Genomic DNA, 144,179 nt, shown 5'->3' with positions numbered 1-144,179 from the left:
TCCTCCGCAAAAAAACCTACCCTCTCCGTTATGTCATAAAAATATAAAATATTTTCTCAAATATGTAATTATGTATTTATTTTATTCTAATAATCTTAGTAGGTACATATTAAAATTAAATCAAAAGAAATGTGAAATATTATATCTATGAATACAATTTCATTAATTGAGTTAGCATTTACTTGGTAGAATTCCATTTTACAAGAAATGAAAATATAATTAATATTAAATTCTACAGGTTTTTAAAAAAGGTTTGTCGATAGGTATTTCGGTTGTAACACCATTATCAAGACCATTCAGATAGGCCGCTTGCCCTTACAGGCTGCCAGAATATTTCCGTAAAGATACAGGGCTCGAAATGGACCGGAGCGCACCGGAGCGCCGTTCTTGTTCATGAAATCGGTAAAAGTATCGCTCCTTCTCGTGGAAAAAATAATTTGACCGAAAAAGGAACCGATAAGGCCATATAATAGAGAATCTAATACACATATTTTTTTATAAAAAACACATACAATTTGATAACTATGTGAATGTCTTCAGAAAACTGTAAACCGCTCCAGTTCGTAAATTTTTCCATTTCGAGCGCTGTAAAGATATTAGGGAAACAGCTTCTAATGAAGTAGGAAAAAAATGGGTTTTTGACAGTTTGAGGCTATGAGATTATTATTTCAAGTGGGTTTCAGTAGCGCCATGTGCGAAGCATCAGTCACTGGCCAGTTTATGAGTTCCATCACCAACCAGTTCGTCAGATTTTAGTTTCTGCGTGAGCGGATGGCCGTAGTATTCCAAATTCCATAATTTTACTTTCAATAAAATAAGTATACTTACATATTAGTAGGTATAAAAACACAAATATTGTTGGCAATTTCACTTTTGGACAAGTTGTAATTCACACAGTAATAATAAAACCCCAAATGGACAATGCTGCTTCCTTTATTTATTGTATAAATAAAAAAAAAATAAAAAAACAGGATTCAGGCATGCACGATCTCACGAACCCAAATCCTCCAGAAGGCTGCTCGGAAAGAAAGGAAGAAAAAAATACAATGTCCATTATTGTAATGCTCTCAAATATTTGTATTTTTCTTTGGAATTGGGCCATTTTATTTGGCTTTATTGTGAGCCCGTTTGCGGTGTAATTTGCCGCTCTGGGTAAACGTCACGATTTTTATTATCCGCCGGTTGTCGATCGCTGATCAATACGCGTGAATTTATGAAGATCGGGGATACAATAATGATAATAAGTGCATTCTTGGACGTATTTATTTTTCATTGACGGGCTTTCTACAGAGATTTAGTTCAACCAAGGAATATCGTGATTACTCCGTGCGAAATTGTTTATTATACAATATTAAAATTAAAAAAAAAAAAAATTTAAAATCTAGGGCCCATATGCATATAGTGTCAAACAGTGGGGAGGGCATGGCCCCCACACCCTGAAGCAGGCCCCTTGGATCTTTGGCGGGCCCCCTATATATCGCTAAGCTTAGGCATAAAGCCCACCAAAACGGCGCTCGGTGCGCTCTCTATGAAGTAGGCCCCCTCCCACCCGCGCATTACCCTTCACTTATGTAATAAGGGTCTCAAGAAGCACAAAATAATTATTATTATCAGCGTCTCTCATAACAAAGCAATAAAAATATTATTAAATTTCTCGGGGCTTGTAATTAATATTCACGATGACATCATTGTACCAGCGAAATATCGGATACGCAATAACTAAACAATGACTTCACTGTTATTAAATAATGCCTTCTCGCCCGTCTATCGACGACGCTTCCAGAAGCGTGATTTTGCTTGCCGTGTTCAATGAATGGACTACGTTGTATTTTCGTTAATTTGTATCGCTGAGAAGCCAAAAAACGATGAATCATGGGGCAGGCGGGCACAATGCGTCGTCAAATCCAGTGTGCGCTGGCGTATTTGATTACGTTGTATTTTCGATGATTTACGTGCCACTTGTGAAATTTTGCGCGAGAGCCCCACTCGCTGCGTTAAGTGGGTTTTACGCCTTAGGCGGTGTGATGCTCTAGAGTAGGATTTGGTGATTGAGGTAAAATTAAGGGTATTCAGTGTATTTTTAGCGGTTTTGCGTGTTTTTAATAATACACTTGAATTATGGCGATATCATCGACACACAATAATCAAAAATTTCATCGTACAATCACATATTTTAAAATGTTTCACTCAAATACCCATTAAAAGAAGTTTGTGATAAATGTGTTTATCTTACTTATCTGTTCGACTCTGGCTCTGACTATGGCTCTGGCCCCCCTTGACCCCGGGCCCAGGCTAGAGCCTTGTCGGTAGAGGCGAGGGGTAGAGGTAGCTGGTAGACTGTTAAGATTCGACATAAATAGTGAAGACTAAACTTTGCCAGTCATACTTATTTGTTTTCATTGAACTAAGAATGAATTTGGGGATGTTGCTGGCATTGATATACTACTAGATGAGGAGTTCCCATACAAGTGTCATTTTAAAAATGTACCACAAAAGAAGATATTACGAATATCGTCTTATAATATTTCCTTGTAGGTATAATGCGTTAAGACCGTTAACATGGATTCCCGAATTTCACCCGTATTGCCCTGGCTGTAAAACAAAATTTGCGTTCTTGGAATAGTGACCCTAAGGGTGTCTGCAACCCAAAGCTTGCAAGTAACCAAAAATTCATGTCTGAGCGGACAGAGCAAGTCGTCATGCGCTGACTATTACTTAGAGTAATATGCAAGCTAGATCGGGCTTACTCATAATTATTGCCAGGTCGTTTTCGAGACAAATATTAAGTGAGCTTATATCGAGGTACGTCCGCTGATATTAAAACAGTAAGTTTTATCACTGGCCGAGTCGCTGAAAATCGGGCGTCATTTTAAGACGCATATGATTCATCCAGTAGTAGGTATATCAATGGTGGCTGGTTAGTCTTTTTTTTTTTTTTCACTTTTTGACACTTTTTCAGTCATAGTTACTGATTTGTTTTCGAGAGGGCGTGGGTGAGCTTTTTTTTTTAATTTACTAAGCCCTGCCAATCCTAGCCATCAACGATAACAACTATTCTTCTATCTTTATAATACATATCTAAAATTATGTATGGTTTAATAATGGCATAATTTTAGATATTTTATAGACAAACAAATATTTTTTGACTATTATCTACTATGACTTAGATGAGGCAGGATTTAATTGAATTTAAAAAAAACAAGCAATCAAGGCCTGAACAAAAACGATGCATGAGTGCGAGTGAGAAAGTATTCGGCACCCTTACAATCTCTGCGACACGCGCTAGAGTAAGATAAAAGGTCTACATACGTGTGAGCTAGTTTCCAAAAGTATCGCTGGCAAATCGTGGCGAAACGCTTCACATAGCGTCGACAACCTGCGAGCTCGTGTTGCTAAAATTGCTATTTTTTGTGTTAAAAATAAAGTCAGTGGTAAATATTTTTAGTTAATTAAGTAGAAAAGATGGTTCTGTGTGTTGTCTTAAAATGTGGTAGCCTTACTGATAAGCAAGAAGATGGTATTACGTTTCATATGTAAGTTGATACATGTTCGTGATAATTTATTTGTATATTATTATATATTTTAATATCAGTGACCTAGTGTTTCTTTAAAATAACTTAAATTATGGATATCTTTATCTAATGGTTGCATTTTGACCGCCTAAAAATACTATATAACGTAAAAAAAAATAGAAAATAATATTTTAATTCTGAGCGTCTAGTGCGAGCACTTTGGGCGAGCACTAGCGAAATGGTCTATGGTCTCGAACATTTGTAGACGAATGCGTTCGCTCGCCCACAAACCAAACGCAAGGCACGCGGCTTCATTTAGCAATGCAATGGGTGGCGTCTAGATGTATCTATAGTCTATGCAAGCAATACTATTTACATATTGTTATCTAAGTTCAATGAAAACAAAAACATTTGACTGACCACAATTCACTGGGAATGTCCGAGAATGTGCTCCGAGAGGGGAGAGTTATTCGAGTCGGTCCAACCAGCTGTTGGGCCCATCGGGCCATCCGACCTGGTCGCCACAAAGCCCAGTTATCTTGCATTTTAAAAAAAAAGCTGTCCGTATGATTAGCTGTGTTTTTTTATTATATTTTTTAAATTTCTTTCTTTTTTGTTAATTTCATTGTGCCTTTTCTCTCTCCGGCACTTTGCATTGGAGTAAAATCAGTAAACTCGGTCAAAGCTCACTTGAGAGCGTGGCGACCTCAGTCTTGGGTAACCGATCCTGGGAAATCACCAGACGTAAACAACTGTACCACCCCCGCCTGTGTAAAGTTAAGTTGAAAGCAAGGAGATCGTCGCAGGATTAATAGAAAGAGATTGTTGGAAATGCCTATAAATAAAAACATAAGTATTGTCATTAATGAGGCATAATATATGACTTGAAATGATGGGAACTGAAATCAAAAAGCAGACAACCGATCTCGAGTAAGGAAGAATACTGGATAAATTTAAACACGTCATGTCAAGAATACCGCATACGTCGAATACTGACAACTAATTTCGATTTATGCATATGAGTTCCCTGATTGACGCTCATTTAATATTGGTGCATTACACACACACTATTGCACGTCTATAATGCGTGCTTCATTTTCGTAGGACACTCACACATTCAGAACCATGCATCAAAATTTACTGTACTTACTGGTATAATCATTATAGCCTGTGGGAATTCTATTAATTATCTGTTCTGTGGAGATGTACTTGGGGCTTAGGTCTTAGGTATCATCATCAGCCGGGGTCAATCCACTGCTGGATGAAGGCCTCCCCAAGCTTTCTCCAACTCTCTCGGTCCTGTGTCGTTCGCTGCCACCTATTTCCGCCGAACTTTACCAGTTCGTCAATCCAGCGGCTTTTAGGGCGACCCTGTGGCCGTTTCGTACCCCTTGGGTACCATTGGATGACGGCATTTGTCCAGCGGCCGTCCTTTCGGCGAGCAATGTGCCCCGCCCATCTCCATTTCAGCTGTTTGGCAACGTCTATTACATCGCGTACTCTTGTCTGCTTCCTAACCCATTCGTTTCTCTTACGGTCCTTTCGCGTGGTGCCCAACATGCACCTCTCCATGCCTCGCTGTGTGACTCTTAGCTTTTGGACATCTCTCGTGTTGAGGGTCCACGTCTCGCAGTCATACGTGAGCACGGGTAGCACACATTGGTTGAACACCCTACGCTTAAGACATAATGGTAGGTCACTCTTGAAGATTTAGGTATAGTCTTAGGAAGTCTTAGGTATAGTCCAATTAATTATTCAACTCAATGTATTTAATTTGATTAACAAGCACGTTACTTAGGTGCCTACAATAATACTGTGCAGACATCATTGTTGTGAATTGATATTATATTGGCGCCAAAAAATCTCAGTTTTTTTTTCGACTCCCAGCTGGTTTCTGTGGAATGTCTACCGTTAAACTTTTCAGTTCACCTTTATGGGAATTAGGTTTTTGGGATTATTTTTTATTTTACCGCCCACCGTACAGTTCGCTACGTGAATTTATCGTTTGCGAATACTAAGAACAAAATAATTAACAGGAGTATTACAAAGTGGCGAAGGGTGGACGTAGGCTGTTAAGATCTGATATAAATAGTGCACATTAAACTTTGTTAGTCATACGTATTTGTTTTCATTGAAATAAGACTACAATTTACGGATGGTGCTGGTTCTTCTTATTGTGCCATCGCCTAGCGGAGGTCGACCACCATCAAGGCGATCTTAGATTCGTCGTCTCCTACCCGGAACTGTTCAGTGGAGCTGCACTCGTACTAATCACGGAGGTTCTTAAGCCACGAAATGTGGCGTCGTCCTCTGCTACGCTTACCATTAATCTTTCCTTGAATGACAAGTTGGGGAATGCTGTACTTTTGTCCTCTCATAATGTGGCCGAGGTAAATAGTGCACATTAAACTTAGTTAGTCATACGTATTTGTTTTCATTGAAATAAGACTACAATTTGCAGATGGTGCTGGTTTGTTTTTAAAAATCAATTAATATAAAGCCTGCATATGCCTACCCAAAACATAATAGTTTTGGTATACTTTTGGCGATCCGATAATTGGATTGAGAATAATAGATGGTTCATTTTTTTAAATTCATTATGCTCTGTCTAAACCAAACTATTGTTACATTCCCAAATGGTCCCCCATTTGGGGATGTCTCTGTGAATCTGGAGAGGCCCAAATCGATATCAAAACAACAAATAGTGAGTGGGTTGATTACGAAAATAAATATGAATAAACCGGCAACGTTGTGTATGGTTGCCGGCGAAATTTCATATTGGGGAACTCCGCATTGTGTTGATTCGCAAACGGCCGTTTTGTTTTGTTTGGGCGCGGCAGAATGTGGTCGGCGACCAGACAGAAAACACTGTTCACTCGCGCTACGCACATTTCGCCATCTGCAAAATAAATTACTTACTTATATAAAATGTAGTAATCTAGTATATCGACTGTGTTTAGGAAAAAGGGCGTAACCCTCAATTTTTCGAAAAGTGCTTTTATTAGATATTAACAATGTATACAACTAAATACACGTTCTGTAAAAAGGAGGTAAGCCGCAAATGCCGATTTATTATCTAAATTCAGGTTTTAATTGAGCTTTAATTAAGTTTTAATTTAAGGAAAAAAGCATTTACCCTCAATTTTAATGACTTTTCTGTAATAACTTTTTTTATTATTATTAGATCGAAAAGATATTACACCAAATCATCAATAATCATGCACCGAATGTCTGTGGCTATTTTTTTATTAATGTTGAACCAAAATCATTCATAAAACGTTTTTTGGCTCTCCTGTAAAATTTGTTCTGTGTGGGTTACGCCCTTTTTCCTAAACACGGTCGATATATTAACATCAAATAAACTCGTCATTTTCATTATAATTCCGGCGTGTTAATTGTCCACCTTCAAGTCCTAAAATCCAGACGAAAAACCATACTAAAAATAAAAGTGACAGCTTGCTATTCACTTTCGAAAATGGAGGGAAGTGATACTATGATAGATAAAAAATATTATTCTATCAATAAAATATTCAATGTTATGTATGATTTTATTGCATAATTTTAGACATTTTATAATATATAGACGAGTATTTTTTGACTATTAATTATCTACTATGGCTTGGTTTCCCAGGGTTTAATTGAATTTTTAAAACTAACCAACACTATCTGCAAAATCTATCAAAACCAAGTAAGAGGTGATTTATGTGTATTTAGATTTTTGTAGAATCAGAATGCTTCTTTTCTTTATTGCATTATTATTATTTAATAATTACATTACAGTTGAATATTTTATAACTTGAATATTTGTATATTTGTATATTTATAATATTATTAATATTAGTATTAATAATATTTGTATACTTATGTGTACTATTAAAAACAAAGCAAAGTTTTGTTTTATTTCTTATGACGGTGTTTACTATGACTACCTAATGCTTCAAATACACTCTATGACGATCGGTCAGATATATGTCGAAAAACCCGTTTCTTATGTTGGCTTCCTGTGTCACAGGGTGTCACAGAGTGTAAATTATACGATGTCATAGCTCTCATACAATATGTATGTATAATATGTCGGAATGGCATAGATTTGATCATAGACACTAAAACGCTCTTAGCATATATGTGCCCGATCGTCATACCTATAGTATATTTGAACCCTAATTAACTACATTTGTAGTACCTACAAGTAAAATTGACCAAGTGACTTATTTATTTCTTTCCCATAAAGTACCTAAATAAATTTCTTAAGTTCTGAAAATGAAAATTCAACTGTCTTAATCATAATATGTATCTACTTGATATAAAAAAAACTCTCACGATGGCCGCGCGGATTAAGCGTCGGCCTAGAGCGTCGTGGGTACCAGGTTCGAATCCTGGGTCTGGCAAGTACACATACTGTTTTTCAATTTGTGTATGAGTCAGAGTATGGACCTAATAGGTTGAGCAAGTGGCTGACACCCATTTCTCGTAAAAACAAAAATCTGTTAATACAAACCTCCACTCCGTGGAGGCCCATATGATCTTATTAGGATCGGACATGGTCGAAAGAAGATATAAAAAAATGAAATTATATCAATTTGGAAAATTTTACATAATGGACCTATTTATTCTATCTTGCTAAACACAAAAATGCCTCTATTGTAAAATGTTGTTTTATTTTAGCTGTATGACAACGGTACATTTAATAATTAATGGATAAGCCCCACCGCCTAAAAAGTCGCAGAGCTGCCACTGACTATCTATTTCTTTGTTTTTTTTTATACTGTTTTGATATTATTTTTTTGTTTTTAAATGTCATGTTATGAACGTAGAGTTCACTATAGGTATATATAAAATAATTACAATATAAAAAGAACTTTTTTATATATCTACCATGTTTTTAAATTTTCTGTTGAGTTGAATTATATAAACTTGACAATTCTATGTATTAAATCAACAAATATTTTTTTTTGCTATTTTGCAACAAACAAACAAATATAGAATACTGAAATGTCATTTTGATTTCCATAGTAACGCACGTATATATTAATAATTTAGTTGCAAGGACCACCCCCTTAGCAACCAATAATAGTAGATTGGATTACGGACTTCTTCCGAAATAACTTTTAATACGAAACAGAATTAACTGAAAATGAATTCAATTCTACTTAAAGATGGCTAAAAGTATTAGTAAAGAATGCATTGGCATCGTGTTCTGATATATTCTAAAAGTTTCAAATGTCTAGCTAGTCGGGAAGTTAGTTAAAAATCGATTGCAAGATTTGTACCGGACAAACAACCACCGGACAAATAAGAATACGACCTAAGAAAAACGTGGTAATGAATAAGTTTGAAAATTATATAATTTAGAAAAACACCATCTGAGTTGTAACCAATAGAAAAAATCTTTTTTGAAAAAAAGTAAGCCACCCGGCCGGGAATCGAACCCAGCATCTCCATGGGTAAACGCCCCAATCGGCGCATTTTATCCATTATGCTACGGTATGACATACTAATAGCGACAAATTTAAACTATTGGTCACTGTAATACCTACTCATTAGCGTTCTTCGAAATCAAGCTACTTTGGCAATCGGTTTTTGTTTATTAAATCAAAGTAGGTAACTATTTTACTATTACTTAGATTACTAACCGACGTTGTTCAATAATCAGAATGATATATTCTTAAATCTTGTGAATTATTCGTTTGAATAAAAAAAATAGTTAATTATGAATAAGTTTGATTTGAAACCCGTTCGCCTATCTTACCGAACTGGGTAACAGAGAATGCAATAAATAGGTCTTCATGTGACAGATCAATAAAATTATTTATAGCAAACGATAAAAACATGACTTCTGAGTTTATGTCTCTGGGTGTACGATTATGAAGGAAGGTTACACTTGTAAATTGTTTACAGAATCTTCACCGCCAAAAAGACCCTAAATCTAATTGTAAACATAGCTAGACACATTAGCAGACGTTATATGGAAGTACGACTGACGGGAATTCATTATAACAAGTAAGCTTTGAAGATTTATCGCTTCTAATTATTTATTACAGAGCGACTTTTATATCAAGTCATCTACGTTAGAGCTCCGCAACCGGTGTGCCGCGAGACGATGCTAGGTGTGCCGCGGCGCATTGTGACAAAAAATGCAAATTATTTTGTATATTATACAATACTTACTTAATAGCCAAATTTGCGTGCATGGCTGGTAATATATTTGAGCACCTGAATGAAATTAATAAAAAAAATGCAAGGTCAGAATGAAAATATATTGATATGCTTCACTACCATAGAGATATTAAATAAATTCACTACCATTGAAAACAAGCAATGAATTTTGGGTCCGGCCAGAAAACTTATAACTTTGCTGCAAAAGAAATTTCATCATTACTTTCATACAATCAATACGACTGGATTCGAAACCCTTTTGCAGCCAATGCTGGAAATTCTATAAAAGCACTATAATTATATTTGTGAGAAATTTTGTTGAATTGAGGAAAGACGTGACGCTAGAAATGATTTCGCCGATGTTCCATTGGGTATTTTCTGGATTTCGATTAATAAAGAATATCCTCGGATTTCCGACAAGGCTATCGCATTTCAGCTCCCATTTTATACGACATATACCTATGTGAGCAACGTTTTTCAACTCAAGCTATAATTAAAAATGATAAGCAGTCATACTTGAAGGGTGATAAGAACTTCGGGTTTCTCTTTCGTAAGGGCTCTAATCTGAGAAGCCAGGCTCAGGGGGGGGGGCGTAGCAGATCAACCAGATAAGTGAGATAAACACAAATTACAAATTTTCTCTAATGGTCAAAAAAAAGTCGCCTGCGGCGCTATATTACTACGCTACTGCTAATATTTTTAAATATGCGATTGGGGAGTGTTTGTATTAATAAATACAAAAAATAGCAAAACATACAATGAAAACCATTAATTTTACCTCGAACACACTTTTGACACTACCTACTTTAGAGTATCACACTGTCTTTAACTTAAGCGATAGGTAGGAGGCCCGCTTCAGCATGTGGGGTCCATGTTTTGATGTATAAATTGTTTTACATGTGGTGTGCCTCGGAATTCCGGGAATCCCTTTGGTGTGCCATGGGTGAGAAAAGGTTGCGGAGCACTGATCTACGTCACCACGGCCGTCTCTGGAACTAAAACTCTCTCCCCGGATTTACTTTCACCGCCAGTGACGTTCCTAGGCAAAATGCCGCCCTTAAACACACTTAGAATACCGTCGCCTTATATTTTTAGTTTCAAATTGTCTTGCATAACTATTACGTACTCACTTAGCTATATTATTATTTATTTTTGAATATTTTAAAGATATACACTACAAATCATGGAATTGACATACATACTATACACTGAGATTTAAAGTATTTCCACAAAACCAACTCTCAAACAGTGGTGGTTTTAAGTATGTGGAGGTCTGTGACGCTAACAGGTTTGAAGGCACCCCTGTGAAATTTTTGCAATACACTGCCATTACAATACTGTGTATTACAATGGGTGTTAGACTATAACAATATTGATTAAGGTTTGTGAGCCGTTGGATCCCTTGTGCTCAAGTTACATTGGCAGATTGCGTCTGGCCCGATCGTCTCAGCCACGATCGTGAGTAAAATCGAACCAATCCTATTTCCGTCTGCCATGATTCACGAATATGCAAGCGAAGATTGCCGAGAACTTACGAAAATATCCTAAGTTACCAAGGTTAGGTTTGATAGCTGAGGTTTGACATAAAATTGCGGAGGAAACTGTTCAGTGTAGCCACCAATCTAACGAAGAAATAGTTTTCGGTCTACCTATATTTTTAATAATAGCAACACTATGTTTATTTTAAACCAATCAAAAGCAAGGACCAACGCGATCGAATCGTTGCGTGTAATTGCTTATAGTGTAAAGACGTTAGTCACGACGGTCGGCGTAGATCTTTGGATCTACGCGTCTGACAATGTAATTAAGCCTTTAGATCGGGCCTGTTTAATCCAGGCGTCCTGTTACAATATGTAAATTTTACCTATTACATTTTACTGTGAGTAGGCTTATAGGAAAAAGATAGCCGTATAGCATTGAAATCCAAAAAATCTAACGCGTTGTTCTTGGAATATTGCAGACACCAATATAATAATAATAATAAAATAAAAAGCCTTTTTATTTCTTACAAACAAAAGTAAATGACAGTTAAATGACTATATCTAATGAGTATATATATAACCTATGAATATATTTATTATGTACATATATCTATCTATGGTTGTATTATCTACTTATTTTCTAGTTTATATAATACTAATTATTATTATATTTTTTATATATTTTTAATATATATTAAGATTTTTTTATTTTTGTATACCTACTTATAATATTATTAGATAATGTAAATGTAATGATAATATGAAATGAACAATGGTATGTAACTAGTTTGTTTGGTTGATAAGAACCCCTCTTCGGGTGAAGGCAGACACCAATATTCCAATTTTATTAGATTCAATAAAAACATAAATTTGATAGGTACGACTTGAAACTTACGAGCACCTATCAGAATTTTGTATAAAAATATAAGATATGATTGTAATTATAATTTACTTACTACCTATTTTCTTCTGTTTATCTCTTCCATTCACTTTTAAGTGTTTCATTTAGATAAATGATCTCAAGGCTATACGGTCATCAGTTTCCGGTACAACAGCTAAGGGCGAATTGTAATACGGACAACTGCATACCTACATATAATATTTTACTGACACGGCAGTCGACGATTAGAAGTTCGATCTCGACTAGAGCAATTTAGAGCGTGTCCGAACTTGTACGTATGCAGTTCGCCGTATCACACTTCACCGTGAAATGTTGTATCGTAAAAATATGGCCGTATATTAAAGACCGTCCAACCTCTTTGGGTCGTATAGTATCTACTGACATAAAATTCATGTCTAAATTTAACACGGTTTTTGTCGATTTACATTTTACTTACAGGAAGCCAGCAAAGTTTTCACATTTTTACTCTTTCCGATAAAAAAGCTCACGGTGAACTGTGCCACGGAGAAATGCTTTACGTACAATTTACATGAAACCAATTTAGAGACAAGAGCTTGGATTTATTGCAAATCCTTACACATTTATAGCTCAATAATATAACACCCCCATGAGAGGGCCCAGTACACACTTATTCGATTTTTTTCAACCATATAATATTTTTTTTGCTCAGCATTCATTGTCTATTGTAGTGTTTTTTTGTCCTACCTGTCCGGCTAGAGATATTCCCAGAAGTAGACAAAATCTGGACACCTGATACGAGGTCGGTTCATAGACAGTACACTCTACATGTCTGCCATCTACCTGTTGGCCATACTTTGCCAGGGTTGCAAAATACATTTAAAAAACAAAAAGAAAACTTGTGATAAACTCTTAGACTATAGATACATCGATAAACTAGATTCTTTGACTAGCTCTTAATTATCTTGTTAAATTAAACACTCAAGAAAAAGGACCGCTTATTGGAACGCCGTTGATTTAATTCTACACACTTTAACTTACTTATATTACTAAATTATATAATTATTTATCGTTGTTTTCATTTTTAAAGTACCTACTGTCACTCTGACGTTTAATTGTTTGTTTGTGTAAGGAATTGCAAATGACCGACAATAATAAATTCGCTGCCTGGGCAACGGAACAATTCTAAACTATAATATTATACTTTATAACCGTTACGATTGCATTATCATATTGTGGCGTAAAGGCGGATAACAGGACAATCGTGGTTCGAATCCAATCGAGTGCGTTTATTTTTGTGTGAAAAAATAAAGTATGTGTTAAATGTCACACGCCAAAAATACACTCTGATCTGATTTTCCAAACGCGCCTAAAGAAGTGTAACTTCAAAAATGGTTACTTAACTATTTTTGGAAACATTTAAGTAAATTGTACGTACCATTATTGCCGTAAACATTTATTCAAATAACAAATGGCAGAATTGCACTTCGATCGGATGACATGTTCTTGCGAGAGCATTTTACCGATCGGTAATTTGTATGCATTTTAAAAAACTTCTGTGTATAATATGTGAATTGAAGGGGTTATCGCAAGACAATCTGAGATGTTTTCAAATTATGTATGTTCAATATGTGGAATGTCACATTCTCAAAATCTTGTGAATTATTCGTTGAATATAAGGAATAGTTTATTAAATATGTAAATGTGTTAGTGAGAGCGAGACACGCAGAAGACAAATTTTAATTTAAAAAATCGAAAAAATTGTTTATTTTAATCAAGTCGTGAATGAAAACAAATAATACTCTCATAATAGTTTGACAGACGCCTACAGTACGGTAATAGCATAGTGATTAGAGTATAATCAGAGCATAGGTCGATTAAAAACTAGGTATCTTTTAGTATGACATTTGCACTATCTGGCAGAATCGTCGGACGAATTAACTATCCGTTACTTTGTAGTTTGTATTTCTGTATAGAAACACTCCGCAAGCATAATATTATGTATATTGGTTTGGATTAGGATGCATATTTATAATATTATAGTCCGTGCATGGACTTACTGCTGGCAGTACGTATAATCGCGACCATGACAATAAAATTGTGTAAACACGTATTATCGTGCAAGTTGAAAGACTGCATGCATGGATCAAATAAGTTCATCGGCTCCTGAATTTTTACGCGACAGTTGCAATTTGCGCGATGTTGTGCATTCGCGGTAGAGTGATAGTGGTGAGCATTCCGGAAAAATTGCGAACTATATCGCGCAGCACAGAAAACCTTCACGCAACAACAACCAACGCGTTTCGTTTACACCTGATAAATGAGATTGGAGCAACAATTAGCACTTTTATTGCGGTTGTTTAATTTACACGATTAGTTTTCTTCAGGGCATGCTCCTCGCCCTTCATTCTCTTGAAGCTCGTAGGTCACTTCTGATATTAAAACATTTTTCCCTGCTCTCATGTGGCGCACCCAGGGGGGGGGGGGCAAGGGGCCATGGCACCCCCCAAAATTATCAGAATGATTTTAAACATTGAAATTGAAAGCTGACAAAAAAATGATTTGTAATTCTCCAGCACCCATTTAAGAAAAATTTCTTAGATTTTAATTTCTAACACAAAAATTTCGAAACACTAATGTCAGGTTTTTTTAGAAACCCAATCACTAATGGAACTCTCAAAAAATTCTCGGTGTCCACCCGAATTCCGGAGTGGTGTAGGTAATGGCTGGGGAGGGCTGACAGGGCTCTAGCCTGGGAGCCCGGCATGTCGGGTTGAACAGATAAGTGAGAAAAACACACATCATACATTAGCTTTAATAGTAAAAAAAGTCGCCTGCGGAGCTATTATACTTCATGGCCATAAACATTGTCAATTATAAAATTGTGCAATATATTTTTGGATTATTATGTGTCGATACTCGACAGCTCTATTATTGAAGTAGATGTATTAAAAATCGCCAATAATTCACTGTATGAGTACCCTTAATTTGAACTAAAACACAATTTGAAAAACGTTAATGTAGTGTTTCACACTGCCTTTAATCTTATCGGTAGGTAGGGGGCCCGCCAAATATCCTAGCCTGAGGGCCCGTTTCAGGATGTAGGGACCATGGTGTAGGTATACCGAGTGCAATAGACAAAAGGCCGATAAACGAGAAATTAGGCTGTGAAGAAGAAAAAGATCCTATGGGACTAATTTACATTATCCTCTTTGCCCCCCCCCAAGATTAAATCTTGGGTGCGCCACTGCACGTAGTATACTTTCCAATTATGATTTCTGGAAACTTTTATATTATATGCACCTGACAATTAAGCGCGAACCAAATTGAGGTGCATGACGCCTACTATCACGTGAAAAAAGTGTGTAATATCGCTTTTCTTTTCTTGTGCTTAAAATCTTATCAGACTGATGCTCCCTCCTGTAGCACATTTTGAACCTTTAAATTAAACGAACATTGACAGTTCGCAAAATCTGCCGAAATCACCAAAACAACAATGAGGTCACCTCACATTGAACCGCACTGCATCGACACCTGCATGACATTTTGAAAGTTTTTTATCATTTTTACATGCCTACTCATTTCCGACATACTTTCGTCAAAATCGCGTGTTTTTTGTTTTTTTGCGGTTGGCACTATGTATATTCTATAAGAATGTTGTCTATTATCTATGGTCTGCAGGTTGGGTTCTGTTCAAAATATTATCTTCTTTCGACCATGTCCGATCCTAATAGGATCACATGGGCCTCCAGAAAGTAGAGGTTTGTATTGACAGAATTTGTTTTTTTACGAGAAATGGATGTCAGCCACTTGCTCAATCTATTAGATCCATACCCTGACACACACAAATTGAAAAACAATAGATATATTGTGTACTTGCCAGACCCAGGATTCGAACCTGGGACCCACGGCATTGTAGTCCAACGCTTAAGCCGCGCGGCCACATTGGGTGTTATCTAATAATAATATTATATATGAATATAATATCGCAACACGCAAGTAATTTTAACGTAGGCACACGTAGAAACTGTTAAAATTAATTAAAATCTGCGTGAATAATGAATAATAATTCAAAATACTAATACATTAGACTTGGCACTGTCCATCATTGAATTTACAGAGGTGGTGTTCGTTCAAAATATTCTGCAAAATGACGAAACCATAGACTAAATTTGTCGCCGTGACGGCGTGATAGTCCGCGACATGCACCATAATGTATTTCGCGCTTGACATGCGTTGTGGCAGACATGATCTCTTTTGGATGAAAACTGTTTCCTCGTGTCAGGCTTATCAGGCACCATTAACAAGGACATGCCAATATTCACTTCCTAAAGACGTAGATATTTTTAGTGGTAGCTATGTATTTTGGTTTTTTAACTTCCACTTTATTGTTGAATTTGTGTTTTTAAAGAATTATTATTCTTTAGAAAATTGTCGTTCATGTTGTATATTATGTATAAGATTATTTTTTGACTTGTCTTACTAACTTGACTTAGCTGTTGTCTTCCTGAGTCTAAAGCATCAATTACATTGAGCTTCTTTACGAGCTGTTTATTGGCGAATTTAAAACCGGGCGATTCAGCTACTGCGATTTGATGATTACACACAAAACTTTCCATTCGCTGAGAAGCCACAAACCAGTGACTATTTTGACAGAACGTAGTTCGTTTTTTTACCGGGAGGTTGGTACTGCGCTCTACTGCGGAGACGCAGTAGGCTCACACGCCGGCGTGTAGCGTGTAAAGTTGACCGGCTTTCAACTTTTCTCGGTAGAGTGTTTACAACCTGCTTATTAGCTTATTCGATGATTACACTGGGCGACTTTACAGGCAGATTGTTAATTCGCCAATAAACAGCTCGTAAAGAAGCTCAATGTAATTGAGGCTTAAGGTGTTAAATTAATAATTTGTGATGTAGGTAGGTACTCAATATGTTTATTTTTATTAAATAAATATTACTTAAGTTTATTGAGACAGCCCTGCGCACAGGTAAACAAAATCAAAGACAGGAATAGGTTAAAAAAAATTGGCGCGAAACCCGATTTTTCTGAAGGAATGCGGCATCACTGAAACAGCTGATTGAACAAGATGGTACGTACTTATCAGCTGTTTTTTGGCGGGAAAGGCCTCTAATCATTGGAGTTATGCATTTATAGGTTATGCTTTCGTAACAATTAGCCTCAACCTTTGACCCTGCTGATATGTGTATGGTGATTAACCGACTTCCAGGACGGTGGAGAGCAGTGGCGAAGGGTGGAGGTAGGCTGTTAAGATCTGACACAAATAGTGCGCATTCAACTTTGTTACGGTTCAAATAGACTATATGATGATCGGGCACATATATGCTAAGAGTGTTTTAGTGTCTATGATCAAATCTATGCCATTCCGACATTTATACATACATAATGTATGACAGCTATGACTTTGTATTTACACTCTGTGACACCCTGTGACACAGGACGCCAACATAAGAAACGGGTTTTTCGACATATATGTGACCGATCATCATAGAGTGTATTTGAAGCATTAGTCATACGTATTATTCAACTAAGACTCCAATTTATAGATGGTGATGGTTAATTTTTAAAAATCAATTAAAGCCTGCCTTACCAAACCGTAACAGTTTTCTTACATTTTGGCCGATCCAGAAAAATTGTGCACACTTTTTCATTCATACTTATTTGTTTTCGTTGAATTAGAAATACATATTACACATGTTTTTTTAAATTCATTATGCCCTGCCTTAACCAAACTATAAGTAATATATAAAAAAAATATTATTCTATCCATAAAATATCCAAAATTATGTTTGATTTAATCGCATAATTTTAGATATTTTATAGATAGACGAGTATTTCTTGATTAGTATAAGTACTTATATTATAATGGTTTGGTTAGGTAGGGTTTAATTGAATTTTCGAAACTAACCAACACCATCTGTAAATTATGGTCTTAGTTCAATGAAAACAAATACGTATGACTGATAAAGTTTAGTGTGCACTATTTATGGATGATCTTAACCATGGCCCCCACATCCTGAAGCGGGCCCCCAGGCTAGGATCTTTGGCGGGCCCCCTTATCTATCGCTAAGGATAAAGGCGGTGTGACGCTCTACGGTAGCGTTTTCCAAATAGTGTATGTGGTAAAATTAATGTGTAGGTACCTACCTATGTTTTAATACTTCCATTTAAATTATGGAGTTGTTGAGTATTGATACGCTATTAAAAGTTGTATCGTACAACCACATAATTTAAAATAATAATATTATTGAATGAAAATACCGGCGCAGGCGATTTTTTTTTTTTACTAATGAAGCAAATTTGTGATCTGTGTTTATCTTATTTATCTGGTCGTCTCGCCTCGCCAGGCCCTTCCTGAGCCCAGCCCCCAGGCTAGGGCCCTGTCAGCCCCCCCCCTTGTGGGGGCCATGATCTTAACTGCCTACCTCCACCCTTCGCCACTGGTGGAGAGCCAAAAGACTGTGTGACTAGTTGTTTTTTTTTGTTTTGACTTGACAATATTATTATGATTGAGTCAAGCCCTCCGCATGAGCCGATTTTAGTGAGTAATGTTTTACCAAGTGTATAGCCAACACACCAGTGTTGCCATAATATAATTTATAAAAACATCGCTTGTAATTGATATTGGAATAAATATTCGATATCTGGCAACACTACGACACGCACACTGTCACACATATTTTCGAATAACCCAGGAAAGGGTCGCGGAGGAAGCGTGAAGGGGGCGAGGCAAGTGCGTGAAAAAGTTCGTCATGTTTTGAAGGACAAACACATGCAATAGCTCTATCTATATTTTTCTATAATCTAAGGCATAAAGCCCACCAAAAAAGCGCTCGACGCGCTCACTACTGAGTAGGCCCCCTCCCACCCGCGCATTACCCTTCACCTATGTAATAAGGGGCTCAAGCAGCACAAAATAATTATTATTATCAGCGTCTCTCATAACAGTCATAACAAAGCAATAAAAATATTATTAAATTTCTCGGGGCTTGTAATTAAAATCGGACACGCAATAAAATTAAACAATGAGTTCTCTGTTATTAAATAATGGCTTCTCGCCCGTCGATCGACGACGCTTCCAGAGCGTGATTTTGCTCGCCGCGTTCAATGAATGGACTGCATTGTATTTTCGTTCATACGTATCGCCGAGAAGCCAAAAAACGATGACTCATGGGGCGGGCGCGCATAATGCGTCGTCAAATCCAGTGGGCGCTGGCGTATTTGATTACGTTGTATTTTCGTTGATTTACGCGCCACTTGTGAAATTTTGCGCGAGAGCCACACTTGCTGCGTTAAGTGGGTTTTACGCCTAAGGGTTGAGTACTTATTTAAGCTTAATCTATGGTTTGAGATTAAACGTCTATGGAGTAAACTAATGTTTAGTTACCATAATATAAATATCATTCGTAATCATTGACGTGTCGGTTTACAAGTCCGTCAAGGTACGCACAGATGGGGTGGTTTTAGAGTCCAGACACCCCTCCCCCAGAAATCAATAAAAAATTAATTATTTAGGTGAACAGAGTATTACTTTTTCGTCTTTTTCGTCACGGCCTTATGACTGAGGATTGTCACCTGGATGATTTGGCTGTCTATTTCCTTCTCAACAGAATATCCGGGATATGGGGTAAAATCAATCGACCCGCTCTGAAGCATTGCCGCGCAAGGCATTGATGATTTCTCGTCCGGGGGCTCCGGATTCGTCCCGGTGAGGTCACAATACATTAAAATTTATGTGATTTTTTCAAAGCTGTTTATGTGATTGTTTACTATCATACTGTTTGACTACTGTCCTTGGGCAGCGGTGAAGGGTGGGGGTAAGCAGGCTGTCTAGCAGTGGCGAAGACTCCATACTAGGCGATTATTTGAAGCCTACCTTCTTAAGAAAAATATTTTTTAATTGCATATTGACTTATTTATATAATCACTTGATTATAAATAAAAAAAAAAATTTGCGTTTTATTAAATAAAAACAACAATATAAATATTCTATAAAATATTTTATTTTGCCAGCGAGAGATGCCGTATGTGTAGGAATGTATTGTACAGATAATTACAAAACAATCTGCAAAGGTTTTAAAAAATATACAACAGCGCGCCATCTGCCTTGACGTAAATAAAGGTTAGATTATGTTTCAAATCATTCTCAATTTTTTTCATATGGACTTTACGTCACGTAGCCCCGCCCAGTCTATTGAATTGTATGAACTAAGGTAAGCTCCGATCGTAGAGCCTAAAACTGAAAAAAAATTCTATGGTGTTTAATCGAATATTAATAAATATAAACTGTTTTTTAAATAAAAAGATCTTTTATCTAATGATTTTTGATGTGTGCCTATAAATGTTTTGAAAAAATATGTAATTTAGACTGATTAATTTTATGTCGTCAGTGAGTTTTTGAAGTTTCAATAAATTAGTGTGTCGTTGTCATTAGTGTGTACTTATTCATTAATAGTAATATCGTATTTTCTTCTTATTTCTCGTAAGTATGCCTGACAAATGTGTTCTTTTTATCAGATCTCCACAGCCTACCTCTTTTCAAAAGTGACCCTTCGCCACTGCTGTCTAGATCCGACATAAATACGAGTAGTTCACACTAAACTTTGTCAGTCATACGAATATGTTTTCATTCAACTAAGACTACAAATTGAAGCGTTAGTTTTTATTATTCAATTAAACCCTGTGTAACTAAGCCATGCCATCTCTAAAAGACAAGTCTACGCGGACTACACAACCGGACACAAACAGTCATAATAATTTTATTATAACAGTTAGGCCACGCGCATGGAAGCGACAGGAATAAGTCGTAGGTGACGCCTAGTTATTGCTGCAGGTGTTCTAAGCTAGACTCAAAACGAGGAGTGTCTGGGTATGGTATATGTACCCCGAAACGTGCGGTAGTCCGCGGGGTAAATGTGAAAGTCAGTGACACTTTTTTGACAGATTTTGTTAACTCCTCCCCCTACCGCCGCCTTAATAAATTATTATGATTAGTTTTTCGAAATGGACCCCCCCACCATATAATTTTTCTGTGTGCACGCCTGATATCCTGATGACAATTTTCTTTTTGTTTTACCTCTTTCTCCGTGGGTCTCTCTCCCATGGATTACAATCAAAGTAAATCAGTCACCTGGCTCAGCCACATGCTGCGGACGCCTGAAGAGAACTTTTACCTTGCTTGCCTATTCTTCAATTCCGACATCCTATATGGCCGCTAAATACTATCTACAGAGTATATACGGGGGAGGTACGAGATGCTGGCATAACCTGGAATGACGCAAGAAGACTGGTGGCGCATGTGGTGTCCATATGCTCGTGGACATGGCCGAAGAAGATGATACAGACGTAAATGTTCATGTGTATCTAGTATGTGCTATATGCCTGACAGCGGCGACTTTTTGAATTACACACAAGCGACATTCATGCTGTGTACCTACTTCAAAATATATTGCATGCGACAACAGGCGTGTTTTACAACAAAACATGTTTCAATCACGCGGTGTGTGGCGGTACATTTAGATACATATTGTGTTTTGACAATGCCAAAAAAAATCCATCGACAAATTCAACATGCGACTCGACTTGGGACGTTGAAAACGTTGCTTGGTGAGCTTAGTCTATATAATATAGATATACCAATATGGCAATCATGGCCCCCAAAAGGAGGGCTAACAAGGCTTTAGCCTGGGGGCCCAGGCTCAGGGGTGCCCGGCGTGGCTGCTCAACCAGATAAGTGAGATAATCACACATTACAAATTTTCTGAAAAGGTAAAAAAATCACCTGCGGGCTATTTTACTTCGAGAGTATTGAGATTTTAAAATGTATTGTGTTTGTGGGATGCAATTTTTGATTATTATGTGTCAATAATACTCGACACCCACGGTGGCCGCGCGGCTTAAGCGTTGGACTATCACGCCGTGGGTCTCAGGTTCGAATCCTGGGTCTGGCAAGTACACATATTGTTTTACAATTTGTTTGTGAGTCAGGGTATGGACCTAATAGGTTGAGCGAGTAGCTGACATCCATTTCTCGTAAAAAACAAAAAATCTGTTGATACAAACCTCTACTCTGTGGAGGCCCATATGATCCTATTAGGATCGGACATGGTCGAAACAAATAACAAATAAATCCACTTGAATTGTCGGCACTCTGCATAATATTATGAAGCGCTGATCGCAACCCCTTTTGTCATAGCCAAATACCATGCAACCCTTGCAAAAAAAAATTCTCGACATCTAATTATTCCTAAACCGATAACTTACCATAATTCAAGTGGAGTATCACACTGTCTTTAACCTTAGCGATATGTAAGGGGCCCGCCAAAGATCCTGGCCTGGGGGCCCGCTTCAGGATTTGGGGGCATGATGGCAATAGCTCTTCAATTGATTGTCCATGCATAAAATGCATATAAGTACACGTAGGTATCAGACATAATTGTATAATACATCAGACGTATCAATTTATAATTAATAAATCATTAACTTTGGTATATTTCCTAAGACAGATAATCCTGGAATCTGGGATAGAATAACTGACAGATTCCTGGGAAAAGGGTCCGTCACGACTATAATATGGTGGGACGACCAGCCAAGCCATTATGGAAGAGGCAGTAAGATTATACCATACCTGGTGTTCCAGAAACTAATTTTCTGATAATATTAAACAAACATTATGTTCTGGTGCCAATATGGAACGAAAACATCTCAAACACATTTCCACATAATTTCCGGCGTATACCGCCGCGTTGTGAACAAGAAAAGCCATTAGAAGTGATAGCGCCTGTACACGTGCATTGATTTACTGGCACTAATATTGTGTTAATTAAACTATCGCGATACAACTGTTTACGTCTCACCAATCTCATTCTTGATGCGTAAGCGAGACGCGTCGTTGTCTTTGCATGGTGCTATTTGACTGGTTGTGAAAATTGGTGAACGTCAAAATGTTCTGCCCGGTGCAATGACATTAATACGGACGAATCATCTGGAATAGAAAATGACACTCACTTTATTGTCGGGTCTGCCGAATGGCATAATCTGTTCTAACGCCATTACAATAAAGGTGATATTGCTATAAATTCCTGATGCTTTTTGTTGGGTCTGCCGAATGTTTCGGTTCGAACGGGTTCGCTCAAATGAACATTGACATTAGTAACACTGCTCTAACGATATTACAATAAAGGTCATATTGCTTTAAATTCCCGATGCGTGATATCGCATAATGGAAATTTCGTGACGTCTACCGATACATGCGAATGCGCGAATTTACTTGCTAGCTACTGTATTGAGTGCGTCGTCCATTAATAATGTCATTGGCCCGGTGTCGTTCGTTTTTTCCCTGACAGATTCTACTGCGAATGCGCATACGTCATTCAAGTTCCAACTATCGCATGAAAATTCAGAAGCTTCTGCATGCGATCTTGCAACTTGTACGATAATACGTGTTTACACGTGCATTTTATTAAGTATTATGGTCGCGATAATACGTAATATCAGTACTAAATCCATGCACGTGTCAACGGGGTATAATGCTGATAGCCACAGGAAAACAGTAGTTGTTAATGGCGTCATTTGAACAGTTTCACCACCAGTGTACTACGAGCAATTAGAAAGTGTACGCCTTGGCCCTAGAGATGAAATATGAAACCAATAAAGACCCAAGAAACACATAAAATATAATGGGAGTGTGTTACCTTCTGGGCGTGTAAGTAACAATGTTTAATTGTCGAGTGTGGAGTACGTCACGTAGTCGAAACGCACATCAATATTGGAAAATATTTCTGGACGCTTTGTAATTCAAGTATGCTTAAAATCTTGGTCTATATGGCAAATGGCTTCGTATTTTTATCTTATTAATCTGTTTGGTCAGTGGTCGGCAAACTCATTAGTCAATAGAGCCAAATATCAACAGCACAACGATTGAGATTTATTTTGAGAGCCAAATTTCTGAAATAATACATCTCCAAAGTTTGGGTAAGTCAGGTTTGTATGTTGTTTTTAATTTTAGGCACGATTCCAGGTTTTCATCAATAATATGACTTCTCAATTTACTCTTGAAAAGTTCATGCTTGAAAAAGATTGTTCGCATTCACAATTTTATCGAGTGGAATATGATGTTTTCCATGCACTTAATTACAGCATTTGCAATATCATCTCCTCGTGTTTGACCACAGAACAGATAATAAATAGAATACCGATAGGCAATATTCAATACGCCGCATGGTGAAGCAGGCTTTTGAATGTGCGAGTGTCCTACGAAAATGAAGCACGCATTATGCACGTACAATAGTGTGTGTAATACACCAACATTAAATGAGCGTAAATGCATAAACCGAGAGCAGTTTTTAGTATTCGACGTAAAACGTATTCTTAACACGTGTGTAAGTTTAACCCGGATTCTTCCTTACTCGAGTCGGTTACCTGCTATCGCCTTACCCGTTGTGTATTTCAGTTCCCATTATTTCTGAGTTCCCTGTGTTTGACCTTTCAGTGGCAATAATCCTAAAAGTTCTTCTTTAGAACCTGTAGATGAAATAAATCGTACAAAAAATTAAACTTGTGCTGTATCATTTATGTCACAAGACTCGTCAACTGCTATTGATAAAGCTGAAATTAATTTAAGATTTTTGACTTGCTGGCTGGTTATATTCGAAGACATTCTGTCGTTCACTGTTTTAAAACGTACATGGTCATTTGTGGCAGAGCCGCGGTTTGCCGACCACTGTGTTAGGTGATAGTGTACACTCTATAGTCAATAAATTTAAATAAATGCAAGCAAATCATGTTTATAATTTATACAATAATAAATTGTTTGAATGCATGGATGTAGGTATTTGGAAACTTAAAATTTGATACTTAGGTGGTTATTCTTTTATTGTAGGGGGCCTCAAAATCAGTTAATGTGTCGGGAATTTGCCTCTGCAGTCTATGTATAACCTTTAATGTTAGTGTTAATATCTAGGGGCGGCAGGTTATATGAAAGTATGGTGAAGCAGGCAAGTATGGTGAAAAAGTATGGCGATGCACGCTGGCAATCAATTTGTGGCGAAATTTCCTCATTAACATTATATTATATGGGTACATTTTAATGACCAAAGTAAATCCTCCGTGATGCCCTGATTTTTTTTTATCGCGTCGCTATTTCTCGTAAGTGGTCGGCTATTGTTGGCCTGCTTCATTCAGTTGTATGAGAAAGCCGATTACTTGCCCCTTTTTAAAATTTATACCTCTATGGTTAATATATTATATGAAATGGTGCATCCTGTACCTACATGAATGCTTGCTCCAGGCATTTTTTAATTTTGAGAAAAAGGCCAATAGCTATTTTCCACGTGTTAAAAATGTGAACTAACAATCCCCTCCAGTGCAGCTAATCGCACTTCCGTTTTCAAATGAGTAACGCCCTCAAATTAGTCATTTCATGTTACTCTCCCGTGGTGTACGGATCTATCAATTTACGTAATTTGAAGCATTTTATAATAAAAATATGCCTAAAACGATCAGGAGTGATGTTGGAATTATTATTAGTACACTTTTAGTTTAACGCATTATCTAAATCTAAAAGGAGAACCGATACATTACTTAAAGAGGCATGGCGTGCGCGCGTTGCCGTTATCGAGAACTATGTATACAGCGACTTCCTGTTTTTTTTATTTCTTGTTGTCGGACTAAAGCTTATAATTACTCTTGCTTTCTGTCATATTTTTATCAGTAATAGTTGAAAATACTGTAAAAAAACCTTCTAGTTCCTTCGAATGGTGATGTCATGTTAATATTTGAAGCGATCTGTCAATAAATGTATTGATTTAGACACCACCATATAACAAACAAAATTTCAGCATTTTGTAATAATAATTAACAATGAGAAACTTTACTTACACGGTTAAATACTTAAATATGTATTTGCTTATCGATTCCAGGACTTTCCTCCGAGCCACTCTGTTGAGGTTTCTTTAAGCATCGTGCGGCTTTCATTTACGAATTCCAACGGACAAGTTGTGCCTTCTCTCTTTCACGCTGAGGTCTGGATTACATGCGGGAGAGCGAGGCGGGCGATTGAAGGTGTGGTCAAAGGTTCTGGTGAAGCTACCAAAGATTGTCAAACCTTTTTTGACATTGGATCCTTGAATTACTGCCTAATTGTTCTACCAAAATATGTTCAACGTTCGGGTGTTGATATATTCCACTTGCGTGAGGGTGAGTTTAGGTGGATGCTATTTTATAAATTCTTAAAATATGGTCTCCGTAGCAAATTCGGTGCACTTCTTTGAACTTCTATAGATTTTCACTTCTAATACTTCATACTTACTAATGGATTTTCACTGCTTTTGTATGTTTATATTAATGTTCTCTCGTTTTTTAATTACCTATTAACGTATTTGTACTCTACAAAAATAATATAATTTTTCAACGACATCCATTGACATACCATGGAACAGACAGGCCGTTCGTTGCTTAGGGGCGGCAAATTAAGAAATTAATACTGTCAATACATCATTTGAAAACAGTGTCTGTTTTTCATTAAGCGGACGATGCGATCTTTTTTTTTAGAAAGTACATTAGTTTAAAGAAATCACAAGGGGTCCTCCAAACTTGTCAGTGCCTAAGAACTCCGCATACCTAAAACATGAGTATGTTTTGCTAATCCCCGGTAGATGATAATTACGTAGCCTTGTCATTTTTAAAACGATTTTTGTTGCACTTGTCTGTTTTAGATAGCCAACAATAAATGATAGCAAAATACCTAATGAATCTGTGTACAATTTGACAAAAAAAATTAGAGGGGCCACATTCTAAGTAGCTTTTTGTCTAGGGACGTTTTTGAATGGCCAAAGACATAGCTTTTAATCAATATCTCAGAATTATCTTCAAATGTGTTAATCGTGCCCATTTTTTGAATAATAAAATGCTTAATTCTTGTCAAATTTGGGATTAGACTCTAATCATTAGAGAGATTTTAATATATTTTTTTATCGTGAATATTTCACTATATAATGTTAACATTAATTGTACTAATGGTTTTATAAATGCGTTTAAAAATTAATAAATCTAAAAAATCTTAACACCACTGCACATGGATGTACTGAAATATGACTATATTCTAAAACATTAGATCGAGAGGTTTAAAATAATACTATTTTATGTAATAAAAATACTTTATGCAGTCATCAAATTAATGTTTAAAATAAATATAAAGGATAATAAGGCTTCAAAATTATCTAAATAGATTATCTACAACGTTTAAGGAATGTCCAGGCTTATGCTCTGAAAATACGAAAAATCTCCATTTTGACCTACGTGGCGCACGTGGGCCGTTAAGCCCTGCCTAAACCAAACAATAATAGATAAAAAATATTATTCTATCTATAAAAAAGTCGTGTTATGATTTAATTGCATAATTTTAGATATTTTATAGATAGACGAGTATTTTTTGATTATTATCTATTGTGGGTTGGTTTTCGCAGGGTTTAATTTAATTTTAAAAACTAACAAACAGCATATCTAAAATGTAGTCTTATTTCAACGAAAACCCATACGTATGACTGACAAAGTTTAGTGTGCACTATTTATGGCGGATGTTAACAGCCTACCTCCACCCTTCGCCACTGGTACTTCGACTTGATGTCACTACTATTTATACGGACATATATTTCCGATACAATAGTTCATGGTGAACTGTGATACGGCCAACTAGATACGTACGAATTTCCGGACACGATTATAATACTGGTGGTTAAATTGTAAAACCATTTGAGAGGCTTATGCCGTATCCGTCTTTCAGAGCGCGCTCCTGAGACCGGTTTCTGTGAGAAAATCAGCCGATTGTTACCAGCCTTTTTTCTGGGTTCACTTCTCGGAAGATCACCTATACTTATAACATCAATAACATAATACCTATTCAAGCAGTGTTATTTGTTTACATTTTCAGGTTCTGCCGTAGAAATCAGCTGGGAATATCGTCGGAGTCAGCTGAAATAGGTAGGCACCTACTTCAGGTGCGTTCCCGCTAAACAGGTTCCAGACATAGGTGCCTTATTTTGTGCGCATGCGCGAAATCAAATCAGTCTACATCAGTGGCGAAGGGTGGAGGTAGGCTGTTAAGATCCGCCATAGATAGTGCGAACTTTGTCAGTCATTCGTATTTGTTTTCGTTGAACTAATACTACACTTATTTACAGATGGTGTTGGTTAGTTTTTAAATTTCAATTAACAAACCCTGCGAAAATCAAGCCATAGTAGATCATCATCATCATCAGCCGGGGTCAATCCACTGCTGGATGAAGGCCTCCCCAAGCTTTCTCCAACTCTCTCGGTCCTGTGTCGTTCGCTGCCACGTATTTCCGCCAAACTTTACCAGTTCGTCAATCCAGCGGCTTTTAGGGCGACCCTGTGGCCATTTCGTACCCCTTGGGTACCACTGGATGACGGCATTTGTCCAGCGGCCGTCCTTTCGGCGAGCAATGTGCCCCGCCCATCTCCATTTCAGCTGTTTGGCAACGTCTATTACATCGCGTACTCTTGTCTGCTTCCTAACCCATTCGTTCCTCTTACGGTCCTTTCGCGTGATGCTCAACATGCACCTCTCCATGCCTCGCTGTGTGACTCTTAGCCTTTGGATATCTCTCGTGTTGAGGGTTCACGTCTCGCAGCCATACGTGAGCACGGGTAGCACACATTGGTTGAATACCCTACGCTAATTTTTCGGACCCTGCGATTATCTGTATTTCTGGCACCCAACTCGAGCAAGTCAGCAGCTACGTCTATCTCGGACAGCAGGTGTCCATAGACGGAAGCATGCACGATGAAATTGCTCGAAGAACAAAGCTGGGATGGAGTGCTTTTGGACGTCTGAATATTATTTTCAAGAGTGACCTACCATTATGTCCATAGTAGATAATAGTCAAAAAATACACGTCTATCTATAAAATAACTAAAATTATGCCTTACAATCATATATAATTTTGGATATTTTAAGGATAGAATAATAGGCAGGGGTTAATGAATTTAAACAGATTAACCAACAACATAATATTATGTAATATGTATTCCTAACTCCAACTCAGTGAACATAAATTATGGTTTGGTTTAGGCAGCAATTAAGTAATTGATTTTGAAATCTTACCAACACCATCTGTAAATAATTGTAATATTGGTTCAATGAAAATAAATACGTAAGTATGACTAACAAAATGTAATGCACTATTTATGTCAGATTATGACAGCCTACCTCCACATTTCGCCACTGGTTTACATAATATACTAAAAAAATACTTCTTCTTTGTCGTATTCGTCACTGTTGAGAATCGTGACTTCAGTATTCAATCCAAAGCACCCCTGTGGAAGGAATTATATTATATTTAAATATATTCTTCTGGCATTGCGGCCTCGACTAAATCACTTTGGAACGGTGTAAGTGTCATTTGAAAGTAACGAAACCAACACCTAAATGAGTCCGTCGCCGTAGCCGGTCCTCCCTCACCCTGCAGCGTTGCTACAGCGATCTACACGCTGAAAGTCTTGCATGGATCAAGGAAAATGTCGCTAATTTCTGTGTGCCTTCAATCCCAATGCTGGGGCGCAACGGAGTTAGAGAATCCAATCCCGGGATCCCGGACAAATTTCGATAGCTATGAATCTCGGAATTAAATAACAATGTTTACTGCCATTCACAATCGTAACAACATCAGAAAAATAATAAATCCGTTTATCTAGTTAGACGCCACTGACGTGCATGCACGCGCTTGTTTCTACGCCGCATTTAATGACATTTTTGACCGATATTATGAATGCTATTTGTACATATAAAAATTTTATATTAACTAGGTATCGAAAAAAATGCTAATCCCTGGATCGTAAAATGTTAATCCCGAAATCCCAGGATCAATGGGTGAAGTAGTAGTACCTACTTACTAAATATGGATACATATTTTAGATTCTTTATTATTGAAAAAAAACACAATGTTGAAAAATCTCAGAAATACACATTAAAATGGTTACACGTAAATTGTACGTAAAACATTTCACCGTGGCACAGTTCGCCGTGAGCTTTATATCGGAAAGAGATGACCGTAGGTATACTATCTTAGATTTTAGAAAAATTATACTATATATTATGGTCTCCAATTTTATTAGATTCAATATGAACATTAATTCAATTTTCATAGCTGAATTTAGCAAAATTCATAAATTCAAGAATGAAAACCTAACCTAACCTAAGAAATAACTCAGTATATCGACTATTTTCAAAATTTGTTTGCTGCTGGCTTCATGTGAAGTGTAAACCGACAAGAACCGTGTTTTATTTAGACATTAATTTTATGTCAGTACTATATGACCCAAAGAGGACGATCATTTTCCTATACAACATTTCACGGTGAAGTATGATACGGCGAATTGCATACGTACCTACAAGTTTCCGGACACGCATTAAAACACTGTCCGGTGGGTTCGCTGGCAAGCTCTTTGAGCTTGGACTTGTAAGCCGTCCGATATGTCCATGTGGAGGGGAAATACAGGATGCCAACCACATCCTCTGGGAATGTCTGAGTATGTGCTCCGAACGGGAGGAGATGCTCAGGTCGGTCCAACCAGCTGTTGGGCCCATCGGGCCGTCCGACTTGGTTGCTACTAAGGCCAATTATCTTGCATTTAAAAAATTTGCGGCGTCTTACTGCGGGCGTGAAGAGCTTCACATAATCTTAGCTGTCCGTATGATTAGCTTCGTTTTCTTTGTTATATATACCTTAAATTCATTTTCTTTTACGTAATTTCCATGTGCTTTTCTCTCCCTGGCACCTTGCATTAGACTCATTAGAGTAAATTTTTTAAACTCAGTCAGAGTTCACTTTGAGCGTAGCAACCTCAAGGGCATTCCCAGGCAAAATTGAAATATAATCGTCACATTGCCACTGTACGGTCCCGTAATACGCGCTCGATTAAGACCGAGTGTGGTTCGGGGCGGTTTTGGTTTGGAGGGATTGACTTCAATGTTCGGGTCCTGGGCGATCTAATAATCTAGAATCAATAGCTTAGAGGCGATTACTCTCAATTGTAAACTTTATTTTAGAATATTTTCTAATATGTGTGTTTCTGAGCTTTTCAAAGTAATTGTGTTTTTTCATATTATAATAAGGTAGATGTATTATAAATTATAATGTAAGTAAATGTACGATTGTCAATCTGTAGTTTACATGCAGTCCTCGACGCAATACAATGAAACACTTACACCGACACCAGACAAAGGGAAATCACCTGAACTAAAAAGTACTTAGGAAATATTTTTCAGAACAGTTATTCCAGTAAGCAGAAGTGCATACCTTGTTTTGAACAGAGTTTCCTTTCAGTAAACGGCCTGCGAGACAAATTCATTCATCACTTTTAACATCCTACTCTAATAATAAAAATATTGTAAGTAATACAATTTATTTTATTTTACCTTCAATGCGCTTTTTAAATGCATTGTTAAAGTTTATTTTAGTGTGCATGTCTCAGGGATCTTTCTATTGTGCGGCGGCACACTAGGTTGGCGCCAGAATTTGGTTTCGCGCCAAAATTTAACTCAGTTATGGTTGATTATGGAATTATAATATTATAATATCGTGTCTATCTGTATAATATGTATATAATTATTCCCATTGTGTGTTAAGCGTGAAGTGCTCAATCAAAGTGTGCCAGTGGCGAAGGATGGAGGTAGGCTGTTAAGATTCCGACATAAATAGTGCACACTAAACTTTGTCAATCATACGTATTTGTTTTAATTGAACTAATGCTACAAATTTTAGATACTGTAAGTTAGTTTTAAAAATTCAATTAAGCCATGCTATAATAATAATAGGTAGGTAGTTAAACAGGGCACTTTTTTTCAGCATATTCATTTGTTTTTGAACTAACAATACAATTATTTGGTACTGTTCGGTTATACGCAATGACATTAATATGGACGAATCATCTGGAAAAAAAAATGACACTCACTTTATTGTCGGGTCTGCCGAATGGCATAATCTGTTCTAACGCCATTACAATAAAGGTGATATTGCTATAAATTGCTGATGCTTTTTGTTGGGTCTGCCGAATGGTTCGGTTCGAACGGGTTCGCTCAAATGAACATTAACATTAGAAACAATAGAAACACTACAATAAAGGTCATATTGCTATAAAGTCATATTGCCATAATGGAAATTGCGTGACGTCTAGCTATACATGCGAATGCGCGAATTTACTTGCTAGCTACTGTATTGAGTGCGTCGTCCATTAATAATGTCATTGGTTATAGGGAATACAGCGGAAAACACAATTTGAAAATAGCCGATATACTGGATTATTTGTTAGTTTGGGTTAGTTTAGGTTAGGTTATGTTAGGTTTGGTTAGGTTAACCTAACAAATAATCCAGTTTATCGGCTATTTTCAAAATGTGTTTCCCGCTGTATTCCGTGTAACCGAACAGTACCAAATAATTGTATTGTTAGTTCAAAAACAAATGAATATGCTGAAAAAAAGTGCACTATTTTTGTCAGATCGCCCATAACATGCCAAAACTATTATGGTTTGGTGTAGGCAGGGTTTAATTGAATTATAAAAACTACCAAACAACCTGCAATTTGTATTCTTAGTTCAATGAAAACAAAAAAATAAGGATGACTGACAAAGTGTAGTGTGAACTATTTATGTCGACTCTATATAGCCTACCTCCACTCTTTGTCAATGCATTCATGTAAATGTCCAAAATAATGTGTACTTTTTTCGTTCCTGGTGAGGGTCAAGACCCGAAACTACCCCCTCCTACATGCCGCGTCAGACAAGTAAACACTGGATGCCTCTGATGATTGTACCAATTCACAAGTTACGGGGGTCCAATGACAGCGTATTAAATGATATTCTCATGACTGAAGTCCTGACGAAACAAAGAAGAACAATTAGTATTTTTTGATTCATGTCAATAGTTCGTATATTTTTCGCTCCTTGGGGGGCGGTCCGGACCCGAAACACTCCCCTCGTATGCGCGCCTTAATTATCATCTAAAATTCTGTCAGAGGTGTCGTGTCAATCAGTTCAACTCAGGCTTTTAGCCGTCTCTCACATCGAAACTCGCCTCATCTACTGCATAGCCATATATATTAAACCTTCTAAGAACGTCGCTCCGATGTTGCACGTGAAGACCGTGCACATCTATCTACCTAGCGACAGTCACACGTAACCTCTCATATAAGTATAGATATTTGGATACAGCGACCCGGTATAGGAATCACCAATTCGTAGATGTGTGTATGCGTTCTGGTGCCTTCCACTCGCAGCCTGAAAAGCATGCGATTTGTTGATAACAGCACTAGATGATTTTTTCAAACAAAAAAGTCGCATTCGGCCAATCTGCGGAGCTCCATTTGGAAACGTGTGTTTTGTGAATAACGATGGCGTCACATCGACGTATTCGACACGTTGCAGACGGACGAGTTTTGATATGCGAGCCGGTATACAGTCAGTATCCACTGCACGCTTCCGTACGCCATCAGTGCATAGTAATATGACAGTTTTACAAGATTTATGTCATCATAATAATAGTATTGTGTTTTGAAAATACACCATAAATAATATTATTATTACATAACGACCATGGGAATTTTAGTTATATACAATAAACTATATTATTGGACCTTTACAACATCTTTCTCAAAAATATCAAATAAAATAATATAACTGTTTCAAAAAGGTGGCCAAGGCAGGGTAAGTAATTGTTTGGAGTAATAAAACACTTTGATACATTTAGGTAAGTATGTTCAAGAATCAAGAGGATGGACTCAAACCCATGGCGAGGACTTGCGGCCGTAACTTGAATCGTTATTCCGTAGATTCCCGTGGATGGAAACTATAAACATAAACCATAGATTAAAAAGGTCTCAGATGTCAGTGGCGGCTCGAATTAAACGCATAATATTACGAACACAGAAAAGATTAATAAGATAAAAATGCGAAAGCCAGTCGCCATAGATAAAGATTTTGAAACAGTTTTTTAGGCAATAAAAAGCAAGAAATACGCCCAGTGAATTATTTTCTGTATTGAATGCGCGTTTCGTTTACGCGACAAACTTTAATATTATGATACAGACAATGAGAGAATGAACATACAGATACGGACGTACGGATTCTTTCATACAAAAATAATGCACACTTTTTCAGTGATGCTTATTTGTTTTTGTTGAATTAAGTATACATGGTACCTACAAGTCGGTTTACTTACAGGAAGCCAGGCGGGAAAATTCATAAATTCAAGAATGAAAAACCTATTATGTTACCTTACCGTTATGTTACCTATTATGTTACCTTACCGTTACCCTTACTTTTGTATGACCATAGCATACCTAAACTATTATGGTTTGATTTAGGTTGGTTTTAATTGATTTTTAAAAACTAACCTGCACCATTTGCAATTTGTATTCTTAGTTCAATAAAAACAAATACGTATGACTGACAAAGTTTAGTGTGCACTATTTATGTCGGATCTTAACAGCACACCTGTACTCTTCGCCACTAGATTGCTTACTTATTACCTTTACATCAGGTTCAAAAAATTGATTAGTTTAGGATTGATCGATACATTTGGAAGCGAGTGTTATAATTTACTCAATTAGACATTGTTAGATATGGCTGTCAGTTTGAGACGCCCTTGTCCAAATTTATATGCCAGGAAGAGACGCGAAGAAGGAGGAATTATTTGTAACAAGTTGTTCCAGCGAGCGCGTCGCTCAGACCTTACAATTTATTATTTTTATTTCGTTTTTTTACATTTATTTTTTATTTTTATACGTTTTCTTTACTACCTGACCACCTACAAACCAGATTTAACCGTCAACTAACACACTATGTAACACCACCGGGGAATACGTGAACATAAATTGGTTATGATGATCTTGGATTAAGCCGTCACTCTCACCAGAGAAACCGAAGACCATGATGAGTGGAGAGACTCATTGACACTGAAACATTTATTGCATTCCAAAATACTTCCAAGATACTTGAAATGCATAATATGCATATTATGTACCACAGAACAGATTCTTCTTCCGACCATGTCCGATCCTAACAAAATCATTTGGGCCTCCTCAGAGTGAAGGTTTGTTTTAACGAGAAATGGATGTCAGCCACTTGCTCAACCTATTAGGTCCATATTCTGACTCATACACAAATTGAAAAACAATATGTGTACTTGCCAGACCCAGAGTTCAAACCTGAGACCCACGACGCTCTAGGCCGACGCTTAAACCGATTAATCATTAATAAATAGAATAATAAATATAATTCAGATAGGCTTTACCCCAATACACAACATTTTGAAACAGGGTTTTGAAAGTGTGAGCGTCCTACGAAAATGAACCACACATTATAGAGGTGCAAAAGTTTGTGTTGCAACCTTCAAATACACCAATATTGAATGAGCGTCAGTGCATACACCGGAACGAAGGGAAAGCTTAGAATGACGTATTCGTGACACGTGCTTAAGTGTATCCCATATTATTCCACACTCGAGATCAGTTGCCTGTTACTCCACACCCATTAGGTATTTCAGTTCCCATTAATTCTGTGTTCCCTGATCTGTACAAAACGGATACACGTACAGTTCACCATATCACAATTATTCACCATGCTTTCTCAAGTTAGAATCGGTTAGATATAAATTGTATGTACTACATTTCGTCGTATCACAGTTCACCATGAGCTCTCTCACCGGAAATAAGTGACTGTAAATCATTGAGATAGAAAAGACGCATTATTCACGGAGCATTGCAGACATTAATATTCATTCCATACATTCATATACATTCAATAGAAACAAAGATATGATTATATTTCTAATTAACTTACCTACCTATTTTCTTCTGCCTTTCCCTTGTATTCCGGTGGTTTTATTGCTTTTTTAAGTGATTTATTCTGACATGAATTTGATTTCGATGCTACAGAGCTATCTATTTCCGATACACCAGCTCACGGTGGTCTCTGATCGGTGTCAACCATAGACTATAGATACATATAGACGCCACCCGTTGCATTGCTAAATGAAGCTACGTGCCGTGCGTTTGGTTTGTGGGCGAGTGAACGCATTCGCCTATAAATGTTCGAGACCATAGACCATTTCGCTAGTGCTCGCCCAAAGTGCTCGCACTAGACGCTCAGAATTAAAATATAATTTTCTGTTTTTTTACGTTATATAGTATTTTTAAGCGGTCAAAATGCAACCAATTAGGTAAATATATCCATAATTTAAGTTATTTTAAAGAAACACTAGGTCACTGATATTAAAATAAATAATAATATACAAATAAATTGTCACGAACATGTATCAACTTACCTATGAAACGTAATACCATCTTCTTGTTTATCAGTACGGCTACCATATTTTAATACAACATGCAGAACCACCTTTCCTACTTAATTAACTAAAAATATTTACCACTGACTTTATGTTTAACACAAAAAATAGCAAATTTAGCAACACGAACAACAAGCTACGTGAAGCGATTCAGCAATATTTGCCGGCGATATTTTTGGAAACCAACTTAAAAATATGTATACCTTTTATCTTACTCTAGCGCGTGTCGCAGAGATTATAAGGGTGCCGAATACTTTCTCACTCGCACTCATGCATCGTTTTTGTTCAGGCCTTGATAGTGTCAACTGTATACGTACAAATTTCCGGACCCGAATATTCAATCTTCACAAAAATCCGTCGTGCAACGTGTTAGCATTCATCTCAAAGCATCCAAACCAATATGGTGTCTATGCATACATTAAATTGCGCCGTCTTTCCTCTGTTTTCACGCAGGTAAGAGAAATGATGTTTTGGATTTTTTTCGAAATCATTATTGGTCAGTCGGTAGATTCTTGATCTATAGCAGCGCTTCTCAAACTGTTGCGACGTCATCCGCAGTCAATCTTCGGCAATCTGACCCGCTGTAGGTATTGGGAGTGGCCCCAAATGTCGGTTGAAAGGGATTAGCTTCTCAAGTCAGTTTTCAGGTCGGCCATTACGACTTGGTATCTACGAGGGAAAACTTCTCAGTTTTTAAAAAGGCCCGAACGTCTGCCACGATTGCCATAATCTATTATCTATGGTTTTCCGGCATCGTGAACGATCGTGAGCAAATTGGAACCAATCCTATTTCCGCCTGCCACGATTCACGAAGATTCATGTGAAGATTGCCGAGAACGTACGAAAATATCTGAAGCTATCGCCTGCTTGCGAAGTTAGGTTTGACAGCTGAGTTTTCAGGTAAAATTGCGAGGGAAACTGTTCAGTGTAGCCTCTAATTTTAACGAAGAAATAGTTTTCGGTCAACATATATTTTTAATAATAGCAACACTATGTTTATTTTAAACCAATCAAAAGCAAGGACCAACGCGATCGAATCGTTGCGTGTAATAGTGGAAAGGCGTTGGTCACGATGGTCGGCGTGGATCGTTGGATCTGGGCGTCTGCCAATGTAATTAAGCCTTAAATACATTATATCAAAGTAGGAGTCATGCACACTAATGCACGCCAACCATGGTCTTGGAAAATTGCTCCTGCGTTTACTGAGGTGCTTCAAATTCCGCCAATAGGAAGGTAACGTAATCAATTAAGCTAAAATGAATTAGGTACCAGCTAAGGACCAAGACATACGGCAACGCAGACGGCGCTGTATCAATGCAGGTCGTACTTGATTCCAAATAAATCCGATTGGAATCATGTAAGACCATTCCAATTGGATGTATTGATTCCAAGAAAAAACATTTGGAATCAAGTAAAATCTGCGTTGTGGTGTACCTTGGCCCTTAACTGTAACCGACGTCCGGCGCTAGCTGCATTTAATATCAATTACATTAATTGATTACAAGCAGTGACGTCCCGTGGGGGTAGGCAGATTGAGCGTCGCTTGGGGGCGGCAGTTACTTGAAGGGCGGCAAACCGAGGAAAATCGTTTGGTATATATAGAAATAACTACCTAAACTGAGTACTTAATAATGAAAATATCGTTATATGTCGCACATATAAACTCGTCTCGACTGCAACACACTGTTATTGTCTTGTCATTATGGTCATCGTACTGCCGCACATAACGTCAGTGGAACATTTTTGGTAGAAGTAATTCACGTATGTCGCAGGTATATTAGCAAAATGTCGAATCGGCGCATGTGCAGAAGCTGCTTTACCATTAGATTCGCTTATCCGCGTGACCTAACTGTTCGGCATAGCGGAAGAGAGTTGCAACATTTCGACCAACTTTGATTTATGACCATAGTAAAAGATCTATTTTTTTTTTTAATTATCGTTTTATTTGAGTTGAGATCATCAATATCACAATTAATAACAATTCCAAAGTTTGAGAGCCACTCTTCCGCTGTCAAGATAGCAACCATAGCACTTGTATACGGTTCTGGGAAGCCCTTTGAATGAGAAGGTCCTGGGCTTGAATGCCACTCGCATTATTAGTCGGGTTTGTATTATATCATTATGGAAGGGTCCACATTAACATACTTACCTACATGCGGGCGTCAAATGTTTAAATAATTTTAAATATGTCCGGAAGATCACGTTTTTACAATTTATAATCATCATTATGTTGGGTCCTGGCCTCATCCGTCCACACTCTTCAACTATCCTTACACAATCAAATAGAACCAGCCATCCAATTATTCACCTATTATATTTAAGACTGAGAACACCGAGTGTCTTTGACACTCTGCACTTTGTCTAGCAATAAAAACTTGGCCTAAAACTAATTCAGGGTAGGTATAACCATAGATTTAATATAACAGTAAGTAGGTATAAATTACGATACTTTGCGAGCTGTCGCAGCCATAAGTGGTTATCGAAAGCGTGTGACTTAACGGTCATAATTATTAGGATAGTCAGTGTTTGTTTGTATTGTCATATTATCATAAGAAGACATGCCGCATCGGATTGTTAAAGCATTCATCAGTGGAAGAAGTCCTAGTGGAGTGTCCGGAAACGTGTACATACATTATGCAATTGGCTGTATAGTCATCATCATCCGGAGTCAATCTACGCTGGATGAAAGCCTCCCTGAGCTCAATCCACTCTTCTCGGTCCCTAGTTCTTTGCCGCCATGTACATCCACCGAGCTTTATGGCATAAAGCCCACCAACTCGGTGCGCTCACTACTGAGTAGGTCCACTCCCACCCGCGCATTACCCTTCACCAATGTAATAAGGGGCTCAAGGAGCACAAAATAATTATTATTATCAGCGTCTCTCATAACAAAGCAATAAAAATATTATTAAATTTCTCGGGGCTTGTAATTAATATCGGACACGCAATAACTAAACAAAGAGTTCACTGTTCTTAAATAATGGCTTCTCGCCCGTCTATCGACGACGCTTCGAGGAGCGTGATTTTGCTTGCCGTGTTCAATGAATGGACTACGTTGTATTTTCGGTAATTCGTATCGCTGAGAAGCCAAAAACGGTGACTCATGGGGCAGGCGGGCATAATGCGTCGTCAAATCCAGTGTTTGCTGGCGTATTTGATTACGTTGTATTTTCGATGATTCACATAGAAAATGCGCGAGCGCCCCGTAAGCCTGCTTTAGTGGACTTTATGCCTATGAGTTCGTCTATCCAGCGGGCTTTGGGCATCGTCGTGAGCGTTTAGTGCGCTTTGGGTACCACTATATGACGGCATTTCTCCAGAGGCTCTCCACCAGTGACGTCCCTAGACAAAATGCCGCCACATTTTTTTTTATACTTACAGTAATTTTTATCATCCTTTCATGACTCCAATATCTAAGAAATGTGTTGTATGGATACATTACTAACAAGATATACCACCAAATCTAATTTAAATGCCACATCTGCTTCAATAGACAATATTGCGAGTCTAAGATTTCAGATAGGTACACTTAAAAATACGCCTGACAAATTCCAAAATTCGCAAGTAACTAGCAAACATATTATTTGGATAAATTTTAAAGTATGTAAGTACCTATGCAATTCAAATATTATCTGCAAATCTGCACGTGGCATGTTGCTGTTTACCCTGGACGTGACGTCCAAGGGTAACGGAAGTAAACAAGACGTCGCGAACCCGACAAAAAAATAAAGTCCCGTTAAAAAATTTAGTTTTTTTAATAGTAGGTAATGAATACATTTTGTTTCCAACCAGTGAGCTGAATTTTTGAATGTAAATATATTTCCGTTATTACTACGTTTAGGTAGCTATATCTATATATAAATAATGATTCTCCTCGATTTGCCGCCCTTCGGGTAACTGCCGCTCCCAAACGACGCTCAATCTGCCTACCCCCACGGGACATCACTGCTCTCCACTAACCGAGCGACATGTCCAGCACAATGCCATTTAATCTACATTACGAGTATTACGACCTCTATCGCGTCGCGTAATCTTGTTTGCTTCCTTATCCATTATTTTATTTTGTGATATTTACGCATTACGCACTATGACCTATCTATATGCACCTTACGATGCCATGTTGCGATACACGTAATTTTAGGATTTCCCTTACATTTAGAGTCCATGTTTTTTTTTTTTTTTTTTTGTTGTGATTTTACCGAGGCTTTGACTGCGACTCGCTGTCATATCGCCTCTTCTCTTCTAGAAGGGGATCCTTCGATCAGGTCCTCACTCCTATTCTGTTAAATGGCTTTATAGTTATTTTGTCTAGCTCTTCCGTCTTTCTTTCTTTCTTCTTTAGACGCCAGTGTTTTATGCACCAGAATCGCTCTCCTCCGTATCCATCCCTTCTGTATTTTCGATACATCGTGTAATCATTGAATTTCAGATAGTCTAATTCAGACCTCAGCCAAGTCTCTGAGATTAATGCTATTGAAATTTTTTGTCTTATTAAGTAGAGTTCTATATCATCCTTTTTTTGCTTCATACTTCTGGCATTCCATTGTAAAATCCTAATTTGTTTTTTATTATCCATTTTGATCCAGAACCTCCCCTAGAATTTCCTTTAAGTGTCCTTCTTTGAATTGTTCACTGCCAGTCCACTGCTTTAATTATTAGTTGTTTAATGATCTGCTGCCAGTCTCCCCCTTTCAGCAAGACTTTCATAATTTCTCCCATCGCGTTAATCTTCCCCTTTGAATTTTTTTTATTTTTTGTAGGCTTTACGCTACTACCTGTAGATATTATTGTTGAGCCTGAAGCTTCTACCACCGCTTCTTCTTTCTTTTTGTTTTCCTTAGTTTTTTGAATTGTTTCGCTTTCATCTCTTCCTACGATTTTTTTTTGTTTTAATATGTCAGCATAGCTATTATTTAACATATTTTTTTTTGCTTCCTTGAAAGGTATGTTCATTTTTTTCATTGCTTCTTTGCAATTCTTTTCCTCTTGCCACTTTGGGCATTTTTGGCTGTTTGCCGCGTGGTTACCTTTGCAATTGATGCACGTAATTTCCTCATTTTTTTCGCAGGTTTTGTGGTTTTCACCACACTTAGGGCACGTTTCTACTGTACGTCCGCAATTGTTCGCGATATGCCCATATCGCCAGCATTTGTAGCATTGCATAACCCTGAATACATACGGTTCTACAGCAAAAGAGACTCCATATATGTAAATTGTTCTCGGCAATATTTTCTCCCCAAATTTAATACTGACTGACGAGGTCTTTGTCAGCTCTCCTGTATCACCTTTTCTTGTCAACCTCTTAAGGTTGATTACTTTTGCATCACTTTTGATTTCCATTTGCAGTTCTTGGAGGTCCATATCAATATCGACTTTTCTTATTACTCCATAAGAGCAGGAGTCATTCTCTTTGGTCACAAAACCGAGATCTTTGAGTTCTCCAGCTTGTTTCACTTTATCTGCTTCTTTTTCGTCTTCTACTTGGATGTACGTCTTTAAATTTTTATTGTAAATTTTCTGTACTTTTACTCCTGCCTTATGCAGCATCTGCGCTATTTTCAATTTTAATGGAATTTTACTTCCCGTCGCTATCATGACGATGTTTTGGTTTCCCTTTGGAGTGACCCCAGAGTCTCTTCTGGGTTTTTTTCCAGAGGTCACCGTCTGCCATTCTTCTTCTTTTTCTCCAACCACTTCCTCTTCATCATCGTTTCTTTTCTTCTTCGTTTTTTTGGTTTCATTCACTTCCATCGTGGTGTTTTCCATTTTATTGCTTTTGCCGTTCACGCGGTCTTGGAATTCGCGCAACAGTGTGAACAAAAAACAGTGTGGACAACCCCTCGCTTCACAGCGTTTGACGCACTCCCCACACAAAGTGCACTATCCGTGCAACAATAAATATTTTTCACTTTTTCTCAAGCACTGGCACTGATTGTCAAAATCACATGGGACCACACATGTTGAGTTTATTGTCAAATTCATTTACAAACAATATTATTTTTGTTGTATCCCGTATTTATAACCGTTCGCGAGTAACCAGGCGAATAGCGTCCCGAATACGCAAGCGAAGTTGTACAACCTCACTCCACCGCTGTTGGCTTCCGACTGTAGAGTCCATGTTAAAGACCTACAAACTTATTTGAAGAATAGATGGGGGAGCCACAGTCGAAAACTACCCAATCAAGACTCGCAACTGGACAGAATCTGACATTCGAATGACGTCCATATGATAGTCCGTAGTTCCATCTTGACCGGTCTTTAAATAAGTTTGTAGGACTGAAGACATGCATACATGAGCTGTGGTAGCATACATCAGTGGCGAGGGGTGGAGGTAGGTTGTTAGATTCGACATAAATAATGCACACTAAACTTTGTCAGTCATACTTATTTGTTTTCGTTGAATTAAGAATACATTAAAGATGGTGTTGGTAAGTTTTTAAAATTCATTAAGGGGGGACATGCTCGGCGTAGGTCAAAATTGAGTTTTTATTGTATTTTCAAACCATGATCCTGGACACTCCTTAAACGTTGTAGATAATCTATTTATATAATTTTGAAGCCTTATTATCCCTTATATTTATTTTAAACATTTGATGACTGCATATAGAATTTATGTTACATAAAATAGTATTTTTTTAAACCTCTCGCTCTAATGTTTTAGAATATAGTCATATTTCGGTACATAACTGTGCAGTGGTGTTAAGATTTTTTACATTTATTAAATTTTAAACGCATTTATAAAACCATTAGTATAATTTATGACGAGATAATTTTTGTAAAATATTCACGATAAAAAAATATATTGATAATCTCTGTGATCCCAAATTTGACAAGAATTAGGCATTTTATTATTCAAAAATCGGCAAAATTAACACATTTGAAGATAATTCTAAAGATACTCATTATAAGCTATGTCTTTGACCATTGTTAATGATGTATTACTTAGATATTGAAGTCATAAAGGATAATAAAAATACTGTATAATGGGTTACAATTTTGACGCTGCCTAGGGGCGGCATTCTGTCTAGGGACGTCACTGGCACTATTTATGTCGGATCTTTACAGCTTACCTCCACCCATCGGATGATAGTTTCACCAATTTTATTTATGAGTGGCACGGGTCTTCCAGTGGCCACAGGTCTTGTGTGTTATAGAATGCCGTAAGGAGTGGGGCCAAACTGTTCATAGGCTATTAGACAGTCAAATCATCCAGGTCACGATCTTCAGTCATGAAGTCCTGGCGAAGTAATCTTCCATCTAAATAATTTGTATTGGGTCCGGACCCGAAAACCTCCCCCTTGTGTGAACCGGTCAGTCCAAAGAATTTTGAGGATGCGTCTATACAGCCACATCTCGAAAGCTTCAACTCTCCGTGACATCTCTTGGTTTATCGTCCATAGTTCCTTCCATACAATAGAATAAATTGGGGAATAGCCTATCGAAATTATATTTATTAATCTGTTCTGTGGTTTTACTTTTAGGCTGTTTCTTCAACATACATAATTTTGAAAAACACTTTCTGAGAGAATATATCGTCACTGTTCTGGCAGAAGACACTAATTTGAAAAAATCACATATTGAGTTAGTTATACCAAAATGTTCCTTATTTCAAACTTTACCGTCTGGAAACCTTTTTAATAAATAAATAGTCTTATTTTAAAGTCATCCTTTTTACAATTACTTATTAAACTTTACTTATTTACTTATTAGACTATTTCAAACATTTTAACAACTTCAAAGTCAAATTACTCAAAACTAGTATTCTCCAGTTAGTGTGTTCTGCCAGAACAGAGACGTTATTAGGTGTAACCAATAGAAAAAATCTTTTGAAAAAAAATAAGCCACCCCGGCCGGGAATCGAACCCTGCATCTCCCGGGTTTTACGCCCCGTCCGTCGCATTTACCAATATGCTACGCAGTGACATAATAATTGCGACAAATTTTAACTATTGGCCTTTTAAATTATGAATTTGATCCGATTATGTATTATGTTATGTATGTTCAATAATCAGAATGGTACATTCTTAAATCTTGTGAATTATTCGTTGAATAAAAAAAAGTTAATTACAAATTATTAGCAAGTTAAAGTAAGTTACATCATAAAAAATATTGGAGAAATCCACGACGTCGGTTAGTAATAATTGAAGTAATAGGTATCTACTTTGATTAATAAAAACAAAAACCGATTGCCAAAGTAGCTTGATTTCGAAGAACGCTGATGAGTGGGTATTTAAACGGCCAACAGTTAAAATTAGTCGCAATTAGTATGTCACTGCGTAGCATATTGGTAAATGCGACGGACGTGGCGTAAACCCGGAAGAACCAGGGTTCGATTCCCGGCCGGGGTGGCTTACTTTTTTCAAAAAAGATTTTTTGTATTGGTTATAATATTATATTCTCTCAGAAAGTGTTTTTCAAAATTATGTATGTTCAATAATCAGAATGGTACATTCTTAAATCTTGTAAATTATTCGTTGAATAAAAGAAATAGTTAATTACATGTTTTATTCTTATGAGATAAATATTTCTCTAGAATTTAATAAATCAATCTTGAATTCTCGACTAGAAAATCGAGAAATGACAAGCTCTAGGTTCATATACCTACATCTAATATTTAATTAGTAATCCTTCTAGATTTTATTAGACTTGTCACTGTTTTAATCATTGTGTTATAAAGCAATGATCTGATATCTCTGACTGGTTTTTTTTATTATAATATTATACAGCTATTTTTTTTTTTGGTTAGGAACAAACGGTTAGGAAGTATGAAAAAAATATTTATGAAAATATCCGGAGAAAAACTTGTATAAAAATTGAATAAAATTAACTTTATTTATAAATTCGCACGGCGAATTATAAATTCTTTAAGAGTATTTACAAAAAAAATATAATCATACGTCAAATTATGTTAAATGAGCGATGAATCAACTCTGTACGAAATGTGAAATATTTATTATATTATTATACTCGTGATCGGGTATGCTGAACTTCTTAGTCAACAAAAATACCAACATAATAACAAACAACCAAGTCCACAAAGATAAGAATACATAGAAACCAACCCACCCCTTCCACGAAGATCTCGTACATGAACATTATAACAAGACACAAAAACCATCTTCCAATACGGCTGGTCACCGAGGAAGATCACTACCATAATCCTCCAAATAAAAATACAACCACTCTAACAAACCTTGCATCTATCCCACCAACCAAGCTATATATAACAAAAGTGAAACGCTACAGAGGAAGACCCAGGGCTCGAAATGGAACGGAACGCACCGGAGCGCCGTTCCGGCTCGTGAAATTTCTAAAATTATCGCTCCGTCTCGTGGAAAAAATATGTTGACCATCTGAGCTAGATATGCCATAGAATAGAAAATCTGACACACTAATTTTTATAAAATACACATACGATTTGATGACTATGTAAATATCTTCAGAAAATTTGTCGAGCGCTCCGGTTCGTAAACTTTTCCATTTCGAGCGCTGGGAAGACCCCATGCGAGATGACAAGACGACATCACAAAAACAGCGGGCCCAATTTGGCTACAAATAGCCAAAGACAGAGTGCAGTGGAATTTCTTTCTTTGGAGGAGGCCTTCACCCGAAGAGGGGTTCTTACAAACCAAACAAACTAATATCTTAGCATTACAAATATTATTTAAGTTACAAATACAAAAATATATACTAATATAAACGTTACATAGCAATGTTTAATATATAAACATTGTTTATTAGTATTATATACAAAATAAAAATCTTAATATATGGCAGTTAGTAATATATGTATTATCCAAAAATATAAAAATAATAATAATTAATATTATATAAACTAGGTAATAAGTAGATAATACAATCATTGATAGATATATATATATATATATATACATAATATATATAATCATAGGTTTTAATTATATACATTAGATATGGTCAATTCACTGTCATTTACTTTTTTTAGTTTGTAAGAAATAAAAAGGCTTTTTTATTTATTTATTTTTACTGGTGATCAACACTTTCTATTATATTGTGTGCGGATCATCTGAGACTTATCTGAGCTGTCTGTGTATATATAAATGAACTCGTCCAATTATTATGTCACGAATGAAAGTAATACCAAACAAGAAAGTAAATTCAAAATTAGACAATATTCTTACCCGATTTTTGGCGATTTATCCCAATCACAAACTTTTAGACGATTTGTGCAAACCATAAATCTGGTAATTTCATACTACTTTCTACAACATTTGTGTGTGCGGTGGTTCGAAAAATTTGTGCGCACAACTTTGAAAAGAGGTAGGCTGTGGAGATCAGAGAAAAAGGGCACACTTGTCAGGTATACTTACAGGACATAAGAAGATAATACGATATTAATATACTACAATGATAACGACAAACTAAATCAATGAGATTTTAATATCTCACTGACGATATAAAATTGAGCGATGAGTTTAAAAATTATGTAGGTATTTTTCTAAATATTTATACACATCATTAGATAAAATTAATTTTTCTTTTAAGAATATTTATTTATAATGTGATCGAATGCCATAGAAATGATCTAATTATTTTGAACAAAGCTGCAGTTATAGATAATAATACTATGCGCAAAGCTTAAGGCTCAGCCATCGGAGCCTACCGTATTACACAAATTGCGATCAGTGGCGCACCCAGGATTTAATATGGGAGGGGGGGGGCACGGAGGAGAATGTCAATTAGTCCCATAGGATCTTTTTCTTCTTCACAGCCTAATTTCTCGTTTATCGGTCTTTTGTCTATTGCACTCGGTGTACCTACACCATGGTCCCCACATCCTGAAACGGGCCCTCAGGCTACGATATTTGGCGGGCCCCCTACCTACCGCTAAGATTAAAGGCAGTGTGAGACACCACATTAAAGTTCTTCAAATTGTGTTTCAGTTCAAATTAAGGGTACTTATACAGTGAATTTTGGAGATTTTTTATACATCTACTTTAATAATGGAGTTGTTGAAGTATCGACACATAATAATCAAAAAATATATTGCACAATTATATAAGTAATTGAAAATGTTCATGGCCATGAAGTAGAATAGCGCCGCAGGCGACTTTTTTTACTATTAAAGCTAATTTATGATGTGTGTTTATCTCACTTATCTGGTCAACCCGACACGCCGGGCCCCCCACAGCCCGGGCCCCCAGGCTAGAGCTCTGTCAGCCCTCCCCAGCCATGACCTACACCACTCCGGAATTCGGGTGGACACCGAGAATTTTTTGACAGTTCCATTAAAAAAAACTGACATTAGTGTTTCGAAATTTTTGTGTTTGAAATTAAAATATAAGAAATTTTTCTAAAAAGGGTGCTGGAGAATTATTACAAATCATTTTTTTGCCATGGCTTTATTTGTCTAAGCCCAAAGGTATAGTTTATTGGCTTTCAATTTCAATATTTAAAATCATTCTGATAATTTTCATTTTTGGGGGGTGTCAGGGCCCTTTGCCCTAGTAAATTAATTATTAATAATAATTGCCTAGTATGGAGTCTTGGCCACTGGTAAATATAGTGTGGTCAGAATAATTTTTATGTTGACGAAATTGTATAATATTGTCTAGTTTTTAAGTAAATCAATCACACTTCCTGACGCAGATTACAAATTCATCATTATGTAATGAAGAGTTCTTACGGCAGAGTTGGCGAACCTTTTTATGTAGGCGTGCTAAAATTTCCCAAATATTATTTTTCGACTGTCTGACGTGCCGAGCAGTTTTTCATGAAGAAAAAAATACTTCGTTTCTAAGAATTTTATTAAAAAACTGATGATATTCTAGATATCACTCACACATATAGCTTTAGCACTTTTTTCAATTACACCATTACATTTCAGTCCACCAATTTTGAAACTTTCTGCCAGAATTAGTACTACAAGCTCCACCAAGTTTTTTTTCTTATTTGGTACATACATTTTTGTGGGTATTTGCGCACAAATTCACACAAGAATCAGATAAGGTATTTCCTCGCTACAGTGGTCTCAAAAATTGTAAATCAATCAAAATTAGAGGTCCGCGGCGCGGTTTCTCCCGCCACCTGATGAGGTTAGTGCGATAATATTATATGTGACGCATAAAACCTAAGGACCAACCTATGCAATTATATGTAGTCAAACTCGGTTATTACGATCTCGGACGTAGCCTGATCTCGGATGCAATGAGGAAACATTCGTTGACATTTGGTTTATGATTATCTCCATACATTTATTCACTGTTATAACGAGCAACTTATCGGATATACTGAACTAAAATACCGTGTCGATCGTTTAAAAACATTTCGACCCTAAGCAATAAAATCCGATCGGACAGGATGCCGCTAGGGACGGATTACGTTTATGACACCAGTTAAGTGTCTAATTGTTGTTTTCGTCGACAATAATGAAAAAATATCCACGCACATGTTTGGAAAATCCAAGGTTTGTGAAGTCCGTAGGTACCTACCAGCGTTCATTACAATAAACAACTTATTTTGTAATTTATGAAGGCCATGCATTGTTTCGGGGATTTTTAGGATGGTTTTCAGATTTTTTATTTTCGACTTTTTTGTTATGTAACGCTATAACGAGCAAATTCATTCTGTCCCATCTTCCTCATAATAACCAAGTTCGACTGTACTTACCTAAGTACATTAAGGGCGGACGTGCTCAGCGTGGGTCAAAATGGAGCTTTTTTCTATTTTCAAAGCATGATCCTGGACATACCTTAAACGTTGTAGATAATCTATTTGTATAATTTTGAAGCCTTATTACCCTTTATATTTATTTTAAACATTTGATGACGGCATAAAGTATTTTTATTACATAAAATAGTATTCTTTTAAACCTCTCGCTCTAATGTTTTAGAATATAGTCATATTTCAGTACATAAATGTGCAGTGGTGTTAGGATTTTTTTACATTTATTAATTTTCAAAGGAATTTATAAAACAATTAGTATAATTTATGACGAGATAATTTTAGTAAAATATTTACGATAAAAAATTATATTGATAATCTCTGTGATCCCAAATTTGACAAGAATTAGGCATTTTATGATTCAGAAAATGGGCAAGATTAACACATTTGAAGATAATTCTAAAGATACTCATTATAAGCTATGTCTTTGACCATTTAAGTGTTATAAACATCCTACGAATAATGATTGCTTTATAATAATTATTGACCTAAGAATAAGGTAGTGGTTTTTTGAAATACGCCATTTCTTTTGGCATTCCCCAGTGGTTAAGCTAAAACATACGGCCGAAGCCATAAATTGACAAACTATAAAACATTCGCGTGCCGTGCAAAATCATCTCGCGTGCCATAGGCTCGCAACTACTGCCTAGGACCTAGCAAGAACATAGTCTCGCGAACGTTACGCGGTCCCAGGTTGCATCGGGGGGACCCAAAATTAGAAAAAAATAGCTAGGGGGAACTCCCCATTGTAACAATTAAATAGGAAAGTGAGTATAATGGGATGGAATCGGTCGATGAACCTAGAACTCGGCGACCTTTGATACTGAGTCTGAAGTATTCGCGCGAAAATTATACTATGGTACATAATATATAGTAAAATGGAAGCAAACTTTAAAAGTGGTCACAGCAATGAATCCCATCCAAGGATGTACGGAAAATATCTAAATTCTTATTAAAGGAACATCGGTACCTAATCCCAGTGTCCTTAAAGCTGTACGTATGAAATTTTCTGTATCAGAGTTTGCCGTGAACTGTTGTATTAGAGATATTATATGACTGTATATGATTGAGATCAAATTCATGACTAAATACGCCATGGATTCCTGGTTTGACTCTCGGTTCTGTTAACTTCACATTAGCTCAATGTGGCATGGGAAGGGATAAGAAGCAGAGAAGAAAACGCGATGTGACAAAGGTCACTTGCCAATGGGACAATGGCTAGACAAGACGTGTTATTATACAGTGGTACCAAAGTGGCAGTAAAAAAGATGGACGAACTCAAAGGCTTTCCGCTCACGAGAATACTCAAAAAAGAGACTAACTAAAATTTAAGCCAGTATCTAGATAATGACAGATTTCAATGGCGGCTCGCTCACGGCAATACTGGAATCTGGAACGTTAGCTAATAAACTGAAGAGACGCGACATGCTAGTCTCCCAGTCTCTCATCTTTCCAGTCCCCAATAAAACAGTGGTGCCAATATCAGTAGATTCGATGAAAAATCATATTTTCTTACCAAAATTGGTAGCACTGAACTGAATTGAACAAGCAATAACAAGTCAAGGCGTCAAAAGTTAAAGATGGGCGAACCGATTTTCCATTAAAAATTTGTGGCAGAAGTTGAAGTTGAAGAAATATTCCTGCTTGTACTTATAATAAAATTACAGGCTGCCAAAATATTCCCGTAAAGGTATTACGGAAAATTCTTGGAATGAAGTAGGAAAGACATTGGGTTTTTGACAGTTTGAGGTTATGCGATTGTTATTTCAAGTGGGTTTCAGTAGCGCCGTGTGCGAAGCATCAGTCATTGGCCAGCTTATGAGTTCCATCAGCAACCAGCCGGATTTTAGTTTAAGCCATAAAGGTGGATGACGACGAAGAACTAACGACCAAGTAGAGTGAAAGGAGGCCTTCATCCGGCAGTGGATCGACCCCAGCTGATTTCCCATTCAAAGTGATACGGCCAACTGCATACATACAAATTTTTGGACAGGGTTAGAAGTAAACTGTTTGTTATGACATGTTTTGAAATCAGATGACCCATCGTGGGTAATGGGTATACTATATTAGATACCTACTATTTTATTGTACATAAATATTTCTTATCTGGAGTAAAAAATAAATGGGTTTGTACATAGTTAAGATTTATTATGGCTCCCTTTTACCCTCGATTCTTTATAGTGTGTGAAACATCTCAAAATTTAATCTACAATTAAATTTAATTGTCGACATAATAAAATTATATATAATTCAATTAGGTATGTACTTACCTACGGAGAAAAACTTGAAGTTTTCCAAATGCGGGTGTAACTAGATTTGGGAATTTCCCGAGAAAATCTCAATCTCGAGATTCGGGATTTCCCTAAATGAGGAAATTTTGAATTCTCGAGATTCGGGATTTTCAGAAAAGAATTCTCGAGAATTCATCGGGAAATTTAAAAAAAAACTTGTAAAAATCTTAATTTTTTTTTTATTTACTCATGTAAGAAGACAAACAACGTAGAAGTAGGAAAACAAAAATAATTTAAAACGTTACGTATTAAAATAGAATTTCAAAAAACACAGACTGTCAATCGCTGCGTCTGACAATCGCGTACGCTTTTGAGACACAAAATTCCCTGATGTTGCAAAAATTGCGCTCATTTTGATTCGACGTTGGCTTAATTGTGTTAAATGCCCCGATCAGTCCTTGAATTTTGTGTTTTCTGTCCACTTTTTTCACATAGAAAATCGTTTTTTCAATTAATATTTGATAATAAAGAAATTCCGAATCCCGAGAAAAGATTCTCGAGATCCGGGATTTCCCGAAATGTTACAAATTTCCATTCTCGAGATTCGGGATGGAAAATCCCGAAAATTTCTCGAGAATTCCCGTCGGGAAATTCCCGAAACCCAACTCAAGGTACACCTACCTACCACTGGCGAAAGGTGGAGGAAGGCTGTTAAAATCCGCCATAAATATTGCACACTAAACTTTGTTAGTCACACGTATTTGTTTTCATTGAACCAACAATACAATATGCGGATAGTGTTGGTTAGTTATAAAAAAATAATTATACCAAGCCATAATTGATAATAGTAAAAAAATAGCTGTCTATCTATAAATTATGCCATTAAATCATACATAGTTTTATATTATTTTATAGATAGGAGATGGATGAATTAAAAAAACTAATGAACACCATCTGTACTAATATTATGTACCTATTCTTAATTCAACAAAAACAGATAAATATGGCTGAAAAGGTATGCATTATTTTAGTCGGGTCGCCCATAGTACCTATACCTAAACATTATGGTTTGGTTTAGGCAGGCTTTAATTGATTTTTAAAAACTAACCAATACAAATTTTAGTCTCATGCATGAAAACAAATACATATGACTGACAAAGTTTAGTGTGCACTATGTGTGTCGGATGTTAACAGCCTACCTCCACCCTTCACCACTGGTACTTACAGTCCAAGGCCGACTATATTCAGGCTATGATATTGAATTACGAATTACGATGGTAGTGCTTGTAAGATAGGCGCGCACACAAGGAACGAATTTTTTTGTCCGGACCGCTCCCCAGTAAAGAAAAAAAACACTAATTACTCGAATTTACAAGAATGCAATATTACTTCTTCTTCTTCAGGACCTCATGAGTGAGGATCGTGACACGGATAATTTGGTTGCCGTCTATACGAAGATCTATTGCACTCATGAATTGGTGCAGGCGAGCACACACGGGGAGGGCTTCGTATCCGGACCGCATCCCCAGAAACGGAAAATATAGGTAAAAATAGAATATTACTTCTTCTTCTTCTTCGTGATCCAGATGATTTGATTGTCAAACGGTTGGCTCCACTCCTCTCATTCTCGTGGTGCATTGCGTAAGGCGCTGGCGTTTAATCTGGGAGCTCCGGGTTCGACCCAATGAGGACATAATATATTTATGTGATTTTCTCAAAGCCTGAGTGTTTGTGATTGCTTCACGTCTATTAATAAATACACTATTTTGCACACGCAAGGCCTGTGGTCACTTGAAGATTCTTGGCACTCAAAAATTGGTGCAACTGCCTGGGCCATCCAGTGTGTTTGAATAAGGATTGAGCGATCAGCTATCTACCAATCCTTGTAAACAATGAATATTCTAAAATACTTACCCGTATCATAATATAATAATATTATATGCACAATATTTTCTTATCGAAACCGTTATTAGCAGTTTAAAACCTATAACACGACTTATTATTTCTGACAGATGTTCAGCCGTTAGTCGAGTGGCAGAGGTATTCCCCGTTCAAAGTTAACAAACTCAAGGTGTTGGGTTCGATGCCTTCTTCCCTAGCAATCTTCTACGTCAACTAAGGAAAGAAAGAGGTCTGTATTTTTTTCTTCGCGATTACAGAACTAGGGGAGAAATTGTTTGTTACACTATTTATTACGCGGTAGGGTAGTGGTTGAACGCAACGGTTCTCATGCGAAATGTTAATTTTAATTGTTTTTATTAATAAATAGGTACTTAATTATTTTCATACTTACATATATTTTTTATTGCTTTCTAGTCTCGGACCATTGGGTTAGGCACATCATTTTAACATACATCATTTGAAAACATCTCATGCATATACAATCTACACACGAGAAAAAATCATTTTGTAGGAAAAAATATGACACCCGAGGGGATTTCTACAAAATATTTTTTCTAGTGTGTACTTATATACATGAAATGTTTTCAAATTATGTATGTTCAATATGAGGCGTCTAATTCCAAAAAGCGATAAGTCCACATTTGGTCAAAATCGAGAAAAAATACGCACGTATTCTTTGTATAATTTTATACAATATGTATTGATCTATAAATTCCAAAACGCGACATAACCCTACGAAAAAAAAATATTTTAAGTCTCGATTTATTACAAAAAGCGCCAAGTCCGTGTTTCATATTATTTAAAGCTTGGTTGATTTCGCGCGTGTTTAAGTCAACCAATAAGGGAACGTTCAATATTGAAAAGGGCGTCTCCCATGCTGTAGCATCTGGTAAACTCATGACAGTGCCATGGAAATATGTGCCTTATGCGGAATAAATTAAAAAGTGAGCTACAAATAGCGCTACGTCAAATTTTATTTTGCCTATATTTATTACATTTAAGAGTTTATCGGCTGAAACAAATTGCCATTTGGTTCTAATTCCGACATAGAATACAACGGAAAAAATAATCTCACGTTAAAACAAATAATTGAAGCTTGAAACATAAAAACGTTGTTTCTCGAAAATATTGAATTGTGGACTTGTCGCTTCTTGTAATTAGACGCCTCATAATATATAGAATGTTACTCAGTCGCACATTGAAAATCGTCTCGACTGGGATAATAGTCATAAATCAAAATTGAGCTCAACATGCAACTTTCTTATGTGAGTAAGAGGACTGTGACGTCACACGGCAAGACAAAATTAATGACGAAGTGCGACATTTCTGGATTACATCTGCGCTGCATGTCGGGTGACAATAGTTGCATGTGACTCCACTGTTTTTTTTTCAAACTAAAATGTTGCAATCATGGGGTATGCGGCGGTAGAGTTGTTTCTGTGTGTTTTGTGAATGCCAACATAATCACATCGACATACTCGACGTGTAGCAGTCGAGACGAGTTTAGATGTGAGAGCCGGCTTACATTCTCAAATGTTGTGTCTTATTCGTCAAATAAAAGAAACGAACAACGCAACGCACAGGACCGAGAGAAATGGAATCAGCTTGGGGAGGCCTTGATTCAGCAGTGGATAGATTCAGGCTGACGATGATGGTGATGATACAATTCTGAAGTATCAAGTCGTAATGTTGATTATTGTAATACAAATTATTGAGTTTAATAAAAATGGAATATTACTGTATGCAAAGCTTGCGTTATTATGATGATATAACAGCTTACGGCAGACTGTGATACGGCCAACTGCATACGTACAAATTTGCGAACACGTTAATTTTTATAAGTATGTATATTTAAATTGTTCTTTTTATCTAAATGTCATATTGTATTGACTATTTTCATGAATTGAGTCGATCAATAATAAAATGAACAACGTGTAATGCAGAACTGCTTTCCTCACAGTTGAAGAACCGTTTATAACAATCAAAAACGTTTAGAAACACTGACTACGAAGATTTCGAAATCTCTGTCTGGCTAAAGATGTGAACAATGCAATCAAAATTTGACTCAGACTAACACAAACAAAACTCAATAAAGTATATAGGTATTTATATGGTAAAATATAATACTTCAATAAATAATTTCACTTTTTTTCTTTCGTCTTCTTCCGAATCTCCCTCCTATTATTATTACTATTATATTGTGTTTATCCATTCTTCTCGGCTCTCGCAAATATTCGCGGATGCATCATTGTATGGATTAAGATTTTCGGTCTTTCACATCCGAATTTTAACACATTGGGGACGCTTTCGTAGGACAATATTTTTAGCAATTTCCCCTTTTTATAATTATTAATCATCCCCTCAAGAAAATCACATTCGGAAATCTATAAAAAACTTAAAGATGCAAGACCTGAACAAAAACGATGCATGAGTGCGAGTGGGAAAGTATTCGGCACCCTTATAATCTCTGCGACACGCGCTAGAGTAAGATAAAAGGTCTACATATGTTTGAGTTAGTTTCCAAAAGTATCGCCGACAAATCGTGGTGAATCGTTTCACGTAGCGTCGTAGCTCGTGTTGCTAAATTGCTATTTTTTGTGTTAAACACAAAGTCGGGTGTAAATATTTTTAGTTAATTAAGTAGGCAAGATGGTTCTGTGTGTTGTATTAAAATATGGTAGCCGTACTGATAAGCAAGAATATGGTATTACGTTTTATAGGTAAGTTGATACATGTTCGTGATAATTTATTTGTATATTATAATATATTTTAATATCAGTGACCTAGTGTTTCTTTAAAATAACTTAAATTATGGATATCTTTACCTAATGGTTGCATTTTGACTGCTTACAAATACTATATAACGTAAAAAAAATAGAAAATTATATTTTAATTCTGAGTGTCTAGTGCGAGCACTTTGGGCGAGCACTACCGAAATGGTCTATGGTCTCAAACATTTGTAGACGAATGCGTTCGCTCGCCCACAAACCAAACGCATGGCACGCAGCTTCATTTAGCAATGCAACGGATGGCGTCTAGATGTATCTATAGTCTATGTAAAGATGCGTATTGCAGTAAAATGAAGAAAGGGTCCAAATGATCACTAAAAGAATTGTAGTCAAATACATAATTGGCACGAATGTTATGTGCTTATAAGATACTTATCACATAACAGATTAATAATTAATATAATTCAGAGAGGCTATACCTACTCATTGAATTCAGAAAAAGTGGGAACTGAATTACCTAACGGGTGTGGAGTAACAGGCAACCGATCTCGAGTGTAGAAGAATATGGAATAAACTTAAACACGTGTCAAGAAAACACCATTCTAAGGTTGTCCTTTCTCTCTGATAACTGCTTTCGGTTTATGCACTGACGCTCATTGAATATCGGTGCATTTGAAGGTTGCAACAGACACTATTGCACGTCTATAATGTGTGTTTCACTTTCATAGGACACTCACACATTCAAAACCCTGTGTCAAAATATATAATTCTATTTATTTATCTGTTCTGTAGCCATACTTATGTTTTCGTTGGATGAAGAATACACAATATTACACATATTATTGGTTCATTTTTTTTAAATTCATTGAGCCCTGCCTAATCCAAACTATAATAAATAAAAATATATTATATCTATAAAATATCTAAAGTTATGTATGGTTTAATTGCATAATTTTAGATATTTTATAGATAGACGAACAATTTTGCCTATTATAGTCTATAATGGCTTGGTTTAAGGTTCAAATAGACTATATGACGATCGGGCACATATATGCTAAGAGCGTTTTAGTGTCTATGATCAAATCTATGTCATTCCGACATTTATACATATATATTGTATGACAGCTATGACATCGTATTTACACTCTGTGACACCCTGTGACACAGGACGCCAACATAAGAAACGGGTTTTTCGACATATATATGACCGATCGTCATAGAGTGTATTTGAAGCATAACATAGGGTTTAATTGAATTTTAATAATGAATTTAATAATGAAAATTGTAGGCTTAGTTCAATGATAACAAAGTTTAGTGTGCACTATTTATGTCGGATATTAACAGCCTACCTCCACCCTTCGTCACTGGTACCTACCGAATCTATAATAATAATTAATTATTATATATAACTTCCCTAATAAAGTCCGAAATGTGTTAAAACTGCAAGCATGTAGAAAAAATAGGGGGAATACCCCCTTGTATATAATTTTTTTCAGTTGTAGTAAATTCAGTAAAACCTTCCCCACTGCAAAACGTCATGAATAACACAGCATAACGGTATTCGTCGATACCTACTCCACTGCATTTTCGTAGACAGGAGTTCCCTGCAGTGACGTGCACGTTAATATTAAATTAGAGGGGAGAAAATGGACTGCTGAACGATGTCAATATTTCATGGCCCCCGCATCCTAAAGCGGGCCCCCAGGTTAGGATGTTTGGCGGCCCCCCTTCATATCGCTAAGGATAAAGGCAGTGTTAAAAAAGTGAAAAATTAATGTATATATTAAGTGTTTTTTTGTAAACGTACCTATATACATCCATTTGAATAATTATACAGTTGTCGAGTATTAATATACAATCAAAAATTGTATCGTACAACCAAATAATTTAAAATAATAATAATATCGGAAGAAAAATAGCGCTTTTTAAAAAATAGATTTGTTTTTTTAAAGCAAATTTGTAATGTGTGTTTATCAGCTCACTTATCTGGTCTATTCGCCACGCCTGACCCCTCCTGAGCCCGCCCCCCTAGGCTAGAACCCTGTTAGCCCACCCCCCTTGTGGGAGCCATGTAATATTTGAGGAGTTTACTATCATAATCATGTGTCATACGTTTGCTAAATTGATTAAAATGTCATTTGTTTGTCAGATTGTTTTTAGTATAAATTCTTTGGTATAAACAATCTGTATTTTACCATATTTTTATTAGCTCGTATTCTTGTTTGTCCGGTACAGATTTTTTCTTGTGTGTTCAGTATAAATTTTTTCTTGTTTGTCCAAGATTTTTAACTAACTTCCCGACTTGATAGACATTTGAAACTTTTAGAATATATCAGAACACGACGAAAATGCATTTTTTTATACTTTTGGCCATCTTTAAGCAGAATTGAATTCATTTTCAGTTAATTCTGTTTTGTATGTTACGGAAAAAATCGTTAAAAGTAATATTTACTACTCACTATCATTGGTTGCTAAGGGGTTCCTAGCAACCAAATTATTAATATATACGTGCGTTACTATGGAAATCAATATGAATTAATGTCAAAATAACATTTCAGTATTCTATATTAATTTAGTAAGTATTTCTATCAAGTACAAAAAAAGTATTAATTAATACATAGAATTGTCAAGTTTATATGATTCAACAGAAAATTTAAAAACGTGGTAAGTATATAAAAAGTTATCTTTATCTTGTAATTATTAATAATTTATTTTGTCAAAATATGTATCCCCTCGCAATAGCTGTTCCTGCGCACGCCCTTCGACAAACGTCACACAATGAACAATATAATGAGATATGTAAGTTCGGAGGGCACGCTTTCTTGAAAGGTGTTGCCAATAACAAATATCTCAGGCAGATGTCTTGGAATCTCACTTTCCGGAACGATAGGGGCAGGAATTATTGAAGTTATCACTAATTTGGTGTGCTATTATCAACAGCTGGCTGTTTTCAACTGGGATTTCAACCCGCGCATCTTGAGTAATCGTTAGTTAGTTACTATGAAGCAAGCACGTCCAACTTCAAGTAGGCTATGATCTACCAGTAGCGAAGGTTGGAGGTAGGCTGTTAAGATCCGCCATAAATAGTGCACAATAAGCTTTGTTAGACATAGGTACGTATTTGTTTTTATTGAACTAAGACTATAATTATTTACCGTGTCCGAAAACTTGTACGTATGCAGTTCGCCATATCACACTTTACCGTAAAAATAAATGTTTTATCGGAAATATATGGCCATATATTAAAGACCGTCGAACCTCTTTGGGTCGTATAGTACTAACATAAAATTCATGTTTAAATAAAACACGGTTCTTGTCGGTATACACTTTACAGAAAGCCAACAGCAAACATGTTTTGAAAATAGCCGAATTGATTTGTTAAGTTAGGTTAGGTTAGGTTTTCATTCTTGAATTCATGAATTTTTTCAAAATTGTAAATGAAAATTGAATTAATGTTCATATTGAATCTAATAAAATTGTAGACCGTATAGTAAACGGTCATCTATTTCCAATAAGAAAGCTCACGGCAAACTGTGCCACGGTGATGTGTTTTACGTACAACTTACATATGGTGTTGGTTTGTTCTTAAAATCAATTAAACCATGCCTAAATCAAACCATAATAGTTTAGGTATACTAATTGGTATATGTACGATACGACAAAATTGTAAGAGCGTAGGTACTTCAGTGAAACGGCAAATAATTTTCAACAGTAGGCGCGACGAAATTTCTTACTAGTCGCCAATCGGAGACCGATAGTCGAGGTGTCTGCACGTCGATTTGTTTTGTCATGGCGTCGGATGAAAATATTCTTAAATCGTGTAAAGACGACTAAAAACTTTACGTAGGTATGTACTTAAAAAAGAAAACATAACAATGAATATACTATTATTATTAGTAATATAACAATAAACATAACATTAAATGCACAATCCGCGCATCGCCTAGCCACGATCTTTTTAGACAATGCCTCAACTGAAGTATAGCCTTAATACTTATCTGTTTTAGTTGGATTAAGAATACAGAATATTAGCTACACATATTGTCGGTTCATTTTCATTATTCAAGTAAGACTACAATTATTATTTGCAGATGGTGTTGGTTAGTTTTTAAAAATCAATTGAACTCTGCCTAAACAAAACCATAATAGTTTTGGTACTTATATTTTTGGCGATACGACAAAACTGTGCTCAGTTTTTCATTCATACTTATTTGTTTTCGTTGGATTAAGAATACATATTACACATATTGTTGGTTATTTTTTTAATTCATTAAGCCCTGCCTAAATCAAACTATAGTAGATAAACAATATTATTCTATCTATAAAATATCCAATGTTATGTGTGATTTAATTGTATAATTTTAGATATTTTGTAGATAGACGATGATTATTGTTTATTATGACTTGGTTTTCGCAAGGTTTAATGGTTTTTTAATTTAATGGTATCTGTAAATTGTAGTCTTATTTCAATGAAAACAAATACGTATGATTAACAAAGTTTAGTGTGCATTATCACTGCAGTGCTCGAAATGGAACGGAACGCACCGGAGCGCCGTTCCGACTCGTGACATTTGTAAAATTATCGCTCCGTCTCGTGGAAAAAATATGTTGTCCGTCTGAGCTAGATAGGCCATAGAATAGAAAATCTGACACACTTATCTTTATAAAATACACATACGATTTGATTACTATGTAAATATCTTCAGAAAATTTGTCGAGCGCTCCGGTTCGTAAACTTTTCCATTTCGAGTGACGTCCCGTGGGGGTAGGCAGATTGAGCGTCGCTTGGGGGCGGCAGTTACTCAAAGGGCGGCAAATCTAGGAGAATCATTTGGTATATATGTTACGCCGAATGTGCGAAATTGAATATTACATGAAATGGGCAAAATTTTGGCTAATTCATGTAATAGTCAAGCCCGTTTCCTTATTCATGAATTAAGTAAATTATCTGCCGAGTATGTGAATTCGCCAGAGTATGGAATTCTTAAACTGTCAACATGACAGTAGAAAAAGTAAATTTAATACGGATGGTTTTATTAGTTATAATTGGACATAATATAATATTATTATTAGTAGGTTAGGTTGGGTTAGGTTAGATTAGGTTAGGTTAGGTTAGGTTTTGTAATTCTGAATTCAACTAAATGTCCATTTTGAGGTTAGCAAGTATCAACAAACTATCACAATCATACAATCGACCATTGCACGATTGATACCCAAGCACGAATCAAATCGCGAAAATACCTTTTAATAAAATTCTTCCGTTATCATATTATAGTTCTAGATTTTTTTTGCGCATAGTAAATGGATATGAACGTCATTGTAGCTATGGATTGATATATTTTTATATTAATTATAATCAACGACATTTGACACATTTGGTTAGTTTGATTAGTTGCAAAAAATACCACAGGAGCGCGACCATCTATTTTGACCATAGATAATAAACGTAAATTTTGACCAATGCATGAGCATTTGACACATTTAGTTTAGTTGCAAAAAACACCACCGTAGCGCTACTATCTAATTTGTCCAATGCATGAACTAGGCAGAAAAATTACTGCCGAACTCAAGCACTCGGCAGATATTTTGTCTCATACATGAATAAGGCAACGGGCTTGCATTTTTCATGATTTAGGCAAAATTTTGCCCATTTCATGTAATTGTCAATTTCGCACATTCGGCGTAACATATATAGATAATAGCTAAGTACCTAAACTTAATTACAAAAATATCTTTCCATTAAAAAATCAGCTCACTGGTTGGACACAAAATGTATTAATTAACATTAAAAGGTTTAACAGGACTGTAATTATTTTATCGAATTAGCGATGTCTAGTTTACTTCTGTTGCCTTTCAAAGTGCTTGGTGACCATAAACGAGAAGTACAGATTTTCGAATAACTATTGCAGTCTGACTTATTAACCAGTGCGCACGGAAATTGCGTTGGCCGTCGAAACTAAGGACGCACCCTCTTCTTACAAAGTATCCCATCTACCGCTCCTGGTCCTCGTATTAGGGTCGTATGCACGAGCTTCCCAAAAACCTTATAGGCTATATACTGCACGTTTGTATGCATGAGTACAAACGTAATTAGCTGTTAAGTGACGTCACGAATGTGACATCTCATTTGTCATGGTGTTCGTATTATGGCAATCTTATAAAATTTCATTCCTCGATAAATAATTAAAAAATTTGAAATTGTAAATGTGTCTGAAAGTGTGCGAACGGTACCATATAAATTTAATAATTATAAATGAATAATTATTATGAACTTTTAATAATTTATCAGTTATTTTATAACATTTATTTTATAATTCTACTGTACGAAAGGATACAGTATTACCAGTAAACATTTCCATATGGCAATACATACAGCTTTGCCGGTAAAGCTTGACGTGAAAGTGACAGATTGAAGCAGCCATTTTGAATTTCGCGTGACGTCAGATTGCTTACGTCACAAACAGTGTTATACGTTATATGATGGAACATCGGTTTAATAGCTTATAAAGAATTGGGGAATCTCATACATACGGCCCTTAGCCTGTATAGAAGGTTGCGCCGTCATTATATCGATTATAGATGTAATAATGCCTAAACCTCTGCGGTCTCAGACTAAAAATATCATCACAAACGTTGCCAAGTTTCATGAAGAAGAAAAGTGACACGGATCGCCGTTAATTCCTCAAGACAGAGTAAATTAATGTATCGCAAAAATGCATGTAAGAAGCCACTATATTTCCAACGTCAAAAAATCCCCACTTTCGGGAGAAATTTAACTTTGTATGTTTTAGTGGTACCTATATATCGCACCCCCAGTAAAATACTGTAGTAAGTCAAAAATTGGCATTTTGCAGGAGAGCCATTTGAAGTTTCAAATATTCTTTGTAAATACAGGAAAAGTCTGAATGTAAAAATTATTACTCATTTTTATGGAAAAACATGATCTATTTTCAACTGTATTCATCATTTTTCTCTAAAACATATACAAACGGAGATATTTGAATATTTCTGAGTTACGACTGTATTTTATTAGGATATTTGACAATTTCATGGTAAAATTTGAATCAACTCAATACTTTCTATGTAAATTTCCCTACCATCACTCTAATAATTTCAACTAATTTGTTGGGCACTTTAAAGGAAGGTTTTCAAAATATTAAGTTATGGTACAAACTTTAAAGATTTATTGAAAAAAAAAGAAAAATACAATTATTAGTTCAAAACAACAAAAAAATACTTAATTATTTAATTTAATGAGAAAATAAAATTTTTACATACGATTTTTAATTTTTAAACATCACTTGGAAGAGAAGCAAAAAAATCATAATAAAATTCACGATGTTTAGCGGTGCAGAGGAAAGCAAATCCTTCTTTTTAATTGTCGTTATTTTTGGCCACTCTTGATATGCTTTGGATATATTGAGACCATCCATTGGTAACGGTTTACCTATTTGCTGTTGTCGAACATTCAATTTCCTACATTCTTCATGATAACTGGTTTTAAAAAAAATAATGTATGGATAGTCTCTGTCTACTTTTATAACTTTAATCTTCTGCCACAAAACTTTTTCTCCATTTTCATCCGTGTTGTAATTTTTACCGATTTCATCTGCTAGTTTTTTCATGTTGAGAAAATTATTTGTCGTCATGGGTTTAACTATGTATTGTTGTCCTGTTTTCTTACTTGTTTGTACAATGGTAATCATTTGGCTGGGCACAAATATTGGTCCACTTTTTAGAACCCTAGTCTTCTGCTGCTCAATTATAGAATGGACGATATCGCCTTCATTTTGTTTATGCCCGGTGACCAAAAACTTATGAGAGTCGTTGTATTTTTTTGTGGATTCCCGGTGGCATATAAATACATTGCAGCAATGTATTTATTTTTATTCTGCCCGGCACAATTGTCACTGTAAAAAATAAAATGCTCATTGTGGTGATATTTTTCACATGCATTGTAATCGAGTACACAGCTACCAATTTTATTGGATCCTCATGCAGCTTGACTCTCGTCCCACATGTATCAGTTTGCAATATTTTCAGTGATATTATAGACTGTTTGATTGTACATTGCCAAACTTTCGTTTATAATAGAAAGTTGACACATTTCCGCAAGGAAGCGGTAAAACAGCCTGCAAATCATATACAGCTACATTAATGACGCTATTTTGGCCATTAGTTCGGGACTCTGCTACGTCTTTGATCTTTTCATCCCTTCCCTCTTTTTTCCAGGTTGATGTGTCTCATATTTTTCTTGAAGTTGTTTTTTTTCATCTGGTGGTGAATAATTATTGTATAGGTCGCATTCAACGCACAAATCTTTTTTTAGGCTTAAAGAAGCCAATATTAAATTCGTCATTAAATATAGATGCGTATAATAGTGTTCTTTTCCAAATGGCATATTGCTGTCAGCTTGTTGTTTTTTATATAACCGATACATTTCAGCAATTGTTAATTTACCATCTAAATACAATTTAGACGTCTGTGCACGCAAATAATGTTACTCGATCACTGGGAAAGACTTAATGTGAGCTCTTATATCATTTTTTTAATCATCACCAATTTTTTTGTGATTTTTGTGATCTCTTTGTTCTGGAATTGGCGTTCCGGAAAGAAGATCTCTTATTTTCCATGCAGTGGAGCAGTACCTTTCACTCACCCCAAATGTGTTGATAAAGTATTTTTTGCATACTTCTTGTATTTTACTTCCATTTAATTGTTGATAACAAAAATTGTTGCCTATGCTGCTTCCAGTTTTTTTGTTTGAATACTTTGGAACAATAATATCCTTGCAATTAGTGAGAAAATTACGTTGTATCTCAAGATTTTCCTGTAATAACAGAGTTACAACAGTATTTTTTTGAAAAATATTGTTTTAGTTTTTTAGAAAGCTTCTTGTAAAATACTGTCGTAACTTAGTTACAACACTATTTTATTATCTATTTAACAGTTTTCGGAAAGTAATGTACTGTATTAAGTGCTTTCTCTCCGACACTATTTGAGTTTGAGATACGATAGTATTTTATTAAAATCGCAAAAAAAAATACGAATCCAACCACATCCATAACTCGAAAACGCCCATTTCAGACTTACGACAGTATTTTACTGGGGGTGCGATATATTTTGTTGGTAATTCTTTGATATTGGAGTCATGAAAGGATGATAAAAAAAACTGTATAAAAATGGGGCGGCATTTTGGTACTGCCTAGGGGCGGCATTTTGTCTAGGGGCGTCACTGTGCATTATTTATGGCGGATCTTAACAGCCACTTCCACCTTTCACCACTGATTGATAGTGATTTAAGTACTTATCTTGGGTGTCCAAAACTGCAGAGAAAGGAGGTTTTGGGTAGACCTCTGTGGAGGTACATGCTACACTATGTCAAGATCCACTGAGGATGGCTGCAGCAGAAAGACAAAGACGATGTATGTACTCAGGCCAAGGGAGATAGTTACCGTTTCGTTTATACGCAGCAAATAGGTAAATAAACGGAAAACGGATATGACACTCCGTTGAAATCTGTCAACCATAAAGTCTTGTATAGGGCGACTGCTTTAGCTAGTGAGTTGTAAATTAATTGGCGGAGGGGGTATGTAATATTAATTTTAATAAAAAAAGTTTTTTTTATATAAACCACTGATAAACTAATTATAATATTGTTATTAAAGCTACCAAAATAAACTAATTAAGCTCAGTCAGAGCTCACTTTAAGCTTAGCGACCTAAGTCTTGGGCATCTTCTCCCAGTCCAATTGTTTCAGATGCTTCACATCACCAATTGTAAGGTCCCGCGATACGCTCGATTAAGACCGAGTGTGGTGCGGGGCGGATTTCGGTGGAGGGCGCTTAACTTCAATGTCGATAAAACTACATACAGGCGTGTACACAGGGTGGAGGGGAGTATTTCGGGTCCGTAAAACCTAACCTAACCTAATCTAACAAATAATCCAGTCAAAGGGTTATTTTCAAAATTTGTTTGCCGCTGGCTTCCTGTAAACCGACAAGAACCGTGTTTTATTTAGACATGGATTTTGTGTCAGTACCTACTATATAACCCAAACAGGTTGGAAGGTCTTTCATATACTACCATATATTTTCGATCAACATTTCACGATGAAGTGGTACCTATACGGCGAAATGCATACGTAAAAAATTCCGGACACGGTTTTTGTATATACTTAACTGAAACATTTCACATTAAAATAAAAATGATTATTGCTTTGACAAAAATAATTCAATAATAATAAATGTCATTAATCCAACACACAATTCATTATAGTTTAACTGCAGTTTAGGGATAACTTTCTTGTAAATGAATAATTTCATCTACCTAGTACCATCTATTTATCCCCCCTTTCTTGTTAAGTACCTACCTACATTATATTATTTAAAAAATGCACAACGCATCATGTTATAAGTAAGCCTAACGTTTAAAAACGTCTCTCTGCAACCGGTATAATGTTAAGATCACTTGACCGTGTCTTGGAGCAGTGGCGTGCATAACCGCTAATACTCCAATTAGGGAACACAGAATTAATCTAACTAACCATCGAAGCATCCGCATCGTCTGCGTCATGTAAACCTCCACTGCACTCAAAATTTGTAAAATTCTCATTAGTTCCTTCACTTTCCGCCGTTTGTGCCGCCACTAAGCAACGCGTGACCTGCCTACCTATACGGGTCGTCAAATCCTCAAATATTGGAACAATTACGACATGCTAATCACTAAACTACATGTGCGTCCTCTGCAAACTGTTTTTTTTTCCCTACTATACATCGGTATCAGGGAACACAGAATTAATCTAACTAACCTAAGGGCTTGCGCAGACAGAGCGCGGTCAGGCGGTCTGCGTTCCGCGTTCGGAGTTCGGCGTTCTTTGTACTGTATGGACTTCATACTGTATGGGTACACAGACGGCGGTCAGACCGCGCCGGTCAATTGGAACGCTAGAGTTCTAGAGTTCTATGCCCGGAATTACAAAGAACGCCGTACCTCCCGTCCAGTCCCGTCATAGGAATTTGAGCAGTCACACAACATAGAGCGAAACCACACGGGGGAGTGAGTACGCAACAGCGGTGCTTTCTCACTTCCACTCGCAGTCGGAATATAGCGGTCTCGCATTATGCAGCGCCTGTGTCAGTACAACGTTTGTAAACAAATGGAACGCTTATTGTTGACCGCCACCTGTCTGCTGTCCCTGAACGTTAGCGGTCAACGGTCGGTTGAACGCAGAACTCCGACCGCTCTCTGTCTGCGCAAGCCCTAACGGGTGTGAAGTAACAGGCAACCGATCTCGAGTGTGGAAGAATATGGGATAAACTTAAACACGTGTCGATAAAACATTTGTCCTGACAATTATTGCTCTCGGTTTATGCACTGACGCTCATTCAATATTGGTGTATGTGCACGTCCATAATGTGTATTCATTTTCGTAAGACACTCGTATTCAAAACACTGCTTCAAAATTTAGTGTATTGGGGTATATATAGCCTATCTGAATTCCATTCATTAATCTGTTCTGTAACTCCAACCATATTAAGGTTTATATATTTTTTATTATTATTTTTTTTATTGGAATCTCGATTCAAAAATACAAAAGCCATTTTATAAAACGCTTCTAGATGTAAATACTACTGAGTACCTAATATTTGTTTCTAAACCGACCCGCCCCGCACTACACTCGGTCTTAATCAAGCGTATCACGAGGCCCTTCGTTTGGTTGTGAAGCATCGGCAGTTGTTTATGCCTGGAAATGTCTTAGGAGCAGTACTCAAGCGTGCTCTGACTGAATTTACTGAGAGCTAATTTAACAAAAAACGCCCATGGGGAGAGAGGAGCACGGACGGTTGCTATATATTGTCGACTGCACTATTTTGCATCGCTTTATCTCGCTCAGAGCCCCTCCGACCATGTCTTGTTTCATGCCAAAACTATCAAACCTAACGGCATTGTGGATTGTGGTATATAATTTAATGATCATAATACAGGACCATATAATAACTAATTAAAAGATAAAAAGAACTTTTTATATACAACGTTTTTAAATTTTCTGTTGAATCATATAAAATTGACTTGACTAGCTTAAACTATCAAACAATTTTTTACTTGATAGAAATAATACTGAAATGTCATTTTGACATTCATATTGATTTCCATAGTAACGCACGTATATATTAATAATATAGTTGCTAGGACCCCAGACCCCTAGCAACCAATAATAGTGGATTGGATTACGGATTTCTTCCGAAATAACTTTTCATACAAAACAGAATTAACTGAAAATGAATTCAATTCTACTTAAAGATGGATAAAAGTATTTAAAATATGCATTGGCATCGTGTTCTGATATATTCTAAGAGTTTCAAATGTCTAGCTAGTCGGATAGTTAGTTAAAAATCGATTACAAGATTTGTACCGGATAAACAACCACCGGACAAATAAGAACACGATCTAATAAAAAACGTTGTAAAATACACAACCCGCCACTGCGTAAACTTTCGCGATCTTTTCCGCACAAAAGAATTAATTTCAATTATCATTGAAAGTATGGCATGTGCCCGTTGCAATGCTTTTCTTCGATATTATGTACAAAAATGCACCGTATGATTAGCATAAACATCTGAATTCGTACCTGTGTTCGTTCTCCCAACGGGTTGATTTAAATAACGAGTTATTTAAAATGATGCAAAATTTCTACACCATACAGTTGTGAATTATTATTGTTACAAGTGAGCTGAATTTCGCCCATGGACACCATCTTCGTAGGGTCGTCATCATGGCCCCCACAAGGGGGGGGGCTGACATGACTCTAACCTGGGGGCCCGGGCATAGAGGGGGGCCGGTGTGGCAGAATGACTAGTTATGTAAGACAGTGGCGAAGGGTGGAGGTAGGCTGTTAAGATCCGCCATAAATATTACACACTTAACTTTGTCAGTCATACATACTTGTTTTCATTGAAATAAGACTACATTTTACAGATGGTGTTGGTTAGTTTTTAAAATTCAATTAAACCCTGTGAAAACCAAGCCATAATAGATAATAATCAAAAAATACTCGTATATCTATAAAATATCTAAAATTATGCAATTAAATCATACATAAATTTGGATATTTTATAGATAGAATAATAATTTTTATCTAATATAGTTTGGTTTAGGCATGGCTTGATGAATTAAAAAAATGAACCAACAATATGTGTCATACGTATTCTTAATCTAACGAAAACAAATAAGTAAGAATGAAAAAATGTGCACAATTTTGTCATATCTCCTAAAATATACCAATACTATTATGGTTTGGTTGAGACAGGGTTTAATTGATTTTTAAAATCCAACCAATACCATCTGTAAATTGTAGTCTTATTTCAATAAAAACATATACATTTGACTGAAAAAGGTTAATGTGCACTATTTATGGCAGATCTTAACAGCCTACCTCCACCCTCCGCCACTGATGTAAGATAGACACATCAGAAATTTTCTCTGTTAGTAAAAAAAGTCGCCTGCGCGCTATTTTACTTGAAGATGTTAACATTTGCATACATGTGGCTATGTGATGCAATTCGATGTGATATCATTGATTGACATATTAATTAAATGATATTCCACATGTAGAAGTTTATTTTAATTATTTTTAGTGTGTTTCCTTAAAAGGCTATTTATCAAATATATTGAGGGGCTCATGTTACCTGACTACCACAATATCGTCGGTGTTTTGTAAAAAGGGCGAATCAACCATTTTGGCGAAATCGAGATTTTAATGAAAATACAATATGTACCCCACTAGCTTTGTTGTGTAAAAACGGCGAATTTTTATCTCCACAGGAAATTACTTAAAAACGATAATCGACTAAAATTAAATTAATTAAAATTACGAAATAAAAAGCAAATGTGACATATTAGGCCTTTTAAAATATTATATAATAATACCTATTATAATGACAGTATTCTTTCTAAGCTTTATTATAACCTTGTTAGATATTTATAATCATCTACAGGTAAAAAACAAATAAATGTCAAAAGCTAAAAACCCTCCTGTAAAGTAACATTTTCTTTAATTCGTCCTTTTTACAAAACACCGACGATATAATGGTCGCGATGCATCATAATTGAATGCCGAGTGCGCCGACAACTCAATAATTAATTGAATTGGGTTTATTTATGAAAGTACGAAAAATCGCTAAAAATACACTGAACGACCTTCATTTTACCCGTGGGAACCCTGGGGTTCTATTAAGGATACCATTTAGGGAACACTAAATTCTAGGTAGAGCTTCACACTGCCCTTATCCTAAACGATAGGTATGGGGGCCCGCTTTAGGATGTGGGGGGCATGGTCGTCATATCCGGCAAGGCGGAGGGAGGGGGTTGAGGGTATTTTAATGCATAATGTTGAACAAAAATATTTCCAATAAACCATTTCTTTTATTCAACGAATAATTCACAAGATTTTGAGAATGTAACATCCATATAGGTATTGAACATATACATAACATGAACACCTCAGATATATGCCTACTAGAAAACAAATCATATTTGAAAAAAAAATACGATGCTCGACGGGTTTTGAACCCGTATAACCATTGGTGTCGCGCCAACTGTGCATTAACCAATTATGCTACGAGCCTCCTGTCTAATTACGACAATGCATAAGATGTTATACTAGGTAATAATAATAGGTATATATATAATGTTTCATTCTGGAAATATTGTGTGTTCATTCGTTGAATAAAAAAAATAGTTTATTCAAACCATAATAGTTTTGGTATGTTATGTGCAATCCGACAGAAATACATTACCAACCTGAGACTATAGATACATCTAGACGCCACCCATTGTATTGCTAAATGAAGCTGCGTGCCGTGCGTTTGGTTTGTGGGCGAGCGAACGCATTCGTACACAAATGTTTGAGACCATTGCTCGCCCAAAGTGCTCACACTAGACCAGCGATACTCAACCTGCGGCCCGCGGTCCACATGCGGCCCATTAAGGTTTTATGTGCGGCCCAAAACACATTTATTATCAGGAATTTCGTATATCTTGAGATTCGTTCCGACTTTTTCGACACCCTCAAGAGGATTGTCATTATGGTCCACATAAGATCTGGTATAAGAGTGTTGCTACTGCACACGATTAATTTAGAAAACACGCATAATTTTTGAAATCTCAAAAATGTTTAGTAAAAAAGGGGGGGTTTCATGATTTTTTTCGTCACACCAGTAGTGATGCGGCCCGCGTTACTTTACACATATATGTATTTGGCCCGAAGAAAAAATAGGTTGAGTATCATTCCACTACACGATCAGAATTAAAATATAATTTTCTATTTTTTTTTTACGTTATATAGTATTTTAAGCGGTCAAGATGCAACCATTAGGTAAAGATATCCATAATTTAAGTTATTTTAAAGAAACACTAGAAGCGGAATGCAGAAACATTTGTCATAACTAAAATTTCCTTAGCAGAAAACACTATGCAGAAACACTGTCCTTAGTTAAGATCATTTTTATTGAAAATAATACCATATTTAAAAATTCTCGTTAGGTAAATTAGGTAAATTATTTTATTATTGTTAAACGATGACAAAAATATGACAACTGCATTTTATAAATGCAATAACTATAAATACATATTAATATTTAATTATAATACTCTTATGTTTCCGTTATAAGTCATTATACGTGATTCCACAGGCACCACAAGATTTTTTTTTAACATGGTAACACTAGCATCAAGTGTCATTCTTCATCTGGTATTTTCTATTTCTGCGGGCTGGCGTATAAAAATAAAATAATATTCTGCAAGTACATGCCAAACGAATTAACACTATCAATATCCATATTGAGATACATTGTTAAATGAATTTGAGTGTATGGACTGTGTTAGATACATGCGAATTTATTTTGACAGCAGCTGTCAGTGGTAAATGGTAATACAGAAGGGAGCGTGTTCATAACAAAAGTAGTCTATGGTTAAGGATTCCTTAACTCTATACTCAGGATTGTCTATAGTTAAGTCATGCTTTTCGGCGACTTATCCTTAGGAACGAAATCTTAGATTGTGCATTCCGCTCTAGGTCACTGATATTAAAATATATAATAATATACAAATATAAATTATCACGAACATATTGTATCAACTTACCTATGAAACGTAATAGGTACCATCTTCTTGCTTATCAGTACGGCTACCACATTTTAATACAACACACAGAACCATCCTTTCTACTTAATTAACTAAAAATATTTACCACCGACTTGATGTGCTACCATCTCAATTTTAGATATTCTATAGGCAAACCATAGGCATAAAGCCCATTGACGCAGCGAGTGCGGCGCTCGCGCAAAATTTCTACAAGTGGCGCGTAAATCAACGAAAATACAACGTAATCAAATACGTCAGCGCCCACTGGATTTCACGACGCATTATACGCGCCCGCCGCATGAATCATCGTTTTTTCGCGAATCACCGCTTCTCGGCGATACGAATGAAAGAAAATACAATGGAGTCCATTCATTGAACACGGCTACCAAAATTACGCTGCTTGAGGCCTCGTCGATCGACGGGCGAAAAACAATTATTTAATAACAGAGAATCATTGTCTAATTTTATTGCGTGTTAAGTTTATCGCTGGTTGAATAATGTCGTCGTAAATATTTATTACAAGCCCCGAAATAATATAATATTATTATTGCTTTGTTATGAGAGACGCTTTAAAAATAATTGTTTTGTGCTGCTTGGGCCGCTTATTACATAGGTGAAGGGTAATGCGCGGCACGAGACGTGTGATTATGGTTATGAATAAACACTGCATACGCAGACTTCGCCCGCTCGACGCGTTCTGTGGCAATCGAATATTTTTTTACTATTATCTACTATAAATGGCTTGGATTAGGCAGGGTTTAATTGAATTTTAAAAACTAATAATTAATAGATACTATCTACACGTTGTAGTCTTAGTTCAATGAATTAATCAAATAATTATGACTGACAAAGTTTAGCGTGTGGGTACCTACTATTTATGTCGGATCCTTACAATTCGCCGCTGATACAACGTCTAATAACTGGTGGCCCACATCACGACCCCCACAAGGGGACGGCTGATAGGGCTCCAGCCTGGGGGTCCGGCGTGGCGGATCGACCAGTTAAGTGAGATAAACAAATTTCACAAATTTGCTCTAATTGTTAATAAAAGTCGCATGCGCGCGGTGGTATTTCACTTGAGAGTTTTTATCATTTTAAAACACGTGGTTTTGCAATGCAATTTTTGATTATTTATTAAGTGTGTTTATTCATTCATTAAAATCTTCATTTATTAAAAATACAAAAAATCGTTAAAATACACTTTGACCTGGAACACCATTTGGAAAACGCTACTTTAAACCGTCACACTACCTTTAATCCTAGCGATAGGTAGGGGGACCGCCAAAGATCCTGGTCTAGGGGCCGGCTTTAGGATGTGCGGGCCATGGCCCACACACTCCGATGGTAATTTACTTATATAATAATAATTATGTAAATATTTTAAACGCTCTGTTCCAAGATGGTTGGATGGCGTCCAACGTTTTTCGGTGTTTACCGGCGAAGTTAGTATGTAATACAAGATGCGGAAGTGGGCGGAAGAGGCTTCCGTAGCCCAACGACACGTGTCCCATTGACATACACGTGCCCTGTTCACTCTGCACACGTGTCTCTACATGTCTTCGCATTCATACAGAACAAACAATATTATAATCACGGCATGGCATACTTACCGGCTGGTGATGGAATCCAAAAGACAGCAGGTAAGTGGGTGGGTTTTTATTTTAACGGTGGGAGACTTATTCAACCCACATCATTAATATTAGGTACCTACCTAAGTATAGGATGTTTTATTCATCTTCGCTTTCAAGAGCCTACGCCCAGTGACGTTCCGTGGGGGTAGGCAGATTGAGCGTCGCTTGGGGGCGGCAGTTACCCGAAGGGCGGGAAATCAAGTAGAATCATTTGGTATATATAGAAATAGCCACCTAAACTAAGTAATAACGGAAATATCTTTCCATTAAAAAGTTCATTTCACTGGTTGGAAACAAAATGTACATATTAATTACTTACTGTAAAAGTTGTAATAGGACTATAATGTTTTTTAGTTTCGCGATGTCTAGTTTACTTCCGTTTTCTTTGGACGTCACGTCCTGGTGAACAGCAATGCCACGTGCAGATTTGAGAATTATATTTGAATTGTAGGTAGGTACATAATTACTCAATTTTGTATTTTGAGTTTTGGAAGTTGTCAGGCGTATTTTGAAATGTATCTGAAACCGTGGACTCGCAATACCAATTGTCTATTGAAGCAGGGATGGCATTTAGTAATATATTCATGCAACACATTTATTAGATATTGGAGTCATGAAAGGATGATAAAAATATTGTACTATTTAAAAAAAAAATGTGGCGGCATTTTGGTGCTGCCTACGGGCGGCATTTTGTCTAGGGACGGCATTGCCTACGCCTATTATACGATCAGTCGCTGAGTGGGTGAGAATAACCACACGCAGTCCGCATAGATTGTGTACTATCTGTGTATGATGGGAGATGATCATGGCCCCCACAAGGGTGGAGATGACTGGGCTCTAGCCGGGGGCCCGACGTGACGGGTCGACCAGATAAGTGAGATAAACACACATCACAAAATTGCACTAATACCTAGTAAAAAAGTCGCCTGCAGAGCTATTCTACTCCGAGGATAGTGGTTGTGCGATACAATTTTTAATTATTATCTGTCGATATTTGATAAATCCATAATTCAATAAGTGGATTTATTCACAAGCACAATAGATCGCAAAATTACAATAAATATCCTTAATTTTACTTCGAAAACCATTTGGAAAACGCTACTATAGAGCGTTACACTGCCTTTAATCTTAGTGATAGGTAGGGGGCCCGCTTCAGGATGTGGGGGCCATATAGATGATGTACCGCTGCGGAAGGAATAAGATTAGGAAAAGTAGTGAAGTTGCAAAGCCCACTGTGCTCAAAAACATTTGTGGTTAACCTACCGACCAGCCGTTGCGTCGAGTTGCAGTCGTCGTAATAGATTGACACTCCTCTGAATAGTCCTGCCGAAATCATGATAAAAAATATAGGTAAGTTAGTGTAATTCTTTTTAACACTACAACAGGCCACGATGTCAAATGACAATAATTTAGTAATATAATTTAAATGTGTAACAATCACAAACACACAGACTTTGAGAAAATTACATAAATATATTGTTACCTCACCAGGAATCACACTCGGAGGGTAACATGTAAGTTGTACGTAAAACATTTCACCGTGGCACAGTTCGCCGTGAGCCTTCTTATCGGAAACAGATGACCGTATACTATACGGTCTCCAATTTTATTAGATCCAATGTGAAGATTAATTCAATTTTTATATCTGATTTTGGCAAAATTCACGAATTGAAAACCTAACCTAACCTAACAAATCATCCAGTATATTGGCTATTTTCGAAATTTGTTTGCTGCTGGATTCCTGTAAATAAAGTAAACCGACAAGAACCGCGTTTTATTTAGACATGCATTTTATGTCAGCACTGTAGGTACCTACGACATAAAGAGGTTGGACGGTCTTTAATATACGGCCATATATTTCCGATAAAACATTTCACTATGACGTGTGATATGACGAACTGCATACGTACAAGTTTCCGAACACGAACTCGGAGCCCCCGAATGAAAGGCTAGCACCTTACGCACTGGACTATGCTGGGCCTACGAGTCTGTAACAATAATTATAAGCCTCGCTTTATTGTTATAGATATAAATTTTAATTAGACTTGCTTGTTTACGAATGAGTATTACTTGATGTGTTTCATTCATCAAAGCGGCGTCCAGTTGTCTATCGTTTAGTTGATCCGTCGCCCAGTTATCCTGGCGCCGGTGACACCTGGAAACGGCGAGCTACTCCTGGATTTCAAAGAATATGCTCGTTAGATTCCCAGCGGAGAAGAAAACAGCGTAAAGACAGATACTGCGATACAGCTATGCTATTCCAGCATCAGAAGGAGCTGTTATCAGTGGACGACTCAAGGCAGTGGCATCCCGTGGGGGTAGGCAGATTGAGCGTCGTTTGGGGGCGGCAGTTATCCGAAGGGCGGCAAATCGAGGAGAATCATTAGGTATAGGTATACAAAAATAGCTACCTAAACTTACTTAGTTAGGTACATACTTACCTAATTTAAAAATTATCAAAATATTTCTACCAGTCACTCGCGAGTTGTTGCAAGTTGTTACATGTATTTTAAAATGTACCTATCTGAAACCGTGGACTCTCAATATTTGTCTATTGAAGCAGAGATGGCATTTGAATTAGGTTTAGTGGTATAAGTCTTGTTAGTAATATATCCATACAACACATTTCTTAGATATTGGTGTCATGAAAGGATGATAAAAATACGGTAGGTACTTATAAAAAATGGGGCGGTGTTTTGGTGCTGCCTAAGGTCGGCATTTTGTCTTAGGACGTCACTGAGGAGCTGTTACACAAGGCCTGAACAAAAACGATGCATGAGTGCGAGTGAGAAAGTATTCGGCACCCTTACAATCTCTGCGACACGCGCTAGAGTAAGATAAAAGGTCTACTAGCTACAAGCCAGTTTCCAAAAGTATCGCCATCAAATCGGGGCGAAACGCTTCACATAGCGTCGATAACTTGCGAGCTCGTGTTGCTAAAATTGATATTTTTTGTGTTAAACATAAAGTCAGTGGTAAATATTTTTGGTTAATTAAGTAGAAAAGATGGTTCTGTGCGTTGTCTTAAAATGTGGTAGCCGTACTGATAAGCAAGAAGATGGTATTACGTTTCATAAGTAAGTTGATACATGTTCGTGATAATTTATTTGTATTTTGTTATATATTTTAAATATCAGTGACCTAGTGTTTCTTTAAAATTACTTAAATTATGGATATCTTTATCTAATGGTTGCATTTTGACCGCTTAAAAATACTATATAACGTAAAAAAAATAGAAAATTATATTTTAATTCTGAGCGTCTAGTGCAAGCACTTTGGGCGAGCACTACCGAAATGGTCTATGGTCTCGAACATTTGTAGACGAATGCGTTCGCTCGCTCACAAACCGAACGCAAGGCACGCGGCTTCATTTAGCAATGCAACGGGTGGCGTCTATATGTACCTATCTATAGTCTAAGGCTGTTACCATTGAAGTTAAGCGCCCTCCACCGAACCTGCCCCGCACCACACTCGGTCTTAATCGAGCGTATTGCGGGACGTGGAAGACTCTAGGAGACTATCGACTATCACGGTGATAGAGAAATTATGAGGCCATGACTTGAGTTAGGGCTTAGGCTGTAGTACCAACGAACAATAAAATTATAAATATGTATGAAACAAAAAACTTTTGTGGCGTTGTGTGATGATTTGATAAGTAAATGAAACAGTCTTTTCTGTAGTTTTCATTCATTCATATCAGTTTTTTTGGATAATTCGCTTTATGTAACGATGAATAAAGCCGCATTTTTTGTTTGTTTTTGTACCAAACAATGCCAAACAACTAAACATGTACATATTATTATTATCTCTATACTAGACCAGTGTTTCCCAAGTAGTGGAACGCGTATCCCTGATGTACCTACGCGAAAGATTTGTAGGTGTATGCGGCGTCGTGTCCGGGTTTTTTACGAATACATTTGGCCGTATCACAGTTCATCGTGGGCTGTTGTATCGGAAATAAATGTCCTTATATCATTGAAATCATATGCATGCCTAAATATAACACCTAAAAAATTACAAGATAAAAAGAACTTTTTATATACTTACCACGTTTTAAAATTTTACTGAAATGCCGTTTTGACATTTCATATTGATTTCCATAGTAACGCACGTATATATTAATAATTTAGTTGCTAGGACCCCCTGAGCAACCAATAATAGTGAGTAGTAAATATTACTTTTAACGATATTTTTCCGAAACATACAAAACAGAATTAACTGAAAATGAATTCAATTCTGCTTAAAGATGGCCAAAAGTATTAAAAGAATGCATTGTCGTCGTGCTCTGATATATTCTAAAAGTTTCAAATGTCTAGCTAGTCGGGAATATAGTTAAAAATATTGGATACACAAGAAAAAATCTGTCCCTACCGGACAAACAAGAATACGATATAATAAAAACGTGGTAAAATACGTAATGAAAACCATAATTACAGAGCTTATTATTAGATACTTGATATCAATCAATATCAAATCTTCTGCGACGAAATCTGTATTTTTCTACCAAAAATGTCGCACCAAAGCAATGTGCGCCAGCCGTCAGTGCATTAAGTTACATGCTTTTGTGAATTATCGTATCGATTAACAAATTCTGTCGTATTGCAGTCGACACCAGTTTGTATGTAGATACCTACGCGGGATTCACACGTGGCGTGCAAACAGAAAAATAGTTTGGGGGTTGATTTTGCAAAAAAATCCATAATATTTTTTTTATTGATTTTTAAAGCCGTGGGAGGGGGCGGGGTAAGAATGCCTACCAGGTTCCACTAACTTCCAAATTACCTCCGCCTTATTTATAGCTTCTCACCACTGCAACCGCGGAATACCGCACTTTTCCAAATGCATTCCCCATACCCACCCCGCACCTCGAGTCTAGCGATATACCAAGTGTAGCTAAGGGTGTTCACCTACGAGTTATTGCGAGCTGTCGCATCCACAAGAGGTTATCGATTGTGCGTGCACCATTGTGTACGGCTAAAATTATTAAGATCGCTGATCGCTAGTGAGGCTTGTATCGTTCCGCTGTCTTGGATGGCACAAATGGTGGCACCAATTTATGAGTGTCAGGGGTCTTGAATATCGTAGAATGCCGAGAAAAGATGGGCCAACCCGTTCATAGGCTATCGCGAATGAGGATCGCGACGTAAAATAAAAAGAAGTAATAGGTATTAGCACAACGTGGTATGGATAGGTGCATGCTGGGCATAACGCGAAAGGACAAAAAGAGGAATGAGTGGATAAGGAAGCAGACAAGGGTTTGCGATGTAATAGAGTTTATTAAAAGCCTTAAATGGAGATGGGCTGGACACATAGTTCGAAGAAGAGACAATCGTTGGACAAATATAGTCATCCAGTGGTATCCAAGAAGTACAAAAATGTCCGCAAGGTAGACCTAGAGGCCGCTGGATCGATGAAATGATAAAGTTCTGCGGAAGTACGTGGCAACGCAATGCACAGGACCGATAGAAGTGGAAGCAGCTTGAAGAGGCCTTCATCCAGCAGGCTGATGATGATGATTACATTTTCCTAAATAATTAGGAAATTAGTAGGTATTTTTTCCGTTTCTGGGGAACGTCCTAAGCCGTTAATCCCCCTAGTGTGCTCGCACGCAAGTAATCATGTTGTAAGTTTGTGAAACACTGGACGTTTTTGCAAAAGGAATTTTATAAATAAAGGATTGGCTGAAATAGACGTCAAAGATAGAAACTTTTATAATTTTTTCCACTCCAAGGATGTCTCTTTATAAAAAAGAAAAAAACCCTAAATAAGGGGCCACCGGATGTATCTCAATTCTTCCATACATCTAGTATGCTTTTATAGTTTGGCTTTGTGGTAATTTTCATTGTTGATATTTCGGTGTTTAGACTTTTGATTCAAGGAATCGGACAATGGTCACCCTACCCTACATACAATAATTTCTAGAGATAAATAGTACATACCCTTTACATACCACAATATTTTTACCAAGAATCTTCCTAGCTTTTCTTCTTCTTCTCTTTGTGGCGTCTAGGCGCGTAAAAAATACAAATTATTTAGGTGAATGGAATATACCTATTAGCTTCTTTTTCTTCGGGTCCACATGACTGTGAATCATGACCTGAATGATCTTGCTATCCTCTCCTATCAGCATTCTAAGACACGCAAGACGTGATTCAGTGGAAACCCGTCGAACTCACGAATTGGTGCAGGGCATCCAATGTTTGTTTTAATACTGTAAAGTCAGGATCCTAATAATTATGACCATTAGGTCACACACATTCGATTACCACTTATGTGCATCTATTCTATATACAAGCTAGTATCGGCCGCTATCGGCAGCTATCGAGGGCAGTGACGTCCCGTGGGGGTAGGCAGATTAAGCGTCGCTTGGGGGCGGCAGTTTGTCGAGGGGCGGCAAATCGAGGAGAATCATTTGGAATATATGGAAATAGCTACCTAAACTTAATAATAACGAAATTATCTTTCCATTAAAAAAATCAGCTCACCGGTTTTGTCAGGTTTGCGATGTCTAGTTTACTTCCGTTGCCCTTCGTTGTCATTGGTGACTGGTGATTGGTGAATAATTACAGTCTGATATTTTGTTAGTAATGTATCCATACAACACATTTCTTAGATATTAGGATGATAAAAATACTGTATAAAAACATGGAGCGGCATTTTTGCGCTGCCTAGGGGCGGCATTTTATCTAGGGACGTCACTGATCGAGGGTAGTTTTTCAATGTTTGTAAGAAGTATTAGCACTTATAGATAGTAACAATTACAATAAGTTAGCCGTCTAAACAGTCAAAACTGTTTATTTCGCTCTAAAATTTAACACAGCCATGAGAGGTGCTGTTAAAACATAACACTTATTGTAACAATTACAACTAACTTATTGTAATTGTTGCAACAGTGCTAATACTTCGATACACAATATGAAAAACTACCCTCGATAGCTGCCGATAGTAGTCTTGTGTATAGAATAGATGCGATGAATAAGACAGATTGCAATAACTCATAGGTAAGTACTATAGCTGCAGTTTAGGTGTTCATCGCTATACTCAATGTGCGGAGTGTGGATGACACAAATGGACACTAACGATCCTATTAATTATGCGCATTTGATAGTTACTTATGGATGCGACAGCTCGCAATAACTCGTTGGTGTACAGTGTACACCCTTTGTTATACCTACCTGCAAGCGAGGTATCGCTAGACTCGAAGTGCGGAGTGTCTGAGTATGGGGAATGTACCTGTAAAAGTGCGGGGATCCACGGTTGAAGCGACGATAAGCCATAAGTAGTAGTAAATTCGGAAGTCAGTGGCGCGTGCTGGATTTTGTTAATCCGGCCACCCTAAAAAGTCAAAAATAAATTTATATTTTTTCGAAATCGACCCCACCCAAATGGAAAAAAAAAACTGGAAAATAATCAAAAATAATGTTCACCCACCCTCTCTTATCGTTGATAGATAATTTAAAACCATACGAGTAGGTTTTTCTCTTTACATTTTTGCTTTATCTTCACTTATTCTGAGGATGGGTTCATAACCCGAAACAGCTCCTAATGTAAAATTCGCCTCGGGACGGCACCGGTCGGTCAATGATATTGGTGATGAATATTATTTGGGCAAAACAACTTTCGATAGAATTAACTTGAAAATTTAAACATACATTGCCATCTGTTAATATTTTATTGTACGATAATGTTTAAAGAAAGTAAAGTTACAGTACTATTTCAAGAGATGTCTCGATTTACGTCAACCTTGCATATTGTTTTAACAATTGGAAAATGAAATTTAAATCGAAAGCATTATGTAAAAATATTAATCAGGTATTTTACCTGTTTTTAAATTTATTATAAACCGGGAATAAAATAAATAACAATATTAGAAGCCATTGATATTATTTTATTTGTTATTAAAAAAAACTTTATGCTCATATTCATAGATGTCACACGTAACAATTTTTTTATCGTATGAATGTTTCGTCTTGTCATTATGTAGAAAATATTAATCTGGTGTTTTACGTATTTTTTTTTATTAATTATAAATCAGGAACAAAATAAATATAATAATATTTTATTTGTAATTAAAAAAACTTTATGCTCATTTTCATAGATGTCACACGTTACAAATTTTTATCGTATTATGACGATAAATTATTAATGTTTCTCAAAGTATTGTACACGGTTCCATGACAAAACAGAATAACGATAAATATAACTATGACCTTTCAGGAAAAATATAAATTTAATATTGAAATTGTATCTATCTCTATTATGTTCATAGATTTTTAATAGCACAGATTTTCAATACGCCGTAATAAATCAAATTATATACCTAATTTCTGTATTCCTAATCGCTAGAAAGCCTCAAATAAACGGGACTTTGCCGGTAAGCTTAGGATATCTCATCTTAATCAATATTATATGTTCAAAATGATTGGGTGAATAGGTACAACGAAATAATGACCTAACCTAACCTAAATAGATTCCACGAAAATTAATGTTTCATTTTTCCCCTACTCAATGTGGGTCTAGTGTTTGGGCACCGCATCAGGGCCTTATGGTGGAGAGGGTACAGAAGAAATTCGTGAGACTCCTTTAATTGAGGTTGTATGGATGCTATCCGGGCTTTATCCAACCGACTTTCTCTTAGGCATGCTTACATACTGCAGTCTGCAATTTAGAAGAAATCTTTATTTCGCTACGTATTTTTTTCGATGAGGTATAAATGAGAACTCTGCCATTCTGGGCAGTGTTGACCTGTGTGTCTCTGATAACTATCTTAGAAATAGAGACCATCAGTTGTTTATTCTCCCAAGGTGCAGAACCAACCTGCCACTGGTAATGCCAATTGGGAGGGCGATAACTATTTTCAACGAAATTGCTTCGGGTGTTGATATATTCCACGTACGTGAGGATGAGTATAGGTGGACGTTGTTTTATAAATTCTTAAAATAGGGTCTGCTTAACTCATCCGGTGTACTTCATTGTACCTATCTAATTTATCTACTGATCTATCTCTTTTTTTATGTAATACTGCTTTATGTTTCTTTGTTTCTAAATGTCATGTTGTGAAGGTCTTAAACTTATAATTTGTAATGTCCACAATATGTTAAAAAATAAATAAATTAAATAAATTAAAGAAATTAAATACAGAACTGGCAGTTTGGATAATATTGATAAGAGATTTTTTAGCATTCGACTCCATAACAGACTGGCATTATCATTTTTATTCCCAATTAACCAGGCGCGCACACTGAAAAATGTATTGGGGTGGGGGGATTGTTCATTCATATAATTTGTTATTGATTAGGTAATCGAAGTGAAAAATCAACATTGTGGCGTAATCCAATATACAATCAATTACAACATCGAAATATTATGCATGACAAATAAACAAGTTCAGCGATGGCGTGCTCGGCAAAGTCCACATCCAAGAATGTTGACAGATGGCACTGCAACCTAGTATTTTTTTCTAGTATCATCATCATCATCATCAGCAGCCGGGGTCAATCCACTGCTGGATGAAGGCCTCCCCAAGCTTCTTCCAACTCTCCTGGTCCTCTGTCGTTCGCTGCCACGTATTTCCGCCGAACCAGTTCGTCAATCCAGCGGTTTTTAGGGCGACCCTGTGGCCGTTTCGTGCCCCTTGGGTACCACTGGATGACGGCATTTGTCCAGCGGCCGTCCTTTCGGCGAGCAATGTGCCCCGCCCATCTCTATTTCACCTGTTTGGCAACGTCTATTACATCGCGTACTCCTGTCTGCTTCCTAACCCATTCGTTTGTCTTACGGTCCTTTCGCGTGATGCCCAACATACACCTCTCCATGCCTCGCTGTGCGACTCTTAGCCTTTGGACATCTCTCGTGTTGAGGGTCCACGTCTCGCAGCCATACGTGAGCACGGGTAGCACACATTGGTCGAACACCCTACGCTTAAGATACAATGGTAGGTCACTCTTGAAGATACTATTCAGACGTCCGAAAGCACTCCATCCCAGCTTTGTTCTTCGAGCAATTTCATCGTGCATGCTTCCGTCTATGGACATCTGCTGTCCGAGATAGACGTAGCTGCTGACTTGCTCGAGTTGAGTGCCATTAATACAGATAATCGGAGGGTCCGAAAAACAGTTCCTCGTCACTTTTGTCTTTGAGACTATATCTTTAGGCCGACCGTTTGACTGAAATCCGCGAGTTCTTGCATTCTACCTTGGATGTCTTTCGGGTCTTGTGAAAGTATATATTTAGGTATTCTCTTTAACACTACAATATGACGTGAGGCCTAATGATAGCAGTGTAGTGAAACTGTAGGGTAGTAGTAGAAGTAAAATGGTCACATAAATAAAAAAAAATCACGTACTTAAACAATATTGTACAATTAACGTACATGATGGCTTGTAATGTCGCCGGTACCAGGTTCGAATCCTGGAATACACATACTGTTTATCAATTTGTGTTTGGAGTCAGAGAATGGACCTAATAGGTTGAGCAAGTGGCTAAGATCCAATTCTCGGAAAAAAAACCTTTACTCTTTGGAGGCCCATAATAAATGATCTTATTAGGATCGAACATGGTAAAAAATATATATTGTGACCTCCTCAGAAATCGAATCATGAGCCTTTGGATGAGGAGCCAGTACCTCAGATACTGGACACTGGACTACTTATGATAATATATCTCATATCACCTCAATACTACAACTAGATAATTCTGATTTGGTCATTGTTGGGAAAATGAAATTTAAGTTTTATTTGATCTAGGCTATAAATTATTATTTAAAATAATTACAAGATAAAAAGAACTTTTTACATACAACGTTTTTAAATTTTCTGTTGAACCATTTATAAACTTGACTTGACTAGCTTAAACGATTTGTACTTGATATGTCATATTGATTTCCATAGTAACGCACGTATATATTATTAATTTAGTTGCTAGGACCCCAGACCCCTAACAACCAATAATGGTGTCGAAATAACTTTTCATACAAAACAGAATTAACTGAAAATGAATTCAATTCTACTTAAAGATGGCTAAAAGTATTAAAAAATGCACTGGCATCGTGTTCTCGTATGTTCTAATTTCTCGGGTTTCTCGAATTTCGAGTTTCTCGGGAAGTTAGTTAAAAATCGATTGCAAGATTTGTACCGGACAAAGAACCACCGGACAAATAAGAATACGAGCTTAGAAAAACGTTGTAATAAAAGTGGAATTTTTATGTCTAATTGGGAACAATTAAATATAATGTCCAATTATATGAAAAAACATTATAGATATATAATTTTATTTATTTAATGCATTTTTATGGTTTTAAAGTTATCTAATATTTTCAAACACAAAATTAATAAATTTCCCAGTAACTTCTGACTTAGCTACCTAGTATTATCATTTTGTAGAGAAGGAAAATAAATGTAGAATTATATTCAATAGCTATCTCAAAAGCAGTGAAAATCAAGTTATCTAGTTGTAGTATTGAGGTGACGATATTAATAGGTATATTATTTTAATGTTTGAATGATTTATTTGTATGAAAAGTCAATTTTAATGTGTTCTATATAATTTTATTTATTTTTACAATAAAACAGACCACGTAGAAAATAACAAAATTATATAAATAATCAACCACGTAATTTATGACAATTATTGTATCAAATTATAGTAACTTTCAAATTGCAGTATGTAGATCAGTGAATTGCTTTGTCATGAAAGTAATGCAGTACTGTCGAACAACATCTTCTTGGCTAACTGTGAACTAACAAGCTCCTCCCATTTCTAACCGCACTTCCATTATAAACTAACGAGCTCCCCACATTAAGTCGACGACAGCGCCTTCCGGCTTGTACCTAAATCTTCTTGTTGGACAGTAATGACAATATTTTGAACACCATATTCATGGATGGTGCTGTGAATACTGTTCCTAGCTGATTTAATTTTAATATGCCATCTGTAACCGATTACACAACAAATCATCTAAACTAAAGCGTCAATTACATTGAGCTACTTTACGAGCTGTTTGTTGGCGAATTTAATAGCGGGCGATTCAGCTACTGCGATTGTGATGATGACACACAAAACTTTCCATTCGCTGAGACGCCACAAGCCAGCGACTATTTTGACAGAAAGTAGTTCGTTATTTTACCGGGAGGTTGCTACTGCGCTCTACTGCGCAGACGCAGTAGGCCCACATGCCGGCGTGTAGCGTGTAAAGTTGACCGGCTTTCAACTTTTCTCGGTAGAGTGTTTACAATTTGTTTGTTAGCTTGTTCGATGATTGCACTGGGCGACTTTACAGGCGGATTGTAAATTCGCCTACAAACAGCTCGTAAAGTAGCTCAATGTAGTAATTGACGCTTAAACCAATTATTATAATAATATTACAAATCAATAAAATATTTTTCATTATTTGACGTAGTGTTATAAAAAAATCACTGTATGATATATTATTGATAATTACTTAATAATATAAATGGCAAAATTCGGCTAATATCATTTAGTATTTACAAAACAAAAACAATTTTGCAAAACATTATTTTAAGGAATATAAATATTCTAGAATTTAAACTACAAAAAAAGTAACAAGAAAACATGAAACATAATAATATCAAGGTGGGGTGTAATATACAGTTATTAAGACGTTTCAGCGCTGGGAAAACTGGGCGCCACACAATCTAATTAAATTTGAAAATAAATAGACGTTCGTGAATTATAGTTACTTTTAAATATAAATTAAATATTATTATTTATATTTAAATTATTATGTTAATCAGTAGCGAAGGGTGGAGGTAGGCTGTTAAGATCCGCTATAAATAGTGCACATTAAACTTTGTCAGTCAACGTATTTGTTTTTATTGAAGTAAGACTACAATTATTTACAGATGGTGTTGGTTAGTTTTTAAAAATCAATTAAACTCTGCCTAAACCAAACCATAATAGTTTTGGTATATTTTTGGCGATACGACAAAACTGTGCTCAGTTTTTCATTCATACTTATTTGTTTTCGTTGGATTAAGAATACATATTACACATATTGTTTCATTTTTTTAAATTCATTAAGCCCTGCCTAAACCAAGCTATAATAGATAAAAATATTATTCTTTCTATAAAATATCAAAAGTTATGTAAGTATGATTTAATTGCATAATTTTAGATATTTTATAGATAGACGAGTATTTTTTGACTATTATCGTTTAGTTTCGCAAGGTTTAATTGAAATTTAAAAACTTACTAACACCATCTGTAAATTGCAAATACGCATGGCTGACAAAGTTTAATGTGCACTATTTATGGCAGATCTTAACAGCCTACCTCCACGCTTCGGCACCATTGTTATTTAATACTTGGTGAGAATTTAAATAAGCACACGTAAATAATTATTTATTTATGCATATATTTAAGCTCAAACGAGAAAAGGTTTCTTTTTATATATAATACCTCAGGCATGATAATTCTTAATCAGCAATAAGGGGGGACATGCTCGTCGAAGGTCAAAATTGAGTTTTTATTGTATTTTCAAACCACGATCCTGGACACTCCTTAAGCGTTGTAGATAACTATTTATATAATTTTGAAGCCTTATTATCCTGTATAGTTATTTTAAACATTTGATGACTGCATAAAGTATTTTTGTTACATAAAATAGTATTCATTTAAACCTCTCGCTCTAATGTTTTAGAATATAGTCATATTTCGGTACATAACTGTGCAGTGGTGTTAAGATTTTTTACATTTATTAATTTTTAAACGCATTTATGAAACTATTAGTATAATTTATTACGAGATAATTTTTCTAAAATATTCACGATAAAAAATTATATTGATAATCTCTGTGATCCCAAATTTGACAAGAATTAGGCATTTTATTATTCAAAAAATCGGCAAGATTAACACATTTGAAGATGATTCTAAAGATATTTATTATAAGTTATGTCTTTGACTATTCAAGTGTGATAAACATCTTATGAATATTGATTGCTTTGTAATAATTATTGACCTAAGAATAAGATAGTGTTTTTTTGAAATACGCCATTTCTTTTGTCATTCCCCAGTGGTTAAGCTACAACATACGGCCGTAGCCATAAATTGACAAACTATAATTAAAGTAGAAAGTAAAATTATGTTAACGCGCGTGTTTGAACATGTACCTAACCGATTTTTTTTAAATTTTTTTTTAAACGGTACATGTTCAAACACGCGCGTCAATATCATTTTACTCCCTACTTTAATTATAGTTTGTCAATTTATGGCTACGGCCGTATGTTGTAGCTTAATCACTGGGGAATGACAAAAGAAATGGCGTATTTAAAAAAAACACTACCCTATTCTTAGGTCAATAATTATTATAAAGCAATCATTATTCATAAGATGTTTATCATACTTGAATGGTCAAAGACATAGCTTATAATAATTATCTTTAGAATCATCTTCAAATGTGTTAATCTTGCCGATTTTTTGAATAATATAATGCCTAATTCTTGTCAAATTTGGGATCACAGAGATTATCAATATAATTTTTTATCGTGAACATTTTAGAAAAATTATCTCATAATAAATTATACTAATGGTTTTATAAATGCGTTTAAAAATTAATAAATGTAAAAAATCTTAACACCACTGCACAGTTATGTACTGAAATATGACTATATTCTAAAACATTAGAGCGAGAGGTTTAAAAGAATACTATTTTATGTAACAAAAATACTTTATGCAGTCATCAAATGTTTAAAATAACTATAAAGGATAATAAGGCTTCAAAATTATATAAATAGATTATCTACAACGTTTAAGGAGTGTCCAGGATCATGGTTTGAAAATACAATAAAAACTCAAATTTGACCTTCGACGAGCATGTCCCCCCAGCAAAATGAATTTAAACTACTAAGTAGTAGATAAAAATATATTATTTAAAATCCTCGTCTATTTTCTGTATAAACATCGTAACGAATATTCATTCGACAGTCCGGTGCCCAATTGTCCTGGCGCCCAGTTGTCCCATTACTGGTGACATCTAGCAATGATAAAAGTTAATTGCATGTCTCGTAATTACGTCACCATATTACATCTAAAGTAACTATTACACTCAACACCGATTATAGACAAGCCGTGGTACTGAACCCGCGAATTACGATGGTAGTGCTGGTTATTGGTTAATTTCGAAAGCAATACAGTAACGTGTCCGAAGGTTTTATATTGTATATTTCGTTCAAATCAATATTAATATAATATTAGCATTTTGTTTCAATATTTTCAACAAACAGTGTAGCGTATTGCACTTGAAGTATGAGCAGTTTAGCACTACGATCGATATATTATGCAGTTTCGTGTAACGGGGTGACTATATAGTGCAGTTAGAGTTGGGTTTCGGGGATTTCCCGACGGGATTTTTCGAGAAATTTTCAAAATTTTCAATCCCGGATCTCGAGATTAGGGATTTCTTTATTATCAAATATTAATTGAAAAAACGATTTTTCTATATGAAAAAAGTGGACAGAAAATACAAAACGTTCAAAGACTGATCGGAGCATTTAACACAATTAAGCCAAGGTCGACTCAAAATGAGCGCAAATTTTCAACATCAGGGATTTTTGTGTCTCGAAAGCGTACGCGATTGACAGTCTGTGTTTTTTGAAAATTCTATTTTAATAAGTAATGTTTTAAATTATTTTTGTTTTCTTACTTCTATTTGTTTGTATTCTTACATAAATAAAAAAAATGGTATTTGTCTGTTTTTACACTGATTTTAGGATTTTTTTACAGGTTTTTTTTTTAAATTTCCCGATATCTTGAGAATTCTCGAGAATTTCTGGAAATCCCGGATCTCGAGAATTGAAAATTTCACCATTTCGGGAAATCCCGAATCTCGAGATTGAGATTTTCTCGGGAAATACCCAACTCTAAGTGCAGTGGCGAAGGGTGGAGGTAGGCTGTTAAGATCCGCCATAAACAGTTAAAGATAAACTTTGTCAGTCATACGTAATTGTTTTCATTAAAATAAGACTACAGATGAGATGTTAGTTAAGTTTTTAAAATTCAATTAGACCCTGCGAAACGAAGCCATTTATGGCGGATCTTAACAGCCTACCTCCACCCATCGCCATGTGCTATAGTGAGGCCTTGTATTAGTTATTAGACTAAATTTCGTCTCATAAATTAAGAGGATAAACACCCACAATTATATAAGTAACACAAATTATCGGCATAACTATTTTTACTACTTATCTAAATATAAGTATTTTTATTAATACTGTTATGGTATTGACTGTTTAATTAATTTTTAATATTACAAATAAATTTGGGTTGCTAGAGCTTAACCTAAGTATGTGTAATTCAGTGCACAACCATTGAATATTTTTAAAAATTAAAAATTTACAATGTTTTAATCGTTGCAAATCAAATACAGCCTTGTCCACTTTACTACGAAGAGTTTTTTTCGTTTAGTTAGTCATTGGCAAGGCGGAATAACATTTGGTGGCCAGAAAATAAACAACTTAAGATTTTCAGATGATACCACACTAATCGCTGCTAATGAAAGACAACTCACAGAGGTGCTCCACTGGGTAGAGGAAGAGAGTCGCAAATACGGCCTCCTTATTAATAGGAATAAGATCAAGTTAATGGTTGTCGATCGGGTTAACCTTCTACCAACAGCAAGCACACTCCAAAACCTCGAAACAGTCGACGAGTTTGTATATCTGGGATCGACCGTCAGTAGAAAGGGCGGATGCGAAGCGGAAATAAGAAGGCGCACACAGATTGCAAAAAATGCGATGACACGCCTTACCACTATATGTGGGTCTATTCTATACTTATCGAACACTAAATTGATAAATAGTATCAAACTTAGGGTAGGTTTGTATCAAAATATTAGCACTTATTGTAACAATTACACGAAGCCGGTTTTTATTGTTGCAATAAGTGCGATATTTTAACAGCAGCAAGATAGGTGCTGTTGAAATATAGCACTTATTGCAACAATAAAAACCGGCTTCGTGTAATTGTTACAATAAGTGCTAATATTTTGATACAAACCTACCCTAAGTTTGATAATAATTTTCACTTTATCACTTTAGCGGTCGATAAGCATAGAATAGACCCAATGGGACGATTGGGGAATTTCGATTACTACAAAAATGGTGCTTGTGCAAACATTAGTATTCTCGATATATCTATACGGAGTTGAGTCGTGGACCCTGAGGGCAAGGGAACGGAAGGCAATTGATGCCTTTGAGATGTGGTGTTGGCGCCGAATGCTTCGTATTTCTTGGACGGAGCACAGGACGAACCAGTCAATCATCCAGAGACTGAAGATAAAGGAACGGCTCTCGATATTATGTCTGAGAAGAATTCTGCAGTTTTTTGGACATATTGTCAGGCGCGGACCGGACAACCTGGAGAGACTGGTGGTTTTGGGTGGCCTCCAGTGAAGGCGAAGCAGAGGAAGAGCGTCTGCGCGCTGGAACGACCAAGTGAAAGAGCTGACTGGGGGCACCATCTATTCTGCCCTGAGAGAAGCGGGAGATCGAGAAGGATGGAAAGTCTTGGTCGCTCAAAGGATGGCGAAATTCAAATGTGGTCACGATCCTCAGCCATGAGTGCACGACCAAGAAGAAGATAAAAGTGATACCTATCCTAACATAAATAAAGCTGGTAGAATGCACCCACATGATAGTGTATTGTGTTATAAATATTTTTATTCACTAGTGACAAGACATAGTGACGTCCCGTGGGGGTAGGCAGGTCGTGCGTGGCATAGGGGCGGCACACTACAAAGGGTGGCGAATGAAGGAACAAGTGTATATCAATTTAAAGATTTTTTTAGTGTATTTGTCTGTTTAAGATATACGTAAATAAATAATTCAATAGTTGAGTAGATAACTAAGGAATTTGCAGACAATTTGAAACTAAATAATTACAAGATAAAAAAAACTTTCTATATACCACGTTTTTAAAGTTTCTGTTGAATCATATAAACTTGGCAATTCTATGTATTAATAAATACTTTTTTTGTACTTGATAATACTGAATAAATATAGAATAAGTACTGGAATGTTATTTTGACATTTCATATTGATTTCCATTGTAACGCACGTATATATTTAATAATTTAGGTGCTAGGACCCCCTTAGCAACCAATAATAGTGTTTTACGTTTTAAGATTTTTTCCGAAATAACTTTCCATACATAACAGATTTAACTGAAAATGAATTCAATTCTGCTTAAAGATGGCTAAAAGTATTAAAAGAATGCATTGTAATCGTGTTCTGATAACATAATATTCTAAAAGTTTCAAATGTCTAGCTAGTCGGGAAGTTAGTTAAAAATCTTCAATCGTCCAATACAAATCTTGGACAAACAAGAATACGAGCTAATAAAAACGTGGTATAATGAAAGGGGGTGAGTCTGCTGAAGGATTTATTAACATGGATTTAACTATTTTTGAAATAAAACTTGCTTGGAGTAAGTCGTAATTGATTGAGCTTCATTTTGATTTGCAGCGATTAATTTTTATATATGACGGTTTTCATTTTAGACGATATTTTTTTTTTAATACCTGGGATTTACAATTCACTTTAGTGAGCTCGCACACGGAAAACCAACACAACCGCAACTTGTAAATTGCGTTGCATGTGAATTATTAATGACTCAGTCCCAGAAGAGTACATACTGTGTTGCTTGCTACTAAAAACGAAGTATTAAAAAGAGTCAGATATCTTTCAAATTTTAATTTAATAGTTGCATTTTTTACAGCACAGTCCCGTCCGATCCCAAAGACAACCTAATTAGTATGTTGGTTTGCTATCAATGTTAAATATTGTGATTGTTTCTCCAATATTGTGAAAGATTCGATGAGATTCGGAGAATTTTATTCCTGCAAACGCACGGCCGCCTATAGTCAGGCCGCGGCACTGAATTGTGAGGTACGATGGCAGTGCTAGTTATAAATTATTGCTTATATTCGAATGCAATGCATTAACCAAGTAATCTGTTCACAGTAAATGATAATTTTCTATCTACCGTTCAAATTAACTACCATTCATTTTATTATGAAACTACGAGTATCATCATTTTTAATAAAGAGTTTACCATATTGCATTCGAAGAAGAAGCAACGATAAAAATTCATAGCTCCGTGTCCGCAGAACAGATTAATAAATATAATTCAGATAAGCTATACCCCCTACATTCTGAAGCAGGGTTTTGAGGTTTAGTTTAGTTTAGTTTCCTACGAAAATGAACCACACATTATAGACGTTCAATAGTGTGTTGCAACCTTCTGCACCAATTTTACCTAAACATACTTAATTTTGAAAACACTTCTGAGAAAATATATTATAACTAACCAAGAGAAAAAATCTTTTTTAAAAAAAGTAAGACACCCAGCAGGATCGAACCTGCATCTCAGGGTTCACGCCCATGCACATAGACCACTATGCTATAGGCGCCATACTTAATTGCGACAAATTTTAACTAATGGCTCTCAATACTCTCTGAAGCTAAAATACTCTCTGACCTGCATCTTCGGATTTTGCGTCCATGCGCATATACCACTATAGGCGCCATAAATAATTGCGACAAATTTTAACTAATGGCTCTTAATACTCTCTGAAGCGCTTTCCAAACTGAATTAAAAAAATAGTTAAGTAATTAAATATTATTAGCAAGTTCAAGGAAGTTACAACAAAAAATCTTGGAGTGATCCGTGACGTCAGTTAGTACCTAATTAAAGATTAAAGTGATACCTGCTTTGATTTAAAATATAAAATCCGATCGCCAATAGTAACTCAATTTGAAAAGCGCTTCGGAGAGTATTAAGAGCCATTAGTTAAAATTTGTCGCAATTGTTTATGGCACCTATAGTGGTATATGCCCATGGACGCGAAATCCGAAGATGCAGGTTCGATTCCTGCTGGGTGTCTTAATTTTATCAAAAAAAGGTTTTTTCTATTGGTTATAGGTACTTAGTATATTTTCTCAGAAGTGTTTTCAAAATTATGTAGTTTAATAATAAAAATGTTACATTCTTAAATCTTGTGAATTAAAACACCAATATTAAATGAGCGCCAGTGCATAAACCGAGAGCAGTTGTCAGAATGAAGCACAGGCTTAGAATGACATTCTCTTGACACGTGTTTAAGTTTATCCTATATTCTTCCACACTCGCGATTGGTTGCCTGTTACTCCACACCCGTTAGGTATTTCAGTTTGCAATAATTTTGTGTTCCCTGTTCGTGCCATAGTCTGACTATAGTGGGCCTTGCAAACCGGAACTAAGCCAGACCAAAGTGGTTCAGTGGTAAAATCAGCAAACTGTTATTGGTTCGCACACGTGCACAGTAATTCCGAACTGTCTTAAATTTGCTTTAATACGCGACACGTAGTCTTGCTCATGAATACAAATGGCCGTTATATTTTTTACCTATAATTACGTGAATATTTTATTTTAAATTCTACAATATTAATACATTTTCTAACCATCGTATCCGATTTGATTCTGGTGATGATAGTACCTCGAAACGTTCCAATTGTGTCCGCCATTTGCTTCAATATGATCGCCATGTTGGAATCCATTTTGTTCCTGATGGTGACTTTCAAAATTCCCGCCAATTTGACCGGTATGATTCACAAAATGGCCGCCTGGCGTCCCTATATACTGCTGAAGCGACGGATGAATCGAAAAATGCGCGGGAGGATAATTTAAATGGTGGTGGTTTGTGTTATAAAACCCGGGAAACAGGTCGTAATTTTGGTGGTGGTGTGTGAAGTTTTGGTGGGGCTTGGTGTCTGGTGGTATATTATTGGGATTATTTAAATTATTTCCGTGGTGGTAGTTAGTATTTTGCTTCAAGCATAAATTTTCTGGGTTCTCGGTCGCGCCGGCCGGTTTCGGTGGTTGGTGGGATTTTGGTGGTACGTGGTGGAGATTGGTGGTATCTGACGGTACGTGGTGCGGGCCGTACGCCATGTTGAAAAGCGCATCTGGATCGCACACGAACTTATATACATAGCGTTCACCTGAAACAAATTTTAATTTTATTAAATTTTATTTAAAATTAATATGATTTTATTTACTAAGCCTGTCCCAGGTTCGAATCCTGGGTCTGGCAAATACACATATTGTTTTTCAGTTTGTGTATGAGAGTATGCACCTAATAGGTTGAGCAAGTGGCTGAGATTTATTTCTCGTAAATAAACAAAATCTGTCAACACAAACCTTTTACTTAGTGGAGGCCCATAATTTAATGATCTTATTAGGATCGGACATGGTCGAATATACCCCGTTTATACGTGCATGAATTTACTGTTGACAGTAAGTATTATCGCGGCCATAACAAGTAATTGTATCTATAAAAATGTATTATCCTGCAGTTGCAAGCTTGCATGTATGAATCAAAAAAAAATTGAAGCTTCTGAATTTTCGTGCGACAGTAGAGATGTTTTCGATCTGCGCCTGCGCAGTAGAACGATAGTGGCGAACCTGCTGGCAAAAAAACGAACTACGAACGAATTTTCAGGTTGACCGATTTTCACTACCTGTTAAATAGTACGAAATACTACCATAAAATGACAAAATCGCGTCTCGCTCACTCTTAGAGAATGAGATTGGAGAGATAGTCAGCACTTTTACGTGTAAACAGTTATTGTCACGAGAGTTTAAAATACTCACTATTGCTGCCAGTAAATCCATGCACGAGTACGTAAGTAAACAAATTAAACAGACTTTTAATGTTTACAAATTAAAGCAGGAGGGAGGGGGGGGGGGATCTGTAGATTTATATACCATTAATATTAAGTGCGGTCTTTTGAATGAATACAATATTTGATTTTTTTTAAATGTTAGTTGTACATAGTAAGTTGTAGGATTATTATTATGTAGATTTTTAAGTAAGTATGTTCATTTGCCACGATGACCAGGCGGCTTATAATGTTGTGATTCCCAGGTTCAATTTCTGGGTCTGGCAAACACACCATTTATGGGGGGAGGGTCATCCATATATGAAGCGCCTAGTTTCAAAAGCCCCTAAAACGGTTTTTGAAAATTTTGGAGTTAGATATGTATTTAGATAGATATTTTTGTTACCTATAATATGATGGCCAAAGATGAACTTTAAAAAATGGCAAAATCCGTCAATATGTATGATCAAAACCCGCTAAAATGGTTGGGTATCAGGGCTCGAAATATACCGGAACGCACCGGAGCGCCGTTCCTGTTGGTGAAATTCTAAAAGATACCGTTCCGGCTCGTGGCTTCTTTGAAAATTGCGTTCCGTTTCATGTTATTGAGATAATATTGCATGTAGGTATGTACTTTCTAAAGTTGTAAGAACTGATTCGTGGGAAAAAATTCGCCTGCGCCGACAAAATGTGTATATTGTTTATTAATGATTAGTCCTACAAGGTCTATAATATAATATAGGCAGTTCGGACTTCGGATGTATTCACAAAAAGGGCTAAAGGGGCTACAAATCCAGGACCTTAAATAAGTGGGTCTCCGGAACCTGAAAAATAATTTAAATCATAAAAGAACCGTGCAGCGAAGGAATACACAAATGTACGAGCTTCTAGAATTTTGAAGATAAGAGCCCATCTCTAATAAAATTGACGAAAAATACGTGATTTTGCAAAAATGAGTAGTAACCCATTAAAAAAAACTACATTTTAATGTTGTATTGGGGGGGAGTAATGTGTATTAGCGCAGAGCCCCTTCAAGTATAAATGAAACCCTGATTATTAGGCATGTCGCCCTTATGATATCCGAAAAATATTTAACATAATTTGATATTTTTGAATGATTATTCAGCGCTCCGGTTCGTAAGATTTTCTATTTCGAGCACTGTTGGGTATGATTTTCAAATACCCTTAAAATGGAAAGCCAAAATACTCTTTAGAATGTAAAGAATTAAAAAATAAATACTTCCATATTTTCTCAAAACTACCTAAAATCGTCGTTGTCATTTTTCTCAGAACTCAATGACATTATTAATGGACAACGCACTCAATACAGTAGCTAGCAAATAAATTCACGCAAAGCGACATTCGCACATGTATAGGTAGACGTCACGCAATTTCCATTATGCGATATCACGCATCGGGAATTTATAGTAATATCACCTTTATTGTAATGGCGTTAGAATAGTGTAGAAACACTGTCAATGTTCATTTGAACGAACCCGTTCGAACCGAACCGTTCGGCAGACCCGACTAAAAGCATCGGGAATTTATAGCACCTTTATTGTAATGGCGTTAGAACAGATTATGCCATTCGGCAGACCCGACAAAAAAGTGAGTGTCATTTTTATTCCCAGATGATTCGTCCATATTAATGAATGTCATTGTCAGAACTAACTAAAATCGTTTTAGGGGCTTTTGAAACTAGGCGCTTCATATGATGTAATATTGTAAGAGGTGGTCTGATAATATAACGTGAAGGTTTGTAACTAGTGGATATGGGGTTGTAGAAAATGTGACATCACAAAACAATAAAATTCGGACGATGCTTCTTTACGTTAACGAGCAGTGGCGAAGGGTGGAGGTAGGCTTTTAAGATCCAACATAAATAATGCACACTAAACTTTGTCAGTCATACAGTGTTAGTAGGTATAAAATAATTAAAATTATTCCGACGACTAACCTAACTAACACTATATGTAATATGTATTTTTAATTGAATGAAAACGAACAAGTATAACTATAACGGATAGCCCATAGCATAGGTAGGTACCTAAACTGTTATGGTGTAAAGTAAACATACATAATTTTGAAGAACACTTCTGAGAAAATATATTGGTACAGTTCGGTTATGAGGACTACAGCGGAAAACACATTTTGAAAATACCCGATATACTGGATTATTTATTAGGTTAACCAAATCTAACCTAACCTAACCCAACCTAAACTAACCCAAACTAACAAATAATCCAGTATATCGGGTATTTTCAAAATGTGTTTTCCGCTGTATTCCTCATAACCGAACTGTACCAATATACTATAACCAATAGATTTTTTTAAAAGTAAGACACCCGGCAGGAATCGAACCTGTATCTCCTGGGTTTACGTCCCGTCCGCGCATTGTCCACTATGCTACTAGGTGACATACTAATTACGACAATTTTTAACTATTGGCCTTTCAATACCTGCTCATCAGCGCTCTTCCAAATCCTGATGAATGATTCCTGCCGGGTGTCTTACTTTTTTCAAAAAGATTTTTTCAATTGGTTATAATATAGAAGTGTTTATGAATTCTGAATGTTCAATAATTAGAATGGTACATTCTTAAATCTTGTGAATTATTCGTTGAATAAATGAAATTGTTAATTAAATTTAATATTATGGTCTGGTTTAGGCATGGCTTAATAGATTTTTAACTTTAACTAACCAGCAATATTTGCATTTTGTAGTCTTAGTTCAATGAGAACAAATACGTATGACTGACATAGTTTAATACAGGGGAAGGCAAACTGCGGCCCGCGGGCCGCATGTGGCCCGCCGGGTATTTTTTTGCGGCCCGCCATCATTAATTGTACTTCTGATTACGAATAACTTTTTTATATATTTTTTAAAAAATATTGACAATAGATTAAAATTTGAAGAATTTGTTGTTTAAATATATTATCTCAGTACGTCTTCCTTGCGTCTCGTCTCGCACTATGTAACCACTATTTTCTATGTTGAACATCGTGACACATTTAAATACTTTTAACTCTGCGTTGCAAGGAAAAAAATATATGCCCATGATATGGTAAAAAGTTTGAATGGATTTCAATTAAAACTCAAGTTATTCCTTCGACAAATATCAAATAACAACGTGGACCACTTTCCAACTTTGAAGTTGCTGAATATACCAGAATATAAATTTGAAGAAAATGGTAAAATAATTAAAGCTCTGAATGACGATTTTTCACAAAGATTTGGTGACTGCAGAAAAATTGAGACAAGTTTAGCAATAGTACGCGATCCATTTTCAAAAGATATTGATAGTGTACTGACAGAGCTACAACTTGAGATTATTGATCTGCAGTGTGACACTGATTTAAGAGAATTATATCGTCATGAAGAAATCTCCAAATTTTACAATGCCCTTAATTCAGACAAATTCGACCAACTTAAAGATTATGCAAGAAAAATGTTTTTTGGATCAACCTATATATGTGAACAAAAATTTTCGATCATGAACCTCAATAAAAATTATTTGCAATCAAATATCTCCGATGCCCATTTACAAGCAGTTTTGAAAATATCAACTACAAAATTAACACCTACATTTGAAAAAATGTACAACACTTTCATTCTTCTTATTTGTTTTTTGGTAATGTTTATTTTTCGTGATAATAAATAGTGTATATCTAAAAATGGTATTTTACTTGCGGCCCGCCGCTCATTTTGAATTCTCGAATTTGGCCCTCCATCCAAAAAGTTTGCCAGCCCCTGGTTTAATGTTCACTATTATTTATGTCGGATCTTAACAGCCTACCTCCACCCAACGCCACTGCATCGTACAAACATGTTATCCACTTGGAGAAGAATAATTTTATTATTGATAGACAACTATTGAAACTCAGTATAATTTACCAGCCACTTTCTGCATGATGCCCTTCTCGTAGTAGTATCTTAAAGATCTGCTTAGTTTGTCGTAGTTCATGGCTGGTCTGTTTTTCTGGACTCCCCACCTTCTTGCAACCTGGAATTCGAAGAATACAACAATTTAAAATACAGTCGACTCGGTTATTACGATCACGGATATAGCGAGATCTAGGATGTAATGAGGAAACATTCGTTGACATTTTGGTTTATGACTTTCTCCATACATTGATTGACTGTTAACACGAGCAACTTATCGGATATACCGAGCTAAAATACTGTTAATGTGTCGATCTTTTAAAAACATTTCGACCCTAAGCAATAAAATCCGATCGGACAGGATGCCGCCGGGGACGGATTACGTTTATGACACTAGTTAAGTGTCTAAGTACCTACCTAATTGTTGTTTTTCCCGACAATGATGAAAAAGTATCCACGCATATGGTTGAAAAATCCAAGGTTTGTGAAGTCCGTAGGTACCTACCAGCATTCATTACAATAAACAACTTCTTTTGTAGTTTATGAAGGCCATGCTTGTTTCGGGGATTTTTACGATGGTTTTAAATTTTTTTATTTTCGACTTTTTTTGTTATGTGACCGCTCATTTAAAAATACATATTCTCTGATATAACGAGTACCGCTTATTACGAGCAAATTCAGTCGGTCCCATCTTCCTCGTAATAACTAATAACTAAGTTCGACTTACTAAATTAAAGCATTCTGTCACGGAGGGATAGATGCTACACCTTCAGATGTATAGTAACATATTATACGAGGGTGGGTCAATAAGTCCTTAGAAAAGCCGACAGGTGGCGCGACTAGTACTGCAAGCGGTTTGTTTTCATGCAGCGGCACTACCGATTCAGTATGCTGCGAAGTTTCAATCAGATTGGTCGGGTTGTTGTGTGTTTCTCGTACATTTAAAAAAAAAATTTGCTTGTGGAAAATGGAAAAATGGAAAATGGAGAAAATTGAGTTTAGAGTTGTTATTAAACATTTTAATATAAATGGGTTAACAGCAAAGGAAATAAAAAATGAGTTGGATTTAGTTCACGGCATATCTGCTCCTTCACTTGCAACTATTTATAACTGGTTAAATGAATTTAAACGTGGTCGTACATCAACAAAGGATGAACCACGCTCAGGACGTCCTGTAGAGGTGACTACACCAGAAATGATCAATAAAATCCACGATATGGTGTTAAGTGACCGAAGATTAAAGTTGAGTGAGATAATTGAGGTTACAGGGATCTCAAAAGGTAGCGTCATTTCTATTTTACATGACAAATTGGGCATGAAAAATATTTCTGCAAGATGGGTGCCGCGTTTGCTCACAGTCGACAATAAACGCAATAGGGTGGTGGCCTCTAAAGCCCTGTTGTCGCTCATGCAACGCAATCCGGATGAATTTTTTCGTCGCTTTGTGACTGTAGATGAAACATGGATACACCACTATACTCCCGAGACGAAAAAACAGTCAAAGCAGTGGATTGCGAAGGCAAACCATGTCCAAAGAAGGCGAAAACCGTAAAATCAGCTGGTAAGGTTATGGCTACTGTATTTTGGGATGCACGTGAAATTATTTTCGTTGACTATTTGGAAAAAGGAAAAACAATAACAGGGGATTATTATGCATCTTTATTGGACCAGCTAAAAAACAAAATTGAAGAAAAACGGCCTCATTTAAACAGGAAAAAAATCCTCTTTCATCAGGACAATGCCCGTGTTCACACATGTTTACGATCAATGGCTAAAATTGAAGAATTAAAGTTCGAATTGGTCGACCACCCACCGTATTCGCCAGATTTAGCCCCCAGTGACTTTTTCCTTTTCCCAAACTTAAAAAAATGGCTAAGTGGACAACGTTTTTTTTCAAATGAAGAAGTCATCGATCGGACAAATGCTTATTTTGAGGACCTTCCGAAAACTTATTTTTCTGACGGTTTAAAAAAAATTGAGAAACGTCTAACCAAGTGTATTGAGCTCCAAGGAAATTATGTTGAGAAATAAAAAAAAAATACAAAAATAAAACCTGTTTTAATGCTTTTTTCTAAGGAATTATTGACCCACCGTATCAACATAAGATAGAACTAATGATCTCAGTCGATAATGAAATACTCATCACAAAAACTGACATTAACTACTGGTTGCGCCAAATTGTGGTGGCCATCATCCTTATTCCTCACCAAGTCAAATCCCCTTATTTATTATTGTTACAAGACCAACTGACCGACATTGAAGTTTAGCGCCCTCCACCAAAACTCGCCCCGCACCACACTCGGTCTTAATCGAGCGTATCGCGGGAACCTACAATATTGGTGATGTGAAACACCTGAAACAATAATTGGACTGGGAGTGTCCTGGGAGAAGATGCCCAAGACTTAGGTCACTACGCTCAAAGTGAGCTCTGACTGAGTTTAATGAGTTTATTTTATTTTTTATTTTATTAGTTGCCATGAAGAGAAAAGCACATGGAAATTACGAAAAAGAAAATGAATTTAAGGTATATATAACAAAGAAAACGAAGCTAATCATACGGACAGCAAAAACTATGTAAAGAGATCTTCAAGCCCGCAGTAAGGCGCCGCAAATTTTGTAAATGCAAGATAATTATTGGCCTTAGTAGCAACCAAGTCGGATGGCCCGATGGGCCCAACAACTGGTTAGACCGACCTGAGCATCTCCTCCCGTTCGGAGCACATACTCAGACATTTCCAGAGGATGTGGTTGGCATCTTGTATTACCTGTAGTGACCGAAAGTTACGGTAATTGCGAAGAACATTCAGTGACTTCAAGACAGCCGACTCGCGTAGACTTGTTAAAGTTATCGTTCTCTATCTGATACCATACGAACGAGGCAGAATGACTCAAAACAAATATGTTAAGTTCAGTTAGCTAGAGACAACTGGTGTGTAAGCCTGTTACCGCTAACCCACAGTTTATTGATTAATTCGATTATACGGACAGATTCAGAAGTTGTTCGTCAGAAGTCAGCTTGATATAGTGTGACCGTCGTCAAGCGATACTTCCGAATACTTGGTAAGCCGTAATACTGGCTCTCATCATTCATACAACTTCATATATCATCCATCAACAGTATACCGTCAAGTGCCTCGCACCGGGTAACTCAAACAAACAATACCGCGCGAGTGATAGTGCAATCAGACCACGGAGCCATCATCAACATCATAAAAAGTCAGTGTCTGGCATCCTGTTAAATCGCCCTAGAATCTGAATCCACCACCATCACCTTCAAATTATACAGTCCACTGCTAAAAGCGCTACCAAGTACTTATCATACTATCATACTGTACATCGATTTATTAGTAAATTTTTTCAAACATACTTCTTCCGGTTCCAGTAGTTTGAATTCAAGTCCTCGACCAGTCCAAGCGATGCAGCCTCCAGCCGACGAAGGCTCATCCAGTAGAGCTACCAAGAATTGCCACAATTGAAGAGCGCCTCTCCTTGCACCAGTGCCCGATGGATTGCTCACAGCACCTGATACTATGGAAACAGAAATCACAAGATCAATAAAAGTCATGTCAGCGGTCAATGACTTCGGGCCTTGTCAGCATTACTTCGACAGTCTAGGAATTAGCAAGTCATTTAAACTATCGCACAATCGTCGCATATACACTCAGCATATTCTACACGCGTGACATTCTTCGATGTGATCGAAACGTTCGAAGTGCAATAATGCAGAGGACAGCAGATTTCTCAATTGCAAACTTCATCAACAATGATTTGCAATTTACCGAATATTCATGCATATAATTATCGGGTCATAGTTGATGAGTTAGTCAGTCTAAATTCCTATAAGTATCAATCATAATCTCGGTCCGATCAGTAAACTTCGTGTATGTCGCTCCTGTTCCACCGAGCTCGGACCTCGGATCATTATCATAAGTATTGTAACATAACGCTCTTGTACCGACTGTTTACGCTGCAAATAAAACTCGCTCTTACATCCATCGGAGCAACCACAAAATCTCGACTTCTCATCTCTCCTCCTGACGACTCTCCATCTACACATCCTGGTCATCCCCAATCACAGCGGTCTCGTCTAGAGTTGGGTTTCGGGAATTTCCCGACGGGAATTCTCGAGAAATTTTCGAGATTTTCAATCCCGAATCTTGAGAATTGAAATTTTGACAATTTCGGGAAATCCCGGATCTCGAGAATCTTTTCTCGGGATTCGAGATTTCTTTATTATCAAACATTAATTGAAAAAACGATTTTCTATATGAAAAAAATGGACAGAAAACACAAAAAGTTCAAAGACTGGTCGGGGCATTCAACACAATTAAGCCAACGTCGACTCAAAATGCGCGCAATTTTTGCAACATCAGGGAATTTTGGGTCTCAAAAGCGTACGCGATTGTTAGACGCAGCGATTGACAGTCTGTGTTTTTTGAAATTCCATTTTAATGAGCTATGTTTTGAATTATTTTTGTTTTCCTACTTCTATTTTGCTTGTATTCTTACATAAATAAAAAAAAATGTATTTTTTTGGAATTTGTCTGTTTTTACACTAATTTTGAGATTTTTACAGGTTTTTTTTTTTAATTTCACGATATCTCGAGAATTCTTTTCTGGAAATCCCGAATCTCGAGAATTCAAAATTTCATCATTTCGGGAAATCCCGAATCTCGAGATTGAGATTTTCTCGGGAAATACCCAACTCTAGTCTCGTCCCCCACTACGGGACCCACAAAAGTCTCCTTTACCTCTCTGTTACGTGGTTATAATAATACTAATTGTAAATATTAGTTACCTGGTGCAGTGGTTGAGACAATGTCAGTCCTTGGAAGAGGAAGGGGTGCAGACGAATCACAGCGAGTGCTCGATGAGACAACCAGCTCTTGTCGACTACTGCTCACAGACGCTATACAGATATAATATTTCCAATTAAACCATATTTTACAAAGAAAAAAAAATGACGAGTTGGATTATCTAATCCAGTGCAACATTTTTTGATTGGTGGATCATTTGAAGTATCTTGTAAAATTTAGTAATTTTTAATGTCGCGGAACCCTTAGCACTGCTCGCGTTATCCGGTTTCGAATCATTGATTTATATTTTAATATTATTATTGTTTATTATTTCTAACTATAATTAATTTTGTTTAAAAAATCTCTTTATGATTATAATTAATTTAGCTTGTAATTGACATGTGTTTTTTCTTCTTTGTGGATAACACTTTTTATAGGTTACATGTTAATTGTACGTAAAACATTTCACCGTAGCACACTTCGTCGTGAGCTTTTTATCGGAAAGAGATGACCGTATACTATGTGGTCTCTAATTTTATTAGATTCAATATGAACCAATCAATTTTCATAGCCGATTTTGGCAAAATTCATGTATTCAAGAATGAAAACCTAACCTAACCTAACCTAACAAATAATCCAGTATATCGGCTATTTTCAAAATTTGTTTGTCGCTGGATTCCTGTAAACTGACAAGAACTGTATTTTATTTAGACATGGATTTTATCTCAGTACAATTCGACCCAAAGAAGTTGGACGGTCTATAATATAATACCATATATTTCCGATAAATATTTCAAATTGAAGTGTGATACGGCAAACTGCATACGTACAAGTTTAGGGACACGAAATTTTACACGGTTATTTATATGATTTGCAGCTAACTTAGTCAGTAGACCAGGGGTCCTTTTTTGCTACATTGCATACATTTTGGCTTCATCTCTATAGAAGAAGATTTTCTTCAACATTTTTGCTAGATACTGTTCCACTAATTTTCTGTGTGCGATACGCCTTAGTCTAATTCGAAGATTAAGAACCACTGCAATGTCATGTTTCTATTAAGTACCATGTACAAACATTTTGATATTAAGGGTGGGTACACAATGTATTGCCTATATCGGCGTTCAAACATAGCAAATCAAACATGGAAGATATTTCACTTTATTAAGCTTTCAATTGTTTGTTTTTGATATTATTATAATGGGGTGATTAAATTGACGTAAATACTCAGCCATTGGCAAAGGGTGTCTAATGTCTGTTGAATAAAGGTAGACTGTGTTAGGTAACTGAAAAAATCCTAAGTCAGCCATATTTACGTGAGTTGAATTTGAATTATGTTATTCAATATATATTATTATATTTTACTTTTTTTACAATGGATATTTCATTAAAAAAACAGTAAAACCTCACCGGGAATCAAAGTTAGCCTTAAACAAAAATCTACGGTCTCATTAGTTGGCTTTCTTATCCAATAGACCGCTAAGACTGAGTCCACTGCGCGTAAAATAACAAATAATATAATAAAAATAATAACATAATATGACTCGTTTCATATAACAAAACAGGCAGTGCAAAAATCTCAAGGGCAAATCGTATCCAACTAAATACAAAAACACTTTGGATTATATACCAAGCCGTTGTTGTTTCGTGTGTTGAAGATTCGATTGATTTGGATACAGTACAATCTATGTGTAGTTTAAACCTATATTAAAAATTTATAGACATATTATATATTGTCTCTGTTCTGGCAGAACACACTAACTGTAGAATACTAGTTTTGAGTAATTTGACTTTGAAGTTGTTAAAAAGTTTGAAATAATTGTCTATCGTGTGAGTTTATTAAGTAATCGTAAAAAGAATGACTTTAAAATAAAGACTGTTTATTTATTAAGAAGGTTTCCAGACGGTAAAGCTTGAAATAAGGAACATTCTCTCTATATATTATATAGATAGATGGCTCAGTTGGTATTTTTTCATCTCTGGAATGTCTTTAGGACAAGGCCTGAATAAAAACGAACCATAAGTGCTAGTGAGAAAGCATTTGGCACTCTTATATCTCCGCAATATGAGTTACACCAGCGATACCCAACCTGCGGCCCGCGGGCCACATGCGGCCCATTAAGCTTTTATGTGCGGCCCGAAACACATTTAATATCAGGAATTTCGTATAGGTATCTTGAGATTCGTTTCGACTTTGACGCACAAATAGTGACACCCGTAGAGGATTGTCATTATGGTCCACATCAGATCTGGTATAAGAGTGTTGCTATTGCACACGATTAATTTAAAAACACGCATAATTTTTAAAATCTCAAAAATGTTTTGTAAAAAAGGGGGGGTTTGATGATTTTTTTCGTCACACCAGTAGTGATGCGGCCCGCGTTACTTTACAAATATATGTATTTGGCCCGAAGAAAAAAAAGGTTGAGTATCATTGAGTTACACTGTTACAGTAAGATAGAATATCTACTGCTGAATTAAATATTTTTTGGGAACGTCGCCGGTAAATATTGATTTGAATGATTACATTCATTTAAAACTGCCGCAAATTTATTGTTTTTGTGTTAAATATAAAGTTAGCGGTTCATTATTTTTAGTTAATTTATTAGAGAATATGGTTCACTACGAGACGATGTGTTTAAATTTGGTAGCCGTACTGAGAAGCAACATGATGGTATAACGTTTCAGAGTTAAGTTATTATTAATAAGCCGGCTCGCACATCACAACTCGCCTTGTGTGCCTGACGGCCATAAATCAAAACTTCCGAGCCCGCCGGCGAATGTTGCATGTTACGACCTCGCACATCTGCCTAGCGACATCGAGATTCGCGCGTAATCTCCCGAAACGTCAAAATATTCTCTAGCTAGACGACGCCATTGCGCAAATATGTCATCAGACGCGGAAATAGCGATTATTATGTATTGGTACCGGAGATATTTAAGGAGAAGTCTCTCGTCTGCCATTTTTATTGTGTTGATTGTATGAACAAACGTCAAACGCGGTGACCAGCGATGAGCGAGCAATGACAGTGTAGACAGAGACAGAAATGGCCGATTGTGCAGCTGTGAGCATGAGCGGAGTCGACATTTTTCGATCGATATCGATGTCAAGTCATGTCTATACATGCAGGCTCTAGCAAATGCAATTCGTCGCATGCAGGAGCGTCGCAGCGTCGCAGTTGCATCGGCCAATCTGCGAAGCTCCATTTGATAACATTTGTTTCTAGGTTTACGATGACGTCACATCGACGAATTCGTCGTAAGCCGCATGCGGCGAGTTCTGATGTGCGAGCCCTCTAAATTTGAGGTTCTACTGTGCATTATACGCAAGAAACACGGCTTCATTTTGTCGAACAATAGCCACTCTCTTTACATTATTACTGTGAGCTTTAGGATCTTTTTCTTAGAAGTGAGGCTTTAAATATTCGCCTAATATGGAGTCTTCGCTACTGTATTTAGCTAGATGTATCTATAATCGGTTGGGTCTTAACTAAATGCGGAGTGGGTTGCCTTCTAGGTGATGCTGTAACAAGGTTTAACTTTTAACGCACCGAAGCGCCGTTCCGGTTCGTGAACTCGGTAAAATTATCGCTCTGTCTCGTGGAAAAAATAATTTGACCGTTTGAGCTAGATAGGCTATACAACAAAAAATCTAACACACTTATTTTTATAAAATACACATAAAATTGGATACTTATGTAAATATTTTCAGAAAATTGTCGAGCGCTCCAGTTCGTAAACTTTTCCATTTCGAGCGCTGGTTTAATAAACCTAGACACGTTTTAAATAATATATTATTTTCGTTAGATACGTCTGTATCGTAATAATTAGTAGGTATTGAAGTTTGTCACATTAACGAAACGCGCGTTCAATATTGGCACAGAACAGATAAATAAGATATAAATGAAAAAGCCAGTCGTCATGGATCAAGGTTTTGATGCCGGATTCGATTTATTACGTCAGGCTAAAAAAACGCATGAAACACAAAGTTTAAAATAAATAAACTTTTGTTAGGTATTTAAAAAAAATATTTACCTGGTTTTTCAACCCATTCTGACTTGGCACTACCGCCAATTGACCCAGTCACTTCTTCACCAGCAAAATTCCTCATGCCACCATTCGTATTGGTGCTGGAGACGATACACGAATTTCCTGGACTAGCCAAAACATGCGTCCTACTTCCAGAAGTGTTAGTATCTCTCTTCGAATGAAGTCCTCCTGGACTCAATTGAGAACTTGAAATAGACCCACCGGTTTCTTTCGTCGACTTTAGTCCAATAAATTCTGGGTACTTAGACCCAGAATCTCGCCTAGTGCTCAAATCTCGAGATACACTTCTTGCATCTTTGCTAAAATTCGTTTCGTTAATAGTGTTTTGGTAAGATGGATACAGATTTTTCCCAGAGTTTCCTAGAACATCTTCAGATGTATTTGATTCTCTGGCATTAATCGTGGATACATTTGGATACTGGAAAAATCCTGTATCCTTTTCTACGCCATCGTTTTGGTGATGGTTTAAGAACGCTGCATAATTTCCACAGTGTCTACTGAATATGTCTCCCTGGTAATTCAAATCTCTTCCAGTATTTTCGTATCTGGAATAAAAACTTTCACAATTTGTATTTGAATTTAGTTTTTGTGGATCTGAATTTGTAAACGGTTGCAAGAACAATTGACCGAAATTACTCTGGACATCTTTTTGTGCAAAACTTTGACTAGGCGTATTTAAACTTGGTGGGGCGAAATTAGAATTGTAACATCCAATTTCTTGTGTTTTAGTTGTATATTTATTAGAATCTTGTGGATTTTTATCAATTATTATCGAAATTTCTTTATTTTGATATATATTTTCTGTTATGTGGGATATTCTTGGACCGTTCTGTACACTATTTGTAGTTTTTTCCTTTTCACAACTGATACTATAGCAAGGTTGTTGAATTGGATTGTTCAGTGATAGATTCTTGTGATAGTCCTCTATGGTTGGGATATTGCTCGGTTTGTTGGAAGCGTTGTTGGAATCGCATGTTTGTTTCTCGAATCTTGGTGGCGGTGGGGGGAGTAGATGCGTAGACCATGGCGGTCTGGGGAGAGGTGATGCTGTGCTGCCATCTGAAAAAAGAAGAACGAATCATTATCAACTTGTTTGAATAGCTTTCCAAAAACTATAGCACTCCTCATAATGATGGCATTAGTTAAAAACTTAAATAATATAACTTAATAAATAATTTCGGAGTCAATTGTTTTGGAGCTAGTTCTAGAACGGTAGTTCTACGCAGTGACGTCCATAGACAAAATGCCACCCCTGTGCAACGCCAAAATAACGCCCCACTTTTTATACAGTATTTTCTATCACCCGTGCACGTGTCATTTCTGGTCACCATGGACGTCGAAGGGCAATGGAAGTTAACTAGACATCGCGAACCCGATAAAAATATACTTAATTAAAACATAATAAATACTAATATCTTGTTTTGCCCATGTACCCTTAATTTAAATAAAAATCGACTCATTTTTTCGCCAAATCAGAATCTTAAACAAATCTTGATTTTTCTTCACACTTTTAGAAAATGATTGAAAACATAATTATAGGTATACAACAGTGTCGAAGACTCCATACTAGACGATTATTTGAAGTCTACCATCTTAAGAAAAATATTTTTTAATTGCATATTGACTTATTTATATAATCACGTGATTAATTATATATTCTATAAAATAATTTATTTTGTCAACGAGATATGCCGTATGTGTAGGAATGTATTACACACATAATTACAAAACAATCTGCAAAGGTTTTAAAAAATACACCACAGCGCGCCATCTGTCTTGACGTAAATAAAGGTCGGATTATGTTTCAAATAGTCTATCAAATTGTATGAACTAAGGTAAGCTCCGATCGTAGTGCTACGCAGTGACGTCCATAGATAAAATGCCGCCCCTGTGCAACGCCAAAATAACGCCCCACGTTTTATACAGTATTTTTTATCACCCGTGCACGTGTCGTTTCTGGTCACCATGGACGTCGAAGGGCAATGAAAGTAAACTAGACATCGCGAACCCGAAAAAAAAATACAGCCCAGTTAAACCTTTTATGTTAATTAATACATTTTGTTTCCAACCAGTGAGCCTGTGTGAGTGAAAACCTAAAAAATCAACTTTGAATAGGGACGGATATACCATTCAGTTAAATTTTACCAAGAATACTCGTGATCACCGAAATCAATCTCGAATCTTAGAGACTAAATTTGAACAACAATTGAATGAAAAAAAAAATACCCACAATTTCCGAGCAAATAATCAATGATCGAACTGTTAAGAGTAATATTAGTGAGATATATTTGATTTATATTTTATACTATGACCAGATTGCGTCTATCTCTAACGCGATGTTTTTTTGGCGTGTTTTTTTTTCCAGATGGCGCCCCTGTTGCTCTTTTGGCTCTGAAAGTGAGCTACTTCCGGCGGTCATAATGGCTCATTTATCTTTCAAGCGATGCATAATTCAGCGCCGAGCTGTACGTAAGTACCTGCTAACTGTCTACAACAGATTCCGAAAAAGGATGTGCGTAGGGCTGGCCCAAACGCGTAAATTTTGAAAAAACACCACAATACTATTTTATTGATTTTTAAGTTGGCAGGATGGAGCAGGGTAAAGGAAATATAGTATCTAGGTGCCACTGACTTCCACATTTACTCCGCCTACTATGTATAGCTTCTCGTCGCCTCAAACGCAGATTAGGTACCGCAGTTTTCCAGATACACTCCGCACTTTGAGTCTAGCGATAACTAGGGTGTTCACTTACGTGTTATTACGAGATGTTACATCCACAAGTGATCATCAAATGCGCGTGGTATAACGGTCATATTTATTAGGATCGTTAGTGTCCATTTGTGTCGTCTGCGCAGACTTATTTTTTAGATAAATCAAACATTGGATCCCTCAGATAGTTGCATCAATTCATGAGTGTCACGTGTCTTCTATTGGCCACAGGTCTAGTGTATCATAGAATATCGAGATAGGCTATTCGAAAGCACAATCATCTGGGTCATGAGATCCTGACAAAAGAAGTGATGTTTTATCTACCTAATTGTATTGTAGTCCAGTTATGCACCCGTCCCCCCGACAACAAAAAAAAACGACATTTATAAAAACTATCTAAAGTTGTGAAGCTGTTTGGATACAAGGGAAAAAATCAATGATTTGAAGGGTCTTCTTACACCCTGTCACGACCCAACATTGGGGCATAGGGCAAGCACAAGTTGGCGCCGCTTCCCTCGGTACATCGCCAACTCTTGCGCCTCCCGTCATGTTAGACCTGCACCGCTGCAGGGTGAGGGAGAGCCGGCCACAGCGATGGAACCCTTGAGGCTGTGCCACAAGGGTACGAAGTGCCGCACTCTTTGGCGGCATCCGGAATACGTGTCCCAGCCACGTAAAGCGTCTCTTCGTGATAACTTCAATCACCGAAGGCTGTTGTGTCTGCTCACGAACTGGGTGTTTGTAACGCGGTCGTACCAATGTACCCCTAAGATTCGGCGGAGACATCGATTCTCAAAGCTCAAAAGCCGAGACTCTTGAAGCTTAGTAAAATGCCATGTCTCACAGCCATACATGAGCACAGGTAGCACGCACGCGTTAAACAAATGACATTTGGTCCTCACAGAATACAGCCTTGACCTCAATGCGACTCCAAGTCGGTTGAACGCAGAGTCCGCCATACCTATGTGAATTCCAAGCTCACTAGAAATACCACCATCATCGGCAACCGTGGCACCCAAGTATTTGAACCTGGACACCAGCTCGACGGGCAGACCGGAAACCCGCAGATGAGTGGATTTGAAGGGTACACGGGCAAAACAAGATATGTCACACAAAATTCTACATTTCCACGAGTATTTTTATCTTGATTAATGAAACAGTGTAACTTAGTAATTAATAATAGTCCTCCGAAAATAACGATTTCTCAAGGTATAGGTCCAAAAGTGGGAAGGTCTCATGACGTGTAATGAACCATATCAAGGAATGTCAAACGTCAACTTTTATGTCATGTCTTTTACCGGTTCGTAGTTTGTATTATGTATTTTCGAAGTATGTCGAGTTTTTAATTTTTTAGCTATAAAATGTTCAATATAGATGAAAACTATAATACAAGTATTACGTGAAAGATACAAAAAATAGTAGTTCTTTTTACAACAATACAAAAACTAGGAATATCCAATGTGTTCAAAAATGAATTTGTTAATTACGACAAATTTTGGTTTTGTGTCATATCTTGTTTTGCCCATGTACCCTTCATTTAAATAAAAATCGACTCATTTTATCGCCAAATCAGAATCTTAAACAAATCTTGATTTTTCTTCACACGTTTAGAAAATGATTGAAAACATAATTATAGGTATACACTATACAGTATCTATACACTACATGTATCTAATTTAATTATTTATTTGCTATAAATATATTTGCGTCAATCCTGCTTCGTCGCGATTTATAATTCATCTCTATAAAACGTGTTTTAGTCCCTGGCAATGATCAACCCCTATTGTTGCAACTCCCTGGAGAAAAGCTATCCAAAATAATAAAATATATATGACGTATTACTTACGTATATATACTCAAAACATTAAACTTGTTATATTTAATCATTCTAATGAAGGAAAATGTTTATTCTACTTGTATCTATATTTTAACTGGTGTACAATGGATTTCTGCGGTATTTTGTAATACCATTTCATTCAGATCATAATATACAGTGTTACATCTTTTTAGGGTTAATGGCATTGAAGGGTGGAGGTAGGCTGTTTAGATCCGATATAAATAGTGCACACTAAACTTTATCAGTCATACGTATTTGTTTTCATTGAACTCACACTATAAATTGCACACAGTCTATCTATAAAATATCTTAAATTGTGCCGTTAAATCAAACATAATTTTAGATATTTTATAGATGGAAAAATATTAATTATGGTTTAGTTCTGCAGGGCTTAATGAATTAAAAAAAACTAACATACACCATCTGTATTATGTATTTTTAATTAAACGAAAACAAATCAATATCGTCGTCGGATTTTAACAGCCTACCTCCACCCCTCGCCTCTGGATTACACCAATTGCTGTGTAATCGACGCTCGCATTTTGACGGTATAGCATCTATTATGGTTTGGTTTAGACAAGGGAATTCTTATTTTTTTTTTAAAGATTTATGGGGCTTACCACGACAAGTTTGAGAAACACCGCTCCAGTGCAACGCCTAACGTTTGTTACATCACAGTGTGCTCCCGTATAATGGTTGTAAAGACGTGACAAATGACTGAGGAAAACGCAAAGTGGTTTACCTATATAATATTGTGTATGATAATATGTAAATTTTTTTCTTCTTTCAATGAAAATCAAATCGATTTTCACTACATACCTATCTATAACATACGAGTTTTCAAATAACGTATCATCATACGCTCTAAATATATATGTTATATATGTCGAAAAATCCATCATGCGAAAGAAAATTCGCAAATATACACGTTTGAAGAAAATTTTCAAACGTATTTTCTTCTCTCTCTGTATTATATATATTTGGAGAGATCGCGCATGGATGCATCTCTTTCGCACTCTGTTAGGGGCGTTCTACGTTTTCAAATAGGCGTGGTTCAGAGTTATTTGATTTTTCATATATTATATGTATTATGAAATGCTGTTTTTATATTTATAATATACACATATACAATATAGTTACGAGGATAACTTTATTAAATTGGTATAATTTGGAAAAGAATAAACAGTTTTTTTTAGCTATTACATTGCTAGACATTTTGTTGTACGATCTCGGTAACTAAATTAATTTGAAAGAGCAGTTTTATTGAATGTTGGAAAATACCGTCAATTTTGGGAACACGCCATTTTTTAAATGCATCTAAATATAACGTAAACAATTTTAACGATACAGTGTTGTGAAAACTTTGTTAAAACGCAAAACAACGCACGGTTTTGAGACACTTTTTCGCATACCAAACGTCTAATGAACGTAACAGAACGAAACTTTCAAAGAGATATGTATAATGTTCTGATGATCAGTGATGTCCCTTGACAAAACGCCGCCCCTAGGCAGTGCCAAAATGCCGCCACATTTTTTTATAAAGTACTTTTTATCATCATTTCATGAATCATGAATCCAATATCTAAGATTTGTTTTGTATGGATACATTAGGTACTAACAAGATATAGGTATACCATTAAATGCCATCTCTGCTTCAATAGACAATATTGCGAGTCTACGGTTTCAGAAAGATACATTTAAAAATGCACCTGACAACTTCCAAAACTCGCGAGTGACTGGCAAACATATTTGGATAAATTTTAAATTAGGTATGCACGTGTCCATTCCTGTTCACCAAGAACGTGACGTCCAAGGACAACGGAAATAAACTAGACATCGCAAACCCGACAAAAAATAAAGCCCTGTTAAAACTTTTATAGTATCTACCTAATTGATATTATTTTTTCCAACCAGTGAGCTGAATTTTTTAATGGAAAGATATTTCCGCTATTACTAAGTTTATGTAGCTTTCTATGTATACCTAATGATTCTCTTCGATTTGCCGCCCTTTGGGTAACTGTCGCCCCCAAGCGATGCTCAATCTGTCTATCCCCACGGGACGTCACTGCTGATGATATATGTATCACGTCAAACGAAATATTAAAAAAAAAATGCGTCGAAATATCAAAAGAATAAAAACTGAAATCTCGTTTCGATAGCATTAGATGTCAAATCTTTTCCCAGATGGATCCTTCTGTGGTTTCCATAGAAAAATCATTAAAGTAAATTAAGTAAGATTAGGTGAGGTTAGGTTAGGTTAGGTTCGGTTCATGGGAATATATTCTATACACAAGGCTGCTATCGGCGGGTAGTGTATCATATTTATGTATTGAGATGGTTAATTGTTCAATAAGTTAACCTTCTGAACTGTCAAAAAGTGCTATGTTTTAACAGCACTTAGCTGTGTTAACTTTTAGACAGTTTAGACGGTTAACTTATTGTAACCATTATAATACTCAATATATAAATATGATAAAATACCCTCGATATCCGCCGATAGTAACCTTGTGTATAGAATAGATGCGCTGGAATCATGTGTCTGGCAAAAAAATATATTGTTTTTCAATTAGTGTTTGGAGAGACCTAGTAGCTAGTAGGTAGTTTCTCGTAAAAATAAAAAAATCTATTGATACAAACCTCCACTCTGTGGAGGGCCATATTGTGATCTTATTAGGATCGGCATGGCTTAAAAAAATAATAATGTTCTGTAAACTTGTTTTTATATTTTTCTGTAAATTCTCATTTTAATGATAAAGCCTTGATTTTTGAAGTAAATGTTAAACTATTTAGTTCAAATGCACAACGAAATTTTACAGTTTAACAAAAATAATCACCCAAGACATTCCCGTATATAACTGAATTAATGTTTAATCGCAGAAAGGGTTTTTCGATTTTTTGACTCGTTGAATAAATTATTGGTCATTGTTGAATTTTAAAGAAAATACCCTTCGACATCGAATGACGTTATTAACTCAAAACGTTGAAATTTGGAGTAATTTTGATATGCTATTATAGTAATAGTACAGTCGTATATTATACATCCCTTAATAATAATCATTGCAACTGTCGATCGTCATAATATATATATATATATATATCTGCACATTTACAAACAAAAGATTAGCATAATCTCTCAAAATTAAAAAAAAAGATATACATCATTTTAAACGTTTAGGGGTTAGACTTTAGAATAAAACGTATTTTGAAAGGTGACCCTTTGTTTGTTAACCCTTTCACAGAACCCTTTTAGCTCGTCCACACAGTGGCGTGGCATACATGTTCCACGAGCGCCCTAGACCCGCTGGATAGACAAATTCATAAAGTTCGGTGGACGTACGTGGCAGCAAAGAATTATGTACTGAGAATAATGGAGAGAGCTAGAGGAGGCCTTCATCCAGCAGTGGATATCGACCCGGCTGATAATGATGATTTGATAAGTAGGGCGAGTTAGTAATTAAAGTAAGTAATAAATACTATAAATTAGAATACAAAAATCGATCGCCTACCGTAACTCCAATAGTTAAAATTTGTCGCAATTAAGTATGGCAGTCGTAGCATAGTGGTAATGCACATGGCGTGATACCCAAGATACGCAGGTTCGATCCTGCCGGGTGTCTTACTTTTTTCGAAAAGATTTTTTTTTTATTGGCTATATTTTCTCATGAGTGTTTTCAGAATTATGTATGTTCAATAATAATTATTAGAATGGTACATTCTTAAATCTTATGAATTATTCGTTGAATAGAAGAAATAGTTAATGTTTTCATTTATTTTTTCTTCTAATGACATGAAGATTGGATGTTATATCTATTGAGAAGCTATTAAAATATTGCTTTTATGAAAAATAATCGAATTATTCATTAAAACCATTATATCTTAGATTCAGCTTTTTGGTAATTAGTGCCTATTTTTGCTTCGTGTATTCATATTATTTACTCATTCTTTCTCTCATATTGATAACGTCTGTTAGAAATACTGGAATTAAACTTTCTAGTTCCTTTGAATGGTGATGACATGTTCATAGTACCTATATCGACTGTAAAAAAGAAAAAGGACGTAACTCTCAGTTTTTTTCAAAATAGGTTTAATTGCTGTTGTATTAATACACGTTGTGTCCAAAGGATGTAAGCTGCAAGTGCCGATTTATTATGTAAATTTAGCTGGTAATTTAAAAAAAAAAGAAGGAAGTGAAGTGGGAAAAACGACTTAACCATCATTTTTGTTGGTTTTTCTTTAATTAACTCAATAATTAAGATCAGATTGAGAATATAAAAACCAAATTATTATTATTATGCACTTCAAGGTTATGTCTATTTTGTATTTTAACTTTGAACATTGAAAAAAACGTTTTTGTGACTCCTGTAAAATTTGATTTGTGTGGATTACATCCTTTTTCCTTTCTACAGTCGATATGTTCATATATCGATGAATGTAAATTTTAATGGATTCAAGCTCTGCACTATTCCATTTAAGTCGTTTTTTGCGACCGGGTTTCGCCTTTCGGCATCTTCGTGTACACTCACCAAAGGTAAACACACACTGACTTTACCTTTGCTGAGTGTACACGGTGCCTGAAGATGCCGAAAGGCGAAACCCGGGTGGCAAAAAACGACTTAAATGGAATAGTACAGAGCTTGAATCCATTAGAATTTAAATTCAAATTCCTTCAAGTACCTTCAGTCGATAGTATTAATATCAATGAATGTATTGATTTAGATTTTAGACACCGCCATATAACAAACAAAATGCCAGCATTTTGTAATAATTATTAACAATGCCAAACGTTACCTACACGGTTAAATACTTAAATCGGATTGTCCTATATAATATTTTACGGTCGTCTATTTCCGATAGATACAACACCTCACGACTAACTGTGAAACCTCCAACTGCATACGTACAAATTTCCAGACACGATATCCAATATATTAAAATATTATTGAACAGCCCTCAACCCTCTCCCTTACGCACGGCCCTGCGCTGTTTGTGCCGGCGCGGTATTAATATCAATTATTAAACATGCCGTAATTAACTGGAATGAATCTATAACAACGGCCGCAAACAAAGGTCGGGTATTTTAGCAGAGTATTGTGCACACACATCAACAAATGGTCGTACTGTACTACAGAGTGTGATGAATTTATTAACATTCATCGTAATAATTATCATCAGCTTTCTTGAATCTACTTCTGAATGAAGGCATATGGTTACATGTATTACATTTCGACGTATCACAATTCTCCGTGAGCTGTCTTACCGGAAAGAGATGACCGTATAACATTGAGATAATAAGAACCAAATACCAGAAATTTAGTTTTTCTAATGTACCTTACCTTGTATTCCGGTTATTTTAAGTGTTTTATTTAGACATGAATTTGTTCTCAACAGTAGTACGGACATGTATTTGTGATACAACAGATGACGGTGAACTGTGATACGGTCAACTGCATACGTACAAATTTTCTGGACATGGACTTAGGTACATAGCTCAAATCATGGTTCTACGCACAGAACAGATAATATGACCAAGAATTTTATTCAAGTTTTCTCTTATGATACTTATTGTAATGACGGTTAGGCCATAAAACGGAAGAAATATAAAGCTCGCTAAGTGTTTTCAAATATTACTGATATTGAATTCGCGTTTTGTTTACGTGATGTGACGTGTATTTGGTCGCTAGATTTAAATAAATACGCATCTGTTTTTATCGCCTACGTTGGCCAAGTCCGCTAGCTTATTATATTGTAGATCCAGGGTAGGGAAAATTCACATGATGTTTTTATACTGTGTATTTGTACCCAGAGACTGCATGTTAGCCGGCTCGCACATCACAACTCGCCCTGTGTGCCTGACGGCCATAAATCAAAACTTCCTAGACTCGCCGGTCAGTGTTGCATGATACAACCTCGCACATCTCTAGCGACATCGACATTCGCCGCATTCGCGCGTAATCTCCCGAAACGTCAAAATATACTCTAGCTAGACGACGCCATTGTGCAAATATGTCATCAGACGCGGAAACAGCGATTATTATGTATTTGTACCGGAGACATTTAAGGAGAAGTCTCTCGTCTGCCATTTTTATTGTGTTGATTGTATGAACAAACGTCAAACGCGGTGACCAGCGATGAGCGAGCAATGACAGTGTAGACAGAGACAGAGACAGAGATGGCCGATTGTGCGGCTGTGCGCATGCGCGGAGTCGACATTTGTCGATATCGACATGCAGGCTCTAGCAAACGCAACTCGTCGCATGCAGGAGCGTCGCAGCGTCGCAGATGCATCGGCCAATCTGCGAAGCTCCATTTGATAACGTTTGTTTCTTGGTTTACGATGACGTCACATCGACGCATGCGGCGAGTTCTGATGTGCGAGCCCTCTTATGGGTTGTAAGCAAGTGGCTAACTACCATTTTTCGTATAAAAAAAAATCTGTTAATACAATCTTCACACGTGGAGGCCTATATGATCCTCTTAGGATCGAACATGGTGACGTGCCTGTTTATTTTACTAAGTATTAGATAATAAAAAATCAAACCGCCCAACATACACTTTAATTTTTAGTAGTAGGTAAATTAATATATTCATAACGCGATCGGATCAAATTTGAATTTATTATTCTCTACCCTCTTGATGTATCTATGTTTACTGATAGGGGAGTACCTTGCATTTTGTAAAGTGGAATGTTTACTATGAAGAGGCTGAATATTGGAAATTTTGCAGCAAAACTCCACTATTTTCTTTTATTTTGTTAACTGTCAATTCATCGTGGAACTGCATTGTATTGTTGTTTTTATTTAATAAAATGCATTTTTTTTGTAGTACTTATTACACTTTTAATTAATATATTAGGACCGGTTTCGTCCGCCTCGGTGGGACATTTTCAACTGAATACATTTTTTTAAAACAAAATTTATCAAACAAAATTCATAGCGATAGAAATAATAGGTATAACAATAGATACATAAATAATTATCCGTCCAATAATACCTTCCCAATAACAGATTAATTTAAAACTAATGAGGTTGGACATTAATATTTATATATATATATAACCTCATTAGTTTTAAATTAATCTGATATTGGGAAGGTATTATTGGACGGATAATTATTTATGTAACTATTGTTATATTATTTCTATCGCTTTGAATTTTTTTTGATAAAATATTGTTTTAAGAAATGTATTCAGTTGAAAATGTCCCACTGAGGCGGACGAAACCGGTCCTAATATATTAATTAAAAGTGGAATAAGTACTACAAAAAAAAATGCGTTTTATTAAATAAAAACAACAAAACACCACTAGTTCAGGGCCGGATTTATTATGGGGCGAAAGGGGCTATAGCCCAGTGCCCCGAATTGACAAAGGCCTCAGAGCCAGAAAAATAAATTTAAATATTTCCTACTGTTATTAATAAATTCCGTAATGGCATTGTCAAACAGATGCAGGGGTGTTGGGCAGTGGTGAAGGGTGGAAGGTTAAGATTCGACATAAATAGTGCACACTAAACTTTGTCAGTCAAATATATTTGTTTTCATTGAACTAATATTATAATATTGTGTAGATAGTGTGTGTTAGTTTTTAAAATTCATTATGACGATACTTCAGTGAAACGGCAAATAATTTTCAACTATAGGCGCGACGAAATTTTGGACTCGCTGGCAATCGGAGAGCGAACGTCGAGGTGTGAATACGTCAATTTGTTTCGTGATGGCGACGGGGCTTTTAATTCTTAAATCGTGTTAAGATGACTAAAAACGTTACCCATTTACTTGAAAAAGAAAACATGTCAATGAATATATTATTATTGTTACTAATAGAACAATAAACAGAACATTAAATGGACGCATGTTGGGTTTATATGGCAAATTATATTTCGTTCGGCATGCGTCATTTGCATAATCCGCGCATCGCCTAGCCACGATCTTTTTAGACCATGCCTTCAGCAAGCCATAGTAGATAATAGTAAAAAAATATTCGTTTATCTATAAAATATTTACAATTATGCCATAAAAACATACCTACATAATACTATATATTTTATAGATGGAATAATATTTTTTATCGATTATGGTTTGATAATGGCAGGGCTTAATGAATTTAAAAAAAACTAAGAAACACCATCTGTTATAATATGTACCCTTAATCAAACAAAATCAAATAAGTATGACTAAAAAACTGTGCACTATTTTTGTCGGATCGTCCAAAGCATACCTACCTAAACTATTATGGTTTGGTTTATGCAGGGTTTCATTAAATTTTAAAAGCTAACCAGCACTATCTGTAATTTGTATTATTAGTTCAATGAAAACAAATATGTATATCAGAAGAAGTTTAGTGTTCACCCACAGAACAGAATGATTAATAAATATAATTCCGATAGGCTATACTCCAATATACTACATTTTGAAGCAGTGTTTTGAATGTGTGAGTGTCCTTCGAAAATTAAATACACATTATAGACGTGCAATATTGTGTGTTGTAACCTTCAAATACACCAATTTTGAATGAACGTCAGTGTATAAACCGAGAGCAGTTATCAGAAAGAAGGACATGGTTTGAATGACATACTCGAGATCGGTTGACTGTTACTCCACATCCGTTAGGTATTTCAGTTCCCGTTAATTCTGTGTTCCCTATGTACAACATTTGTGTCGGATCTTAACAGCCTACCTTCACCTTTCGTAAATATATACTGTTTAGGTACAGTCTCACAAAAATACCAATCATCTCCACTATCTCCAGTTTTAAAGAAATACTTTCATTTAAATGATTTGTGGTAGACCAGAGTTGAATTTCGTTTCTCTCATATATTTCATTTTCTATTTGAAACGTTTTAAAAATATATATTTTTTCGCGCTCTTTTTGAATCAATCAATTTTATTCGCGGCTCATTTGAATTCAAAACGTGTCTCCCGCCACAGGGGTAGGTGTTCGATGTCATATTTTTTTTTTGCATACAAAAATGGTTTCCAAACTTTTGATTTAATTTTACTATAATAAGTAGAGAATTGGACTACATAATATTATTATGTAAATATAATAATATAACGAAATCCTTCTTCTATAGCTGATATATCATGTAGCCCAAAAATGTCTACAAACTTTGATTGATTTTAAAGACAGTATTAAGATACATACAGCTAATTTTAACAATTTTAAAGAAACTACAGACATTAATAGGTATTTTTCATTTATTTTTAGGTATCCCCATAAAAATAAACTCTGGTCTAGTGGGATGAGATCAGATGAACGCGGAGAGAATTCTACTGAATCATTGCGTATCTGGAAATTTGTACGTAAACAGTTCACCGCAGGACACTTATTTGTGCGCCGCAGTACGTGAAACATGAGTTCGTGTAATATTTTAATCAAATGACGAGTTCTTCGGTAAACATTTCACCGTGGAGTATATTTGTACGTATGTTACAACATGTGGCGAATTTTATGAGATGTCTTTACTAGGTTAGGTTACGTTAGGTTAGGTTAGGGTTAATCTAATTGGAACAGTACTATTTGCAAACTATCGTCGCATTTTGTAAGATACGTAAAAATGTATTCCACGGTGAAATGTTCAACGAAGAACTCGTCATTTGATAAAATGTTATGCGAACTCATGTTTCACGTACTGCGGCGCACGAATAAGTATCCCATGATGAACTGCATACGTACAACTTACATGTAACCGAATCATTGAACTTGTCCAGCGAGTGTATGTGGACAGCGCAATGAGGTCACCTGTACCTCGACCGCGCGCGAGAAGTGACACGCGGCGATTACATGTGGACGGCTCAACGAGGTCACATGTACCTGGACAAGGCCTTGTCTTCCATTCAAATTTCCAAGTATCTTACATCGTATCTTGCACCACTTGCAAAATTATTATACAGAATCATCTTCCTTAAGATCGCAACTTTTCCGGTGCCAGTCAAAATGTTAGCCATTCTAATAATAATTATTCATCTTCTTACCGTGCCATTATCGCTTTATCACCATACAATTCGGTGAAGCTCCCCACCTACCAATCACCGAGGTTCTTAAGCCTTCAGTGCTTGACTGAGAGTAAGTATTTGGTTGAAGAAACTAACTGATAATGATCTTTTAATATTTTTAATAATTAATTACACTTGGTTTTTCTTCAACCACCCGCCACGTCTCTAGAACTGTGGAATAGCGATTGTTTGGTGCTGTTCAATGTCGTGCTGAGATTGTCCTGGGAGAAACCTCCCAAAATCTAGGTCAAATCCAGGTAGATATTGTTCTCTCCTATATTTACCATTGGATAGCAAGTTGAGGAATCCACTACTCTTATCCTCTCATAATGTGGCCGAGGAACTTAGACAACTATATATGGTTCTCGCAGACGTCAGTATTAATTGTCACCTGGTCAGTCCTAGAAATTGATGCCTCTATCTATACAGTCAGGTCTCGATTGATAAGGAGGCGTCTCAGGTACAGCGAGCTATCTCAATTTTGGTTTTTATTTACTGAAACTGGTTCTATATCTCATTTACCCATGTTCCGTTGCGCATTATATAGTAGTGGTATGAGCGCATGGCAGTGTTTACGCCAAAGGCTACTGCGATGCACCGAATTCCGATAAGTAGGGCTTGGAGCTGTAGTCTGTAGAGGTGACGTTGAAATGTGAATCGTCGAAAACTACCTGATAAGTCGGGTTTCCAAGACGCACCGGGATTCGAACACTTACAAAATTATTCGGTTACATGTAAATTGTACGTAAAAAAATTCACCGTAGCACAGTTCACCGTGAGTTTTCTTATCGGAAAGAGATGACCGTAAACTAAACGGTCGCCAATTTTATTAGATTCAATATGTAGGTATATTAATTCAATTTTCATGGTTGATTTTGGCAAAATTCATGAATTCAAGAATGAAAACCTAACCTAACCTAACAAATAATTCGGTATATCGGCTATTTTCAATTTTTGCTGCCGGCTTCCTGTAAAGTGTAAGCCGACAAGAAGCGTGTTTTATTTAGACATGAATTTTATCTCAGTACTATACGACCCAAAGAGGTTGGACGGTCTTTAATATACGGGCGTATATTTCCGCGAACTGCATAAGTTTCCGGACACGAAATTATTTTACTAACTTCTTGACTAATGTCGTTTCGAATGATAACGCGATACACTTCAACTTTTTGTAAATTCATAAATAGTTTAATTATGTCACTCACATGGTGCGAAACCGTAAGGGATTTTCGTCTCAATTGGGCACCGTTTGCGGATACGTTTGAGGAGCACTGCTCTCCCCCGCACGCAAAGTCGCGACGCTAAACTGATTAAATAATAACACGGGGAATAAAACCACGTACCCTCTCTTCGATAGTCATATATCCACGTAGCACTGTTAATCCGGCTAGAGATATTGATAAAAATGAAAAAAAAACCCTTATTTATATCTCAATCTAAACCATATTTATATTTAAATAAAGCCTTATAACCTAATTTTATGCGAGCTGGCATTTGTTGGTAGGTATATATCAGTGGCGAAGCATGACTTTTGGAAAGAGGTAGGCTGTGGAGATCTGATAAAAAGAGCACACTTGTCAGGTATACTTACGAGAACAGTACGATATTTACTACTAATGAATAGGTACACACTAGTAAATGACAACGACACACTAATTCAATGAAACTTCAAAAACTCATTGACGACATAAAAATGAACGATGTGTTTAAATTACGCATTTTTCAAAACATGTATAACCATCAAAAATCATAAGATAAAATTTATTTTTATTTATAAAAACAATCTATACTTACTTATTTATTAATATTCGATTAAAATTCTAATTATTAATGTTTTTGGACAAAGTGCGCATTCGTGACAACATTATTATGCGCGAATGTTTTAGGCTCTTCGAAAGGAGCTTACCTTATTTTGTACAAATCAGCAGACTTGCCGAGGTTACGAGACGTAAAGTCCTTACGAAAAAAAATCAGAATTATTTCACACATACTCGGAGATTTATCTACGCCGAGACGTCGCGGCGTTTATTATTTAGTTACGGCGCGCTGTGGTATATTATTTAATACCTTTGCAGTTGTTTTGTAAACTGTGTAATACTGTAATACATTCCTACATCTACGACATCTCTCATTGGCAAAATAAATTATTTTTATAGAACATAAAATAATGAAGTGATTAAGTATATAAATATGTCAATATGCAATTAAAAAATATTTTTCTTAAGAAGGTAGGCTTTAAATAATCGCCTAGTATGGAGTCTTCACCACTGGTATATATTACAGTTCAAAGATTCCATATTAGATGATTATGTAAAGTTTTAAAGCCTTGTTTCTTGAAAGGATTTAATTATCTGATGGTAAAAAAAAAATACCATAAAGTTGTGATTATATTGAAATGAATGTAGCACGCTGTCACGGCGACAATTTTAGTATTTTATGGTTTCGTCATTTTGCAGAATATTAGAACGAACACGATCTCTGTAAATTCAATGATGGAGTAACCTAGCAACGAGTCTCTGTCAATTCAATAATATTTTGAACAGAACCCAACCCGTAGGGAATAGACATATAGACCATAGGGAATAGACAACATTCTTATAGAAAATACATAGTGCCAACCGTTATTAAAAACAAAAAATACGCGATTTTGACAAGATTTGAAAATGTGTTGGCATGTAGAAAATGATAAAAAAACGTCCATTGAGTCATGCAGGTGCCGATGCAGTGCAGTAGAACGTGAGGTGACCTCATTGTTGTTCTGGTGATTTCGGCAGATTTTGCTAACTGACAATGTTCTTTTAAAGATTCTATATTTCGCGCTTTTGAGGCACATGTATGAGCAATGAATTTAGGATTCATCAACATATAGATTATACTGTATCCAAGTCTATCGAATCTTCTTCTAGCACACGCAACCAAGGCCTTGGGATAATTTAAAGTATTTTGTATGTAGTTTGATGCGGTTTGTCCTTGAGATTTTTGCGCTGACTTGTGAAACGGGCCATGCTTAGAAAGACTCTCCCTATCGGAGATCGTCCACCATCAGGGCGATCTTAGCTTTAGCATCTGCTACCTGGAACGGTTCATTGGAGCTGCACTCGTACCAATCATGGATGTTATTTCTTGATCTTTCTTTGGATGACAGGTTAGGGAATGTTGTGCTTTTGTCCTCTCACAATATCCTCTCATATTGTATATGACTATGGTATTGTACGGGCTTTCCTAACGGTTTATTCGATATTAAGGCCAACTAATGAGGCCGTGGATTTTTTTAGCACAATATGTTCGATTCCCAGTTGGGCATTTATTTTTATATTAAATTATCACATAGACATGTCAAATAAACATGGACCCTCCAAACCAACCTGCCCTAAACCAAACTCGGTCTTAATCTAGCGTATCACGGGTCCCTACGGTTCGATGTGAAGCATCAGCAGTTGTTTACGCCTGGGAATGTCTCAGGAGCAGATACCCAAGACTGAGGTCACCACGCTTTAAAGTGAGCTTTGACTGAGTTTACTGAAAAACGTAATTTAATAAAAAGTGCCATGGGAGAGAAAGGCACTGAGACTATAATAAGATACAGAAAACAAAACAATACGGACATACTAAATTATGTGAAGAGATCTTCACGTTCGCAATAAGACGCCGCTTTTTTTAAAATGCAATATAATTGGCCTTTGTGGCGACCAGGTCGGATGGCCCGATGGGTCCAAAAGCTGGTTGGATCAACTTGAGCATAGGTACATAGTAACAGTAAACACTGAAGATAAAAAAAATCGAGTTCAAGTCCCTTAAACATGGGTGTCCTTGAATTTTAACATTTATCTACCACAGCCTGCCTACCTTTCTTCAACAATCACCCTTCGCCACTGGTATGTTAAAAAAGTGAAGCTAAAAATAGTTTACTATGTCTAATAATGAAATTTCGTGTTACAGATAATATTAATATGTTAATTACCAAAATCATCATCATCATCCTGAATCTATCCACTGCTGGATGAAGGCCTCTTCAAGCTGCTTCCACTTTTCTCGGTCCTGTGCATTGCGTTGCCACGTACTTCCGCAAAAAAATATCATTTCATCGATCTAGCGGCCTCTATGTCTACCTTGCGGACGTTTTGTACTTCTTGGATACCACTGGCTGACTAGGTTTGTCCAACGATTGTCTCTTCTTCGAGCTATGTGTCCAGTCCATCTCCATTTAAGGCTTTTAATAAACTCTATTACATCGCAAACCCTTGTCTGCTTCCTTATCCACTCATTCCTCTTTTTGTCCTTTCGCGTTATGCCCAGCATGCACCTCTCCATACCACGTTGTGCTACTCTAAGTTTCAGGATCTCTCTTTTACTTAGGGTCCATGTTTCTCACGCATATGTGATCACGGGAAGCACACACTCGTTGAACAGTTTGTGCTTTAGGCACAGTGGAAAGTCACTTTTGAAGACATTATTCAGGCGGCCAAAAGCACTCCAGTCTAGCTTTACTCTGCGAACAATTTCATCAAATATACATCCATCTATAGACACTTGTTGTCCCAGTTAGATGTAACTTTTCACCTGCTCGAGCTGAGTGCCATTGATTATTACCAAATATTAATAAAAAAAATATTAATTACCAAAATACTGACAAGTACAAACTTCAAGTTCCGTGAGTAAGTACGATTGTTCAAGTGTGTACTTTTTTATGTAAGCAATCACATACCTCCCTCCAACTGACATTATTCGACTTTAACACTAAGTAAGACAATATATCATACATAAACGTGCCTAAAATGCTAACTGAAGTATTATATTATATAATAAAAATGGTTTACCGCATTCGTTATCTCGTTCAACTGGTTCCTTTTTGATGGTCACAGGTTCGAATCCGACTGCTGGAGAGTTCTTCAGGCGACCCCTGCAAGGATACAATAAGTATTTTTATTGAAAGTTTTTTTGGTGGAGTAAATAGCTGAGCAATGAAGTTAATGGGTCTACTAAACCACACCCGGTCTTAATTGGGTGTGTCACGGGAGCCTATGTTTGAATGTGAAGTATGAGTATTATTTTATGACTGGAAATATCTTAAAATAGTTACCTAAAACTGAGGTGCCTATAGAAGCAAAATGGAATAATGTAATACATAACAAAACTGCCTACCAATCTAAAGCCTCAATTACATTGAGCTTCTTTACGAGCTGTTTATTGGCGAATTTACAATCTGCCTGTAAAGACGCCCAGTGTAATCATCGAATAAGCTAATAAGCAGGTTGTAAACACTCTACCGAGAAAAGTTGAAAGCCAGTCAACTTTACACGCTACACGCCTGCGCGTAGAGCGCAGTACCAACCTCCCAGTAAAAAAATGAACTACGTTCCGTCAAAATAGTCGCTGGCTTGTGGCTTCTCAGCGAATGGAAAGTTTTGTGTGTAATCATCAAATCGCAGTAGCTGAATCGCCCGCTTTTAAATTCACCAATAAACAGCTCGTAAAGAAGCTCAATGTAATTGAGGCTTAAGTAAAGATGACAGTATAGCGACCAGATTGGACAGTCCGATGGGTCCAACAGCTGGTTAAACCGACTTTAGCAGCTCGTCCTTTTCCGTACATATGTTAGAGGAATAGTATCGGGGCGTGAAGCGACTATGCGAAGGAGCTGACTGGGGGTGGCCTTTACTCTACCCTGAGAGAAACAGAGGATTGAGAGGAGTGGAAAGTCTCAGTCGCTGATAAGATGACAGAATTCCAACGTGGTCACAATCCTCAGCCATGAGAGAACGACTGAGAAGAGAGGTATAACGTAGGTGGCTCAATGTTTAGTAGGTATAATATGAATACTAGCCAGACCCAGGATTCGAACTTAGGACCCACGACACCAGTGGCGCACCCAGGATTTAATATTGGGGGGGGGGGGGGGGCAAGGAGGAGAATGTAAATTAGTCCCATGGGCTCTTTTTCTTCTTCACAGCCTAATTTCTCGTTTATCGGCCTTTTGTCTATTGCACTCGGTGTACCTACACCATGGTCCCCACATCCTGAAACGGGCCCTCAGGCTAGGATATTTGGCGGCCCCCTACCTACCACTAATATTAAAGGCAGTGTGAAACACTACATTAACGTTTTCAAATTGTGTTTTAGTTCATATTAAGGGTACTCATACAGTGAATTATTGGCGATTTTTAACACATAATAATCAAAAAATATATTACACAATTATATAATTGAAAATGTTCATGGCCATGATTTTTTTTACTATTACAGCTAATTTATTATGTGTGTTTATCTCACTTATCTGGTCAACCCGACACGCCAGGCCCCCCACAGCCCGGGCCCCCAGGCTAGAACATTCTCAGCCCTCCCGAGCCATAACCTACACCACTCTGGAATTCGGGTGGACACCGAGAATTTTTTGACAGTTCCATTAGGGATTGGGTTTCTAAAATAACCTGACATTAGTGTTTCTAAATTTTTGTGTTAGAAATTAAAATCTAAGAAATTTTTCTAAAAGGGTACTGGAGAATTACAAATCATTTTTTTGTCGTGTTTTTATTTGTCTAAGCCCAAAGGTATAGTTTATTGGCTTTCAATTTCAATGCTTAAAATCATTCTGATAATTTTCATGTTTGGGGGGTGCCAGGGCCCCTTGGCCCCCCCTGGGTGCGCCACTGCACGACACTATAGGCCGACGCTTTAGAAGCCGCGTGGCCATCGCGGGACTGTCAAATATATTATTTATTGTTTTTCAATTTGTGTATGAGTCAGAGTATGAATCTAATAAGTTGAGCAAGTGGCTGACATCCATTTCTAGTAAAAACAAAATCTGTTAATACAAACCTCCACTCTATGGAGACCCATATGATCTTATTCGGATCGGACATGGTCGAAAAAAAAATATATATGCGGTGTTTTCAAATTAGGTATCGCTATTCTGGACGTTCACACAATTCATATTGTGGAATTTTTATTGTAGTATATTGGAAGATTATAGTAATTTTTACTCACCCTATCCAATGAGATGGCGTGCTTAAAACAGGACAATCAGCTGATGTGTCGGACATAATAGAGTCATCACATCATTGTCGAATATCGATGTAGTATTCTGGAACAGAAAACAGAAAAAAATACAATATATTGTAATCTAATAAACAAGAATTTGGATGGAGAACGGTTTATATTTTACAGATAAAGAATACAGACAGTGAACAGCTGCTTACAGAAGCAGCAATATTCAAATTAAGTCAAGTGTTAAAGTTAGTCCGAGGTCTCCTGCGAGAGGCCGGATCCGATTGCCCTTTACCTGCGACCTCAGGTGAGAGGCAACTACTGACGATACTTCATCGGGTTACATGTAAATTGTACGTATCACATTTCGCCGTAGCATAGTTCACCATGATCGGAAAGAGATGACTGCATAGCATCATCGGATGCATGGATCCATCAAAAATTAAACCGGTGCCCGCGTTTCGCTTTTAATGGAGATCGTTTCCGGGCCATGATCAATGATTTTTTTTTTGAAAATATGGATGAATTTGAACTTAACTAGACGTGGTTTCAACAGGATGGCGCTACGTGACATACAGCGACCGCAAATTTCAAAAAATGGTATATTGTCATTGGTCTCCAAAGTCGTGATATTTGATACCTCTGGATTATTTCCTGTAGTGCTACCTAACGCCACTGGGTTATGCTGGTAAACAACAACGATTTAGCGATTTTTCACATCGAATTATGGAGTTGTCGAGTATACATAATATATCATATAACATAATATCCATGCAGCCGAAAGTAAAGGAGTCTCAAAAATGTCTTCTAGCCCCTTTCCACCATGGTTACATGTAAATTGTACGTAAAACATTTCATCGTAGCACAGTTCGCCGTGAGCTTTCTTATCGGAAAGAGATTACCGTATACTTATACGGTCTCCAATTTTATTAGATTCAATATGAACATTAATTCAATTTTCATAGCTGATTTTGGCAAAATTCATGAATTCAAGAATGAAAACCTAACCTAACTAACCTAACAAATAATTCAGTATATCGGGTATTTTCATGGTATTTTCATTTTTTTTGCTGCTGGTTTCCTGTAAAGTGTAAGCCGACAAGAGCCGTGTTTTATTTAGACATGAATTTTATCTCAGTAGGTACTATACGACCCAAAGAGGTTGGACGGTCTTTAATATACGGTCATATATTTTTGATTCAACATTTCACGGTGAAGTGTGATACGTCGAACTGCATACGTACAAGTTTCCAGACACGTATCATGGTAATATACCTACAAATGCATACCGTGGTCCAAAAATAGTAAGAATTAATCGATTATTACTTCCAATGCTAAAAACATACTATAACATAATCGAAAATAACTTGCCATAAAGAAATATTCCACAACGTTATTTAGTAAGGGAAGTTTTTTTTAAAGACTGCGATCAATCCATAACGTCACTCCCGTATCAATCGAAAATCACAAAGATTCTAAAATTGTTCGCCGCGGGACGCCCCCACGTCGCAGCGTGACGTCAGGGGCACCCCCCCTCGCGCGAATTATGGCTTTTTAATATTTCCATTCCGAATATATTGTGATAATAATTTCTGCATGTTCGGATAGGAGTCTTCAAAACAATTCACAATCCATTGGTACCTTTAGTAACGTAAAGGCCCGATGCAATTATTGATTTTGAGGCCCCTACAATAAAAAAAACGAACAAGCAAAAGTTTTTTTTTATTTTGTATTATACCTACAACCTATAATCAAAATCGTTAATATAACAATATAATACTATATATTTCCACTGACAAAATATTGCAGCATAAGCGCCCCAGGCGAAAATAAATCATGTCCAATGAATCTATTATCAAATAATATGGATAATTTAATATTGGAACTATCTGCCTTAATTTCTGTCCCTAAGCCTTGATATTAAGATTTTGGTATATATTAATAATTTATTCTATGTTGGAGGCTCCCTTTTAAATATTATGACAAATTTATTGCGTCATTTACGTTATATAAAATCCGCCATTGCTGTACATAATCTGTTTTATCGGATACAGATGGCAGTGGTTCTCATGTGCGGCCACCAGAAGATTTTGCTGCTGCCACCAACATCATTTTCAGTATTTAATTTAATTAACTGGGCTATTGGAAATGAGTCATGACCAAGTACCTACTTAAAACCATTTTAATAATACCACGGTTGAAAAATTTTGGTCGAAGTTATACGTTGACCAAGAATCAAGTCAATTCAAAGAATTGGCAACAATTGCTTTATTAATATTGTCGTTTTTTTACTACTGTATACTGTGAAAGATCATTCAGTGTAATGCACTTCATAAAAAACAAATATCGAAGCCAGTTGACAGAATGATGTAAACTTAGAAGCAGCCATGCGGCTCACATTGGAAAAAAGGAGTATTAAGGAATTTCCATTTGCATTATTTTTAAATAAACAGATATTTACTAAAATGTTCAAATGTGTTTTATTAAATGGACTCGTCTATAAATAAATTGATACATTTTTTAAAATTTAAAATTTAGCTTTAAATTTTTCAATCACAACAAAAGTGAAATTTGGTGCGGCCACCAGACTTTTCCATAGAACTGTCAAAATGTCAATTGTGCGGCCACAGTTAAATTTCACGTGAGAACCACTGCTATAAAGAATTGCAATAAAATTCACGTCCCTTATGGCTGAGGATCGTGACCACATAGAAATTATGTCAACTTTTGACTGACCAAGACTTTCCACCATCCTCGATCCTTTGCATCTCTCAGGGCATCGTGAAGGCTGCGTCCGGTAAGCTCCTGGACCAAGTCCTGAACAAAAACAAGCCGTAAGTGTGAATGAGTAAGCATTCGGAACACTTATATCTCCGCACTATGCTTAAGAGTAAAATAAAATTTCTACGGCTGAATTAAATATTTTTCAAAACGTCACCGGTAAAAATGGATTAGACTGATTACATTCATTTAAAAACTGAGCACGTGTTGTTAAAATTTATTATTTATGTGTTAAATATAAAGTTAGTTGTAATTATTTTTAGTTATTTTAGTAGAACATATTATTAACTATGTTGTGTTTAAATTTGGTAGCCGTAATGAGAAGCCCACAATGGTACCGTGCGTTATATGCAAGAAACACGGCTTCATTGTGCCGAAAAATAGGCGGTCTCTATAATTATATCATTAGTCTGAGTCCTGGACTTTCACCTAATCACTCCAGCGCCGACGCGCTTCTTCTGCTTCGCCTTCTCTGGAGGCAAGCCAAGAAGGATAATGGGACAGTGTAATAGATCACTGCCAGTTTTGTAATAGGATTGTAGATCACACTTGAATTTAGATATACATTTCATAATAATATATACTTAACTATCTTTCTAGAATCACCTAGCCCAGTTGAGTTTGATCAGGCACGATCGTGCAGTGTAATAAGGCGACATTATCCTCGTTTCTTCTCCCCTCGTCATAAGTGCAGAGGCGTCATGCTGTTACTATCTCTTTTGATTTGGCCTTTGCATCGGCCGCCCCTCAATTTTCTCTGTTTTCGACATAGTACACAGTTTTTGACAAGTCGAGTCTATCAGCCTGTCGCGGGGGAGGCGGACTGCGCGGCTTTTAGGGGTCGCAGTCTCGGATAACTGTGCCATTGCGTGTTATACTTTCTCACAGCGAGTGATTTGGTATGGGCTATTAGTAAAACAACTGTGAGTAAGTTAACAGGTTATAAATGTAAATTGGACGTCAACAGTTGTACATAATATTATGACATGATGACCGTGAACATTTCGTCAGCCAGAACTATTCTAACTCATATTGGATCTTTTTTAGAAGGGAGTTCGTTGAAACAACCTACTCCAATTTTATTATTTATTACTTATATAAATAAATGTAGGTACACATCATAATTTAGTAGAACTGTTGATGAATAAAATGATGTAAGTATACATATATAATTTAGAAAAAACACTTTCTAAGAGAGTATATTAGAGAGAGAGTAAAAATCTTTTTGAAAAAAGTAAGCCACCCCGGCCGGGAATTACATCTAAAAAAATATTGGAGAAATTCCACGACGTCGGTTAGTAATCGAAGTAATAGGAAATAGTTACCTACTTTGATTTAAGAAACAAAAATCGATTGCCAAAGTAGCTTGATTTGGAAGAGCGCTGATGAGTAGGTATTAAAAGTGACCAATAGTTAAAATTTGTCGCAATTAGTATGTTACGCCGTAGCATATAGGTTAAATGCGATGGAATGGGGCGTAAACCCGTGGAGCTGCAGGGTTAGATTCCCGGCCGGGGTGGCTTACTTTTTTCAAAAAGATTTTTTCTATTGGTTATAATATACTTCGATACAAACCTACCCTAGATAGCTGTCGTAGCGGCCGAAAGCAGTCTTGTGTATAGAATAGATGCGCTGATAAAGTTTAGTGTGCACTATTTATGTCGGATCTTAACAGCCTACCTCCACCCCTCGCCATTGATATTCTGTTACATTTGATTTAACAGATGCATATTTTTTACAATACCTTTTCTACTATTTACGTTTACAACACATAATTAATAATGTAACTAGATTCTTCATTATCTTTTCACTCGCATATAACTTCTACGGCTCTACTTGCGAGTAAGCTTCTAGGATTCATCATGCGACAATCCAAACCATTCAAGAATCCAAATGTATTGCGCACACTCTACGTCTCATTAGTGCGTAGCATTCTTGAATATGGGTCGATTATCTGGTTTCCTTATGAGGTTTCCTATAAGCTTATTTTAGAACGCGTCCAGAAGAAATAAAATTTCTTCGATGTCTTTATTTTAAGACATTTAACTATTTTCCTTTCAATAATTCGTCAAATGATTATTTTCCTCTCTTCCTCTCTTGAATCTCGTCGGTCTCTTCTTCTCTTGAAACTCCTCTTTTGCTTGTTAGCGCGAGGGATGGTTTCCAATCCTGGAGTCCTAATAAGTTTGAATTTACATGCGCCTGCCAATTACCTACGTGGTCGCAGCCATGATTTATTCTGGATCGGAACCGTTTCCTCGTGTCAAGCCTATCAGGCACCATTAGCGAGGAGTGCAAGATTAGTAAATGCGCTCCCTAAAAACATAGACATTTTCAGTGATTTACTTTGCATTTTGTTTTATGTTTTTTGTTTTCAAAATTTAATTTTTCTGTATTAAATTGTACTTAAGTATGTTTTGATTTAATTTGTTTTTCTGTTATTATTATTATTATATTCTATATTCTCTTCTTCTCTCTTATGAGGGTAATATCAAATTTATTATAATGTAAATCTCATATTGTGTACGTCTTGAATTTAGATTGGTACTGTCCACAATGTTTTGTATTTCTAAATAAATAAATTATTTCTCTTACACCGAAACGAAAAAATGTTGTTTCATCTTTAAATGCATGTCATATTTGGCGCATAGTGCACTCTAGAGTAGCTAGACAAAACTCTCTTGATCGTTCGTAGATTATTTCAACTTTTTTTATATCTTACTATAGACAGAAATTTTAAAACTGGACAGATTGTTGACTCAGAGGGTAATCGAATTTTCAATATAAGAAAATATAAAAAAATGTAAATATTTGAACGAATTTCTTTATAAGTAAACTTCGTATTTTCTACCTTTATTAAAATGGTTCAGATAATATCTCTTTAAATTCTAATCATATACAGGCGCGCACACAGAAATATTGTTTGAGGGGTCCATTTTGAACAAAAAAATGATGAGATGGTGGGGTTAAGAAAATCTAGTAAGTGCCGGCGATTTCCACTTGTACCCCGCCTACCAGTGGCGAAGGGTGGAGGTAGGCTGTTTAGATCCGATATAAACAGTACAAATTAAACTTTGTCAGTCATACGCATTTTTTTTTAATTAAGACTACAATTTACAGATGGAGTTTGTCAATTTGAAAAATCAATTAAACCCTGCCTGAACCAAACCGTAATAGTCTTAGTATGCTTTGTGCGATCCGCCAAAATTGTGCACACTTCTTTATTTATACTTAGTTGTTTTCGTTGAATTAAGGAAACATATTATTATTACACATGTTTGTTGTTGGTCAGGTATGTTTTAATGGCATATTATAGATATTTTATAGATAGAGTATTTTTTTTAACTAATATCTATTATGGTTTAGTTTTCGCTTGGTTTAATTGAATTTTAAAAACTAACCAACACCATCTGTAAATTGTAGTCTTATTTCAATGAAAACAAATACGTATAACTGACAAAGCTTAGTATGCACTATTTATATCAGATCTTGACAGCCTACCTCCACCCTTCGCCACTGCCACCTACTATTGTCGAACAAGAACTTCTTGTACTGTGAACTAACAAGCGCCTCCTGTGCAGTGTGCGCGCCTGTAATATACTATTTTACCAATGATATCAATATGGACGAAGCATCTGGAAAAAAATGACACTCACTTTTTTGTCGGGTCTGCCGAATGGCATAATCTGTTCTAACGCCATTACAATAAAGGCGATATTGCTATAAATTCTCGATGCTTTTTATCGAGTCTGCTGAATGGCATAATTCATATTTTAATATCAATATCGTTCGTTCAAATGAACATTGACACTAGAAACACTGTTCTAACGACATTACAATAAAGGTGATATTGCTATAAATTCCCGATGCGTGATATCGCATAATGGAAAATTGTGAAATTTTGTCATGTGACGTCTACCTATACATGTGCAAATGTCGCTATGCGCGAATTTACTTGGCCATTTTTTATGTCATGTGTAACGCCTTGAATTTTTAATTTGTCATATTGTTCACATTTTATGTAAAATGTAAATACTTGAATTTGAATCCCATTTATATATAACCAATATTATAACAGTCTGTTTACAAAGAAGATTCTCTTCAATATGTACTTTTGATTTACTTGGTATTATTTATTATTATATGAGAGTTTTGTGAATTGATTCTCGATTCCATGAAAACGCGGAAATGTAAGATTGCTTTCGTAAGTTAGTTACGCCAGAAGGGAAATGGCCTCCGCATGCAACAGGAAGCTCTTCGAGACGTCTTCGCGGATTCCCCGATCGATTATTGCAAATCTAATAAGAAATACGAAATGAGGGGAAGATTTATTCAACAGACTGTTGCAGTTGTTTTTGGTTAGCATTGTCTATTATCAATATTATCATATTTCGCTTCAATGGTATGTACCAGTGACGAAGAGTGCCTGTTGAACGTAGGTATGCTGTGGTAGGTGGTTACATCTAAATTGTACGTAAAACATTTCACCGTAGCACAGTTACCATGAGCTTTCTATCGGAAAGAGAACACCGTATATGGTCTCCAATTTTATTAGATTCAATATGAACATTAATTCAATTGTCATAGCTGATTTTGGCAAAATTCATAAATTCAAGAATGAAAACCTAACCTAACCTAACAAATTAATAATCCAGTATATCGGCTATTTTCAAAAATTCTTTGCTGCTGGCTTCCTGTAAAGCAGCGATTTCCAAACTGGGAGGCGCGAAAAATTTTAACACACATGTAGCCACAGGTTTGCAGTTTGCAAATGCATAGTTTATAAAGAGCCTGGGGGCCGGGCATAACACACAACACAAATTTACTCTAATAGTTAAAAAAAATCGCCTGCGGCGCTACTTTATCTCAAGACTATTGAATGATAATTATTTTAAATATGTGGTTATGTGTTGCAATTTGATGTGATACCCATATGATTATTGCTATATGTACTTAAATGATAACTCCCGTGTATAATTTGGGAAACACTACTTTAGAGCACCACATTGCCCTTAACCTCAGTGATAGATAGGTGGGCCCGCCAAAGATCCTGGCCTGGGGGCCCGCTTCAGGATGTGGGTCCCATGATAGAATCCATTTGTCAATGAACGATGATGAATTTGGATTGATTACTGTTGAAAAGGAAAACAACGATAATTCTCGTGCGATAATTCATTGAAACAAAAACCCTAGTTTAATTTTGATTGAATCTAAGTGAAGAATAATATAATACTTTGGTACTGTTCGGTTATACCGGAGGCAGCGGAAAACGCATTTTGAAAATAGCCGATAAACTGGATTATTTGTTAGTTTGGGTTAGTTTAGGTTCGGTTAGGTTGGGTAAGGTTAGGTTAGGTTAGGTTAGGTTTGGTTAGGTTAACCTAACAAATAATCCAGTTTATCGGCTATTTTCAAAATGCGTTTTCCGCTGCCTCCGGTATAACCGAACAGTACCAATACTTTGTCAAGAAAAGCAATGCAAGTTGTAAGTAAAGTACTGCTACCATTCGCAACATCATATTTATGAGAAACGGGATTTTCTGCATTAGCTGCAATGAAATCCAAATATCGACCGCGCTTAGTAGAAAAAGAGCACTTTGTGCTAATAAGCAAGCATATCCATCGCATGAAAAACAATTTAATTTAAAAATGAAAATAATATAATTAGTAAAACCTTGTTTATTTTTATAATCAAGTTTTTTTTTCATTTTTATATTAGTACATTTTTGGCTATTTAAAAAGTTGAGTGTAAGTACACTATTTATGTCGGGTCTCCACAGCCGACTTCCACCCTTCGCCACTGACATCACATACTTCCGTGTACTTAACACTAAAGATTTAAAGATTTTTGGTATATTAATTGTCTGTTTAAAAAGAACTTTTTATATACCTACCACGTTTTTAAATTTTCTGTTGAATCATATAAACTTGACAATTCTATGTACTAAAAACTTTTTATTGTACTTGATAGAAATACTGAATAAATATGGAATACAGAAATGTAATTTTGACATTTCATATTTATTTACATAGTAACGCACGTATATATTAATAAATTAGTTGCTAGGACCCCCTTAGCAACCAACAATAATAACTTTCCATACAAAACAGAATTAACTGAAAATGAATTCAATTCTGCTTAAAAATAGCTAAAAGTATTAAAATAATGCATTGTCGTCGTGTTCTGATATATTCTAAAAGTTTCAAATGTCTAGCTAGTCGGGAAGTTGGTTAAAAATCTTCAATCGTCCAATACAACTCTTGGACAAACATGAAAAAAATTGTACTGGACACTCAAGAAAAATTTTGCACCAGACAAACAAGAATACGAGCTAATAAAAACGTGGTAAAATGAAAAGGGAAGGCATTCCAAGTATGCTTAAGGGACGCCACTGTTTGTAGCTAACTTGATCAGTGGGCCAGAGGTTCTTTTTTTTATTGAATTTCATACATTTAGGCTCCATCTCTATAGCAGAAGTTTTTTTCAACATCTTTGGTGTATTGAAAATGCATCCCGCCGTGAGTAAGTGTGAATGCTTGGACTTGTATGATAAAGCAAACACTTTGTTTGGCGGTCACACCGTTGGAAGTGCACTCTCGTCTAATTGGCAGTGGGTAGGACAACTACTGCGAGCAGTTAATGAAGGGAGGATGAGGGCACAAGTAAACAATACGCACAGCTCAGCTGGACACTCACTATTAGGTGATAGAGTATCGATTTTACCTTTTACGAAACGAAACTAAGTGACTACCCTTATTATGCTGAAGGCTATCACATAATCGAGGCTAGGTTCGATAAATTACGCATACAAACGGTACGATACAAGCCTCATATTGACGAGACGTATTATACTTCTTCTTATTGTACCATCCCCTAGCGGAGGTCGGCCACCATCAAGGCGATTTTATTTTTGTCGTCTGCTACCCGGAACAGTTCGGTGGAGCTGCACTCGTACCAATCACGGAGGTTCTTAAGCCACGAAATGCGGCGCCGTCCTCTGCTACGCTTCCCATTGATCTTTCCTTGAATGACAAGTTGGGGAATGCTGTATTTTTGTCCTCTCATAATGTGGCCGAGGTATTGTAGTTTCCTGGTTTTGATACTACGTAGAACTTCTCGGTCCTTCCCCATTCGATTGAGAACTTCAACATTTGTCACCCGGTCAGTCCAAGGAATTTTGAGGATGCGTCTATACAGCCACATCTCGAAAGCTTCAAGTCTCCGTGACATCTCTTGGCTTAGCGTCCATACTTCCATACCATAGAAAAGAATTGAGAGCACATAACAACGTACCATACGCAGTCTCGGACCTAGGTTAAGATCTCGATTGCTAAGGAGGCGTCTCATTTTGAGAATGGCGCTCCTTGCGATCTCAATTCTAGTTTTTATTTCCTGAGACTGGTCCCATTTCTCATTGACCCATGTACCTAAATATTTATAATGGGTCACACGTTCGATTGGTTCGCTGTTAATGACAAAATTTGTGTTGGTGTCTGGTGTCGCTGCTTTTGATACTAGTAATAGTTTTGTTTTCTTGAGGTTCATTTTTAAGCCATAACGTATTATACAATGTAATCTATAAAAATGCATAATTTTGACCCTAGTGGGTGTCATAAGTCTTTCACTTTTCTGGTCAGTGTTTTCTGCTAACTAACCTACCAATCAAACTGTTAATCTTATTAATAATTCTTAGAAACTATGCTATCTGAGGTTTTCAAAATCCTGGGATTACGTGATAAAATTTTCCATTATTGAACATACATAATTCTGAAAACACTTATAAGAAAATATAGCCAATAGAAAAAATCTTTTTCGAAAAAAAGTAGGACACCCGGCAGGAATCAAACCTACGTCTCTTGGGTTACGCGCCCTGTGAATTACCACTATGCTACGACTGCCATGCTTAATTGAGACAAATTTTAACTATTGGGCTTATTAATACCTGCTCATAAGCACTCTCTAAATAATTGAGTTACGGTAGGCAATCGATTTTTGTATTCTAAATCAAAACATTTTTTACTTTAATATTTAACCGACGTCACGGATCTCTCCAATATTTTCTGTTGTAACTTACTTGAACTTGCTAATAATTTTTAATTTACTATTTCTTTTATTCAACGAATAATTCACAAGATTTAAGAATGTACTATTCTAATTATATATTTCAGAATTATGTTCAATAATTAGAATGGTACATTCCTAAATCTTTTGAATTATTCGTTGAATAAAAGAATTAGTTAATTAATAATTCCATTATAATCGTTTAGAAAACTTGTAAATGATCAGATTACTCGCAGAACAAAACTGGCATGGAACGCATTTGGGTAATGACATGATCTTCCATTACGCCTAAAGTGTAATGTTCAACCAATGTGTGCTAACAGTGCTCAAGTATGTATGTGAAACATGCATTCTAAGTAGTAAATCCAAAAACTTAAAGAGGAAAGGTAGGTAAATGAAAAAAAACAATCAATAAGGTGGCATACAAGACTACGCGATTTATTAGAGCAGGGGTAGTCAACCTGGTCCGTAGTCCCTGGCCCCTGGGCGTTCCAGCTTTCATGGTGGGCGGTAGAGGTTTAAAAAAAATTTTCATTATGTTTTCATGAAATTCCCCGTGACAATTTAAATTTCAGAAAATGTACTATTTGTATTAATTACCCTCACTTTCTATGTTGGAAAGTATAAAATAAAAAGATAGATTTAACTACAGTAAGTTGTTTTAATAAAGATTTATTCTGCCAAACTTAGCGAAAGTCTAACATAAAGTATTTGGGAAGTAATTATTATTATATGCTTTAACTTGCTGTAACTCTGCTCTAAGTAAAGATACTTCCCTACTTTATAAATCACCATTACTGTGGAACCGGTGAGCGGTTAGAAAAATTTACTACTAACAGAGATACAAAAGTGGGCGGTAGGTATAAAAAGGTTGTCAAGAGGATGTCAAGTTGGTGTAATGGCAATGGATCGGACATGTCACTCGACGGATGGACAACCGAAATGGTGCCAAAGGGGTATTCAACAACAACAGAGCCGCCCTAAAACCTGCTAAACTGACAAAATCATAAAGGTTGGTAGTCAATTTTTTTTTTTTTACATATAGTGAACATTACACATTATTAATTTAAGACGTTCACAACATGACATTTAGTAAATACAACAAAATATAAATTAGGTTCATGACGACGTGGTTACATGTAAGTTGTACGTATGCAGTTCATCGTGGGATACTTATTCGTGCGCCGCAGTACCTGAAACATGATTTCGTATGGTAACATTTTATCAGTGACGTCCCTAGATAAAATGCCGCCCCTAGGCAGCGCCAGAATGCCGCTTAATTTTTTTTATCATTCTTTCATGAGCCCAATATGTTGCATGGATGCATTACTAACAAAAAATCAGACTAATTATTCGTAAATCTGCACATGTCGTTTCTGGTCACCAAGGATGTCGAAGAGCAACGGAAGTAAACCAGATATCGCCAAGCCGACAAAACTAGTGTGCTGATTTTTTTATGGAAAGATATTTCTTTATTATTAAGTTTAGGTAGCTATTTCTATATATTCCAAATGATTCTCCTCGATTTGCCGCCCTTCGAGGAACTGCCGCCCCCAAGCGACGCTCAATCTGCCTATCCCCACAAGACGTCACTGCATTTTATCAAATGACGAGTTCTTCGTTGAAAATTTCACCGTGGAATACGTTTGTATGTATCTTACAAAATGCGGCGATAGTTTGCAAATAGTACTGTTCGAATTATATTAACCCTAACCTAACCTAACATAACGTAGTAAAGACATCTCATAAAATTCACCACATGTTGTAGCATACGTACAAAATATATACTCCACGGTGAAATGTTCAACGAAGAACTCGTCATTTGATTAAATGTTACACGAACTCATGTTTCACGGACTGCAGCGCACGAATACGTGTCCTGCGGTGAACTGTTTGTGTACAAATTTCCGGATACGTGATGACGTACGTGGCAACGAAGCACCGTAGACCGAAATGGATGGAGCTAGGTGAGGTCTTCATCCAGCGTGGGTCGACCCCGATTGATCTTGATAAAATACACCAAAAAGTTAAATTAAATTACTTTGAATAATAGTGCTTTGAATACGTATTCTATATGAAATTACTAATCATTGTGAATGTATGAAAATGTGTGAATTTAATTTGCTTAATTCGACCAAAATACACAAATAAATTCCACTGAAAGAAAAATTCTTTTGTCAAACAAATCCGAAGAAAGGTTTTATTCTGTATTGAGGTTTGAATGCTTTGTATGTAGATATTTAGGAAATTCGTCGTGTGGGAGGTAAGATGTCGTAATTTTATAATATTAAATTATAATTTTACATTTATTACCACGTTTTTATTAGCTCGTATTCTTGTTTGTCCGGTACAGATTTTTTCTTGTGCAGTACAATTTTTTTCTTGTTTGTCCAAGATTTTTAACTAACATCCCGACTAGCTAGACATTTGAAACTTTTAGAATATATCAGAACACGACGACAATGCATTCTTTTAATACTTTTGGCCATCTTTAAGTAGAATTGAATTAATTTTCAGTTAATTCTGTTTTGTATGTTTCGGAAAAAAATCGTTAAAATTAATATTTACTACTCACTATTATTGGTTGCTAAGTGGGTCCTAGCAACTACATTATTAATATATACGTGCGTTACTATGGAAATCAATATGAAATGTCAAAATGACAGTTCTGTATTTTATAATATTTATTCAGTATTTCTATCAAGTACAATAAAAAGTTTTTATTAATACATAGAATTGTCAAGTTTATATGATTCAACAGAAAATTTAAAAACGTGGTGTATAAAAAGTTCTTTTTATATTGTAATTATTTAAAATGTACGAAATGCGCAATGCGCACTAGTTTTAAAACAATATTATGTTAAAGTTGATAACACATGATCTGGCATATATAGAGCACAATAAACTTTGTCAGTCATACTTATTCGTTTTCATTTAACTAAGAATACAATTTGCATAAATGATGCTGGTTAATTTTGAAAATTCAATTAAATCCTACCTAAGCCAAAGCATAATAGTTTAGGTATGCTATGGGCGATCTGATAAAAATAGAGCACACTTTTTCAGTCATCCTTATTAGTTTTCATTGAAGAATATTATTATTATTACAGATAGTGTTGGTTAGTTTTTTTTTATATTTCACATTAATCCCTGCCTAAAACCAAACCATACTCGATAAAAAATATTCTTCTTTCTATAAAATATATAAAATGATGAAGGTATGGTTTAATGGCTTGGAATAGGCAGAGTTTAATTTAATCTACACATTGTAGTCTTAGTTCAATGAAAACAAATAATATTGACTGATAAAGTTTATTGTGCACTATTTGTGTCGGATATTAACAGTCTACCTCCACCCTTCGCCACTATTGTAAAAAAAAACTTTGCCAGCTTCAATTCCAAAATATGAGAAACTTTGTGGATTTTTTCAGACACGAAGGGCACCGCGAGACAAAGTTTGAAAACCACCGTAATCAAACGAGACTTTGATTTAAAATATAAAAGCCAATCGCCAATAGTAGCTCAATTTGGAAAGCGCTTCAGAGAGTATTAAGAGCCATATTTGTCGCAATTAAGTATAGCGCCTTAGCGTAGTGGTCTATGTGTACTGCCGCGAAACCCGAGAGATGCAGGTTCGATTCCTGCGGGCTGTCCTAATTTTCTATCGGTTATAACATATTTTCTCAGCAGTGTTTTCAAATTATGTATACTC

Source organism: Rhyacophila brunnea, unplaced genomic scaffold, assembly GCF_057557595.1.
Source record: "Rhyacophila brunnea isolate RB1 unplaced genomic scaffold, BYU_Rbru_1.0 scaffold_13, whole genome shotgun sequence".
NCBI lineage: Eukaryota > Metazoa > Arthropoda > Insecta > Trichoptera > Rhyacophilidae > Rhyacophila > Rhyacophila brunnea.
The sequence above is the reverse complement of the archived record's forward strand: the minus strand, read 5'-3'. Positions refer to the sequence as shown.